General features: G+C 48.3%; 5 protein-coding genes and 1 long non-coding RNA gene across 9 annotated transcripts in view; 3 read left to right on the top strand and 3 right to left on the bottom strand.

Moving 5' to 3' along the window:
- Positions 1-3,321: 3,321 nt before the first annotated feature.
- UHRF1 (ubiquitin like with PHD and ring finger domains 1) lies at positions 3,322-46,890 on the bottom strand. 3 transcript variants are annotated; one of them, XM_054013646.1, is made up of 18 exons: positions 46,822-46,890; positions 36,658-36,794; positions 28,176-28,344; positions 20,762-21,025; positions 20,144-20,319; positions 19,317-19,532; positions 15,238-15,344; positions 14,860-15,046; positions 12,126-12,249; positions 11,927-12,034; positions 10,802-10,906; positions 9,323-9,429; positions 8,190-8,352; positions 7,937-8,074; positions 6,328-6,442; positions 6,067-6,224; positions 5,443-5,541; positions 3,322-4,724 (listed from the first exon to the last, which is right to left on the bottom strand). In XM_054013646.1, the coding sequence occupies exons 3-18, from the start codon at positions 28,332-28,334 to the stop codon at positions 4,578-4,580; spliced, it is 2,373 nt and encodes a 790-aa protein (XP_053869621.1). In that variant the 5' UTR covers positions 28,335-28,344; positions 36,658-36,794; positions 46,822-46,890; the 3' UTR covers positions 3,322-4,577. The 3 variants fall into 3 exon arrangements, with proteins under 3 accessions (XP_053869621.1, XP_053869619.1, XP_053869620.1); XM_054013644.1 differs by lacking the exons at positions 36,658-36,794; positions 46,822-46,890 and adding an exon at positions 31,333-31,521; XM_054013645.1 differs by lacking the exons at positions 36,658-36,794; positions 46,822-46,890 and adding an exon at positions 28,747-28,918.
- On the top strand, positions 33,348-41,635 carry ARRDC5 (arrestin domain containing 5). Its single transcript, XM_054013660.1, has 3 exons — positions 33,348-33,600; positions 36,607-36,818; positions 41,153-41,635. Exons 1-3 carry the CDS (start codon positions 33,348-33,350, stop codon positions 41,633-41,635), a joined length of 948 nt encoding a protein of 315 aa, XP_053869635.1.
- Positions 46,891-47,028: 138 nt separating the features above from the next.
- Positions 47,029-64,001, top strand: LOC128828734 (perilipin-3-like). 2 transcript variants are annotated; one of them, XM_054013651.1, is made up of 8 exons: positions 47,029-47,112; positions 56,296-56,375; positions 56,889-57,084; positions 59,413-59,495; positions 59,957-60,632; positions 61,647-61,846; positions 62,099-62,215; positions 62,308-64,001. In XM_054013651.1, exons 2-8 carry the CDS (start codon positions 56,313-56,315, stop codon positions 62,884-62,886), a joined length of 1,914 nt encoding a protein of 637 aa, XP_053869626.1. In that variant the 5' UTR covers positions 47,029-47,112; positions 56,296-56,312; the 3' UTR covers positions 62,887-64,001. The 2 variants fall into 2 exon arrangements, with proteins under 2 accessions (XP_053869626.1, XP_053869627.1); XM_054013652.1 differs by lacking the exon at positions 47,029-47,112 and having other exon boundaries at positions 56,299-56,375; positions 56,960-57,084; positions 62,305-64,001.
- Positions 64,002-66,489: 2,488 nt separating this feature from the next.
- Positions 66,490-71,803, top strand: TICAM1 (TIR domain containing adaptor molecule 1). The gene is made up of 2 exons (XM_054013647.1): positions 66,490-66,644; positions 69,180-71,803. Exon 2 carries the CDS (start codon positions 69,418-69,420, stop codon positions 71,527-71,529), a length of 2,112 nt encoding a protein of 703 aa, XP_053869622.1. The 5' UTR covers positions 66,490-66,644; positions 69,180-69,417; the 3' UTR covers positions 71,530-71,803.
- A 12,672-nt stretch (positions 71,804-84,475) lies between these two features.
- Positions 84,476-88,040, bottom strand: FEM1A (fem-1 homolog A). Its single transcript, XM_054013648.1, has one exon. It carries the CDS (start codon positions 87,859-87,861, stop codon positions 85,822-85,824), a length of 2,040 nt encoding a protein of 679 aa, XP_053869623.1. The 5' UTR covers positions 87,862-88,040; the 3' UTR covers positions 84,476-85,821.
- A 1,199-nt stretch (positions 88,041-89,239) lies between these two features.
- The window catches only part of LOC128828742 (uncharacterized), a 38,309-nt gene continuing 12,114 nt past the window's right edge, over positions 89,240-115,434 (bottom strand). Inside the window, exons 3-6 of the long non-coding RNA XR_008443226.1 lie at positions 106,773-106,925; positions 98,624-98,916; positions 91,400-91,492; positions 89,240-90,245 (exon numbers count right to left, since the gene is read on the bottom strand). This is a non-coding gene — a long non-coding RNA (uncharacterized LOC128828742). The remainder of the gene's footprint in view (positions 90,246-91,399; positions 91,493-98,623; positions 98,917-106,772; positions 106,926-115,434) is intronic.

The following is a 115,434-nucleotide window of genomic DNA, read 5'->3' as shown; positions in this document are numbered from 1 at the left end:
AGTGAGTACGTGAGGAGCCGCACAGCTGCAAGCAGGGGGGTTGCAGGGCTCTGTGCACCAATAGGGCAGGGGCCCAAGGGCTGGTCCCCAGGCAGAGGAGGGACTGAGGCAGGGCTACACCTTCCTTCTTCTCTCGCCCTACCCCCCTATGAACGTGTAGGTCTCTAAGGGCCTGCCCTGAAAGCCATTAACAGCAGGCAAAGGTAGAGAGCCAGGCAGCACCCTGTGCGCGCACACATCTGCCTGCCATTCTGCTGCAGCGCTAGGCACAGTGCCCTGGTAAAGCCACCACCCCTTCACCCGCACCTGATTCTCTACCAGCCCGGTCTACCCTAAAAACGCTGTTGAGAAGTAAGTGCAGGTCCCCACTGCAAGTTTCCAGCAGCATTACAAATACTTCCTGCTTGCAACTGTGCTTTTCCTCTACCTTAGCACAGCAGGAAAAGAAAGTAATTTTTAATTAGGATAAAAAGGTGCATAGTGCAGCTTTTGTAAGGGATCTTTCCCACTCCCATCTATTTGTAGTTAAAGGGAGAATAGACTGTAGCACCTAACTATTCTTTCTGCCAAGGGTTGAAGAACTCACTCCAGTGACACCTGTCCTCCCTGCCCCAGTATCCTTTCCATCCAAGTTCAGTCTAGTCTACAAGAACAACAATTTTGACTACATCTAAATTGCAGCAACACCTGGAGTAGGACTAGCAGCATACACTCCCCGCCCCCGGGGATTTTACTTTAAACATTTATAATGCAATTCAAAAAGTTTTGTTGTATGACAGAATAAATCTGGGTCTTCAAACACTGATACAAATGCCCCACCACCACAACTGATAAACCAGGTAACTGGCTAGGTACCACATACCATAAGTATGCTTTTAACACTTCCCTTACCTGCACAGCACTTAACACCAATAATTGGTCTTGTCTCAGGCTGCTCAAAAGCCAGCACCTTTCCACCTGGTAATAGCATTTCCCCCTTGGCCTTGCAGATATTATGCAATACACAGCATGCAGCAACAGGAATATCTTTTTTGCTGAGACCAAGCAAGCATGGTTATGAGACATATGCACCTGCTCTTCAATTTTCCAAACACACTCCACACCCATCTTGCACCTGCTCAGGCAATACTTAAATCTTTTTTCTGTCCAGATACCCACTGAATGACTTCATAAGCCAGGAAGCCAATGAGAGGTTGAGTTCCAGAGAATCACAGTTGGTATTGCAATCTCATTATAGCATCAATAGGCTGCACTGGGGAAAGTGTCCCTGCTTTCAGCTTGTCAAATGAAGGCCTGTATTCCTACAGAAAAGAGCAGCCTTCTCTGATCAGCCAACTTTCCATGTCAGTAAGTTACCCATGGTGAGACAGTGATTGCATATTCATGGTGAATTACTTCTTCAGTTTATGAATTGAGAAATAATGGAGTGTGAAAAGTTGGGGGAGAAGACCAACAACTGGGAGGAAATTGGAATATGTATCCCATATATCACCTTACCAGCCCTTTTCATTGAATCAATCTATTTCCTGCATGTTGCACAATATGACAGTCCTGTGCAGCAGGATACACTTAGTCACCTTGCATACCTGCATGAGTGACCCCCCCCCTGCAGATTTTCCAACACCAAACTGATTGCCCATAGCCTGACAGCAATTGCCATCCACTTTTCTACTGGCAGAGCAGCTCTCATCTTTGTGTCTGGGAACTGCAGGGCTGGGGTGAGCTTGGCACAGAACTCCAGAACATGGCCTTGTGCATCCAAAAGTTCTGGAACCACTGCTGGTCATTGCAGATTTGGATTATGTTCTAGTCCCACCCCTCTCCTCATTGTACAGGCCCAAAGCCACCACTCCACTATGCGCTCTTGGTCTGTGAATACCCGCAGCAGCTAGTCAGCTTCATTCACGGTCTATTCATCCATTCATCCTCAGTATCCCTGTTATATGTCCAGCTACTGTGGTTCCACAATTAGAAAAATCACTGGCTCAGTCCCACGATTTGTGTTGAATCTCTGTTTTTTAGCAGCAAGATGGAAAAAACAGTGTGGGGGAAAAAAAAGTACATTATTGGATGGAACAGACCTCACAGTCTCACAATTCCCTGAAAGTGATGGTAGCCCACAGTAGACAGCAGCACCACAATACACTGCAAAACTTTCCCCACAAGTTAAAGTGCCAGAGGGCAGTGCAGGGATACGAGGATGTCTATACAAAAAAAGTCTTTAGGTGATACAATTAGCATTGCAGGACGTTGCAGTGGCAAAAGGCAGCCAGATATGAACGCCCACTGCCAAAATAGCGATCAGCAGTATGCCAGCAAAACTTTCTAGTCAAAACATGTGTTCTCCAAGATCCTTCTGCCCCTTGCAGGAACATCTGTACTGCTGTTTTTAGCCCCAAAGCCCAAGCCCCATGAGCCTGAGTCAATTGACCTGGGTTCAGAGACTCTGTACAGTGGATTTTTCTTTGTGGTGTAGACAAACAACAATTTCCAACTGATTGGGGAAGAGGGAAAAGAAGGAAGGTATTAAATGAAGGTAAAAGCCATAGGGAAGTTCCTCAAAGGCAAACAAGAAAACCTTATTCCAATGAATGGTGTCCAACAGATTACATGAAGCACTCTTCTGCACAGTTCAACAGCCCTAAACTGCAGAATGTAAGAGCAAGACAGTTTTTCACAGATAGCTAGATCCTTCATATAAAGAAGTGTACATCTGCAGGAATATTTTACACATGCATTTTGTTTTTCAATTACATCCTACCTCGATATAACACTGTCCTCGGGAGCCAAAAATCTTACTGCATTATAGGTGAAATCGCATTATATCGAACTTGGTTTGATCCGCTGGAGTGCGCAGCCCCACCCCCCTGGAGTGCTGCTTTACCACATTATATCCGAATTAGTGTTCTATAGGGTCGCGTTATATCGGGGTAGAGGTGTACTATATAATCCTCTCTTATAGAGTCAATGCAATAGCTTTCAAAGGTATCTTATCAGTATTGTTATTTTCCACAATCTTATTTGTTACCTTGACAAAAATTGTGACAGAGGTAGAAATCTTAATGAGTTCCTTATAATGAATCACCAATACAATCCTCCAGAACTAGATGTGTCTGAAAATCCATTTCCTTGTTCCCTTTAACAAAAGTGTTAAGAGTATGAAGTTTTCTAAATTCATATTAATTTCTACCTTGTTCTTGCATTTATACTAGATCTAGGGTGGGATTTTCAAAGGAATCCCAATTTAGATTTTAATTAATCTCAATATTGAAATATTTTCACAATCTCAAAACTTAAGGAGACAAAAGGCAAACATTTTAATCTGAAAAGATATTTATTTTGAGAATTTCAACTTGCACATTTTACAAAATGTGACAAATTCAGCAAAAAAACTATAAAAAAAAGTTTTTCCCTAACATATTAACATTATAATTTTAAAAAGGGTAAAAGTTAAAAAACAGGCATATTTGTTCCAGTCTGTGCGCTCTAAAGTGTAATTAAAAAGACCCTGGTATGCTGAGGTATTAAACTGCTAACTTTGGTACTGTTAGGAAAAGACATTCCGTTCACAAAATTAAGGTTTCCTGGTCTCATGTACAATCATCAGATGTTTAATTAACAATTTTCAACAACTTATTCTTCGTTTCTAGGTAGAAATGCAGTGAAAAAGTAAATGCATGTTACGATAATACATCTAGCACCAGGAAAAAACCTTAAAATTTGCAACTCCACACTACTGACATACAGCTACCGTGTTACTTTTACCCAAAAGAAATCCGGCTGGCAATTTAAACATTACAGTGCTTAAAAAAAAAAAAATTGGCAATTCAGACCCCTGTCTTTCCCATAAAGGACCAAAGGCACTTAAAAATGGCTTTAGTATGTTCTACTATGGCATTCTGGATAGAAGATAGCACCTGGTTGAACAAATAGTTCCCTAAGTAAGAGACAAGTCCAACTGAGGTAGTAGTTCTTATTGCCCCAACTACTTGGCTAATGCGTGAAGGCTTTTTGTGGACAAAACTGGTGGGGAATGGCTTTTAATAAAATTTGATACAAGCACAAGGGAAAAAAAGGTTACCAAAAAACAACCTAGGTCACAAGTCATAAGCCAGGAACCATCTTGTACAACTGGAGCATCAAAATGCTGCCACAGAGATACCCAGATCTATTTTTATGGCCAAATCCATAGACTTCATAAAGATTGTTCTAAGCAAATAAGCCATTTTCTGAATGAATACAAAAATATAGGGAACATTGAGAACTTTGTCATGATCTTTAGCAGCCTTACCGGAAGAAGTTTGTAATTCCATTAAAAAAAACAAAAAAACAAAAAACCACACTGTGCTGATGAATGGCAGGTTTCAGGGGGGAAAAAAAAGGGAGCTCAAAATCCAACATTAAACAAAAACAAAATACCCACAAACATACAAAAGAAGATTTCGCAAAGTTTATAGATTTTATAACAAGGAAGACTTAAAACTTTTTTGGGGAAGGGAAACTATTTCTTTAAATTAAGCCCACTGAAAACCCAATAACAAGTTTAAACAAAACGAAGTTAGAAGTGCTTTACAGAATCATCGTCCATTGCCATAACCAGGGAAGAGCTGAGTTAGAAGGGCCTGCAGCGTTTCGTTCACCTGCATAGTATAGTTTTTGCCAAGATCGTAGCGACAAGCTGGACAACTATACACGTCTGCTCTAAAGGATCGATCCAAACAATCCTGGGAGAGGAAAGAAACAGAAGAGACATTAAGAGATTAAGTTGCAGAGCTTCACTCGTTTTACACAGCCCTTATTGGGCAGAGGAGAAGGTATGCGCAAAGTCAATTCACTTGAAAAAACCCAGATTGGCTGCTATTTGACAGTGGAAGTATTTGCAAGTTTTCTTCTGTGAAGAGATTTGGTCAGACACAAGGTTTAAATACATGATATGGATTGTTTCAATATATGATTACACTATGAAAGAGCAAGAACTCCACAGTTGCTAAGAACAGTCACTGTCTCTGCAGGAAATAATTCACAACAGTTCTCACAATCATATTTACAAGTCTGTCAAGAGTTAAAGTGGGGGGCACGAGGTGGGTGAGGCAGTATCTTGTCCCGCTAATATCCTGGTACCAACGACCCTGCAAACAATAGTTAAATAGGCTAGCAGGCTTACTCAACCAACAGTGATTAATCTTTTGCTGTCTCTTACTCAGATGCTGGCAGGAAAGAACAGTGGATAGTCCATTACAGGCACTTCTGTGTCACAGAATATTCAAGTAATCATTCACGTGACCGTAACAAAGATAGAAAGACACCTTGATTTACTTTTGAGAAGAACTATTACATAACGGTCAAGCCATAATACAATTCTTAAAGGCTGTAGAGAAGTTTTATTCTGAATAGGGAAATTCACAGCTTTCTTACTGGGCAACAGACATCCTGGCTACTCACCTTGCACACATTATGCTGGCACACTGTTGTGACTGGCCGAAATACCACCTCCTGACAGCAAATACACAGGAAGGTTTCTTCCACTTTATTCAGGAATTTCTAGGAGAGAAAATACAGAGTCATTCCATTACTACTGTTCTCCAAACATGCAGCACAATCCAAAATTACTGAAGACACCATTCATGAAACTGCAAAATGCTAGAGACTTTTTTAAATTGAAGATGAAAGCAGAATATTCTGTAGAATTCCAAGAAAGGAACCTAAATTACAACAGATTACCCCAATCAGAATATTTAGTATTCAATTTGAGTCATGCTATGGACTTCCAGGTAGCAAAACAGCAGTTGACATAATTGAATGGAAGTAGTTTCTGGAAGTTATTCTTGTCTGAAGAGCTTACAACAACTGAGGAAGCCAGAAACAGGATTCAATGCACAACAGTCCTGGCTGCAGCATTCTGAATGAAGATAGCCATCCCTTCACCCTTGCTGACTCAAAGGAATGTTTCCCATGGAACTCAGCGAGGCTATTCCCCTGTAAGTAGTGAGGCCAAGAGGCACAGGTCTGAAGACAAACAGGTAGCTATTGCTACTACAGTTCTGGGATGAGGAGTATCTGACATACCGGTCCATCCTTGAGAGCTTCTAGTACTTCATTCCATAGTTTTTCATTGGATTCATCATCTTTAATAAGGGTCTTTTGCTGGGATGTCAGCTTGTACGGCTCAACTTTAGTCTTTTTTGGAGTCCCTCTAGGAGAGGCGGGGAGCTTTATCTCATCACCTAAAAAAGCATGTGGACCTTTTTAGAGACAAAATATTCAGCTTGCTAAAGCACTAAAAGAGCTAAAGAAAGTTTGCCACCTTCACTTGCCTATTATACCAACCTGCTGATTTCCTTTTCCTCTTTCCCTTCCCTGGTGTTTCACACTCTTCATCGCCTCTCTTATTTTCTTTCTCCTTATCTTTGTTTGCAACAGCTTCCAAATACCCCTCAGGATACTGGGGGAGGAGCGGCGGGGGGGGGGGGGGGGGGGGAGGGCAGGGAAGATGGAGGAGAAAAAATATCAGATGCAAACGTACCACTCTCATTGGTAGGACCTCTCAGATTAGGTTACACCAAAAATGATCTAAAGCCAGTTTAGAAAGATGTTCAAGTTTTCAATCCCCTGCCCCTCCTCCTTTGGAAAACATGTCAGGCTCAGGCTACAGAAAATGAGAAACGTCAAGCTTTCTGGTTTCCTATTCCATAATTTTACAGACAAATGGTAGGGAAAAGTCTATGTAAACAAATGGTAGGAACAAGATATCATGCTACAATTATGCCATTTAATAACTTTAAATTTAGTAATGGTACTTATCAGTAGATTATATTAAACACACTGCAAGGATTTCAGGCAGCAACTTCTCCTAGAAAACCCAAGACAAAGAATAAATTTGGCAGAATAAATTTGGCCATTATTTGCTTGTAACCTGGGATTCTGTGAACCAATCTCAAAAGAGATCCATTAAGTAGCATCTTCCTGGCTCCAAGAGTTCAATTTTCCTACTGATAAATACATTGCTGACAAGTAACACTGGGAACCACTGCTAGCAAATAAATCAATAAAAATTGCAGTTCTACTCCAAAAAAGTGACACAAATTTGTAGTGTGAGATTCCATGTTTATTATATCTCAATGACCCCAGATCAATTTCACTTTAGTAAAATTCCCTTTATTAGTAACTATCTGTTCAACAAGCTCAAACTGGCCTCTGGAAGTTAAGATTTATTCCTAATTTGTACATCACCACCTGTAAGATTTCATGGGCCAAATTTTGCCTATACAATCCTATTGTTCAGGTCCAAATAACAGCAGAATTTGGCCCTGCTATTAGACATTAACCATTCTGTTGTTGATGTGCTAACCAGAAGAGAATCTCAATTCAACCTACCTTAAACTGTGCTGGTTCTGCAGCAATAGGAGTAAAAATTTAATGTAGTAAGGTGAACAGGCAGAACTCTCGGCACTTAGATCACACTTGTGATTAAGAAGGTGCCAATTTCCACTGACCATAACCACTCACCCTATGACCAGCTCTGAGGGAAATAGGAAGGGGTGGCACCTTTGAGCGTTATGAAGACAAGATCTTCAGATACATTTGCTAGCAGAGTACAAGCAGCAAAACTCTATATTCCACAGAACACCAGTTTGGGATAGAAGAGTTCCAGTAGGACTAAGTACATTTTGCCTGTATTTTGGAGTAAACAGTGAATAGATTCCACTAAACCAAGTTTAGTTTTCAGATATGCTAATAGACTGGTAACAAATAATTCACAGTAATAAAGGTGCAATAGCCCTCAATCGAGGAAGTACTATACTAATTCTTAAGTTCCTCCTTCAAACAGACAAAGCAGAGAATCCTAACACATCTGCCAAGGTAAAAGGACAATAAAACAATCCTTGCACTCCTCCTAGTTTTCAGCAGGAACAGTTAGTTAATAAGAATTATGTACCTGCATTGTTAGGCCAAGCTTTTTCATCCTGTCCTTCCCTTCCTTGGTCCAGGGGGCAGGCTCCTCATCATCCCTCCTAAGTAGGTAACGCCACACTAAAAAGCCAGATTTCCCAGTCTCAGGCCAATATTTCACAACCTAAAAGGAAGGACATAAGACACTTATAAGCTACAGAAACATATTTCTGCCATAACCAGACATCAATCTTCATCATCCTCTCCCAATTAATTCCAAGATAGGAATGTCTGCTTACCTTGTATATTCCATCATATCGGTTTCCCTCTCGGGGAGCATATTTGCTGTGTTTGCCTCCCTTTACATTCCTCACCACTCTGACTGGCTTCCCAGCTCTCCAATCCTTGGCCTCTGCTCCATCTTTATCATTGATGGGGGCACTGCAGTTAAGAGCCAGAGCTCTGCAAGAATAAACCAATTTAATGTATTTACTAAGGAAGAACTATCCAGAAGCAGATATGAAATAAGAAAAGCCTGGTAATAAGCCTATAGAAAGGATATGAATATGAAGTACGGTAAGGTAGTACTAATGTTCAATACCCCTCTGAGCAGCACATATATCAAAGCCAAAGCAGGAAACACAACATGGAATTGTATGAAGCAGAACAGAGATATACAGCCAAGATTCACCAGTGCTGGTAGTTTCTCAGTCACTGTTACCATGCAGTCTGACATGACCGGTTTTGCTCAGGCACTATTCCCTTTTCAGTAGTGGGATTTACTTATTATTGCCAATACGACTCTCTGCGGTAAGGAAGGTATTCAATCTTCCAAAATTCCAGGTAACAGTATGGAATCTTGCCCACCCATTTTGTTTATTCCTTTGCCCAGACAAAAAGTGAGAAATATTAACTTTCAGGAAAGGCCAAGCAATCACCTGGGTATAAACATGATAATGGTCCTCATCACCAAATTTTAATACAGAATATCACATGGATTGCCTGTCCTGCCTTTCTCAATTACCTCCCATTCACAAACACATCTTCTTGCCAACAAGAGTACCTGATTATTTGGAAGAGTACGAACATAAAAGTGTTTTTAGTTGTTTTAATGTAATTTAGCAGCTAAAAATAAGGTGGAGAAGAACAGTTCTATGTGACTTGCCATCTCCGCAGATCAGTAGCAAGTGCTGTACAGATCATGAATGTACTACAGGCTACAGTTTGAAAACTTGTGTTCTAATTCATCCCTCTGTTCTTGGAAGTTGCAGCAAATATTAAATCTGGGGTCTAATCCCATTTCCAGTGTCCTACTGGGAATTTTCCCATTACACATTGATGTATAACCATCATGCACAGCGAAGCCATAACTTTGAAGATCTCTCTTAGTTTTGGTTAAAGTTTCATGAGGCACAGCGTGAATGTTTCCAACCTGTTCATGTTGGTGAGTTTTTGATCACAAGATTGTTCCGCCGTACGTTTGTTTCCAGAAAGATCACGACCTCCACTCCCCGTGTAAGTGAAAGAATTTCCATGATCCTGAAATATACATTGATTGTTCAGTAATTCATACTCACAAAATAGTTGAAACAAAATAATACAGATCTAGTGCAATAGTACAGAGTAATACAGTGATCTAGTGGAGAGAACAGGGGATTCAGATTCTTAATCCCAGCTCTGCCAGATTCAGTTGTCCTATGGGTCCTTGTGCTGAGGTAACCACTACAAAAGGAGCCACAGGACAGGTGCAAGGTGACTCCTGGTGTACAGCACCAGTAAAAGGGACTTGTAAAGGTGTTGGCAGTCCCTGTGCACCCACTTGTGATCAGCTCTAGCACTGCAGGGGAACCTCAACCTCACCTTTTCCAAATGGGCATCAATAAATTCACTTTAAACAGATCTGGGGGAGGAAAAGCCAACACATACTAACAAAACAGCATAACCACTTTCCAAAGATTTCAGGAAAGGAGCAATTACAATAAACATGTCATACAGTCCTCACCTCAGGACTCAGAGTTCCAAAACTTAAAACTCTCGAACAAAGTCAAGTTTGGTCAGGCTAGTCTCCTGCTGCCAGAGAGGAGCCACTTCCTACTGCACAGCTTCTGTTCCGCTCTCCCTTACCCAGCTTCCTATTTAAATAGCCCAGGGAAGGGCCAACAGCACAAGTTACAAGGGCTCCCCACTAGCCTGCATCAGGAAATCAAACCAGCCCTTGCAGCCCTAGAATTAGGGGGATACAATTTACCTCCCCTTGGTCCTTGCAATAGTAGACATAAGTCTGCCAAAGACTGACCTTGTGGCAAGTAAACTTAAGCCTTAGGCCACTGGGCAGTCCAGTTACATTTTATGTTTTCAACTATTTCATGGATTGTGGAGGCACCCATTGGGGGAAATAAGGCTGGGAAGAGGTGGAAGAATGAGAAGTATTCTTGGGCAAAGCCAGTGCCAGTCAAACCTATTCACCCCACAAAGCCAATGGGCAAATACTTAACAGTAGTGGTTCAATTGTACTTCCTAACTCTGTGCTGAATACTGTTGACACAGGGAGATATGGCAAGGAGGGAAACAGGAGGTTCTCTGGGCACTTTTTGGAGTGGGAAATGGGTCTCCTAAGAAGAGGACAGTGTTTCCTGGAGAGGGGATAGGCTGCACAAGTGTCATAAGCTTACTTAACTTGTCCCTGACCCTCTTTCCAAGCAAAAATATCCTATTATTCAGGGTTATGTTTTTTCTTTGCCTGGTACTCCCTGTCTGAACTGGTGTTAAGTTCTTCAGATGAAAGATGTGATGTAGAATGTAGAGTATCAGATGAACTCAAGTTTTTGTTTTAAATACAAAAGTGTAATTCAGTACTCTGGGATCTTTTATAGAGAAGATCAACAAGTAAACAGTTCCAAGATTCACTTACTAGATCATCTTCATAACCTCCTGCCAGGACCAGGGAGTAAGCACCATCATTGCTCCTGCCATGTATACCTGCTACATGGGGCCTGTGAACACCAGATTCACTCACCTAGAAGAGATGAGTAGAGTTTACTGGACAGCTGTTCCAACAGGCCACAAATAGCTGCAATTATTTAGCACCAAAATGAATCAATGCATGTGCACAACTAAGTTGCTGATGGCCCGCACAACTTCTTCGGTTTTTGTTTTCCTTATCGTTTTCAGATATTTGTATGTACAAAAATAGAATCTTTTCAGGTATTCCTATTTACCCGTATCAAGAAATATCTAATATTACACATCTTCCAACAGATAAGGGTCCTGACTTGTTGCCCTGCACAATGTGCAGTCATTTACACCAGTGCAAAGTGTGTGTAAAATACCGTCAAATCAAAACATTCGCATTTTGCATCTGCTTTGCCCAAGGTGTAGAGAAACAATTAATTGGGCCCTATAACTTCAGGTTGAAGAGAGAAGGAACAGATGAAGTCTTAAGAGTAACCCATAAAGGACAAATCCACTTTTTTCCCCCTCCAACAATAGCTTGACTATGTGAAGGTAATCATCAGAAATTCAGGTTTTATCTTAATGTTTGTGCTGGAAGACTGCCAACTAAACTACTAGTAGGTATATGATATTCCAGATCCCAAGGAAGTGAAACTATTGAGAGGGAAAGCAATTTTATTCCAACTGTTCATAACACAACAGTTGGGGGGGCGGGGCAGAAAGCGTTCTGGTTAATTCAGTTCACACTCCTCACTCCCTTCAATTATGGGGTGAAAGGACCCTCCTTTTCATATATCTAGGGCCTCAAAGGAAGTTTTCAGCAAGACTGTAGAAGATTATTTTTTCTGTCTGCTTGTGTTTGTATTTTTAAAATGTTACACTTTTGATGTAAAAAAGACACGAAAGACAAAACAATTCCCCACACTTTACATTCGCAACAGACAAAGCCAGTCTTTTCCTCTCTGCACGTTGAAGTCCTGTGGCAAGTGTGCCAACATAGCTTCTGTTTCAAATTCCTTGGGCAAGAGTTACATCGTTCCTATTTCCCACTCTGGAAGTTCACTCCAGCACTGTTATTTCATACCTGGACTCTGAATTTCCACATGGTGCCAACTGGAACCCCAGGAATTGGTCCATAATGGTTAGAGGGGACAATGGTACATTCCCTCGTGCGACCCACACATGCCATACCCTGTTTCAATAAGAAAGCCAGATCTAAGAACTGCCATCAATCATCATGCTTTACATATTAAGATACAAGACAAAACAAGCTTTACACCAACCTTGCCCCAGTCTCTCTGAGAGGATGAATTAGCAGATGCCATCTTTGCCTTCTTTTTACTTTCTTTTAACTTCTCTCCTGCTAAAACCACTTCACTTGCATCATTCCGACATTCAGGGCAATACCTAGAATTGCCAGTCAATAAAAATTAGTTTGTGGTAGCCCCTCAAGTTAAAAATGGTGTTTTTCTTAGAATGTATTGGTGGGTTATAAAGTAGAAACTTGGGAAGCTTATCTGAAGTTGTGTACACCCCTATACTGACAGCCTCTCGACAACAGAATTAAAATTGTACTAAATAAAGCTGTTAGGACAGGGTTCTCGCACAGCTTTCCTGGCTGTTTCTGAGAAATATTATAAACCCAAGTTACGGAATGTTGGAATAGAGCATGTGGAAGAGAAAAGAATGTTAACGTACAGCATGTTTTAACTGACATGGTTCTCAAAAAAGGCCTGTTCATGATGGGTAAGGTAAGACATACACAAAGTCTGGAATAGCTGTTCAACTGGCTGGCATCATTCTGACTCCACTATGGATAGGATCTGCATGTGACTGCAACCTGTACTGAAAACAAGTTGCCTCATTCCCATTCTGCCAAAGGGCTACATTCTTTCCTATCAATGAAGGCTACAAGTCAGATTAGCAACTGTAAAGATCACATTGACAAGAGAGCATTTATCAGATAAGATATCTAGAGGTCCTAGTTTTAAAAAATACATAAGCTATCACCTCCACAACAATGCAGCATTGAGAGAAGAGCCCCTACTACTCCACCCCACCCAATCTAGTTATTTTGCTTGCCCAAGTTGAGATGCCTTAAAAGGGACTTGATTCTCAGAGTACTGAAGACCCCTTTAAGGAGTCAGCTTAGGCAATCCCTTCCACCCCAAAAAATCACTAATCACTCTAGAAAATTTAGTCCAAGGAGACCAGGAGAAAGTTTTAACTTGTGAAATATATGCACTGCATATTTTCAAACTTGACTGGCTAGTGTTAACAGCAACAAAGTGGCTGCTTATTTTGCTTTCCACAAATCAGCACTGTTCATAGAACTAGCATTCAGTAAACTTACCTATAAGAAGAGTAATAATCTGGCTGAAGAAACCTCATGCTTATGATGCTATAAACTTTGCTTTGTTACTAAATGTATTTTAGATTTTTAACTGAATCACAGACCTGGTTTTCATATGTTTCTGTAAGAAGCCCAGCATATTTTTAGGCCTGGTCCCCACTAAGTCCCCACTTCGGACTAAGGTACGCAAATTCAGCTACGTTAATAACATAGCTGAATTCGAAGTACCTTAGTCCGAACTTACCGCGGTCCAGACGCGGCAGGAAGGCTCCCCCGTCGATGCCGCGTACTCCTCTCGGCGAGCTGGAGTACCGGCGCCGACTGCGAGCACTTCCGGGATCGATCCATCGCGTCTTAACCAGACGCGATAAATCGATCCCAGAACATAGATTGCCTGCCGCCGGACCCTCCGGTAAGTGAAGACAAGGCCTTAGTACTATAAACAAACATTTATGTTTCAGCAAATGCTGCAAAGCTCAAAACAGTCTTAGGGCTTGTCTGCACTTACTGGGGGATCAACGAGCAGTGATCGATGCAGCGGCTGTCAATTTAGCAGGTCTAGTTAAAACCCGCTAAATCAACCGCAGATCACTCTCCAGTCGACATTGCATAGTGGGGACCCCGCGGTAAGTAGTTCTAAGCTACGTCGATTTGAGTTATGCTATTCACGTAACTCAAATTGCGTAGCTTAGATAGAATTTCCCCTGTAGTGTAGACAAGGCCACATTCACAGAGATCCATCCCAATTTAGAGAAGGCATAGCTGAATAGGGCTGGTAACGTCTTACGCAGCTACGTCCCAATACTTCTAGAAGGTATAGCCTCCATCAAAACAAGTATTTACATTTAGGCCTTTTTGTGTATAGTCCAGGCCTATCTACACTACAGCAGCTATAGCAGCACAGCTATGACACTGCAAGTGTGACGTTGTAGCGCCATATAGTGTAAACCAGTGGTTCTCAACACATGGCCCAATCAGCATACAGCTGCAGCCCAAGTGACATCCTCAGGGCCATATGGGTAGAATATATAGTGTATGGATGCGGCCCACATGACACAGCTGCATATACAGCCCCCACTGGTAAATAGGTTGAGAGCCACTGGCGTAAACGCTTTCTAGATTAACTACATTGACAAAGGCTTTTCCATCAATCACTCTCTCCAACAGGTGGTGCTAGGTCAACAGAAAAATTCTGTAGACCTAGCCACATCTACACTGGTTGTTTGGGTGACCTAAGTACAGTGCTCAGAGAGTGTGACATTTTTCATAGCCTTAAGTGACATAGCTAAGTCAGTCTAATTTTTGAGCACAGACAGGCCAAAGCTGCAGAAATGTCTCTGACGGTGTGTTAATAAATTTTGTTAAACAAGAGCAAAATCTCTTGGAATCAATTTAAAAAAAAAATCAACTTAAACCTGAATTATAGTAATTAAATAGGGAAAGGAATTGACTTGAGCTAAAACTAAATAGCTACAATTCAGCTTTAAATTGATTTTAATATCATTCATGAGGTCTTGCTCTGGAATAACAAAATTGGTTAAAAACACACACCTTCACAGACGTGTGTGTGTCTGTGTGCGCGCGCACGCACAAGGCCTTACACTTTTCACCACCTAAAGCCTACATACAATTTACAAGCCTGAACAGGCATTTTTATGACTTACCAGTCCTCATCATCTGGTATGCTACTAAGGGGAGGGTTGAGGCAGTAGATGTGGAAAGCCATGTCACACTCATCACACATTAGCTGTTTATCTGGATCCTGTTTACCTCCACACACATGACAGGCACACATCCTGCAGGTCTTGTTTGGGTTGTCTTTACAATGTTTACACACTGGTCCACTCTGCCCTATGAACATACAGAAACCACAATTACTGCTGCTTCAGATTTCAGAAAAGACTAGTTACACTAAAATGGACAAAAAGCCTCAACCACAAACATATTAAAAAGTTTAATTTTCTTGGGTATCCAATACTAAAATCATAACAATAGGATGTAGTGTAAAGTTTAAGGGCAACATTTAAAAAAAAAAAACTCACTTTTTAACGGGCTGGTGCTAGCTGGACTAACACTGCCAGGTTCTTCAATTTTGTAAATTTCATCCACAAAGATAATTCTACAGTCATTCAAGGAATCACCAGCATCCCTAAGGGGAGAAATGCATAAGTCAAGAAAATCAGCCTTTAAACAAACACACCTCACTGCTGCACAGATATACTATGTAATGCAGGCTGGGAGGCAGGTGCAATATATCCTGGATCACAAGTAGTTTCAATGAAGCAACTGATCATCTTGTACGTGATCCAGATAACAGATTTATAATAGTCAATGAGGCAACAGCACTGTAGCTATGTTGCTCTAGTGCCCATAGTATAGATATGGCCCTAGTCTGCAGCTGGACAGGAGCAACAGTACTAAGCGCTGGTCTATACCCTATTTTTGGGCAGCTATACTGATTTAGAAACAGATCTAGTTAAAGGTAATATAAAAAACCCTAGTATAGATGCAGTTATTCCCGTATAAAAGTGCTTTATAGTTATAGTGGTGCAAAACCTGTGTGTAAAGAAGTCTTAAAAATGTGTTAAATTCCCCAAGTCTCTGCAATGGAGCGTTAAATGGTGATTGGGTTCTGAGTTGAGTGCTAACTATGCTGTTTTGTTTCTTTAAAAAGCATGCCAGTAATGCCTGTTCTTACAAAAAAGACAGGAGCTTTAATCAATTCATTCCAAGGAGCTATTTTAGTCAAGTTAGGGCTATTATGTAAAACAAAAGCTTTGTTTACGCAGCTGGTCATTTCTTCCCAAGCTCTAGTGTCTGCTCCTCCACTACAGCATGTCCACCCTCCCCAACTGTCTTTTCCACATCCACCTGGAACATGCCTGCCCTATGCCACTGCCCCTCTGCCATTGGCCAACCAATGCCTCTTCAATCCAGTTCCATAGCAAATTCCTCTTCTATTAACAGTCTCTTTACCTTAGCTGCACTTTGACTACCCAACAATTCAGGGTAGTTTCCAGCACCTCTAGCCTGATCTCCACCCCGCCCACCCATATTGTTCTTTGTTTTGAGGTAGCATCTAGGAGCTCTAGTCATGGACCAGGACCCCACCTAGATTCCAAATGGAGAACAAAAGACAGCCTCTGCCTGAAAGTTTACAATCCTTACCACCAACCTGAATTCCTTTTCACATTAAATACATTCACCCATGAATTGCAGAATTTGAACCTACAGCTCAAAAGAGTTTCTCAGCAAAAACTATGCTTAAATTACTACGATATCCTCAAAAGGTTGCAAACTTTTATTATGGAAACTGAACACCCCATGTGCCACCCTCCATCCCCGTCTTTTTCATGAACTCCCTACATTTCCTCCCAATCTCTTCTGTGCCAGGGTCTCTGTGCCTCCCATACCAGGGTCCCCCATTCTGCCCCCACACCAATGGCTCTGTGCCATTCCTATATCCACCCATGGCATGCATTGTGTGTTCCCCATTCCAGGTCTAGAGTGTATCCCTATTGCTCCCACACCTTCCATTCCCCCTAACCAGGATCCTCCAATCTCTCATCACCCACTAGGGATTCTGCGTGCCCCCCTAAAACACAAAGGCCCGTTGGTGATTCACTGTTCTGTGTCAGTAACAGTTGTCAGGCCTGACATACTCACTACATCTAACAGTGTTAAGATATATACCCAAAAGGTGTCATGTAACATCTCATTGGAAAAACTAACAACTCACTTATCATTAATATTAGAGTGATATATGTGTAGGTCATGTACAAAAGATGTAAGCATGTGCTAGAATTATATTCTGAAAGTGTGTTTGGCAAGGAATGCATAAGCACACTGTGCCTTAGTCAAGGGAACATGTATTTGCCTGGTCATCAGGCAGAGACAACAAAGATACGTTAACACATAAGGTAAACAAACCTAGCAAGCTAACAAACAGGAGAGAGAAGCTTAGTCTGGGCTTACTTTTCAAAGAATACATTTTAAAGGTTGCCTGGACTATAAAAAGAAAGGGGAGAAAACTACCTACTGGTCCATCACCCGGGGACCAGAGCTCTTGAAATCACAGAACATTGGGTCCTTCAACCAAGGCAGCTGAAGTCTCTAGGGACTGAATATAGGTGAGAAACCTCAGCAAAGATTGTAACTTGCCGAAGTTACATTTTCATCTTAGAAACATATTTTTACTTATTTGTAACCCTTTCTATCTTTACTCCTTATAGTTGGCATCACTCAAGCCTCTGACTTTTTGTTTAATAAGTGTTTTACTTTTACTCTAAACCAATTCAGTGCTGTGATTGAAATAAGTGTTTGTCAAAAACTCATTAATTTAATGAGTTGCAGTATATTGACTCTTTAAAGGAACAACAAACTTAATAACCACTTGTGAATGTTCCAGGAGAGGACTGGATGCTACAGAGGCAGACTGTTTCAAGAAAATTCAAGACGAAGTGGGTGTTCGGTCACTTTTCAAAAAGTAACTGCGTGGTGGAAGCGCGGGTGTGACTTGCACACTGCCTGTTAGTGTCAGGGCTTTGAGCCACAGCAGCATTAGCATTTAAGGCAACCAAAGTTGCAGAGCAAGTCCTGACAATCCCTTAGTGGTCTGGGCTAAAACACAAAACATCACCCTCCTCCCACATTCCAGCATGCTCCATTCTTCCCTCCCTATGGCAGGGCTCTGTATGAACTCTCATTACTCTCTTCCCTCACATGTAAGGGACTGCGTGCGCCCACCTTTCCCCCTCCCCTGACACCAGGGTCCCCTATTCTCCCTTCACATTCCAGGGACTCAAGTATCAGAGGGGTAGCTGTGTTAGTCTGGATCTGTAAAAAGCAGAGTCCTGTGTGGGAATGTGGCATTTGGAGGCATCAATGGTCAGAACCCTATTGATTTTTAGGGAATTCAGAAAACTAAAAATGGGGGGGCAAATGGAGTCTCAGATGCCTGACGAAGTGGGCATTCACCCACGAAAGCTTAGGCTCCAATACATCTGTTAATCTTAAAGGTGCCACAGGCCTCTCTGCTGCTTGTTCCAAGGACTGTGTGCACTTCCTCCTGCGCCATTATTCTTTTTTCGGTCTTGGAGAAAAGTCAGTGTGTCAATACATTAAAACTATTGATATGATGAGCAAAGATGAGGTTTATTATGCTAGGAAGTGTTAATGGATACCATCAAGCAGTTCTTTGATCTGTAGACAATTGCAGAGGTTCTAGGTTCTAGAAGCTAGGGTTATGCTAAGGAGCTGGGAGAGACTCCATTTGCCCCCCCATTTTTAGTTTTCTGAATTCCCTAAAAATCAATAGGGTTCTGACCATTGATGCCTCCAAATGCCACATTCAATTACTTCATTACATACAAACAAAAATGCCACTGATTTGAGTATAAGCCCTTCACAAGGTTGGACAAAAATGTGCAAATTAAAAACGGGCACCAAAAACAAAATAGAAGTGTGCAGATAAGACCTAGGGAAAAAAATTTAACATTTAAATGTAATAAACAAAGATGAGGATATCATGTAGGCACAGAACACTCCCTTTTTTTTTTTTAAATATACTTTCTTTTTCAAAGGCATGGGTTCATAGGGTCCAGATATTTGCATATACCTTCATGTTCTAGATCAGAACTTGGTCAAAAAGGAGCTTAACATGGCAACCTACACACAAAGGGATTTTTCTACACAGCATTTGTAAAATGAAAACAATTAGTTGACTTTCTCTCTCTCTCTCTTTTTTTTAAGTTATTGAGAAAGATTTTTACCTGACTGTTGACCTTTCCTGACAATGTTCATAATCAAATCTGGGCTAGTGAATTAAAACTAGCAAGTGGGACTCACTAGTCTAATATCTGTTGTCCAAATCAAAATGAACCACAGAAGTAAAACAAATGGCTAAGAGTTAGAATTTTACATTCCATTCAGTTGGTTATGGTGCTAAGACGACTAACAAAGTCTGCTTTTTTAAGAGTTGAAAGTAATTGGTTTCTTTATTGAAGGCAATGATGACAAGCAAAACCTATTAAAGAAGAGCAATACTTACAAACAGAACATTTAAAAGTAATTTTGGGACTCTACATCTCTATTTCATTCTTTTAGGGTCAGGATTACTTACCCAAGCAGTATCTTTGCGTACATCTCCTTGTTCATTCTGGTTTCCCGTTTTCGCAGAATCTCTGCATCATACCAAAAACCTCTCTCTTTTGGTTCATCGGGATTATAGTTGACCATCACCACTTCCCCTACTTCTAGTTGGTGCCACTTCAAAACAGTCCGTGCTCGAGTACGTACATCTTTTGAACTCAGTTCTACAACTCCATTCTCTGGGTAGCTTTTTTGGGGAAAAGAGTTAAATTATTTAATATAATCTAATTTTCACATTTAACCACCTGTTTTTAAGAACAGTATATGCCAACACAACATAAAACTGTTCAAAAGTTGGTTCTCTTCTCTCCACCCCAGCATATCCATTGCTAGCATAGAGCACACCAAAATTCTCAGTGCTGCATCCCATTTAAATATTTTGGCCATTTAGTCCAACAAAAGTGACACTTATCCTCCACTCTGGTCCACTTATCCTCCAGTTTTAAAGTGCATGCAGTTCAGACAAGCTGGGAGTGTTACATCCTGTCTGCACTTAAAATGGTTTAGTACTATAGATGGTAGAGCTATGTTGGCAAAATACCCATAGTGGAGAAGCAGCTTTATTAAAAATGTCTCCAAATGGAAGGCGCTATACCAGTCAAGGGGCTTTTTGCCAGTACAGCTTTGTTGTTTAGAGGTGTGAATTTTTTTTTCCCTATACTTCTACCAGTACAGCTATGCTGATAAAGCTTTCTAGTGCAAATTAGGCCAAAAATCTTGCTTCTCTACATGACCAAACTCTCCATCATCATCAGGAATGTATCTCATTCAAAATGACCTTCATTAGCTATAACTCACTCTTCATATTTCACATGATATAGGATATCTTCTTCAGCAGCAGTTGATTGCAGTTCAGACTCTGTATCACTATCACTTGATTCATTTGCTGCCTTCTCTTTCCTGGTCACATTTACAATCTGGGCTTCAAACCATGCTCCCATGTTCATATCCCGAGCATCTACAAACTCGTTGATCTAAACAAAGCAAGACATGTAACTCTCCAAAATAAATTTTCAGAGTACGCTTGAGACTCAATTAAGCCACTCTCTACAGGGCTTAGTTTTTTGGGAACTATAACTGGCCACTTTTAAGTACCTACGTTTGAACTCTCTTGATGGTCCCACAGCACATCCTGACTTCTCTCTCTCTCTCAGATAGGGTCAGGAATGGTCTAAACATTTGTCTTGTGCATCATCATGCACACAATGGTGTTAGTAAATAATTCAGGACAGCCTTGCAAGATGGTCATAGTCTGTACTGGGTCGGTAAAAACACACTCATACCTTAAAAATCCCACTGTAAAAAGCTCACGTTCTGAGCAATCAGTTTCTCAAAGGTTTTAGAAAGAGGCTTTGCTGTTCATTTCTGTGTAGTATTTTGTACCTGAGGGGAAAAAAATATCTAGCGTACACTCACCTTATAGAGTCCAAATCCTGGATCAACCCAGTCAGCCTGTGCTACTGTACTAGGCTGACACTCCAACTCTATTGTCCCCTCGCCATTGTTGGAGTTCTTATCAGACTCACTCTGGCCTGAGCCACAGCCAGAGTCTGTATCTGACAGTTCAGAGTCCTTCTCTTTATTAACCGTAGGAAGCATAGCAGGGCTTTGTCTTACAAGTAGCTGAACAATATCATTCAATCCAACATTGTAGTCAAAGAGGGAGTGACCATCTTCCATCTACAGGATAAATTCAGAAAGTAACAATCTAGTTAATTCAATTTATATTTTAAAGCCAACTCAAAACGGCCTTTGGTTACGTATGCAGGTATATGTAAAAAATATACTTGAAAAGCACTAACAAGAATTAAGCAATATTTGTAATTTTCAAACATTTATGAGTGTCTAGTAGATTTTTATTCTTACTGTTTGGAAATTTCTTTGTTCATAGAACAAACTCAGATGCAAATACTGGAGAAAAAAATTCATCTGCGCTATGGTAGAACTCTCCACTTCTCTAACTAGGTTCTGAATGGCAGTGTGAAACGGACCAGTCCTAATTTCACTTTGCAGCTGTTCAGCAAAGCCAGCAGCAGTTGTAGTCTCTGGAATCAGTCTACAGACTGAGAAGACTGAACTGTGTCTCACATTTTTAAAGATAAAGCTAACTTGAAGGAAAGTTAAATTAAAATTTGGAAAAAAGAGGCACTGCACAATGGCAGAACTCTGACTTTTGACTTCATAAATAGTAATAAAGATATGGATGACCAAATAAATCTGTACCTTTTAAAGTTCTTGAAGTTACTGAAGTACTACTATTCCAGATTTAAGGCACAAGACTTGATGCTGGAGTAAGTTTAGCAGTTTAGACAAGCTTCACCACATATTTAAGGTCTGACTAATAGAAATTCTACAGGAAATCATCATCCCTCCCAGCCCAAACCTCTAAAAAAAAGTGATCCTCAGAGCTTTGTTCTCTATCAGCGGGAAACAAGTTAACCACAAAAACTTGCACTTCAAAAGAATCACTGAGAATGAATTGTGATTCATGGCATAAAATAATTGTGGGGCTATTACTAGAAATATGGATGAGAACAGCAAAGAGACGAAGAATCATAGCACTAATCAAATCCATAAATCGAGAATCAGCTGAATATTCTTATACTTACTACCAGAGTAATGGTATCACAAAAATCAGGTTCCGACTAGCAATTAGTATCAGAAGAACAGCATAGAGAACACCAAAAGGACGAGATCAAGAAAAGAGCAGCACAGGATGAGAGAACGTGCACAAGGAGCAGCATAGAATACCAGATGACATGCTGAAAGCAGCAATATCAGCTGCAAATGTTTTATTATTGGAGGTTTTTCCCCCTGCCATCATTTTGCAATATGAATCAGATCACAAACTTGACAGACTTCAAATCAGAAAAGGCACTACGTTGGGGAAAAATCTCACCCTAAACCCTACCCTCAAACATTCTCTCCATCAGAGTCCATTATTCCTTCTCTGTGCCCTGAATGAGTCTTTTGTGGTCTAGTCCCTCTGATCTCATACTAGAGAATACTCCATTAAATACATAGCAAGCCAGTACTAGCATTACACTTCACAGCTCTCTTAAGTCCGCATTTTTTTTTAAAGTCTTCTCTGGTTCCCTCATGCATTTGAGGCTGCTAAAGTCTGTGCAAGCTACATTCCCTGCCTCACCCTAAACAAGGTAAAACAAAATAAGATACCTTGGGGATTTAAACAGCAGCACTAGTTTCTTTATAGCCAACAGTAACAATATGCTGCTTTATCTACGCTTTGCCAAAAGCACTGCAATTTGCAGTGGGAGTTTTAATACCTGTTAATAACTGTTCCCAAAGCTCTTATTAATTCAAGGCCCCCAGTGTGTCAATGTCCACTAGTCACTTATTTAAATAGGAGTATCTTGAGACACTTCACCTTTGGGAGAATTCTTGTTAACCGTTCCAACTATACCACTATCTTTTGCTCCAGTTAATATGTGGGTAATTTTGTATTTTACAAAAACCCTGCTTTGTTAAAGCTCCGCTCTTCAGGAAGCAAAATATCAGCAAGTTTCACTAACAGACCATGCAAAAATGAGCTAAAGCAAGGAGGTAGGGAGCTAGGAAGGGAGGAAAGAACCACCACCTCTCCAACCAAGAAAGCATGATGTTAATAACGGCTCTCACAGGAGTACCCATTCAAGTTCTCTTTTTCAAGGATGATTGCAACCAAAGCTCAGACTCTCAAAGTCCCACCTACACTGGGAAAATTTAACAAAATATCCCCACTGGGTCAGGTATTCAAACCTGAGGGGGTCCATATCTCTGGTACATGTTTGATTAGGCTTGCTTTTTAGCAGGGTAAAGTTACATTAGTGGTTCAAACAGTTCTGGGTGCAGGAACCTTGCCTGCATCAGGGCTACCAGTATTTGATTGGTAGGATTTTTTTCTAAAATAAGTTTCTCTGAACTGTGTCCACACTGGAAAAGAGTACTGTGTGACAACTTCTTTAGCAATAATGTTTGCTAAAAAAGCAAGGCTGGCCTTAAGCACAAGCAAAGCAAACAGCTGATTAAGCTGAGTTGCAGAGTTGGTCCAGGGGCTCAATCTTCCTACTCTAGCAATAACATTAAAAAGGGAAGAAACAAACAGCCTGATTCCACCTACTACCCTGATAGCTTGATTCCAAGATAAGATTGCCCCAATTTCTGAAAAAGGACCCCAAATATTTAAGAACAACCATTATTTCTGTTAGTGTCTGTACATATTCAAGTTACTTATAAAGGCACCGTGGTATTTAAGCACTGAATGAGAGCTAAAGTTCTGCATTTGTTTCAAATTTGTTCCAAAATATTCTCCATCCTCTTGGCTCCTTCAAAAGGAATCCTTCTTCATTTGCCAAATACGTAGACAAACTTACAATCTCTGCAGAATCTCATTCAAATGTGCTTCTGGCAGCACACAAGGCATACAACTTGGCGCATAGTTCTGCCTGAATGCAAGAAAATAACCTCTCAGCTTTCCAATGGCACCCCAATACATCAGCACTGTACTCTGAGTGTTCCACCGCACGCATTCTGAGAATTTAGCAGCCAGCCAGCATGACAGGAGACATTCATATTGAACAAACCCAAGCTATTTCCCCCAGACAAGTGGTAAGTGTTCCCTTTACAACTGTGGGGTTTGTTTTTGTTAGAACAATTAACAGAAGGCAGTAACCATAATTGAGGGGGAAACTGGTTATACGTGCTGCTAAAGCAAAAACGTCAAGTAAAATAAATGGGGTTTCTTCCTTCTCCAAGCACTCTAATTTCCAATTAACCAAGCTGAAGTTTGCATGAAGCTTTAGAATGTAACTTAATGATGCAAATCAGTGTAGGATATGAGCCCTGTATTTAAGAGCCTTTTAAGCTTATTTTACCAGAAATTCAGCTAGTCATAGAAGTAGTAACTTCTTGTGGAAGGAAACACATTCTGGTTACACAAATGTAATGTCCTACACAGTGTCAGGAATGTAATATTTTTTTACTGAATCACTCAAGACTACCAAGCCAAAGTTTAACTTGATAGCAGCTACCCATGATTTTTAAAAAGCTCTATCAGGAGACAGACTACTTCCTGTGAATCAAGATCTTTATAGCCCCTCAAAGCAGTAAAACTTCCAGAACTTGAAAAACTTAGTACTAAACCTAACAGTCTGAGATCACACAGAGCCTAGTAAAATCTGATTTTCATAGATACCATGTGATTTTACAAACTCAGTAACTGCCTTTTTCTTACAAGTACCCTTTGACCAACTAAAATAGAGTTGTCCTACTTTGGATAAACACCAAGATGTTGAACCAGGATTAGGAATAAATCTGGTTTTTAGACTGCAGACTACTCCTAGATTTCATTTATTTATTAAAGTCATCTATTTCACAGCAGCGGTCTGTTTTCAGCTATTTACATGAAGTACTTACACGCAATGTGTGCGCACAACTGCAGATACTGCAGACATTACAACATGTACGTAATGCAATAGACAGAGATAGATATGAAAAATGAAAGATGACAGCCCCACTAGCGAAGTCCAGGAATGATGTCCTGGTGAGAAGCCCAGTTTCTAGAAGAGGTATTAGAACGTCTCCTAGGGCACTCTCACTGAACGATGTTCAGGGGCTCCATCCTTTTTATTTAAAATGTCAAGTTCTTAGCACTCCCCAGACTACTATGATGGTGGTGAGATTCTCCACACTCCCACAGCCTTTGTTTTATATTCTACCACCAAATGAATTGAACAACACCTGACTTAGCTGCAGTTCATAGCTTTCTCAAGCAAAGCAACACGAAACTGACTAGTGACATTTTCACTACCACCCATCAGATTCTAATTAGCAGTAATGAAATTATCCAGAATTAACTGATGAAGCTCTGAACAATAAGAGGCACTGACCTGTCTGCCTGCAGATTCAGGAAAACACTACAGTTGGTTTACAGCCAATTAATTTTCTTCACAATCATCAAAAATCTTAGGACTTGCCCATACATTAACATTATTCCAGAATAAGATATGGTGTGAATTTAAAATTGAGTATCTATTTCTGAATAACTCCATGTCTGGACACATTTATTCGAGAACAGCAAACTAAACCAGAAGAGGGTACTCTTATGCGGATATAAGCATGTCCACACATTGAGCTGTTTCTGAATAGCTCAATGTGTTGACAAGCCCTTGGATCAGTCTATAAATCACATTTCACCATCATACCTATGCAGTGAAACTGACTGAAGATTAAGTTTAGGGGAGTTAAGTCATGCTCTAATTGGATAATGGTTCATATTGAGCAGACCACAACTATGTTCCCTACCCTCTTTGACCGTGTGTGTGTGTGTGTGTGTACACATTATATAGATGTAGCTGAACTAAAATTGAAGAACACACAGCTTGTGAAAATGACCATTAAAGCCAACACTGACTGTATATGGGAGTATCCCCTAAGTTTCTAGCCCAGGGGTCGGCAACCTTTCCGAAGTGGTGTGCTGAGACTTCGTTTCTTCACTCAAATTAAAGGTTTCGCGTGCCAGTCATACATTTTAACGTTTTTAGAAGGTCTCTTTCTATAAAAGTCTATAATATAGAACTAAACTATTGTTGTATGTAAAGTAAATAAGGTTTTTAAAATGTTTAAGAAACTTCATTTAAAATTAAATTAAAATGCAGAGCCCCCCGGACCAGTGGCCAGGCAGTGTGAGTGCCACTGAAAATCAGCTCGCGTGCCGCCTTCGGCGCACATGCCATAGGTTGCCTACCCCTATTCTAGCAAATACAGCCAAGTACCATTCCTCATGGAACATCCCAAACACAAAGTATAGAAACATGTAAGAAAAAAAATAATCACTAGATGGCAGCATAATCCATAGTTTTAAAAACAAAATGATTCCAGCTGACACCAGACAAAACTTGCCACAGTACTTCTCCAGTTTGAATCACTACATTATACTCAAGTGTGCTGTTTAACCAGCCCCTTTGTCTTTACACTAATTCCTTGGTCTACTCTATTCACAGGCATACTACCAGAACTAGTCACTTCTGCTAAGCCACAAACCCACCCCGTTAACACCCAATACCATGCGGTTCTCACTCATGAGAGCTAAAGAAAGGTAAATTCTTCCCTGCACACATCCACCATCTCTTCAGTAGGTCTTTGCCAGCACTGCATTCAAGCCACAAAAATGGTAAACAATGGGCTCAGGGGAGACCATACCCCTAATATGAGGGAGGCTCTCTCATATACCAAGATATACTATTCCCTTACATTTTAATGCTCAAGGCTCACATAGGCTAGGTCTTCACCACATAAAAGCTGTGCTTGATTTACCCAGGGTACAATCTGGACTGATTAACAGCTTTGTCCCCTCAGTTCTCCAAACTGGGGTGCCTTTTACATGCTTCGCTGTGAAGGTTACCACTCCTAGTCTCCTCACACACAGCCTCCAGCATGTAAATTACTCCCAATTATATTGTATGAGTGCTATAGCTAGCCACTTATGAATTACACTGCAGAGCAACACCAGCAAACTCCCAGTCCCAGATTTTCCCCCAGCTCTCTCCTGGACAATACAAGCTCATATAAAGTCCATAATTTTATTAATAGAAAACGATATCCCAAATGGAGTTTCCCAACACTTCAATCCAAACACATTGGTTTAGATAAAACAACAAAAAAGTTTATTAACTACAAAAGATAGGTTTTAAGTGACAACAAGTAACGAGGCATAAAAGTCAGAATTGATTACAAGAAAATAAATGTAAAATGCAACTAATGCCTAACTTAACAAGCTAAGTGAATTCAAAGCAAAGGTCTCTCACTACATGTTCTAGCAGTCTTACTAGCTGAATTCTTTAAGTCAGGATCTCTTCCCCAGTCCAAAACTGTTTCCTTTGTTCATCAGGTGTTGTGGATGCCATGGCTAGAGAAGGGGAGGAATAATTTGGGGCATCTCCTCTCTCCTCTTATAGTTCTCTCTCTTCTTTGAGAAAGACTTTGTCTCCAGAACCTCAGCTGGAGATCTATCTGGACAGGAACCCCCAGCTGTTTTGTCGTGATTTAGATTTTCACCCACATCCTCTTCCCTGCCAAGAATGGCCACATAACGAGGTGATGGTATATTTGACTTTGTTGACACCTGATTTGTGGCTGCTCCTCTCAGACATGGAACATGTCTTAGAAACGCCATACAGAGGAATCCTATAATTTTACATGCAATGTTGCCACAAGTTTTAACAGGACAACAATAATAATCAGCACATTATGAGTTTTCAAATGATACCTCATGTGGTATACTTTGTACAAAATTTATCATAGTTCTGTAAAAGGGTGAATTATGGGGTCACAAAGTTAACGCTATTTTTTCAGGTTTCAGAGTAGCAGCCGTGTTAGTCTGTATCCACAAAAAGAACAAGAGTACTTGTGGCACCTTAGAGACTAACAACGGGGCTGTAGCCCACGAAAGCTTATGCTCTAATAAATTTGTTAGTCTCTAAGGTGCCACAAGTACTCCTTTTTACTATTTTTTCAGTGAATTCAAAGCCACGACGCTTTGCCAACATAAGCATCAGAAGAGCAAGAGGAGATGTGAATGAATGTTAAAGTAATGACTTGTATTGTACTGTTTGGTCACTCCAGTGGGGCAGGAACATCTAATTAACACTACCCTTAGACTTGTTACTTTATTTGATCACAGTTTAAGACGGATTCCTTGTCTGAGGCCATACAGCCCAGGGGGTAGAGAAGGGGGGAGTGTCACCCCCACTCGCTATGGGGAGGGGAATGTGAGGGGGGATTTTTGGAGGGTGCCGGTTCATTACATGAAGAAAGGGACCAGGGCAGGTACCTGTTTGCCCCGGTAGAAGAGCCTCTGCCTGTCGGGTTCCACGCCCTCGCCGAACACCTCGTGTATCCTCAGCCGCAGCTCCTCCACCTTGGTGAGCTTGGAGAGCGAGTCCACCCGGTGGGTCTCCTTGCCATCCATGGTGCGCACCTGGATCCACATGGCGGCGGCTCTGCCAAGGAAGAAGGGGGAGCGGGTGACACACCTAGCAACAGGGACGTCCCAGGATGGGGGGGGAGGGGGGCGGGTCTAGGGCTGGTTCCACACCCAGATCCTGCAGGCAGACCCGCCTGGGGGCACCCCCCATCCTGGGGGACAGCTCTCTGCGAGCCCGCGCTCCAGGGAGACGTTTAACTCCCCCCCCCCCGCCCCTGCTTAGGGACCATCCCGCCTCAGCCCTTCCCACCCCGGCCGGCCACCCCCAGAACCAGCCCCCCCGGAGATCGCCCCAAGGCGGACATCCCGCTGCCCCAGCCGGCCAGCCCCGCTGCGGGAGGCGGCCCTCAGCCCTGGACCATCCGCCGGCCGCCGCCCTGACCCACCCCGGCCGCTCGCTACGTTCCCACGCGCCCACCTCAGCCACAAGTCGGGGGGCGACGCTCGCTCTTCAGCCACCGAATCAATGAGACCGCTCACCCTAACACTCGCTCCGCTCCGAGCGGCCCGCCCTCTCCTCCCCCATTATTGGCTCGCAGCCGGCCGGCCTCAACGCCCATTGGCCCAGGCCCTACAGGCCCGCCCCTCCTTGCAACCTAGCCCATTAGGCTGCGCCAGGCCACCCGTCTCCCTCCTCGCGGGCAGGCGCCGCGCGCCAACTGTATCTCGCGCCACAATTGAAACGCTCTCTTCAGTCTCGCGGAGTTTCCGCCCCACGACAGACATCTCGCGTGGTTATGTAAATGACAGAAGACAGCTGCCAGGCTTTTTAAAGGGGCAGTTCTAGAGGGTCAAGAGACCAGCGATGCCACTGAAGGTGCAAATCTTTCTCCTCCATTCTCCCTTTATAGTTTGCAACGTTCCTTAGCCTTTATAGAGGGGCACATTCTGAGGGTGCATTTTATAGCCTGCCAGGCAGAAGGACACGTCACTCGCCTACTCTTACTGCACTGCCTGCTTGCCCCGGGAGGAAGGAGTCCCTTGTTTGGGCATTAGCTACAGCATATCACAAATGAGAACTACCAGGTGCAAGCACAGACCAAGCAGCGTCCTTCTGCCAGGCTCTGAAATGCAAACGGGACCTCTTACCTTTTGGAGTTTCCAAATGGCCATAGGCTGACAATTAATTTGTCTTGTGCAAATCCGATTCTCCCCCCCCACACACACACACACACAAAAAGCCCATAGTATATAGGTTAAGAATAAACAAGTGCAAAATTTAGAAGGCCCATTCCCACATTTGCATCTCAGGGACTGGGGTGAGAGTATAGGAACTCCGTGTCCGATTGTTGCTTGCACTTAGGATGAGGGGAAACTTGTCTGCGTATTCAGTGGCAGCATATGGTGAATGTGGTCAGCAGATGCTCTCCCAGTCCTCCAAGTGCATGCAGAGACCGTTACTACAAAAGCTGTGCTTCTACCAGCTTCTATAATTCGATTTCTAGCTGCAAGAGTGGCCTTTTAAAACAAACACCTACAAATTTCAGGGAGTACTTGCGGGGGTGGGGACATGGGAATACAAACTGCACATTTGATGGTAGTCTATGGCAGTTTGCAAATCCTCTTCAAGGCAGTAAGTAGGTAGGGAGGTAGAAAGAGGTGATAAGTTCTAAATTTTAGAACTTGAGAATAGCAGGACACTTTTTTTGACTTGGGAGGGAGTTCCTTGTTTGTCATTCGCTGCCAATGAACATGTAGACCCAGAGGGCTCTCTCCAAGTACAACCAGAGTTCAAATCACAGGCAAGCAGCTCTCAATGCCTCCCGGCAATAAGACATTTTAAACTTTCAATTGTTTTAGCTTTATTTGTTTTTTTTTCTCAGGGGGAGGTATGTCCAAGTTGTGCATGCAATGGCAAGCCAATAAAATCTGCAAACCCACCAGTCCCTAAAATGAATTTCACATATAACTGCAAGATTTCTAGTTTCCGTTCACTTTCTGAAACGGCCTGCTCCCTGTTGGCAACTGTGACGGATGCAGGCGAAGACCGTGCCTGCTCATTACCTAAACCCATTATCCTTTCTAAAAATAGGCTTTAAAACATAAAAACCGATTGCGATCTCCAGACTGCCTTCCCATTGCATCTCAGGACTCGAGGCGCAGAGAACTTTTGTCTCTGCTTGTACTTGGAGATGGGGAAAGGTAGAATCCGTTTATTATGCCATACCCGGTAAATGCTGCACTCTATAACTAGGGGCACCCAATTTTTAACTCTACTGACATACCATGAACTAGTTGGAGTTTGCGGGTAAGGGACAGAGCTGGGGAAAAGACAGACTGCTTAAGAGACGGGGACTGTCTCTCCGAGGAGCTACTGTGTGTGTATCCCACGTTTGCACAGCCCACAGCAGCTGCGCCTTGTACGAGCAAGATCCCATCGTCTAAACATCGACATTATAAACACCCTGCGGGACTCAAAATGTCTCCCTGCTCGTTGGCATTTGTTGCTATAGCAAGACACTTGTTTTGGCATAGGCTCGCCCTCTCTCTGTTTGCACTTGGGAGGCGGGCTCAGGGGATCCCCTGCTTCCTAGCTGCTGTCAGTGAATAAGCAATCTGCAAATGGCTCCTCCCTTCTACAACAAACTTTTTTTAAAATGCAAAAAAAAAAACAACAACCCCAAAACCCTTAAGTTGCTCCGTTCCGCGTTGGTATTTCATAAGGGGTAGGGGCACCAGGACTTTTGCAGTGACTTGATCTCATACTTGAGCGACTTTCCTATAAGATACCACTGATGGGATAACTCCCCCCCCCCTCCCTCCTTATCGCTATACTGCAAATAATCCTTTACAGACAAATCTGCAGGTTACATCCCAGCTAGGACAGTTACAGGACCTCCGATGTTTGCAAAGACTTGGTTTCTGCTGGGGGAGGAGGCAAAGAGTCTCCCATTTGCCACAAGCGGCTCCCCGCTCACGCTGCAACCCCCCTTTCCTGCAAACAAGCCATTGCCATCTTCGCCCCTCAGCCAGCCCCACTGCGGGACCACCACGAGACACTCACCTTTCGCAATCGGGTGCCTGCAACGGGGTGGGAGACCTGGGGAAAGGGCGCGCGCGGGTGCAAGCGATGCTCCGGTCCGCTTCGGGATTCAATGCAGCGCCAGGAGCCCGGAGCCGAGCCGCTCGCCCCTGCTACCGCCCGCGAACCCCGGCGGCTGGCTTTGGAGTTTGGCGCGGAAAAGCCCGGTGTGGGGCGGGCTCCTGCCGATTGGTGGCTGGTGGCGGGAATGAGGAAGACGGGGAGGAGCCCACGCCCGGCCTGGGGATGCCGGGGGCGGGGGGGAGGGTTGCTGCGGCAGCACCCTGGGGTGCACCCTGCAGGCACGGGTGGGGAGGGCGCCGGGTGGGGTGCGCTAGGATGCGGGGACCGAAGCACGGGAGCTGGAAGGTGCCGCTGCACCCCGCCTGGGGCTTGCTTTGTTGCCAGTCCGACTCAAGACGCATGAGCCCCTGGGTCAGGTGTTGAGGCTCATGCCAGCCGGGCTTTGGAAGAGGTGAGCTCTCTCCCGTGGATGGTGCAATGCCTACAGCGCCTTTCACCTCGGCCCTCTTCAGCGCCACCTCCCGAGAGAAATCGCACCGTAGGAAAACGCTGCCTCCTCCGGGGTGGAACAGGGAGGACGTTGAACAGCGCACAGCCACGCCGCACAACGGGGCCGGGAGTTTCTAGGCAATAAACCACAGGAGAGGAGAGGGCTCTAGTTCACCGTCAGAAGGGCCATCCGAGGTCATGGCCTATGGAGCAACTATCTCCCCTCCATTGCACTTTGAACTCCATCCCCCTTGCTTGCAATGTTTGCGATGACAAATGTTGACCTGTCACCTCTGCCCTAAGCTACAGTCTGCCCTCCTGGGGAAACCACCTGATGGAGTCCCTTTCCCCATTTCCGCTCTCCTCTGCAAGGACAGCCAGTCAGAGCTGTGGCCCCTGGCAAGCAGAAGTCTCCCCTTCCCCTCAGGTACCACAGGAGATTGAGGCAAAGGGTGTAATGAGGCAAGGAACTGCTGGACACATATTATTTCCACAAAAAGGGGAGGGGTAAGGAGAAGAAAGAGCCCAGCAGCTCAGAGCAGGCTCTGTTCCTTCCATCCATGAAGATATCTCTGAAGCGCACAGGTTTGATATCATGCACACACTCTCTCTCCTTTACTCAGCTCCTCTCCCAGGATAACAGTTTAGCAAAAGAAATCAAGGCATCAAAAGCAGTTAAACACGTGCCCAACTTGGAGCACATGCTTCATTGCTTTCCTGAAGCCGGGCCAGTGCCTGCAAGAAAAGTTAGTCTGCAGGCAAAAGCCCAGCACTTCCCCTGTGGCTCATAAAAAGAAGGAGAAATATGGAGCATTACTCAGTCTGAAACAAACGGCAGCAGAACAATGGACCTCTCAGCAGACAGATTCCTCATGACGCCTCACAAGACACTTGCTGACAAAAAGTAATGCATGCAAGCTCCAAGGAAACTTGGCAAAGATGAATAAGTGCCCTCCCCTGATGGCCATGACCCCTCAAACTGTCTTCCTGAAGTGTCCCTTCTCTCTAAGGAACAATCAAATCCCTAAAAGAGTCTCAGGAATCACAAGACTGGGGTTCTAGTCTCTGTTTAGTCTATGCATCCGAAGAAGTGGGCTGTAGTCCACGAAAGCTTATGCTCTAATAAATTTGTTAGTCTCTAAGGTGCCACAAGTACTCCTGTTCTTCTTTTTGTTTTCCCTCCCAGTCTTTGTCCGTCTTGTCTATTTAGACTGTATATTTGGCCCCAGCACAATGGGACACTGATCTCAGTTGGGGCCACTAGGCACTACCATAATACAATACTTAAATAAGAAGGCCCTCAAAAACATCATTAATGGAGCAAATCCTGAAAGCTGTAGGGCACCTGGCACTGCTATGGAAGCCAAGCAGACCTGCAGATGCTCCGCACCCACTGTAAGTGCGGTGATGTCACAAACCTTTGACATCACAGACACACAGATCCTTAGGAAGCACAGACAACCGCTGGCTTTTGTTCTTCCCCGATGTCGGTGGTGAAATCGATTAACCTGGTGCTGCCTGAAGAGAAGGTGTATTTGGCAGGCTCCAGCATAGCTGGCCAAGTGATTCTGACCCTTAACAACTCTTTGATCAACCCCACAGTAAAGGTAGAGCTCGTGGGAAGAGGCTATTTGGAGTGGAATGAAGAGACTAATGCTGACAAGGATTACAGCAGAGACATTATCTGCAATAACAAGGCTGACTACATCAATAAAACAAAGACATTCTATATAGAAGGTAAGGAATTGGAACCATAGAGGTCAAAGAACACAGAGTAAAACCTCACCAATTTTGCTCTAGTGAACACAGGAATTGCCCTATCGGATCAGATCAGTGATCATTCTAGCCCTGTATCCTGTCATTACCCCAACTACTTAAGAAGAAAATGCAAGAAACACTTCATTAGGCAGTTATGTGATAACCTGCCCACAGGAAGGATTTCTTCCTAGCCCTTATTGATTGGAGGTTGGCTTAAGCCCTGCAGCAGGAAGCTAAACTTTGGGCACTTTTTTAAAAATATGTAATTTTAGACTCTGGATGATCTCATTATCCATGTAACAGTCCAGTGCCTTTTATTCCCTCTGAACTCTTGGCTTCCATGAGAGCTTTATTTATTTGGATTTACATTTTTTTAAAGTGTGAATGAAAAATGGTGGTAATGGATATCCCAAGGTTAATTCTGTGTTTGTGCAGAAAAAGTATTTCCTTTGATCAGTTTTAAATGTGCTCCCTTTCAATTCCCGGGAATGTCCCCTTGTCCTTGTATTAGGAGAAAAGGAGACCTAAGGTGAATGATGGTATTTTGCACATCAGAGCCAGTTTGAGACACCCTTACTCTCACTTAGTAGTAGTTTACATCGTGCATAGTCCCATTGAAATCTAAGGATTTATTTGTGGAGTAAGGTACCACTCAATGTGAATAAAGGTATCACAATCTGGCCCATAGTGAGTGTGTATACATATAGTCAGAGTAATGCATCACTAAGACCTTGTCTAAATTAGGAGGGGTTTTCTGGTATAGTTATATCAGTATAGCTATATCAGCAAAATCCTCTGGAGTGAACACGTTTATACTGGGATAAAAGTGATTATACCAGTATAACATATGTCAGTTCTCCCAGTCAGTATAATCTGTAATAGCATAAGCACAACTATATCAGTATAACTGCATCTACTCTAGGACTTTTACTGGCATAACTATGTAGGTAAAGAATCACACCCCTAAATGACATATAGCTATGCCAGTCAAACCTCTAAGGCCTGGTCTACACTAGAAAATTAGGTCAGCATAACTACATTGCTCAGGTCTGTGAAAAATCCACAGCCCTGAGTGACGTAGTTAAACCAACGAACCTAAGTCCCCATATAGACACCGTTAGGCTGACAGAAGAATTCTTGCAGTGACCTAGCCACCACCTCTGGGGGAGGTGGATTACCTATGCTGACAGGAGAATCCCTCCTCTCGGTGTAGGTAGTGTCTACACTAGGGGTTCTCAACCTATTTACCATGGAGCTTTCTATGTGTTATGTGGGCCACATCCACACAATATATATACTACCTGTATGGCCCTGAGGATGTCACATGGGCCACAGCTATGCACTGATTGGGTTGCAAGCAGCCCCCCGGCCAGGGGTTGAGAACCACTGGTCTACAATGAAGAACTACGATGCAGCTGTACCACTGTAGCATTTTAAATGCAGACGAGTCCTAAGTGTAGGCCAGGCATCAATGTGCTTTGTTCATTTATTTTGTCAACTGTCATTTTTAATATATTTATGTGCTGATAAATGTACCACAGTACATCTTGTAAAAATATTGAAGTCTTGATAATATGAGACCTCACTATGGCTTATGCTGTTATATCCTTGCTGAGAGGCAGGGAGGTTATGAGCTACACAGAGGAGGTAAATGAAAATTAGTCAGGGTCTTACTGTGTTTTAAATATACAGAATTAGTTAACCCCCGATGTTTACAGGAATATAAAAGCAGTGGGTTGTGAACAACTCCTAGATAGTTAAGAGTTGAAGGTTAGTCTGCACGTCAATGCATTAAATCTTGGATTTGACCTATGACCTCCAATGGTCAGACTTCCACTCCTCCTAGACTATTAGGATTTAAAGGCTGGGCCCAACCAGAAAGGTCATTTTTCCTACATGTGCAATTATGTCTTGGATTTGACCTATTACCTCTCACCGTGGCAAGTAAATTCCTCCTACAAGTTGAAAGTTGTGCCAGGTGTTATTGTAAATCTAGGGTGAAATTGTCTTTCCGATATTTAGCATAATAATAACAAGCAGTGCTCCTATCACACATTTCAACTCTATATCTTAAAGGCCAAATGTTTCAAAATAGGGTGTCTAAAGGCAGGCACTTAAATCCATATTTAGTCTCCTAAATAAACAGCCTGATTTTCAGAGATACTGAGAAACCACAACTCTCAAGGTTTCTTTCACAAAATTTACCAGCAGTCCTATACCAGTATAATTATATCACTATAGCTATGCAGTATAACTCCCTACGTGCACCTTCTCTTTGGGGATTTAGAGTGCCTTTTTCAGTTTAGCTTATGTCTCTTTAGAAGCGGTTTAAACTAAACTGAAAACAAAAGGCATTCTAAATCCCCAAAGAGTACATGTATGTGGGGGATTATATCAGAAAGATGGTCTTATCAGTTCAAAGTGAGACAAGGCCAACTTTAGCTTGGTGTGAGCAGGAAATCTCTCCGTTAAATGAAATGTAATTGCACCTGCTTACATTACAAACTGAATTTAAGAAAGAGGCAGGAGCAGAGACACTGAAATGATTTGCCATGGCCTTGCATCTTGTGTCATTCACATTAATGCAAAGTGAAAGTAAAATATTATCACTGGTGCAAGTGATCTGATAGCAATTTTACCCCTACTTTGCACGGGTGTAACTGAAAACACAAAAAGCCAGGCTGTGGAGAACTAGGCTCTGTGAGGGTTTGTTGTATCCAGTGACACCAGTAAAGGAGAAGTAGATATTCATTCCACTGCCTGATTTCTGTAGGGTTTGAGAGCTGTTGAGCACCCTTCATGCCTAGTGACCACATTCACAGTTCAGGGCGCTCAGCATTTGGCAGGAGCAGACCCTAAAAATAATTTGCAAGCAGCTGTGGGTTGCTATCCTCATTAAAAAATCCCATCGAGAATGCAAGGCAGCCCATAAATAAGAGGTGATCTTTTAGCTCGGTAAGTGAGGGAGTGTCGTTTGGCTTTCAGGTAACTGGCTGGCGTCAGGCACCCACATCTTTGACTTCAATTTCAACTTACCTGACAGACTTCCATCGACATTCAGCAGCAACATAGCCCGTGTCTCCTACTTCCTCAAAGCCTCCTGCGCCACCCGAGAGCTCATCTTAGCCAAGCAGAAGAAATATTTACTGGTGCAAGGGACCTCCTATGGCCTCCTTCAAAATAAAATAGAATCCCAGGTAAGGTAAATAGAGAATATTCGTCCTGTGACAGGAGGAGAGAAAAAGAGTGTAGGGGTCCGGTGCTGCTCCCAATGAGGTCTAGCTAGCTATTTGTGCCACGCCCATCCCCATGGTATTGGAGCGCCCTTACAAAACTACGTAAGTCCAGACAGGTGGTCTACACACAGAACCTAGAATGGTCTCCTCTCTCCCCTTTTCCAAAGACATGTAGTTTGGCCTACGAGGCGCTTTGGAGAGCAAGACCAGGACTTGGGAGCTGGTTCAAACAAATATGGGGACCCACAGGAAAGCCACCTGAATCCGGGCCGCGCACTCTAAGGGCATGGCTACGTGCTGTACCATGTGCCACTTGAAGTACATCGGTATGCTTAAAGCACTACACTCCAGCCCCACCCAATCCCCACCCCAAAGTGGATGCCGTTTTACTGGTATAAAGATGCTTATATCAGGAACAATAAAAGTCACACCGCTGACGGACATTGTGACAAAAGTGGTGTGCAGGCCAAGCCTAAGAGTCAGTGACCTTCTCCCACCTAATTGCTCGGCGTTGTCAGCTAAGGGGATGCAATTCCATGGAAGGTAAGGGGTAGCAATAGGATAGCATGTATGTTTGTGGAGAGCAGTTGGGGAATTAGTGGCTGGAAGTTTCCTATTAAAGAGGAGAATAGGGGAAATAGGAGATGTGCCCCAACAGGGCCATGGTGAAAGGAGGAGACACCTCGATTCCTCAGGGCTCCACATCAAGTGACACTGTAAAAGGAAAACATCATCCTCACATTTCAGTCCATCCCACAGGGACCCCCATAACTCTAGGCTTGGTAGCATCATCTGCCTCAGCCCCACCAGGGCTTTCTAGCCCAATCTGATATTCAACTGGCAGCCAGTGAAGAGATGGAGCACTGGAGTAACGTGGTCTCATTAGCCCACGTTGATCAACAGATGTGCTGCAGGTGTTCCCTGTGTCTTCTTTCTCAAGCATACAGGCTGGACTTTCCTGATATTTATAGGAAGGTTTAAAAAAAGAACAGGCATGGGGGGGGGAAAAGAACTTCCAGGCCTTTTCTCTTTATCATAAAGCAGAAAAAAAATCCATACAACCATTATCTGTTTCCGTTGAAGATCATTGTTAAAATTACAGTGATTTAATCAACAGAAACATTGGAATTAATTTTTGTAGCTACTTGGCTATATTACTAAGAGGAGCCAATAAGCATCATCAGACGCATCTTGAATAATTATCAGTAATAATGCAGAAAAGCAGAAGTGTTCCATAAATATTTCTGTTCTTTATTTGGGAAACAACCAGACGATGTAGTCATGTCATATATGATGATGACACTCCTTCCACTAGGATCTCAGGATGATGTTAAACAGCGCTACTATAGTTAGATATTTAGCAGGTCAAGACAGCAGGTCAAAATAACTTGCCTCCAAGAGTTTTAAAAGAGCTGGCTGAGGAGCTTGCTAGCCCATTAATGTTGATTTTCAATAAGTCTTGGAACACTGGGGATATTCCAGAAGACTGGAAGAAAGCTAATGTTGTGCCAATATTTTAAATGGGAAAAAGGAATGACCCGGGTAATTATAGGCCCGTTAGTCGGACATGAGTCCCAGGCAAGATAATGGAACGGTTAATACAGGCCTCGATTAATACAAAAATTAAAGGTGAATAATACAATTAATGCCAATCGCCAGGGGTTTATGGAAAACAGATCCTGTCAAACTAACTTGATATATTTTTGATGAGATTACATATTTGGTTGATAAAGCTCATAATGTTGGTGTAACATACTTAGACTTCTGTAACTCATTTGACTAGGTACCACATGACATTTTGATTGAAAATCTAAACAATATGAAATTAGCATGGCTCATATTAAATGGATTAAAAACTAAGTCTCAAAATGTAATTGTAATCATCATGCAAGGAGTGGGTTTCTAGTGGAGTCCTGCAGGGATCAGTTTTTGGACCTACACTATTTAATATTCTTGTCAATGACCTGGAAAAAAAACATAAAATCATCACTGATAAAGTTTGCAGATGACACAAAAATTGGGGGAGTGGTAAATACTGAAGAGGACAGGATTGCTTGGTAAGCAAAGGTACAAGCAAAACAATGTGTGCTTTAATATGGCTAAATGTCATTGTATACATCTAGGAACAAAGAATACAGACAATACTCACAGGATGAGGGACTTTACGTTGGGAAGTAGTGACTCTGAAAAAGATTTGGCCGTCCTGGTGGATAATCAGCTGAACATGAGCTCCTGGGTGCAATGCTGTGGCCAAAATAGCTAATGCAATCCTTGGATGCATAAACAGGGGAATCTCAAGTAGGACTATAGAGGTTATTTTACTCCTGACGATGGTGCAGTTGCCACTAGAATACGCTGTCCAGGTCTGGTGTCCACAATTCAAGAAAGACGTTGATAAACTGGAGAGAGTTCTGAGAAGAGCCACGAGAATGAGTAAAGGATTAGGAAACCTGCCTCACAGTGATAGGTAGATTGAGCTGCCTGCTCTGTATCTTAACAAAGGGCTTGTTTGTACACTGGGGGGGAGGAGGGAGGGGATCGATCCAAGATACGCAACTTCAGCTGAAGTCGAAGTATCTTGGATCGAATTACCTGGGGTCCAGACGGTGCGGGATCGACGGCCGCGGCTCCCCCGTCGACGGTGCTACCGCCACTCGCTCTGGTGGAGTTCTGGAGTCGACGGTGAGCGCGTTCAGGGATCGATATATCACGTCTTAACGAGACGCGATATATCGATCCCGGATAAATCGATTGCTACCCACCGATACGGCGGGTAGTGAAGAGGTACCCGAAGAGGAGTTTAAGGGGTGACTTGATTACACTTTATAAGTATTGTGACAGACCCAGACCAGTGGGGTACAGGAGTCTGGTAGAGGGCAAATATACTGGTCACTGGATGAGTAGTTTTCTGTTCCCTGAGTGACCAAGCAGGGGCTGCACTAGAGTAATCAGGAACCAGTTAAGGCAGGCAGGCTAATTAGGACACCTGGAGCCAATTAAGAAGAAGCTGCTAGAATCAATTAAGGCAGCTAATCAGGGCACCTGGGTTTTAAAAGGAGCTCACTTCAGTTTGTGGTGCGAGTGTGAGAAGCTGGAAGCAAGAGGTGCAAGGAGCTGAGAGTGAGCTGCTGGAGGATTGAGGAGCACAAGTGTTAACAGACACCAGGAGAAATGTCCTCACACATAGTTTTCCTTGAACAGTAATTATGCATGTTCTTATTTCATGGCTATATTATACATATATACCCAGGGATCAGTCTTGAAAATATTACTCACCTGACTAATCCTACTGAACTCAATGGGTAAGTAGAGCTACTCGCATGCCTCAGGATTAGCCCCTTTGTCTGCAAATTCATTATGGTAGAGACATGGGGCCTGATTCCCATTTACAGTACGGCCCCTTTGCACTGCCAGAGTGGTGTAAAAGGGCCTGAGCGTGAATGAGAATCCGGACTGTAGAGCCAAACTCTGCTCTCTCTCTCAGGTGTAAATCAGGATTAACTCTGTTGAAGTCAATGGAATTATGGGAGTGTCAGTGAGCTTGGATTCAGGCCTATGGTCTTTTATTACTTGACTTGTATTATTGACTGCACAGTTTATGGTGTGGCGTAAATAATATAGTGATTCCTAACCTTATTACTCTCTTTAGTTGTTTGTTTTAAATGGCACCGTTGGCAAATTCTGCCATCTGCCTTCCTGACGCGTGCACCACGAGATAACACTTCTCTACCCCACAGGGTGGATGATGAGGCTTCATTCATTCTTGTTTGTGACATGCTTTGAGATTCGTGGATGGAAGGGGCTAGAGAAGTGTGACTATTAATGTTGTTCTTTTGCTTTGGGGTCTGAGCCCTTGAGTGAACTTTGCACTGCATACAATCTGTCTGTGTTACTGAAATCCCCTACACTGAGACCTAATGCTAATCACTGCATCAAGATGGTGAAAAAATGCTACTTTTAATGGCCTGTTTGTGACCTTCCCCTGAATTTGGTGTAGATATATATTGTGGGCATTTCCCTTGCGCTCTACTGGATGGAATCAGGACTGCTAAGTTGTGTGTCATATGCCCTGTACTGCTAACACAAATTCTCCTTTAGCTCAAGTGACAGCTTCCATGAAGTACAAAGGGCCACACATGCAGCATGAAGTTTTGGGGGTCTGCAGATTTCTTTCAGTGTGAAGCAGCCTCTGCTCCTGCAACTGCAGTTCCATGTGGGTAAGGAACCGAGGCAATCATATTGTATCCTGTGATAGGCACTCACCGTACTCGACCTTCCCTCCCCTCCCCATACAGTACCCTTTGGTGGTGGAAGTCAACAAGCACGTAGCTTATCATTGCTGCTTCAAACACGGCCTCGTCATCCTCCGGATTTCCCTGGTGAAAAACACATTCGCCCCCGGTGAACAGATCATCTTCACGACAGAGATCGACAACCAGACAGGCAGGTCCATCAGGAAGGTGGTTTTTGCCTTGTACTCCATCATCCTCTACCTGGGCTACACCGTCAGGGCAGAACGGCGCTCCTTAGAAGACCGAAACGAAGTGATGAGGCTGGAGTCCAGGACCAAGGCAGCCCCTTTTGAGGTCACAAAGATCACCAGCATGTTCTCTCTGCCCAAGTTACTGTCTGTCAGCAGCATGTCCATAGCCAATGAAATCATGGAAGTCCGGTATGAGCTGATAGGGACAGTTTACCTTCCCTGGTCCATGACCACAATTGTGGCCAAAGTGCCTATCATCATAAGAACCACAGCTGTAGGCATCCCTGAGGACTAGCAGAGGGGTGCAGAAGCAAAGTGACCACGTGGACACACCCAGCGTTTTCAGACAAATCTCTATACAGTGATCCAGGAACAAGTTTGCTGAGGTCCAGATAATAAAGGTTTCCTGTGAACCATGTGTGCGCCAGCTGCCTGATTTCACAACAGGGCTTTGCACAAGCGGGTTCTGGATTGGGCCGAGGTGCCAGAATGAGTCACAAAATGAGGGAGGGTGGGGCTAGCTAGGACCCAAGAGCAGGGTGAGAATACAAAGCGATGCTGCCTGCCTCCCAACTCAGGGTTGCAATGTGTTCTAGTTAGATCAGAGGAAGGGTCATCAAGAGCCCTGGGTTCTAACCCCAGCTCCGCTGCTGTCTCACTGCTTCTCTGTGCCTCGGGTTCCCGCTCTGTAGAATGGGGATAATACTAGAGCAGACCCACAGGTTCATTCCCCACCCACCCAAGTGTCTTGTGTCATGGTTTGTCTGGACGTGAGACGGAAGACCTAGGTCAGTGGCCTGGACCCAGGAGGACAAATATCCTTTAAATAGCTGGCCGCAGGGGGACACACATACTGGGGGCAGAGACAACACCTAAAGGTGTGGAGCTGGCAAGTCCAGGGAAGAATGGAGGAGCAGGCCTGGGTGGAGAACTGGCAGGTGGAGAGCCAGCAGCAGAGGGCTGGGAAAGCGGGCAGGAACAAGCCAGCCTGCCTGCTGAATGGGTAGCATCAGGGGAGGCTGGGGAAAGAAACCAGGCTGCGTGGGATTGCATATGGAGCCTGGGGAGGGGCAGAGGCTGGGAAGGCACTAACGGAGCCACCAGGGTGGAAAGGGGACCAGGCAGCAGGTATATAGGGAGCAAAAGATACATGAGACCCCTCTGCATCTTCTGGTGCAGAGAGGAGGCTGCCAGGCACTGTAGCAATCCCCTAGCCAGGAAAACAATATAGGGTCTAGGAGTTGGGCAAGGAGGGGATCTCAGAATTACAGCCAGGTGCTTGACTGGAGCATCCCTACGGCCACTTTGTTTTCAGTTTTTAACAATTTTTACCAGCAAGTTCCCACGTTTTACAAAAGCTATTATTGGGGTATTCCTGTTTTTCACCCAAATTTTGAACCAGTCAAGTACATGAACAGACTGAGTAAGTTCAGAACATCTAATCCACTGCAATAGGAAGATGTTTTTCCGTTAATGATACATTAGTCTTGGTGACTATGTGACGCTGTCGGTTAAAGTCAGACAAGGTAGTGGGGAAGATGCACACATACAGACATGTGCCTCCCTGTGTACCTACTCTTAACGTACAGTTCATGAAACGAACCAGAGCGTTAAACTGCTTTTACGTTCAATAGTCTTCTCTTTCTCTATTTGTTGCTTTTTTTTCCCTGTTCTCCCGTCCCCCAAAATTAACCCTGATATTTACCCAGAAAACTGTGAAGATAATTTTTTGCACCAGTTTTCACCTGTTTGTTGTTGGTTTTTTTGTAATAAAAACTGATCAATTCCCAGGAAATGTTAAAATAAAAATTTAAAATGAAGGCCCTGGAGGTATCCCCCAGGCTTCTTAAGGGACACTAGTACCTTTCTCCCTCAGGCAAAGAGAGCTTGCTGAAACTAAGGCCACGTGGTGGCAAAGCCCCCCCTCCCCCCAGACTTAATACGACTACTGCAAAAAAAGCCTCCGGCAGCATGAGCTACGCCAGTTCTTAGGGCAGATGGGCAGCTGTGGAGTGGAACCGCTGCTTCTCTGGAGCCTAGAGAGGAGGATTCCTTCCCACTGTGCCCCTGAGGATTCCCAGCAGGGCTGGGACTAGAAAGTACAGCTATAACCAGTGCCAAGTACAGTTTGTTCTCTCCACCAGGCCCGGCAGGCTGACAACAAGCCGTGGCAGCTCCAGCACTATGTTTAAAGGCTACTGCTCCAGCAACAATCTCCACGTACACCTCTTCCTTTGCTCTGCTCAGGGGTCTGCATACCCGACGGGCTGGGGCTATCGGTCTGGTTCGGCACAAGGATGCGCCACGCTCCTTCCCCCAACAGATGATGGCCTTGGCCAGTAGTCCCCAAAGGAGCGAAGATGCTGCGGAGAGGGTGGGGAATGTTTTTAATCAAGGCTATCAGCTGAAAATATTTCTACAACCTTAGAACCTTTCTACAAAGGCGCCTCTGCAGGGGACAGGAGAGGAACATGAGGTGGATTCCCAAAGCAGCAGGGGAAAGAAGGGTGCGGGAATGACAGCCAGTGTTTTATTAACCCTTCGCCGCCTGCAGGGGCTGGCAAAGCCCTTGTGGGCTGCACCTACCAGCCATGGGTAGTAAATAACGTCATTCCTCAGCTCCTGGAGGAGGGGCACCTGGGCTCTGTGGCACCACCGAGTAACCTGAGGGCCATGTTTGATTTATGTGCCATTTAGAAACCAAAGCTAAGTGTTGCCCTCACAAATCGTCTTTGCTCCTCCTTGCATCTGCCTTGATAGACAGCTGGGAATGGCTTGTTGGCAGAGTTTGCCAGCACAACAAACCTGCAGTGAATCAGTGATGGTTTCCCCACTGTGGTTATGCTACGCTTGCCACCTTTTAAGACATTCTGGGTCACATGTGACCCTTAGGCTGCAGCACTTCGGGGACCCTGGTCCCCAGGCAGAAGATGCTGGGCTACGAATGTCCACGCAGGGGAGGGAGGTGCAGAGAAAGTTGGGGGAGCCTACAGCCTAAGGCCCTGATCCTGCAAACATTTCTGCATGGCCAGACGCATGCACCCGAATGGAGCTCCACTACCTGGGGCAAATGTGAGTGGGAAACAGGAGGCTGTCACTCCCAGGGTGGGGGCTCCAGCTGTGAGCTCAGTGCCCGGCTGACAGCTGCGGTGGAGGGGCAGCTGTGAGACCAGCGCCAGGCTCAATTTCACAGCACAGATCCTACCAGCAGTGAAATTGACATTCTTGTCAGTTTCATGGCTCCAGCTGTGAGCCAAGCAGTGCTGCTCTGAGCCAGAGGCAGCCATGAAACTGACAAGAATGACAGCCAAGAACTGATGTAAATAACGCAGTGTGTACATGGACATTGCGGCTCCCTAACTACACCAACATAAGTGCTACGTCTCTCATAGAGGTGGAGTTATTATACCGGGATAGCAGGGCACTTACTTTGGTGGAAGCAGCATTCTAGGGCAGACACTGACATAATGAGGTTGACGTAAGCTGCCTTATGTCGACTTAACTCTGTAGTAGACCAAGCCTAAATGCTGGACTTAAGTGCTTAACGTAGCAACTAGACACCTAAGCCCCTTGCAGACCCCAGCCTTAGCCTCTCTGTACCTTATCTCCCCATCCGTAAAGTGGGGATAATAGCAGGGATGTTGTGAGGATAAATACATTAGATTGTGAGGTTCGGATCACCCGCACTTAAGGCAATATATATAGAATTAATCATCATCGTTGAGATATGCGCACCCATTCCACCTGCCACTTAGACGGCCAATAGCCATTCAAATCCAGCCAACCAACTGCTGTGCCACATGACAGTCCCACGTGCCGCACATTTAGATTGCTCCCAAGTTGCCCTGTCTGTTTACACGCCTTGAATGGCGTAACAGACCCATGTCTGAAGAGGCTTTCACCACCATTTCCGAAACTGGCCTACTTAGACTCCCTTTCACCCACGGACAGTTAACTTACATCATTGACCACCTCACCCAGGAATGTGACAAGTCGCATGCCCAGGAGTGTGACAAGTCGCATGCAGTCCAATTTTCAAAAGTGGCAACTGACTCTGGATGCCGACATTTTTGGCTACCAAACTTCAGATTTCCACAAGTGCCAAACACCCACAGAACCTGGTCCTTTCAGTGCATCCCATGGATCCCATGAAAAAATCAGACGACGTTCTCACCCAAAAACGACGATATTCAGAAGAATGGATCCACTTGAGAAAATTTTGGCCTTAACTCCTTGTGGTGACCCAGTTTCCCCCTCTGTGAGAGTGTTGTGGAGCTCAGCCAACAATTGTTTGGCACAAGCTTTGAGATCCCAGGATGAAAGACGCTACAGCACAGCAAAGTATTCATCATGTTTATTATTTCTATCACAGAAGCACCTAGACACCCCAATCAGGATCAGGGACCCATTATGCTGGACACTGTACAAACAAAAGTCCCTGCCCCAAAGAGCTCACACGTCACCTGAGGCTCACGTCATTTCATTGTTGTGCAGTGTGGAGGTACAGTCACATGTATCAGCCCACTGCTGCTTGTGCCAATCTGTAGCCAGCTAAGATTTTAGAACAGGAGGGACCAGCCAACTCCCTTGTTAGCAATGGGACCTGCACTCAGGGCAGGAGAGGACTGGAAGGTAAATATTCTGGCTTATTCAGACCATGCACCCCAGTTCTTTGAGGCACTTTGCACACATTGGATTGCTTTCATGGCTTTTTATTTATGGGGTACCCATACCATTTGGGGTCTCTGGATAATTTACTAGTTTCTCTGAAGGAAACAGGATGCCCTCCTTCATATAGAGCAGCAAGGATGGGCATTGGGGGTGGCATGAAAAGCAGCTGCAGGGTTTGGTAGCTCAGGGATTTAAGCAACGGGAGTTCATGGGGGTAGAGAAGGCAGCATCTGGGGGGTCGTAGACAGGATGGGTTTCATGGGGATGAAGCTAATTTCGGCAGTTCACCAGCAGACAGAGGAAATAGAGAGGGTGAGTTGGGAATTGCACCAATACCACCCTATGCCAGTCAATTGGGGAGGGGGGCGAGAAGGACTCAGAAGCCCAGAAGCATCTCCTAAGACTCAGGACTACATAAAAGCAGTGTGAAAATGAACACTGAATTGCCATGTGAATGAACCTCGACATGCCATACTGTCCCCAAGTCCTGCAGGAATTCACCCCCAGCTCCCAGGATGCATGATACATGTGCCCCCTGAAACGAGGCAGTTCCTACCGGGGTGCCCCCCAATCACCCCTCAATCCCTGGCTATCCTGGGGGCTTGCACTTAGAATCCCCACCATACTTTGTGGGCGCTCCTCCTGACTAGCTCCTTCAGGCCATGCCAACAGCAACCCCCCCCACACATGTCCACCAGAGCCATGCTTTTGAGAATCAAAACAGTCACTTTTGCAATTCCCCCACTTTTGTTCAGACAGGCAGGGCCTGGCAGCCCTTTGAACCATTGGGCTGAGCTGGGCCTCTCCTACCTCCCGCTTCTGGAGACCTGGAGAAAGCTCCCCTCTCCTGCTGGCCCCAGCAGGGAGCCCTTTGGAATCTTGTGTTGCCACTTCCCTCTCCCCCTGTTTCCAACATTCTAGCCCCACCCACCTGCCACTTCTGATTGGCCAGGGTGGAGAGTGCCGCTCCTGGATTGGCTTTCTTCAGCTGTCTGTCATGTGCAGGGCAGTCCCGGGCCAGGCTGCGACTAGAACTTGGCCGGTTGCGCAGGAGGGCAAAGGGCTCCCGGGCGCCGCAGCGAGCAGAAGACAAAAGACCAGGTAAGACCGGGCGGCAGGTGCAGTATTGTAGCCTTGGCTATACTTGGCAAGTGGGCATGTTAGCCTGAAATGTAACTCTAGTCTCTACTCCACTTCGGTGCTTGGTTGGGATCTTTGGAACGAACCGTTTCCACTGCCACCAGGAGGGAGATCAGACAGCGCTCTCCAAGGGAGGATCAACCTGTCCGTCGGCCCTACAGTCTCTGCTCTGGGGGTCACGGCTGCTGCTCTGTCGGGGAGATTCGGGGGCCCCCTCAGATTTGCCCTGCCCCTTGTGTAGTTATTTACACCAGTGCAACGTGGGTGTGAACCGCTACCCGATCCGAAGGTCTGCCTTTTGCACTGGCGTACGAACGACACACACTGCAGGGGAAAGGAAGAATCGGGCCCCTGCTTTTGACCTTCTATCCCTGGTCTCTCCAAGACCATCTCCAAACTGAGAGGGCAGAAAGGCAGGAAAGTACCCAGTTAAGCCTATCCTTTTCTCATCCCTTCCCCATGCATCTGTGTGGGGGAGAAAGACTTTTTAAGACCGGTGGGGAGCCCAATGCTAACAAGACCTGCAATCACACACACACACCACTTTGCTTTATGTGTATTTGTTTTGATCCCTACCTTCTGTGCAGTTTTTTGGGGGGCAGGGTTTTCCTAGCCTGTAAGCTCTTCGAGGGCAGACACATCTTCCTATGTCTGTACGGTGCCGGATTCCACCCCTGGAGCTATTATGGATGCGACCATAATAGAAATTAGAAGGGGCATGTGGTTTTCAGAAGCCTGCTACTGGTAGTGAGGCTCAATTAATTCTTGGTGGGATTGCTTAGTGCTGCAGTGCTTGAACCGTGGCCCACGGGCCACTAGCGGCCTGCAGAAGAAAACATTTTGAGAACCAAGTAATGGGGGACTGGGAGGCACTCCATGGGAGGGTCGATCTCTTATGAAGTGGGATGGGCTATAGGCAAAGAACTGACTTATTGAGTTCTGTTTACCTCTAATGTTAACACAGACTTTGTGAAAAGAAGAACAGGAGTACTTGTGGCACCTTAGAGACTAACAAATTTATTAGAGCATAAGCTTTCGTGGACTACAGCCCACTTCTTCGGATGCAAGTGGGCTGTAGTCCACGAAAGCTTATGCTCTAATAAATTTGTTAGTCTCTAAGGTGCCACAAGTACTCCTGTTCTTCTTTTTGCGGATACAGACTAACACGGCTGTTACTCTGAAACAGACTTTGTGGCTATCCAAGGGATGTCAGCAATCCAATGACTAAGAGAAACTGATGAGTGAAACCTTAGGGTCTCTCCAGTTTCCAGGACCTTGAGACCTGCCTGTAACTTTTCTGTAGTGGTGACCATCTGGCATAGGCATGATACAGACATTCAGTATTTCTGCAGTAGGATAATAGTAGGGCCTGAAAAATGGTGGTAGCTATATATGCCTAGAGTTGATGCTTTAGACACTACCTTCCAAGGGAAGAAAAAGCAACTAATTACACAAGGCTCTGCTAGAAACCTTACAGGGCATCCAGCTATGCTAATTATTAAGCACTGACAACATGCTCTGTGCTGCACAAGATACAAATAGAGTCCCTGACCTAAAAGATTCGGAGTAAACAAGATAGACAGTAGACAGGATGCAATGAGAAGATCAGAGCACAGTCTGACTCTACTCAACCCATACGGGTCGTTTACATCAGTGGTTCTCAACCAGAGGTCCGAGGCCCCCTGGGGGGCCGTGAGCACGTTTCAGAGGGTCCGCCAAAATAAACCAGAAAGCAGGGCTGGCATTAGAGTCACTGGAGCCCAGGGACGAACGCCGAAGCCTGAGTCCCCTCTCCCCCTCACTGCCTAAGGCCAAAGTTGAAGCCTGAACTAAGTATGGGGATGAAGCCAACTTAGCTTTGTGGAGCTCCCTGTGGCGTGGGGCCTTGGACAATTGCCCTGCTGACTATCCCCTAATGCTGGCCCTGGCTTTTAATCTACTGGATATGCAGAAAAACATTTGTTGTGGCACGGAGTTTTTATAGCGTTGGGGAGGAGAGTTCAGAAAGAAAAAGGTTGAGAACCCTTGGTTTCCCCCATGCACAGCCTCACACCATGTTACAAAACTCCTTGGACCAACGTTTTCAAAGGCAGCCAGTGACGTTTATGTTTTGTGGGTGCATCAATTTTGGGGGGCCGGGGCAAGACCTCTTGGGTCCGATTGTCAGAGGAGCTGTGGAGCCACATCTCCCAGCAATTCTGAAACCTAAGGCCCAAGGTGTCTCAAGTTGGGAATCACTGGCCACTTCTGAAAATGTTGGCCATGACGCCTCTTCTGATCACAATGCACTTCACAACCAACTCTTGTTGTTAGCGCCACGTTCCAGACAGGGAATCTGAGGCACAGTGTTTAGTTACCCAGCAAGTCAGTGGTAAAACTGGGATGGGAACCCAGGACACCTGACAGAGTCCACACACCCATTCACATTCTTTCTAGTGTTCCCTCCTCCCATCCAAACTATTAACTCTAGCTGTCTCTCATAAAAGAGTCATTAGCTATCCAGTCTACCTAGTTTCCTAGTTCCTATTGATCAATCAGTCCTTGCCAGTTGGAGGAGAGAGACTGGACTTCAAAGATTACTTGAATGTAGGAAGCAGATTTCCAGACTGATGAGATCCCAGATTTCTATTTGCATAAGAATGTAGCAAATAAAGCTGACATAACCAGTAGCAAACGCGAGCAGAACCTGTTTCCACATGTAGGTAAAAACTACTTGGCACCCAAGCCATCTCCTGGCTCACACAAGCAAGTCACATTCAGGCTGATAAAGCAATGGTAGCAGCTTAGTCCTTACCTTGATAAGCAGAACCTCATGTGGTCTTGAGCAAACATCTGGCCGATCCTCTGCAGACAGCAATGTCCAGAATGTGCTGAATTGGGAAAGCAGGCTGGGGTATTCCACAAGGGCGGACTGGCCTGTCTGAAAGAGGCCCTCCTCCAGCTAGGATCAAACACTTTTGTTGCAACAGTAAGTCATTTCAAAGGGGTGAACGGGCTTCTGGTCTCCGCAACCAGATGGAAGTTTCAGCAGTGAACACAACAGTATTGACCTGTATATACAAGAAACAAAACAAAAAAAAGTCTTGAGATACCAGTGACCTGATTTTCCCCCCCCAGAGGTACTGAGCACCTGCAATATCCACCGAGGTCAATGAGAGTGAGAGGCTGTTCAGCATCTCTGAAAAATCAGGCCGCAGCATTACAAGGGCCTGCCTACGCTGCAGATACTGGCGCTGTAACAAGGGCTGGTCCCACCTACGCAGGCACGTGCAAACCGTGTTTTAACACGCTCATGCCCCAAGCACCGTGTCACTCACGTATGAAAACTGTACCAAAACCAGGCCTGTCATGTCTAGTTTTAACACCAGCAGATCTCCTTTAACGCCAAAGGAGCTGATCCTGATTTCCACCAGCGAGAGAGAGAGGAAACTCAGGCCCTCGGTTTTTCTCAGGCTGCCCAAGGAGCGAGGTGTTCTGTCCTTGCTCGTTGACACACTAATTAGGAGACAATCTTACGGTGCAAGATTTTAACTCTAGAGTAACCCAGACTCCAAGGCCAGTGAGATATAGTGCAAAAACAAAGTGCATTTCCAGACTGAAAACAAAAACTAATTCTGGGCAGGAGCTGCCCTACGTGGTGTTGCATCATCTGTGCGCTGGGTGGGTGGGTGGAGGGGCGGGGAGGTCCCTTTGACAAATCCTGCAGGCTGACTCAGCCTAGCCTTTGACAACAAACCAGCCTCCTGAAAGTGTAACCACTACTGCTAGTCACGTGCGTCCTGTGAGCAGCCTATTGATTCCTGGTATTGGGCCTTCACCACTCCCAGGCCCTGCCTACGTTAGGAAAACTTTCTACAAATTTCCCAGACTGGCTAATACTGAGGTTTGTCTTCACAGCAGAGTTAGCCCGAGCCCTCACCTGGATGTTGCCCCAACCCCCCCTCCCATCCACACACAATCTTCTCACCCAAGTGGGGTGTTATTTTCAACCCAGGCAAACTGGCCTGCCTAGGGGGTGGGTGGGTTAGAGCCCAGGTGCTGCTTTCCCCGGGGCTGGTAACTAGCCACTTTGCCCTGAGGATGCGAGATAAACCACATGAGTACTGACAGTCCTCTGGCACCTTCCCACCATTCCCCCACACCGTGTGCCCAGGACAGACAAGTTCTCCCACAATTCACTGGGAAAGTATCCTAGAATGTCTCAGCTCAGTGCGACACAAAGACCCATGCACACTGGGCAGCACAGCGCCAGTGAGGAGGACACAGGAACGGGGCTGGACTTTGCTGTGGTGCTGGGGTAGTGCCAATCACCAGGGCCAGCTCAACAGTGCAGACAGACCCTGGTGCCGTTTCGCCAGGGTAGATGTTGTTTAGATTGTGGCAGTGCCCTAATGGGCCCCTTATTCAGGCACCCTCTTGCGCAAGGTGCTGTACCCACATAAACGGAAAGCCCCACAGGGATTACCAAGCAGCGCTGGCTGGGGCGGGTGGAGACAGCTCGCCAGATGCTGCCACCAGTGTTAACACTCATTATTTGTACGGCGGTGGAGCCTAACCGGGCCCAATTCAGGATCGAGGCCCCATTGTACCAGGTGCTGTACATACACAAAACACAGTCTTTAGCCCAAAGACTTCACCGTGCCATGTAACTTGGCTCAGAGCCGGTCTAACTGGTGCAGAGTTAAAAATGCCAGGGCAGCCAGAAGTCCATCCACACTATGTGTGTTAGACTTAAATACCACAGCCCAGAGGCATGCACAAAGCGGGGGGGCAAGCCAGTCAGCAGGGGCACAGAACTCCTCTGACCCCGGGGCCGCTGGGGAAGGGGGAGGAGGCAGCTCCTCCAGCCACGGGCGGCACAGAAAGTGCCCCTCCAAAAGCAGCCAAATTGTTATTCCTGTGCCTGCCGCTGCCACAGCCCGTGCCCCCCCAAGAGCCCAGTCCACAAGCTCCAGGATCCCAGTTCAGGGCAGCACTTAAGCCCACCTGAGTCACATCGACTTCGGTGAGACTTAAGGATGAGTCTAATTGGACAACGTGCACTTAAGTACTCTCCTGAATTGAGGCCTGGGTGCTCCGACAGCTGGTTAGAGACTGCTGCAATGGTTGCCATAAAACGTCAACCAATAACAACCGGGTAGCTAGTTGGTAAGGACGCCGATAGCGATATCGTGTATCTTCTTCAGTCTCCCCTAGCTGTGTGCATAGCTAGCCTGTCCCAACGCATGCGGTCTTCAAGGATTCTCTTGTCCTCCTTTCCTCAGCTTCTTCCCACTGCTTACATAGCAACTCCCACGGACAAAATATATTAACTGAACCAGCCAGCAAGTCAAGGCAACAGGATATACCCCTTCCCTCTCCACTCCACCCCATGCACACACAAAGTTCTAAGACTTCCAAAGTTACTATTGCTGGTGAAGCTGAACTGGTGCTCGCAGTGACGGGAAATGTGCTAAAGCATCCCTAGAGTAGAGCTGTGGCGAGAGAGACTCCAAGATCAGAGGACTGTGTCGAATGAGCCTTGAAACAAACATGGCAGTCACGGTTACTAGTTCATCAAATTGTTAATGGTGGAAGTGCCTGCCACTGTGTCAGCATCTCTGTTAGGCGATTGGCCCTTGTGTCTCTCTCTCATGGGAGTTAAGGTTTTGCCAGGGTGCTCTCAAACGCGTCATCCTGTTGGGAAATAGATTGAGACATGGGGAAACCCAGCTTAATGTCAGAATCAATGGGGGAAATCTGAGCTTTTTCAAAGCGGTTGTTCAGCAAGTTCAGTTGTCTTAAAAATAGAACTTTAAACACCATTGTCATTATATCATGACAATGAGCTAACCAGGTTTCCAAAATTAGAACTCTGAAAACCTGCCTTCCCCACTCATTCCACGGCTAAGATGCAGTTTCTCTCTTGCAGCAGTCACTGTCAAGATGACATATTGGATTGTTAATTCTCATCTTTACAGTTAAGCTTGGAAGGATTCGATTTTTATCGGTAAATGTTGATAAATGTCAATTCCACCGTACACACCCAAACCCATGTAAACATATTTACGTCAAGGACGATCAAAATTTACAGATCGGCAAAATAAGAAAAATGTTGCTTGAGAATGTATGAGTTTGCTTTAAGGCTATTGACTTTGTATAGTTTGACATGTGATGTTGCCAGTTTGCGTTTTAAAGGTTATAAAGTGTGACAAAGTTCCTCCTCTATCTTGGGGGTCTGCACTTATTGGTGGATTTTCTTGCCTCAGAGATTCACCATGTGGGTTGGGGAACAGCCCAGAGACCTTCCCCTCTGGGAGAATCCACAGTCCAGGTCAATTGGGAGGTTTGGGGGGGAACCCAGGCCCGCCCTCTACTCCGGGTTCCAGCCCAGGGCCCTGTGGACTGCAGCTGTCTATAGTGCCTCCTGTAACAGCTGCATGACAGCTACAACTCCCTGGGCTACTTCCCCATGGCCTCCTCCAAACACCTTCCTTATTCTCACCACAGGACCTTCCTCCTGGTGTCTGATAACACTTGTGCTCCTCAGTCCTCCAGCAGCACAGCACACCCTCTCACTCTCAGCTCCTTGCGCCTCTTGCTCCCAGCTCCTCACACTCCCCCCACAAACTGAAGTGAGCTCCTTTTAAAACCCAGGTGCCCTGATTAGCCTGCCTTAATTGATTCTAGCAGCTTCTTCTTAATTGGCTCCAGGTGTCCTAATTAGCCGGCCTGCCTTAACTGGTTCTAGCAGGTTCCTGATTACTCTAGTGCAGCCCCTGCTTTGGTCACCCAGGGAACAGAAAACTACTCATCCAGTGACCAGTATATTTGCTCTCTACCAGACTCCTGTACATCCTGGATCCCAATAGGACCAGACTTCTGTACCCCACTGGTCTGGGTCTGTCACAAAAGCTTTAACTTTTTGAATCTCAGTGTCTGCTGTCATTAAATAATTATTGTCTGAACCCCCCTAATTTCCCACAACCATGAAAATTTAAATTGATAAAAATAAAAAAATGCTTAAAAATAAAAATCTAAATTATCCATCAAAATTCTAAAATAAATACACCTCAAATTCTGCCAAGATTAATTATAGTAAGATGAGGAACAACATGCAGTGACACAAGCCATCATCTTCTGCAGGGTGTAAGCTTTTATTCAAGCATCCTATACTTTATAGCTGCTAGGGTGACCAGATCACAGAGGCGAAATATCGGGACGCGGGGGGGGGGGGGGAGGGAGCGGAGCCAAAAAAATAAAAAAGCCGGTGGCGAGAAAAAAAAAAAAAAAGCACGAACAAGCGGGAAGCGCCTAGGCTGGTGCTGGCCACACGCAGATGTAAACAGCGGCCCCCGGGTCCCGGGATGTAACAACCTCCGCCCGGAGCCCGAGGACTGACACCCCGATGCCGCGGAGATGGGCACGGACAGGGGGAGCACCCCCGCCAAGTCCCTGCGCGGAGACCGTCCTGGGCTGGCCGCGGGTGCGCCAGCGTGTGGCAGCCCCTTCCCTGACAGGCTCCAGCTCCCCGCGGGCCCGGGAGTGCGGAGCTGTAGCTACCTTCGTGCCACTGGGCTACACCCCGCTAGAGAAGCGGGACCTTGCCGCGGCCCCCAGGCCGGGACTCGGCCAAGCATCGCGGGACGGGATCGCCTCACCTAGGGTCACACACCCAGCCAGGCACGCACTGCTCCCCCCGCCCTGCCCCCCGGAGGCAGACAGACTCACAGATTCTAATTATCCCCAGCACCGCGGCGGAGCCGCCGCCCGACCGGCCCTTCCAGCCGCTCCTCCGCCTCTCCCTTGCCACATGTCAGGCAGAGGCATGTGCCTGGCACCCAGCGCCAACTACATCCCTCCGGGGCCGGGGCGCACGTGGCGGAGGTGAAGCCCCGAGGAACCGGAGTCCCCACGCGGGCAGCTGCTGCCCCCCCCACCCCACCCATGGGCGCGTAGGGAGCCGGTTCCCCAGGCTGGACCCTGGGCTGCCCCCCTGCAGGTACCCCCCCCGTCCTCCTGCCTGCGCTCGGGCCAGGGCCAGGCCGGACTCACCCCGCCGTCCCCGAGCCTCCTCCCTCCAGCGCTTGCCTGGGAGGGAGGAGGAATGCAGCATGCTTCGGAAAGAGGCGGGGATTTGGGGAGGGATCCAATGGGGCAGTGAGGGGGTGGGGCCAGGGTGAGGATTTGGGGAGCTATCCAATGGGGGAAGGAGGGGGCGGAGTTGGGGCGAGGGAGGGGGCGCGAGCCAGAGCGGAGGGCAAAAATTGCTTGTTTGTCCAGTGTCCTGACCAAACATTGGTCGGGACGCGGGACAAACGAGCAAATATCGGGACAGTCCTGATAAAATCGGGACGTCTGGTCACCCTAATAGCTGCAGAGAGGACATTCAGAACATGACACTGATGCCTGAGTATCTCTGTCTTCTAGACAGATATATCGGGCCTAATATGAGTAAGAACTGCCCCAATTCATCTCACTGGGGCGCTAACTCTGATGTCTAAGAAATTAATGTATCCACGCAATTTCAGTGCTGCTTATTTTAGTAAGAACATCCAGCTGAGTTGGGATGGTGGAAGAAGGTTGGGTAGATTGATATTGCTTCCCTCCTACATACCCATTCTGATCCCTGGTAAAGATTCACATTAACTCATGAAATCTCTATGACTTGACGGAGCTATTAGAATATCTTCACATTCTTCTTGTAAGGAATAGGAAGCGGGGGCGGCTCTATGTTTTTTGCCGCCCCAAGCACGGCAGTCAGGCGGCTTTTGGCGGCGCGCCTGCAGGCGGTCCCCTGGTCACGCCAATTCGGTGGCATGCCTGTGGGAGGTCCGCCAGTGCTGCGCCATCGGCGTCCCCGCTGGCGAATTGCCGCCGAATCCGCGGGACCAGCGGACCTCCCGCAAGCATGCCGCCGAAGGCTCCCTGACTGCCGCCCTCACAGCGACCAGTAGGCCGTCCCCCGCGGCTTGCCGCCCCAGGCATGCGCTTGCTGCCCTGGTGCCTGGAGCCGCCCCTGATAGGAAGAGGAGCTCTGAAGTTCCTAAGATGTGGTGGACAATAATCCAAGTGCATGTGGCGTTATCCTGTCCACCAGCTGTTACTGGTAATATCAGAAGGCTAACTCATAATGTTGTAACTGTTCTTTTTCTCTCCTTTCAGTTGCATCCGACTTCACAATGGCATCTGAAAACAAGGCCACGAATACTGGCCCTCCAAAGGCTGAAGAAGAGCATCAAGTGGTAGGTAAATCACAGGTAGCTAGTATTACAAGTGTAATCCACAATTCACCTGTCAACAGGTGCTTCAGCGCACTAACTCATCCCAACATCCAGGCAAGAGAAGAGTCCAGCCACACTGACTGCTTTGAGGCTCTAGTTTAATATGGAGAATGCAGTTTCCTCTTGCTCGGGAGAGGGCGGTAACTTCACGTGTGGGGGGAGCGCCATAAGGCTAAAATTTGAGAGACCGATCTGCCAGGGGTTCCAGTGCTAAATCCAGGTAGGGTGATGTTAAATCGGTATGTGACTGACAAGAAGCATGGTCCTGAGTTCTACTCCCTGCTCTGTCACTGACTCCTGGTGTGGCCTGAGAAGGTCCCTTCACCTCTCTGTCACTGCACTTGAGCAGATAGAGGACAGAGTGTTTTCCATAAAGACCCTCTCTGGGAATACGCATGGCTCAGACTACAGTTTATATTCACCCACCAGCCACAGGATCTGCCCCTAATGTCACTTCTTCTTTCCTTTGCTCAGAACATAGTAAACAGGGTGGCCAGATTGCCCTTTATCAGCTCTGCCTACAACCTGGTCTCCTCTGCTTACAGCTACACCAAGGGGATACATCCGTACATCAGCAACATCTGCAGCGTGGCAGAGACCGTGGCTGCCATGGCAGTGGGCAGCGCAGTTGGTGGCGTGCAGCCAATTCTAAGCCACCTGGAACCTCAGAGTGAGTAAACACTGAGACGAGTGATTCCTCCCTTCCGCGGGGGTGGGAGAACCCTCATGGGACTTCTCAGACTACACTGCACGGCCGAAAAGTGGGAGGGCTCAGGACACAGACCAGCAGGGAAGACTTGTTTAACAGGAGCGCAGCATTGGGTAGCTGGCTCATTCTCTCATCCCAGCACTTTAGTCCCATGGTGTGAACGCCCCAGCTGCTGAGAGTATTGGCGATGTGGTTAAGGTCTGTTTGTGATGTCCAGTATCGGGCAGGAAGAGAAAAAACAGCTTTGGGTTTAACACCCTTCCTACTGTATGTGCTCCTCAACTAGCATCTGAGTTATTTCCAAGTCATACAGGGATATTATAAAGAATAGCCAACAAGGATTTGTGAAGAACAAATCATGCCAAGCCAACCTTATTTCCTCCTTTGACGAGGTTACTGGTCTAGTGGACGGGGAGAAGCTGTAGGCCTGATCTGTTGTGATTTTTAGTAAAGCGTTTGACACTATCCCACATGACATTCTCATAAGCAAAGTAGGGAACTATGGACTAGATGAAATTATTACAAGGTGGGTGCAGAATTTGTTGAAAAATCATACTCAAAGAGTAGTTATCAATGGTTTGCTGTCAAACTGGGAGGACATATCTCATGGTCAGTCCTGGGTCCCGTACTATTCAATATTGTCATTAATGACGTGGAGAATGGAGATTACGCTTATAAAATGTGTGGAATGCACCAGGCTGGGAGGGGTTGCAAGCACTTTGGAGGCCAGGAGTAGAATTTAAAACCACCGTGACAAATTAGAGAATTGGTCTGAAATCAACAAGATGAAAGTCAATAAAGACAGGTGCAAAGTACTACACTTTAAGACGGAAATTCAAATACAAAACTACAAAATGGGGGCTAACGGGCTAGGTAGTAGCACTGCTGAAAAGGATTGGAGGGTTATAGTGGATTGCAAATTGAAAGTGAATTGACATTGTGATGCAGTTACGAAAATGTCTTATACCATTCTGGGGTATATTAATAGGAGTGTCATAAGTTAGACATGGGAAGTAATTGTCCTGCTGTACCCCGCACTGGTGTAGCTTCAGGTGGATATTGTGTCCAATTCTGGGTGCCACACTTTAGGGAAGATGTGGACAAACTGGAGAGAATCCAGAGGGGAGCAAAAAAACGTGATAAAAGGCTTAGAAAACCTGACCTATGAGGAAAGGTTAACAAAACGGGACAGGTTTAGTCTTGAGAAAAGAAGACTGAGGGGGGAACTTAATAAGTCTTCTGTTATAAAGAAGACGGTGATCAATTGTTCTCCATGTCCACTGAAGGCAGGACAAGAAGTAATGAGTTTAATCTGTAGCAAGGGAGAGTTAGGTTAGATATTAGGGAAAATTTGTGAACTATAAGAATAGTGAAGCGCAGGACCAGGCTTCCAAGGGAGGGTGCGGAATCCGCATCACTGGAGGTTTTAAGAGCAGGTTGGACAAACCCCTGTCAGGGTTGGTCTAGGTTTACTTGGTCTTGCATCTGCGCAGGGGACTAGACTTGATGACCTCTCGAGGTCCCTTCCAGCCCTATGATTCCATCTCCTCTCTCAGCCATAGTTCCTATCCACCTTAGCTAACTCTTTCCAACAATAGCTGGGCTTGCTTGGCACAGACCACAGGGAACCAGCAGTTCCTCCATTTAACTTCTTTGCTTAACCATAGCACTGCTGACTCCCCCACCCTGCTGCCCCCTGGGTTCAGCTAGATCCTGAGCCTGGTGAAATTAATGGAAGATTTTGCCATGGACTCCAGTGAGACTGGCATCTAGCCCTTTGCAGCCACTCTGTGTTCTCCAACCTGCTTGACATGTTTGCCCTCCAGAACTTGGGACGCCGTGCATTTCTGTCCTGGAGCCTGGTATTAAATCGGAGTCCGTGTTGCCTACTGCCCAGCTATTCCATTCTTGGGCAAGAGGGGCTGGTTAGTCTTTTTTGCCCCATAGCTTGAGGTTTTCTTCCTATCCTCCAACCTTCAGCTGGAGGACCTCCAGGATTCCTTCCTCCCAGTTAATGTGGCTCCCAAGTGGCTGCAACTGAGCAATAAAGACACCCCCTCCGATGGAGAAGTGTGCTAAGCTCTGCCTGGAGCAACTTCCTGCCATCACAGGGAGTCGGGTTCCCAAAGGGCGTGGCCACAAGGCTACACAAACCAGTCCGGTTGCGTTGTCTTTGTGAAGCTCTTATCCTGGCTGTCCAGGCTCCCTCTGCCTGGCCTTGCCACTGGGAGCTGGAGTCAAACTGAAACAGATTCAGAGAACTAAGTCTGTGCCTCTCCCTCTCTCTAGTCACATCGGTAAATGAGTACGCCTGCAAGGGACTGGACAAACTGGAGGAGAACCTGCCCTTCCTTCAACAACCAACGGAGCAGGTAAGTGCCTCTGCATCCAGCATCCTTCCCCAGGAGGGGAAGCTACAACTTGCTCGAGGGCCAATGCTACGGATAGGGAGGCATAGGCCTGCCATAGGGAAACAGATGGGTTGCAGTGCTTAGCCGAGAGGGAGAGACGGAGCAATGTGAACTCTGATTTAAGAGACATTTGCTTTGCAGATGTTTGGGCTAGAAAAGGAGCTGCCCGCTGACAGAGAGGCTAAGGGCCAGATCCTTGGCAGGTGTAAGTGGCGCTGATGTCCTGGAGCTACATCAATTCATGCTGCCTGTTGGCCCTACAGCTTTGGAAACTAATGGATGACATTACCAAGCCATGCCACTATTTATCTAGAGAAGGGCCACTTGGGAAGGAAGGGGTATCTGGTATCTCCCCACTGGAAAAAACCACCTCAGTCTTTGAGTGAGTGTACAATAATCTTTCCTCTGGCTCTCCCCTCTAGGTCATTTCAGACACCAAGCAGATGGTGTCTACTAAAGTGATGAGTGCGGTGGATGCTGCCTATGGCGCGAAAGATGCGGTGGCCAGCAGAGTGGCCGGCGCTGTAGATGTAACCAAAGATGTTGTCCAGGACAGCGTTGAGCTGACCAAATCAGTGGTGTCCTCCACAGTCAATACTGCCAAGGAAGCTGCCTGTGGTGCAAAGGACATTGTGACCAACAGGGTGACCAAAGCAGTGGACCTGACCAGAGGGACTGTCCAGGACAGCGTCGAGCTGACCAAATCAGTGGTGTCCTCCACTGTCAATACTGCCAAGGAAGCTGCCTATGGTGCAAAGGGCATTGTGACCAACAGGGTGACCGAAGCAGTGGACCTGACCAGAGGGACTGTCCAGGACAGCGTTGAGCTGACCAAATCAGTGGTGACCTCCACTGTCAATACTGCCAAGGAAGCTGCTTGTGGTGCAAAGGACATTGTGACCAGCAAAGTGAATACAGTTGTAGGGCGGAGCAGAGAGGCTGTCCAGGACGGCGTGGAGATGACCAGTTTCGTGGTGACCAACAGCCTAAATAAAGCCAAGGCAGCGGGCCAGCTGGTGGCGAGTGGAGTGGATGCTGTGCTAGAGAAATCACAGGCGCTGGTGGATCACTACCTCCCCCTGACAAATGAGGAACTGGGTGAGAAAGTGCTTAGACAGTCTACAGCAGCGGTTCTCAACCAGGGGTACACGTACCCCTAGGGGTACACAGAGGTCTTCTAGGGGGTACATCAACTCATCTAGATATTTGCCTAGTTTTACAATGGGCTACATCAAAAACACTAGCAAAGTCAGCACAAACTAAAATTTAATACAGACAATGACTTGTTTATACTGCTCTATATACTATACACTGAAATGTAAATACAATATTTATATTCCAATTGATGTCTTTTATAATTCTATGGTAAAAATGAGAAAGTCGGCCATTTTTCAGTCATAGTGTGCTGTGACACTTTTGTGTATTTATGTCTGATTTTGTAAGCAAGTAGTTTTTAAGGGTGAAACTTGGGGGTACGCAAGACAAATCAGACTCCTGAAAAGGATACAGTACTCTGGAAAGGTGGAGAGCCATTGCTCTACAGCATGTGCTAGCAATAGAAAATGCACCTCTCTCCTCCCTCCAAGCTCAGACACTATTGCTTCTGCTACATGGCAGCGGCCTTCTCCTGTCTTGGGATAGGTAAGTTGCTTTAGACTTGTCACCGCAATGACTTTCTCTCAACATTAGGAGCTGGCATGTGACACAGGGAGGAGGTTCCGATGTTCGCTAGCTACTGTTTTGTCTTATTTGCCTTGAAAATGGTGGGTAAAAGCAGGTGAGATCCGTGCAAAAAATAAATCAATCAATATATCAGTGCATTCTTCATCCCTTCAGGCAGCTGCTGTCCTCTCAAAATCTGTGTCTGAGCACGAATAATAACCATTAGTTCTTTCTTCAGTTGATCTCAAAATACTTTACAAAGGCAGTCAGTATCATTATCCCCATTTTACAGATAGGGAAACAGAGGCACAGAGACAAGGAGTGGGGCCGTTAGGTCATGCTAGTGCTAGACTGTGTGTCGCCGATCTTGTGCAGTGGGCCCAAGAGGACCATCGCTGGGGGCGGGCATTCCTGCTGATAACCTGACCCTTATACAAATGTTCCCTTCAGTTAAACTTGCCATAGCCATCGAGGGTTTCAACATGGCCTCCGTGGAAGAACAGAAACAGCGTCAGAGTTACTTCGTGCGCCTGGGTTCCCTCTCAAACAAAGTCCGCCACCGAGCCTACCAGCACTCCCTGAACAAGCTGCGGCTTATCAAGCAAAACACCCAGCACAGTCTTTCCCAACTCCAGCTGGCAATAAACCTCGTAAGTACACCCCCTTTCCTGCCCTGGCGGTGCAAAGCATTCCACCCCAGTGCTAAATCGCTCTGTTCCCAGGGTGCCCTCTGGGTCACACGTCTACCTACGTTCCCATCTCTGCTTGATGCGCGGCAGCTTCCTTGGTGTGGTCCTGCCTGCTTCCCGTTCTCGGGACCCCACTGTATAAGAGAGACTGGGCATTGCAGAGTTTCTTGCTGATCACAGGTATCTGCAATGATCGTTCCTGTCTCTCGCCAGATCGAATACGTAAAACAGGGCGTTGGGCATAAGCTTCAGGATAGCCTGGAGAAGCTTCAACAGCTGTGGATTGAGTGGAGCCGGACCCAGCCGAGAGGGAGTGCTTCCCAGCCTGAGGTATCTCTAGTGGGGAGTACTTACAGGGACGCATGGTGCACTAAACACTGGTTTCGCAGTGTAAGTCTTACCCACTACTCTCCTCTCAGCAGGTCGAGCCTCGTACTCTAGCCATGGTGCGGATCATCACCCAGCAGCTGCACCCTGCCTATGTGAATCTGGTCTCCAGCATCCAAGGCCTCCCCAGCAACATCCAGGAAACAGTGCACCAGGCTGTTAACAACGTGCAGCAGCTCCACGCTTCCTTTTCCAGAGCTGATTCCTTCCAGGACCTCTCCAGCAGCTCCCTGACCCAGAGCCGGGAGAAAATGACAAAGGCCCAGGAGTCTCTGGAGGCCCTACTGGAGTACGTCTCACACAACACTCCCCTCAACTGGCTTGTGGGCCCCTTCTCTCCGTCAGTCGGAGCGACCCAAGAAGCCACAGGGGAGCCGAAAGAAATTATGATGATAGAGATGACATCATCTGCACCGCAAGAGGTGGCTTCAGCACAGAAGAAGGTGGCTGAGGTCCCCAAGGCACCAGAGAAGGAGATGGCTGTGGCACTGAAGGAGGAGGCCAAAATACCTAAAGCACCAAAGGAGTCAATGAAAGCACTGAAGAAGGCATTAGAGGAATTGACCAAGGCATCAGAGAAGACAGTGGCTAAAGAAACTAAGACATATCCTTGAAATGTTCCAACTATTGCAGTCAGCTTCCATGGGGGAAAGAACAGAACTTCCCTGTAGGTTTTAGTCACTCACATACCTGCCAGACCCATCAAAGGGAGGGTGATTGCCTCTCTGCACCTACCCCTGACACACTATCCCATGCTCAGAGCTAACATACAGTCAGCTCATCTAACTGTATCTTGCAGGAAACTCACTAACCAAAGTGGCTTGACTGTCTGCACCTACCGCTCTTGCCTTATTTCTGAAGCACACTGTACTGAGGTGGGGGAGGGGGGGGTCTCAGTGTTGGCTGCAAGAGCTGCACGTCTGTGGCGATCCATGCGTGGATTGCTATGCCTAGCTGTGGACAGATGTAGAGGAAAGCAGCAGTCTTGCAAAAAGTCAAGTATGCACCCAAGCAGTGGACCGCTGAACACAACAAAACGATGCCCTTAACTTTTGATACTGTTTCCTTCTCTTAATTGTTATAGCTGTCCATCATGTACTACAATATACTACCCCTTTTCTGACTGTTCTGCTCCCTGCAGAGCTGAGACCATCGACAGGACAGTCGGCAGCAGCTGTGGGTGTCTCCTTCCCAAGACCATTTCCAAACCTTTCTTTTGCACAGAAATAGTATCAAGGGGGGGATTTTTTTTTTTTTTAAAGTGCCAGGGTTCAATGGGACTTGTGCTTCCAACATATTCGGTGCTTTTAAAAATCCTACTCAAAAAACTAACTCTGTGCATGTCATATTCACCCCAAGCACTCTGCAGCCACTGAAAAAAATGGCTAACAGCAGTTTTTCCAGGAGTTGCTTAGATGGATCCAACATTGCCATTGTCGTGGGATTAAGTGAGTTATACAGTGGGAAGGATTGCTGCTGGTGTGTCTTGGTGATCAACTCCTAGTGACTCCTTTACTACTTTTCTAATAAATTTGTTAGTCTCTAAGGTGCCACAAGTACTCCTGTTCTTTTTGCGGATACAGACTAACACGGCTGCTACTCTGAAACCTGTCCTTTACTACTGATGTTTATTCCAATAGTCCCTCCAGAAACAAAGTGCTGAGTTTTAATTTATGGAAAAATGGCAACATGGTCTTCAAAATAAATCTCAATTGCTTTCAAACCATGAGAGCGGTTTGCAGTGTGTCTCTCTCTCTCCTGGCATCTTTAAATCTGAAGGTGAAGCACTTCTGATTAGAAAAACAGAGAGCAACCCAGAGCATCCTCTTCTCACCCTAACAAGAGTCTGGACGAGCTCTGCTTTTAGTTCTGTCGAAGGAATTAAGCCAACTTCTCTAGGTAACGCTGAACATACTTTTGGTCTTTCACTACCAGTTCCTTCCTGAACTCTTTCCCAAAAGCTGCTCTGTCAGGCTTTGCCCTTCAGTGCCCGGGCACAGCTCAGATTCAACCTCCAACTTCTAGTGAAAGCATCCTCTACTTCACTGCTCCTGTGTGTTCTGCCCTGGCCACTCTGCCCAGGGGACCCTCCCGGTCAGTTCCAGCTCCGCCCATGATGTTAACATTGTCACTTTCATCTCTTAGCCCTAGTTCCCATGCCTGTCAGCTGCAAACCACACCACAATGTATTTCTTACTCTAACAATGCACTTCAGTCCCTTCAATTCTCTGCTTGAGGCACATAATAGTTTAGTCCCCTGAGGGCTGCACTATTTTGGGCTAATTCTGGTCGTTGGGCTTGGTGTGCAGGTGCTGGTTGGGGTTGATGGACTGGGAGATATGGGTCAGTAATTTGAAGGTCCCGTCTAGCCTTAAACTCTATGACTAATGTCTTAAAGACTGAAGTTCGCCTCTTGATTAAATATACTTACAGTAGAACCTCAGAGTTATGAACACCAGAGTTACCACAAACCTCATTTGGAACCGTAAGTACACACTCAGGCAGCAGAGACACCAAAAAAAGCAAATGCGGTACAGTGCTGTTAAACATAAACGACTAAAAACAATAAAGGGAACGTTTAAAAAAAGATTTGAGAAGGTAAGGAAACTGTTTCTGTGCGCGTTGCATTTAAATTAAGATGGTTAAAAGCAGCATTTTTCTTCCGCATAGGAAAGCGTCAACGCTGTATTAAGTCAAGGTTCAGTTGTAAGCTTTTGAAAGAACAACCCTAATGTTTTGTTCAGAGTTAGGAACAAGCGCCATTCCCCAGGTGTGCGTCACTCTGGGGTTCTATTGTACCTATACATCCTGTTGGGAACAAGCGAGGTACACCATCTCCTAGAGCAGGGGTCTGCAACCTTTCAGAAGCGGTGTGCCGAGTCTTCATTTCTTCACTCTAATTTAAGGTTTCGCGTGCCAGGAATACATTTTAACGTTTTTAGAAGGTCTCTTTCTATAAGTCTATAATATAACTAAACTATTGTTGTATGCAAAGGAAATAAGGTTTTTAAAATGTTTAAGACGCTTCATTTAAAATTAAATTAAAATGCAGAGCCCCCTGGAGGCCAGGACCCAGGCAGTGGGCGTGCCACTGAAAATCAGCACACGTGCCATAGGTTGCCTACCCCTGTCCTACAGGGTACCTGGTACCCTGGCAGCATGGTGTCAGTGTGGCAGACCGATGCTGAGAAGGAGATGGAAGCAGGTTCTGTGGTCCGCAGCGAACTGGGAGCTTTGTCCCGGGAAAAGAGCCGGCTGCACGTTACCTTAACCCTTCTCCTCGGTTGGCAAAGAAATCGGTACAATTGCAATGCTGCCCGACCCCCAGCTTGCCAGAGACAAACCCGGAGCCCCGGGAGAAGGCTAGATTTCCTTATGGCAAGTGCGCCCTCTGGCTTCGGCTGGTGGGAACAGTGGGGGCTCACCTTGGACTTGAAGGCGCATCAGTCCAGCTTCTGGCTGGTGCGCGGGGGGGGGGGGATCCCCAATCTGAGCGCATGAGCCCCCCCTGCCCCGAGGCTGCACGTGGGAGGGCACTGGACTGAAGTCCCTTGAGCAGCCCTGGCCTGCTGGGGAGAGGGCGAGTCCTCTGAAGAACTTCTCCAGCCTCCCACAGCTTCCCACCCCGCCAGCTGGGGCAGGGATTCCCCCCTAGCTCCCCCCTCCTCTAGCTGGCGCGGGGATCCCCCCATGGCTCCCCCCGCTGGGAGAGAGCCACGCCCACTCACCCCCCCTCCCTTTGCGAGTGGGATTTCCCATAGCCCTCCCCCCTGGGGGCGAGATCCCCCTCTCCTTCACCGGAGGCGACATTCCCCACATTGACCCCCCCTTCTGCAGGGGGGTGAGAGCCCCATAGCCCCATTGGGGCTCTCCATACTCCAGCTGGGGGGGGGGGACACCCCCATCCCCTTCTGCTGGAGGGCGAGATCCCCATAGCCCCCGCTGGGGGGAGTCCCCATGGGGCTCTCCATACTCCAGCTGGGGGGGGGACACACCCCCATCCCCTTCTGCAGGGGGCGAGATCCCACCCCCACCTCGGCCTCCTCCTCCTCCACCAGGGGCTGAGCTCCCCCATAGCCTGCCCCCCCCCCGCGGGGCCCCGCCCCCTTTGGAACGCGCTGTAGCCAGCCAGCGACATGTAGCCACTTCCCCGTGTTACGTCACCGCCCCCCCCCCCCCCGGGCTCCGGCTGCCGCGGGGTGGCGACGGGGCAAACCCGCGGTCGCGGCTCCGCCTCTCGGGCCATGTGAACCGGGGTCAGGCTACTTCCGCCTCCCCGCGGCCAGCTCGCCCCCTTGGCTCGGGACCCGGCTTTGGAAACGGGCGCCGAGCGGCTGAGGACCCCCGCGCTCAGTGCACCCAAGCGACCCAGGTAAATCGCCCTTCCCTCGCCCCCGTAAGAGCCCCGCTGGAAGAGGAAAGTGACAGGTGGAGCCAGCCAGCCCTGCCCTTCCCAGGGGCCAAGCCGGGACGAGGACAAGGTCCTAGGAGCCAGGACTTCTCAGCCAGCAGATTTTGGGGTGCAGCTAAAAGCAGGATCCAGCCCGCCAGCCCCTGTTTCATTCATCCCATGGCTGCTGCCAGCCAGGGCAACATTTTCAAACTTGGCCTGGTCAGAACGAGGCGCCGGCCATCCTGTTTTGGCTCCTAAATGCCAATTAATCGGATGCCCCGACAAAGTTGGGAAAAAAGTCTGGCCTTGGTATTTTTCCAGGACTGGTAAAGAACAGCAGCAGAGGAATCTTGGTTCCAAATACCCTGGGAAGGAATTGGTAACTGGTAGGGAGCAGATCGTCAGCTGGTATAAATTGGCACGACCCCAGTGATGTCACTGGACCTATGTCGATTTACACGGCAGGATAGTTGGGGGGTAGGGGAGGATGGCAGGCAAGGGCCTCCTAGGAGAAGCAGGAGTTTACGATCCTTAACTTCTGGGCAGGTTTCATGGTTCTGCGCGTTACTTCCCAATGAATGTTCTAATAGCTTCTGTTGGAGGATGTTTCAAAATACAAACAAAAGAATTGGAAGGGGGGGGGGGAAATCCCAATTTTATATGGATTTGAAAGACTGAATGGGGAAAGGATTAGCAACAGAGGCCTGCTCCGCCCACTTCTTTGCTTAAAGTGATATTTTTATTGAAGAATTCCCACCCCCCAAATGACAGAACAAAAAAAACCAACAGAAGAATAGAAAGGTAAAGTAAAGTAATGAGTATAGAGCAGGGATCGGCAACCTTTGGCACGCAGCTCGCGAGGGTAAGCACCCTGATGGGATGGGACGGTTTGTTTACCTGCCGCATCTGCAGGTTCGGCTGATCACGGCTCCCACTGGCTGCGGTTCTCCGCTCCAGGCCAATGGGGGCTGCGGGAAGCGATGTGGGCTGAGGGATTTGCTGGCCGCTGCTTCCTGCCGTCCCCATTGCCCTGCAGCGGCGAACCGCGGCCAGTGGGAGCCGCGATCGGCCGAACCTGCGGATGTGGCAGGTAAACAAACCGGCCCGGCCTGCCAGGGTACTTACCCTGGAGAGCCACGTGCCAAAGGTTGCTGATCCCTGGTATAGAGGAAGGGGGGTACGGAGTGGAAGGAGACTGACATCTCCAGTTTCCACCTGCAGGAAGTAGTCAAAGATTTCTAAAAAATTAAACCAAATCTTAAAATGTGACTGAGGTCCCTCTTCTCCAAAACGTTTCCTGCTCTGCAGGTGCTACTTGCCAAGCGTCTGTTTTTATTTTTTAAAAAGTCATTTCATAGAGCCCCATGAACATATTCGAAGTGTCAATTCCCCCTTGCGAAAAGATAGTATTGCCTCGTGCAAAGTGCATAAACAGAACGTTGGATGATGAATGCAACATCGATCTGACTTACAAAGTTGGAGCTGTTTTGAAAAGGCAGTGATCATTTTGTTTGCTTTGGTTTTTCAAGAAGTTTCTGTGAACCAGAATTCTTCATGGAAAGGGAGGATAACTTCCTTAGATATATGTCTGATCTCATCCATTAAGCAATCAGAGGGTTTTTGTGAGGTAGAAAAACTAGTAGCTAAAAACAGTGAAATTGTAAATTTCCCCCTGAAAGCGAGATTGTTGTGGGAGTTTTTGTTTTGTCTGCATTTTTTAAAGGCACTCTTTTCTGATGCTCCTTTAAATACTGGAAGATTTTTCCAGAGGGTCAGATATTCTGTTGGTCTTCTATAGCCAGTATTCCTCCGGACTGAGACGCATCAACCTTCCACTTCTGGTCCGGGCCTCTCCACCCTACTAGAGTGAGTTCTGATATTAAATTAAACTTGCTGCCAGAAGACATTGGTGAGTCTAAGATCTTAACAAGATTCAGAAGAGGGATTAGATATGGATATGGATAATGTGAACATCCACAATTACATGAGATTGTATCTATGTAACGGATATAAACCCTCATGCTTAAGGGCATAAACGAACTGAAAGGACATAAACCTGGAGTCAGGAAGATGCTTTCCCTATGGACAACTTATTCCATAACGGCCCATTAAGAGGATTTGTGCACTTTCCATCTGGAATAGGCCACTGTTGGAGACAGGACGTTGGATGAGATGGACCATTGTTCTGATCCAGTCTGGCAATTTTTATGTTTCTAAATATGTCAATAACTTAGCACTGATTACTTTAAAGTGAGCATTGCAAATGTATATAGCAAATGTTTATAGCTTTGCCATGTGCTTCGAGTTTTATGTACTTGCAATAATGTATGTAGTAAAGATGAATAATACCAAGCAAATGGCAAAGACTATCTACATACTAAAGCGGAGTGACATTCTTTAAAAAGGTGTGGTGTAGACGCAATGCTGACAGCCCAGTGACCTTGGGCCAACCTAGCATGGAGTGCCCAGACTGCCTGGCCCGTTTCTGTAACTTCCCATTCTGTTTGATTGCAGATCCAGCTGGTGAGTTTTAAAGAGGATGAGAATGGCAGCACTACCCCTTGATCCTGAAAGTATTTGGGAGCAGAGCCGCTGAGCGCGAGAGGATTTATGTATTACCAAAGCGTGCCAGGTGCTTTACAAAACACAGCAGGGGCCCAGGCCTTTGCTCCGTCCCTGCATCCAGAGGCTGTAATATGCTCTTTTCATCACCTGCTTCTTCAGCAAACGGTCTGGATAACCAGTTGAAGAGATGGCAGAGGCTGGCGAGGTCCAGCCAGGTTTTGAGGGGGTCTTCAGCATTTTATCTAGGATCCCAGAAGAGAGACTCGTTAGCCTCAAACATAAGCTGAAGCACACAAGACCCTGCACGAGCAGCTGTAAGCTGTTGCAAGCCATGGTCCTGCTGACTTTGGGACGAGAGTCAGAGGCAAGGATATGCCTGGACGCTTTGGGTGATGATGAAGGAGCCCTCTGTATCTGGAGGAGCAAATGGGGTACCGCAGGCAGCGAGAACCCACTGACTCCCCAGCAAGAGGCAGGTGCTCTCCTGGCCCTGGCACGGATCTACTCGCTGCTGGTAGAGGAAAATCTGTGCACTCACCTGGCCAGGGACAATGCCTACAAGGCTGCCATTGTGGCCTTCAGCGCCAGCGAGGATCCTCGGAGAGACAATCTGAGCAGCATCTTGGCCGAGGCTCAGGAAAAGTGCACGATTGACTTCAGCTCCACAGAGACGGGTAACGAATTTAAGACACTGAGATCTGACCCTGGGCATTTCCTGACTGCCAGCCCGGCTCCAGTGACGAGGAGCCCCCCAGTGCAGATCGGGAGCAGATCGGTTCTCTCAGGGCCACAGACTTTGCGTTCCTCTGGCAGCCCAGCCTCTTTCATCAGCCACTTTGAGATCAGCCAGTCCCCCACGATGGAGTTTCACACCTGCTCAGCTCACCGTAACCATGTCCCGCAGCCCAGCAAGCTTTGTGGGGGTGCCGCGAACTGCACCGTGCAGCCTGGCGGAGGGAGAGTCAGCCACGGCCCACGGGACGCCGGCCGGTTCAGCAGCTCCTCTGCACCCCCTCTGCAAAGCCAAGTAAGAAGCCACCCATCTGAGAATCCCCAGGCCGGTAGCTTTGTTCCCCCATCTCTTCTAGTTCCCGAAACCCCACTTCCGCATCCGAGTGCTGTGCACTGTCCTGTGGAATGCACTGACCCTCCCACCATGGTGACAGCAGAACTGCAGGAACGTGTGGTCCAAAAGCCAGAACAGGAGTCACTTACCGAGCTCCCTAGCTTGTGTACCCCAGGGCCAGCCTCTGGTTCCATCCGAATGCCAGTAGAAGATTCCTGTGTCCTAACAGAGAAAGCAGAGACGGCATCCTTCTCCTCTTCAGGGGACCTCCCTCCTCCTCAGGCAGCAGCCGCCCCCACACCAGAGCTGGACTGTGGTGAGAAAAGGTTCTTCAGTTTCGTTGTCCTGCACGCCAGTGAAGATGTGGCCATTGCCTGCCGGGTGAAGGAGATGCTGGAGAGCATGGGGGTGCCCGACGGTGCCACATTCTGCGAGGAGTTCTTCATCCCTGGGCAATGCCAGCTGACTTGCTTCCAGGATGCCATAGACAACTCTGCCTTCACCCTCCTGCTACTGACCCAGAACTTCCAGTCCCACTTCTACATGCACCAGATGAACACGGCCCTGATGGATTCCCTCCAGCGGCTGCCCAAGTACAATTCGGTCATCCCTTTCTTGCCCAAGGAGAACCCCTCAAAGTGTCCGATCCCCACCGTGCTGGCGGGGTTGGTGCCTCTGGATGAGAACTCCCCGGTGTTCTCCAAGACGGTGAAGAACACCTTCCGCCTCAAGAGAATCAGTGAGCAGAAGGCGATGTGGAGCCAGTTACAGCACATCCAGGAGCAGCGCAGGAAACAGCAGCAATACCAGGAACACATCCAGATGCTGCAACAGAACTTAGTTGGTCTGAACTTGGGGTCCCAGCCTGGCTACCCATCCCAAATGCCTTTGCCAGGACTGTTGCCGTATCCTGCAGGAATTCAGCAACTTCTGCAGCAGCTTGTGTCTAGTCTCCAACTCCAGACATCTTCTCTTCCAATGTTTGCCCCTCCTGCCATGTACCAGCCTCACCCAGCTAGTCAGTTCATGCCCACCCAGTCGGCTCCCTCCCCTTCCCAGCACTTCATCCTCCCGCCCAGCCACCAAAACACGATGCAGGGGTCAGGAGGCCCCCAGCCCCTCATCATTCAGAATGCTCAAATGGTGCAGATTGGAGACCACAATCAGATGCAGGTGGAGAGGACCAGGGTGGTGGCTGAGAGCTCCGATGAAGAGACCAGCGAGAGTCACTGATTGGAGGGGCCGGAACTCAACACGGTCTGGAGAAAGTAGCACTTCGTTTCATAGCTAAATTGCAAGCTGTCTAAGGCAGGGTCCGGGCTGTGGTCTTTGTTACTTGCCTGCCCGGTGAGGACAGGTCTCGCTCCTCGCCTCCAGTGGAACATGGAGAGCGTGGAAGGAAGTGACCATCTTTTCTGCTGGAGGGAAGAGAATGAGAATGAGGAAAAGAAAGACTCAAATTCCTGGGAAAACATTTCCCAGAACTCCTGAGAGACTCAAAGGTTTTTGAAATAAATTTTAGTTAATTTATTTCTCTTCCTTTATGTTCTCGCCTTCTTGCCGGGGTGGGAAGGGCTGCCATTGGTCTTATTCTTAATGCTACCTCTCTAGGACCTGTCCGATGTGCCAATAGCGAGGGGGAGACAGTGGGGCCCAATGGATAGGGCCAGGGGCTGGGACTGCTGGGTTCTATTCCTGGCCCTGCCACTGATTTGCTGCATCACCTCAGGTGAGTTACTTTAGGCCAAAGTTTTTCAAAAATGGTTAGCCTGAGATGCCTGGAGTCTGACTCTTGGAGGTGTTGAGCACCCACAGCTCCCATTGCCTTCAGTGGGAGTGGTGGGTACTCCGGAGGCCCCAGGGTGTCACCTAAAAAAAAAAAAATCAGTGGCCACTCCTTTATGTTTAGGCCTCCCCCCCCCCAAACTACTCTGTGCCTCAGTTTCCCCCTCTGAGAAATGGGGAGAGTGGTGCTTATATGCCTCTGTGAAGTGCATGGAGAGCTACAGGGTTAAGTATTATCAATCCCCAAACAAGCACAGAGTGATGCACCCCTTTATCACCCCCCTCCAACGGAGCTGCAGATGATCCCTGCACTTCTATACCCAGCGCCTTACCTACTGCCAAGAGCACCCTCTGGTGCGAAGCAAGTATAAAATGCTGACGTGCCACTCACTCTGTGGCCATACTATCCCCGGGGCAAGGAGGGGAGCGGGTTATCAGAAGCGCCTGAACCTGGGAAGAGGTCCTCCCCCCGTGATAACAGTCAGGAGGTCCCCGGGTTTGTGTGCACGCCTGCGCGTGTGTGTGCAGAAGTGGGTGTCGATGTGCAACTTCAGGTGGAAACAAATCCAATCCCTGACTAGTCTGCATCAACCCCCCAACTCAGGGCTGTGGAGCCCTTGGCGGGAAGGTAACAGAACAAGTCCAGTTGTGTGACAGCGCTGGGCCCAGCACGAAGTCAAAGGGCAAACGTCTTTCCTCCCCCTTGCAAGTGTGAATGTCCAGGCATTGCTTAGACATGATCAAAAGCAGCACGACGTGCCAGCGCTGGTGACGAAACTGATCCTGCATTTAGAAACTGGTATTAACCTCCCATTGTGCACTTGACTCCAGCTGTTACACCAGATTCCTTATAGGGGCCATTAATCTGCAGTCGGCTATTCTGATGATTAGACACATTCAAGGGCCAGACTCTGTCCTCAGTGAGACACACATCTTGCACTGAAGTCAGTGGGAGTGACACCTGTTTAGACGTGGGCTGATTTGGCCCCAAGAAAATAGCGGGCGTGAGGTCTGTATTTCTGGACAAAGGCGATTTAGCTGAAGTGCCTACGTCCTGTGGAACTGGCTGGCCGTAGGTAAGCCAGCCAACTACCCATCCTTGGAGGAACTAGCTAGCAGGCTTTGAAAGACCTTTGCAAAAACTGTAATGAAAATGTACCAGCCTAGGCACAAAACCGCTTCACTCCTGATTCCAAACAGCAACACAACTGTGCTCCCCGCATGCAAACAACACTTGGCACAGCTGCAGGCATTCAGGAGGTCCAGTGAGCCTGACCCTTAAAGTCCCCAGAGCTTGTACCCTTCAATATCCAAAGATTTGGGGTGTCCCAACCACCTTTGGACAACTGAGGTTGTACCACAGTTTTAAAGCACTCTATGAAAGCTCAGACCAACCTAAAGCACAATGGTCCAGACAAATGTACAGTTGTATTAAGTAACATCTGCTGTATGTGTCCAAGGAATTAATCAAGGTGTGTTAAACTGGGACTGAGATGCCACAGGGATGAAGGCTTTAGAAACGCCTAGATAAAGGGCCATTCACAGCACCTGTGATGTAATTGCCAGTTAATTAAGATGGAATTTATCAATTTCCCTATTAGCAATAAACACTCCCAACAGGGCAAGCTAGGATCGTCACTGCACCCTTAAATTTGGGATTCAACCTTCAAACTACGGTCGATGTAGTTTTTATAGGTGTTATGTCCCTGTGGCCTCCCTGCAGCATTAGGAGAAACAAACCTACAGCGCCATCCCTCTGCAATCGAACATCATGAATCAGGCCCCCCCGAAAAGTTATGAGATTGGCTTAAAAATCATGGGACTTTGATAAGTGTTGGGTTCTTTTTATCTCCCTTCTGGGATTGAGTCGGGGGGGGGGGGGGGGGGGTTACTGCAACCATAAGGACTAGAAACATAATTGTTTTAAAGGCAAGCTGAGATTCTTATATAATCACTTGACTCCAGGCACTGGGATTTTAAGACCAAATATTGCAAAGACCCATGATAGTCCCAAAAGCTGGCAATACGCACAATGGTGGAGGCCATAAGGGAAATCTCCCATGTATGGCTCTATTCTGAAAAGTAACTTTATGAAAATGGCTGATGGGAGGGGGGGGGGATTGCCCATTTATTACATCTCTTATAGTCGTGTTTAAAGGCCCTAAAGTGAGAGCAGGGCCCCACTAGCTGCTGTGCAAACACACATGCTCCCTGCCTATTGTGGCCCACCGACTGCCAGAGCAAATTTTGCCCTAAGAAAGAACAGGAATGGTGGTCATGGTGCAGTGTGTATGCGGGGGGCGGAGGGGGCGGAGGCTGTTCTATCTACTAGTACTGCAAACTCAGCGGGCTCAGCGAGAGACAGAGAAAATTGCCCCTAGGGTTGAGCAAACCCAGGCGGCGGACTGTTACACAGCTGATACAAAAAGGCTGTCTCATCTCATTGAAGGAAGCTCCGTGTAAAGCCCTAAGGGGAAAGATGGAACTGGAGAACCCAGTTACAGAGCTGGCTTCTTTCTTCCTCCTTGAGTTACAAAAAGGAGAGACCCAGGCACTTCATTAGGGGAACAGCTCTTTACCTTCCTCTACACCCAGGTGAAGCCACCGCTATGTCCTTCCCAGTGGACCACTCCATTGTAAAGTGGCTAGCGTGAGCGCTGCTCTTTATACCCTCTCCCAGCACCACCTGGGACTCAGACTGCACCACTACAACTTCCTGTGCGGGGGTGGGAAACTGCCCCATGTTAGGTAATGGTTTTTTCTAATTCATCCTGTCCGGGGGCCCTCCCTGACACATTTCTGGCTGCAGGACGCTAAAGAGGAAAACTGTTTTCATAATTCAAATAAAGCAAAAAACACACATTAAATAGAAAGAACTTGGAAAGGGCTGATTGGTTGAAACTAAAAGGGGATGAAGCCGAGGGCCTGTAAATTTGCACTCCAGGAGTTGGAAGGTCAAATCCAGATCAGGACTTTGCGCTGGTGAGGGCTACAGGTTAGAACGGAGCACGAGGCTTCCACACGCTTATAACTGGCCTTTATAAAAGGGTGACTGTTACCTTTCAATTATTTTTTCAATTATTTTTTTTACGGCCGCTCCAAATCCAAGTCCCCCGACTGCTGAAACGTACAGCGGGTTCCTGATTTCTTCCTCTAACTTTGCATGTCTGGGATTTGCATCTTCCATACTACAACTGTCGTGCAGCAGAATCGAGCTGGTTTCTGTCTGGCTCATGTCTTATCACCGTGATTAGCCGAGGTCTGCTAGGCCGGGAAGTTGTGTGTGTGTCATTTGGAGAGAGGGGGGGTTGAACAGGTGGCCCTGCCACTAGAACTCGGCCAACAATTCTGCAGAGGATGCCCGAGTCCGAAGAGACTCCAGCTCGTTCCGCCAGAGCCTCGGGGCGGAGAGCAGTAAGCAGTGCCTGAAGCCAGCAACTGTGGTTTTCCCTACGCACAGTTCTGCTGAGTAACATCATCATACAGTCAGGACACCCTGCTTTGCTAGGGCCCACCATCTATGCTTTCAAAGCTACCTGCTGGCTCTTGAGAAAATAGTGCTAGTACTGCGTGAGGCCTTTTGGGAAACAATCAGAATGGATGTATCACTGTAAACGCTAATTGCCTCCTGGGGCAGGCAGGTGGACTCCCTGGGCCATGATCACATGCAAAGTTCATTAAAAAAAAAACAAAACAGCGCCGGGGTGGTGCCGGGGTGGAGTTTCTGTGGCTCTCTTGTCTCCATCATCACCAGAGATGCTGCATCATGTGCGTTACGTGCACCGTCAGCCAGGCCAGCCTTCGAAGGCGCTGACGTTCCCAACGTTCATCACAGCGCCTCTCTGGATGCAAGCCGCGGAGCAAAATGAGAAGTGGCCGTGGCGGAGCTCAGTGTGGGGCACTCGGCTCCATTCGCCTCCCCCAGGCAGAGCTGCCAAGCTGAGTCACAGCCAGAGAAACTTTCGGTAGTTAGGGGAAATTCTCAGCAGAAAGGAAGTTCCTGGCGGTGATGTAAAATATTTCAAAATGCTTGACACGTTGCTGTAGCTTCCATAGATCTTCCACCTCCTCCAAGAGGGACTTTCGGGCCAAGCAGAACTGCCAGTTGCCCAAACAGATCCTGGCTCCCCCCATGCCCCCATCAGTATTTTTGCTCTGAAGGCTGAATTCTCAGGGGAGCTCTGCACCACCCCTAGCTCCTGACAAAGTCAGGATCTTTGGAAGCAAGCTATTCAGAGGGGAGGGGTGTTTTTGTGGTTAAGACGCTGGGAGGGGACTTGAGAGAACTGGGTTCAGTTCCTGTCTCTGCCACAGGCCACCTCTGGGACCTTGGGCAAGACACTTTGGTCCAGATTTTTAAATGTATTTCAACTCCTACCTCCCACTGATGGGGATTAGGAGGCTAAATATCCTGGAGGCTCTGGGCTTACATCTCCTGGGGTCTCAATTCCACCCCTGTAAAACAGAGAGAACACTTCCTTTTGTCCGTCTTTTCTATTTAGATCGCAAGCTCTTTGGGGCACGGTCTGTCTCTTACCATATGTTTGTACAGCGCCCAGCACCACGTGGTCTGGACCTCAGTCGGAGCCTCCTGGTGCTACTGTAGTGGTTGAAGAAGGGCTTTCTCCCCGCCCGGTTTCTCTGCTTTGATCTTGCAGTGCTAAAACAGTGACAATAGAATGAAAGTAACTGCACAGCAGAGGCAGGGGGTGGCTGGGAGGGAGCATGACCTTTCGTAAGTGTCTTCCGTAATAGCAAAGGGAACAGTCAGGCATGGGTGGGCTAGGGCCATTTCTGGACATTGTCCAGGCCCTGCCTGGAAAGGATTTTAAATCAGTGTTATCAAAAAGCGGAGCTAGAACCCAGCCTGCCCCCAGGCTTGACCCTGGTAAGTTGGGTTAGTCCATGGCAGGATTTAGGCTAACCCACTTTGGGGGGAAAAATACCCTGTGCCCACTGCTCCCGCCAACTGTTAGCTGTGACTGGGTCGCAGCACGGTTCTCGCTGAGTCAGATCTAGGCCCATCCCTTGGGGTCTCCCAAGTGTTTGTCAGCATCCAGTGAATACTACTAGCCCTGGGGGTTGGAGGATGCAGCCCAAGCCAGACCCTCTGTGGCTGGACGAAGCGCTTCTCCTGGTCCCTCCGCTTTGGTTCCCAAACCCAGGGCTGCAGAGAGCTGGCTAGCACTCCATCCCTAACATGCCCTGTTGTGCTTTGGTCCATATCGTAGCCCTCACAAGGCCCTGAGCATGCCTAGGGTCAGCGAGAGTTAAGGATGCAGTGGGAGGATTTGCATTGGCGGGCCTGTGGGTGTTGGAATCAGACCTTCACCTTACTGGGGATTTACAAGATCACAGCTATGGATACTTTGGGTAAAATATCCACCACCTCCCTGGTCATTTGTCTCTTGAAATTACCTCCAGCTGCAGCCACTCAGCAGGTCTGGCAGTAGGGGGCTCTCTAATGCCATGTAGCCATCTAGCAATTGGATGGCTCACAACACCGACAAGGGAGCCGGGAACACCCCAGTACCGGGGCCCCCTGCCTCTATCCATCAAGCCACATGGCAGCACCTTGCCACATCTGGGTGGGGAAATTGTATGCAGGGCCGGGGCAGGGGGTTGGGATGCGGGAAGGAGGAAGTGCGGGGTGCGGGAGGGGGTGCGGTGTGCAGGAAGGGGCTCAGGGCAAGGGATTGGGGCAGAGGAGTGTATGAGGGGGCTCAGGGAAGGGTGTTGGGATGCAGGAGAGGTGCAGAGTGCAGGAGGGGGCTCAGGGCAGGGGGTTGGGATGCAGGAGAGGTGCAGAGTGCAGGAGGGGGCTCAGGGCAGGGGGTTGGGGTGCAGGAGAGGTGCAGAGTGCAGGAGGGGGCTCAGGGCAGGGGGTTGGGGTGCAGGAGAGGTGCAGAGTGCAGGAGGGGGCTCAGGGCAGGGGGTTGGGGTGCAGGAGAGGTGCAGAGTGCAGGAGGGGGCTCAGGGCAGGGGGTTGGGATGCAGGAGAGGTGCAGAGTGCAGGAGGGGGCTCAGGGCAGGGGGTTGGGGTGCAGGAGAGGTGCAGAGTGCAGGAGGGGGCTCAGGGCAGGGGGTTGGGATGCAGGAGAGGTGCAGAGTGCAGGAGGGGGCTCAGGGCAGGGGGTTGGGATGCAGGAGAGGTGCAGAGTGCAGGAGGGGGCTCAGGGCAGGGTGTTGGGATGCAGGAGAGGTGCAGAGTGCAGGAGGGGGCTCAGGGCAGGGGGTTGGGGTGCAGGAGAGGTGCAGAGTGCAGGAGGGGGCTCAGGGCAGGGGGTTGGGATGCAGGAGAGGTGCAGAGTGCAGGAGGGGGCTCAGGGCAGGGGGTTGGGATGCAGGAGAGGTGCAGAGTGCAGGAGGGGGCTCAGGGCAGGGGGTTGGGATGCAGGAGAGGTGCAGAGTGCAGGAGGGGGCTCAGGGCAGGGGGTTGGGATGCAGGAGAGGTGCAGAGTGCAGGAGGGGGCTCAGGGCAGGGGGTTGGGATGCAGGAGAGGTGCAGAGTGCAGGAGGGGGCTCAGGGCAGGGGGTTGGGATGCAGGAGAGGTGCAGAGTGCAGGAGGGGGCTCAGGGCAGGGGGTTGGGATGCAGGAGAGGTGCAGAGTGCAGGAGGGGGCTCAGGGCAGGGGGTTGGGATGCAGGAGAGGTGCAGAGTGCAGGAGGGGGCTCAGGGCAGGGGGTTGGGATGCAGGAGAGGTGCAGAGTGCAGGAGGGGGCTCAGGGCAGGGGGTTGGGGTGCAGGAGAGGTGCAGAGTGCAGGAGGGGGCTCAGGGCAGGGGGTTGGGATGCAGGAGAGGTGCAGAGTGCAGGAGGGGGCTCAGGGCAGGGGGTTGGGGTGCAGGAGAGGTGCAGAGTGCAGGAGGGGGCTCAGGGCAGGGGGTTGGGATGCAGGAGAGGTGCAGAGTGCAGGAGGGGGCTCAGGGCAGGGGGTTGGGATGCAGGAGAGGTGCAGAGTGCAGGAGGGGGCTCAGGGCAGGGGGTTGGGATGCAGGAGAGGTGCAGAGTGCAGGAGGGGGCTCAGGGCAGGGTGTTGGGATGCAGGAGAGGTGCAGAGTGCAGGAGGGGGCTCAGGGCAGGGGGTTGGGATGCAGGAGAGGTGCAGAGTGCAGGAGGGGGCTCAGGGCAGGGGGTTGGGATGCAGGAGAGGTGCAGAGTGCAGGAGGGGGCTCAGGGCAGGGGGTTGGGGTGCAGGAGAGGTGCAGAGTGCAGGAGGGGGCTCAGGGCAGGGGGTTGGGGTGCAGGAGAGGTGCAGAGTGCAGGAGGGGGCTCAGGGCAGGGGGTTGGGATGCAGGAGAGGTGCAGAGTGCAGGAGGGGGCTCAGGGCAGGGGGTTGGGGTGCAGGAGAGGTGCAGAGTGCAGGAGGGGGCTCAGGGCAGGGGGTTGGGATGCAGGAGAGGTGCAGAGTGCAGGAGGGGGCTCAGGGCAGGGGGTTGGGGTGCAGGAGAGGTGCAGAGTGCAGGAGGGGGCTCAGGGCAGGGGGTTGGGATGCAGGAGAGGTGCAGAGTGCAGGAGGGGGCTCAGGGCAGGGGGTTGGGGTGCAGGAGGGGTGCGAGGTCCGGCAGGGAGTTGGGGGGGCGGTGTCTATAGGCATGGACAACGCACAGATCCCTCTGCCCCTCCCATCTGGGGGCCACAGGGACTTGTTGCCGGCCGCTTCTGCAGAGCGGTGTGGGGCCCGCGGCGCCACAAGGGACAATCCCGTGGGCCGGATCCAGAGCCCTGGGGGGAGCCAATTCGGCCCACGGGCCGTAGTTTGCCCACTCCTGGCCTAATCACACACTCCAACCTCCTGCACAACCTGCCCCTCCCGGCCAGACCAGGGAGTGCACCCCACCGCTCCTTTATAAACAACCCCACAGGCTGTGGCTTCCACTGTCGGAACAGCTCCGCTTTTATTGTTAGCTGCGTCAGGGGGCTTGGTAATGGCAAGTGCGACTTGCTTTTTATAGCATTTGCTCAGGGCTTCCAAAGGGAATGGCAGGACCCAGGGGCCTGGATCCAAACCGAGTTTCCTTCTCAGCATTCCCCCCCCCCCCCCCTTACGTAACCTTCCTTTGCCTAGGTATTGCATTACCACTGCCTGGTCTGATACCCAGGGCCACCCTTTCCTTGGGAACAGAGGATGTAACACCCCCCTCCCCAGTTTTACATGACACATTGGAAGCAGAATTGACTGCTCAGGTGACGAGGCTGACAACTCAACAACAGAGTGCAACTGATGTAGCTTGTGCAGATGGGACCCGTTTGCTGGGCTAGTTCAAATTGTTGGGATGAGGCAGATTGGGAAGGGAGGCCTATAGAGATTTGATTGTGTTTTTTACACCTTAGAGGTACCAGGAATGTCAGCTGTTACCCATTTCTGCCAGAGATCTCCAGGGAGGACCAGAGAACTGGGGGAGGAGCTTTCTCAGCTCTCATGTGAAAGACAGGGGAGGAACAGAACCTTTTACAAGGCGCTTTTTCCTTCCAGACACTTTCGGCTTTGAAGCCAATGGGTGTTATTGAAAAGCAAAACCCACAGCATTTTAACCAGAATGACTCCAATTCCCTTTGCCCCCTCAACTGCTCAGCTTTCGCTTGGTACCAGCGAGGTCCCCATTCCCCTAACTCTTCAGCCAGCCAAAGACACGGCCAGGAAAAACAGGGCAGAGAAGGGGGGAAAATTTCAGCTAAGGGACTTCTGAGAATGGGATTTAGGTGCCTAATACCCACAGGTGCTTTTGCCATTTATTTCAAAGTCCTGAATTTCTGGTGTAAAAACTGAGCATCTGGTTTTTAAACGCGCACACACAACCCACCAGCCAGGAAAGCAAAAAGAGGCCACATCCCTATTTGTGTCTTTTACAGTTCACCTTTAACACCAGCGATGGCTTTCGCCAGAGACTCCCACACTGAAATCACGCACTCTCCCTTTGGGACGGCAGATTTTCTTAACTAGGGAGCACACAGGCTGGTTGCGGGGGAGCAGTCAGGACAGAGCTGAGTGTGTGTGTCTCAATGCACATTCTCAAGGGGAGGTACTAGTTATGTTTTAAGAGCCTCATTAAAATTCACCTACTAAACTCTCAACCATGGCATGCTGGGACCACTGCTAGTCACCAGACTAACAGTCTGTTACCTTGTACTCCTCTGGTCTGTTCTATCGACATATTTTCCTATCTTATCCAGCTGTTTGCTGTGTGCTTGTACAGTGCCTAGGACAATGGACCCCCACTCTCCTTGAGGCACTACCACCATACATATAACAAACAATGCAGGGCAAACACAATGGGGTCTGTATGCTTGTGGCCAAACTACAGAACTGATCCTGGAAATGCTCTATGTGCAAATACCCGTGCTCACAGGAGTGGTCCCGCTGCATTCAATGGGACGTGCAACAAGCAAAGGGGAGGGGAGACGGATTGCTGAGGAAAGAAAAAGGAAAGGATTTTACTGTGTGCTTTCCAGCCTCTCCCCCCTCTCTGAAGGGATTGGAGTCAGGGAGAAGAATTCGGCCATATGTTCCTCTCTCCCAACCCCCCAGGAATAGAGAGGACTTTGCTGGGACATTTACAGTCTTGTCTGAGCTCTAGCAGGGCTAGTTGTAAACGGGGTTTTCTCCATAGCCATTTCTCATTTTGGCACCTGAACAGTCTGTGTCATGTCTCTCTAGTGCGATACACAGTATAATTCCAGTGATCCAAATGCCCTTTATCCAAAAATCTGACTGGACCGAATCCACGGTGCATCCCCCCCCTATTAATTAACAGCACTTCCATTTCTCTGCACGCCAGCTTCTCTGAACGTTTCGGCTGTCCCCCAGGCCAGTCAAGCATACCGTAGTTGGAACCCCCAATGTGGGTTGCACCCCATCACTGCCTGAGGAAGCACATAACACTGTCTCTGACACCCTCAAGGGTTGCCACACAGGTCCCGTCCTCACCAGAGATACTTTTGAGCATTTGTGACCCTCTCTAAGTGCCCGAAGAGCCAGGGAAATGCTGATGCTATCCCTATCTTTAAACTCCAGGCTCTGCACTTTGTAAACACTGATCATATAACATGCGTGTGGGACGATCCGGGGAGCCTAAAAGATCTCCATAGAAGGGCACTAGCAATGGGCCCCAGCAAAGTCTCAGGTGAATCTTTCCCTTCTATGCATTTCTACAGACACCCACACAGGAGCCATGTATTGGCCCGGGGAGCTGAGCGTGGGAATCAGAGCTGGAATTTAAAACAAAGCGGGAAGCAAAAAGAAAGAGAAATCTGCGGAGGGAGAATTTGCAGGATTGTTTCAGGAGAGCGACGTAAGACAGGGTTTATGACTGCCCTCGTGAAAAATCTCTACCCTCCGCCCCAGCTAATCATCCAGTTACTACAACAGTCCCTAAACATTTCACTGCGCCAGCCAACTGCCTGCACGGCCGTCAGCCCAGCCAACACCTACAGTAAATAATGGCTCTTAGGTGGTAATTATACTTCAGTTCATACAGTGATTCCACTTACCCAGTAATTACCGTCAACATGTAATTGCAAGGTGCAAAATAAATATGGCCTTTCTGCCATGCTAAGCTTCCCCTTTCCTGAGGCTCCAATCAATGGCCAGATTCCACAGCTACCTGATTACATGGTCACAGCTTCAGATTTCTTACTGCCCTTTAACGGCTCTCTATTACTAGCCTCATGTCTGCTCCGGGTACAAGAGGGGAGCTAATCAAAGGGTGTCTGGAAGGGGTTCCTGGCAGCTATAATGTCACAGTATGAATGGGTCCCTTTTAAAAACAAATCCTCACCCCACAGCCAAGATTTCCAAGTGGCTAGCAATTTGGAGATCCAACCTGAGCCGCCTTAAAGCGGCCTGACTTTCAGAATGCACCGAGCACCTGCCCTATGAAAGTCAAGGCACCTCTAAGGTAACTTACATTGGCCGTTCAGCAACTGAAGCCCCCAAGAGCTGTAGGCACTTAGGACAATCTTCCCAGAGCCTAGATTTTTAAAATCAGTTCCCATAGCGCCACTGACACTGATGGAGTTACACTGTTTTACACCAACCGAGAGTCTGGCCCAAAAGCTGTGACCAAACTGAAACTCCAGAAACTTAGGGTTCAAGGACAGTCAGCTAGTTTAGGCCTGAAGTTTAAGTCTTATTGAAATAGACTTAAGACATTTTATAACTCTCCCATCAGCAAATGTTTTCGTTCATTTTAAATGCTGATTAAAATAATGCATTTGCGTTTAAACCTTCCCCTGCAATTTTTCAATCCAATCACAACAGCATGGAGATGCAAGAGAGCCAGAAAGTGAGCCTAACTAGAAAGAGAAGGGAAACTATTTTCAGTGACAAAACGGAGAAATGTAGGTAGAAGTGTAAACAGACAATGTAGGCAGCTAATCTGTTTTTCGCTAAATTAAGATCCCTAAATCCAGCAACACGAGATGCTAGCATGGCTCACTGAGCTCTTGTGGAGATCCACTGACTTCATGGAGGAAGATCCATCAGTGGCTATTAGCCAGGATGGGCTGGGATGGTGTCCCGAGCCTCTATTTGCCAGAAGCTGGAAATGGGCGATGGGATGGATCACTGGATGATTACCTGTTTTGTTCATTCCCTCTGGGGCACCTGGCATTGCCCACTGTCGGAAGACAGGATACTGGGCTAGATGGACCTTTGGTCTGACCCAGTATGGCCGTTCTTATGAGCGATTCCTCCCATTTATTGCCCAAAGAATTTCACTGTCTTCCCCCACCCCTCAATGAAACTGATCCTGAAGACAGTGTCCTAGCATCAAGGAATTCCAAGGCGTTTGCATTCCATCAGCATTTGTTTTGTTTTATTAAAGTTAGGAGCACTCACCGGCTCCCAAAGTTAAGTCATTTGCGCAGTTTAATCCGTATCAGCCACGAGGAGGAAAAAAAAAAAATATTGTACTTAAATTAGCCCTGCACTTTACACCTTGATGAGAGTTAAATCTTCTTGCCTCATAAATAAAACATTTAATAGTTAACACTGCAAAACTAAAAATGGCAGCTCTACAATATCCTTCAGGGGCAGAGAACATTGGATTATTGAGGTTTATGGTTTAGCTGGCCTGTAAATACAAGTCGAGCAGCTTCGTTAGATCACAGTGCATGGGCATTTATCAGGGTCCTGCTCTCCTGACTTTTCCTGAAAACGGCTTCATCCTTAGCTATGCATTTCGCTCTGACTGGGCCAAGAAAGGAGCCACTGGCGGCTAAAGCCGTCATTCCTGAGGAGACAAAATAAAACGCAGGGACATCATGTTTGCCAGCACCAACTGCTCAACGCAAAGCAAGGTTCTGCTGAGGTGGACAAATACCTGCCCTGAGGGAACAGGTAACAAACTTCTGTCCAGGTCTTAATTAAACAAAAACCAGCTCACCCCAAGAGTAGCCAGATGAAGACATTTTTATTTCAATCTTTAAACTAGCACCATACTTAGTATAGCTGCAGAAAGAACCAAAGGCCAAGGACAACAAGTCAGTGGCCCTTTCAAGGGAGGTTCTCAGAACAGGACACTTCAAAGCCCAGTGGATCAGTGCCATTCAACCTTTAAAAATAAAATAAAAATCATCCTTCATTAACATTCCTTGCCTGCTCTTTCCTCCAACCATGCGATACCCCACACTGCAACAAATGCTCACCTGCTTTAAAGAAACTTCCAAGCTCTGTCCACCCTGCAAACGTTCTCTGACCCTGGAATGGCTTGAAAGAGGGGCTCTCAAGCACCAGCTCGAGTAACATGGTTTTGGCCTGCAGATCATTCTAGATGGGCCAACCCCCACTGAGCCCATGCAGAGCTAAATCTACGTAGGCACAGGGGCTGGCCTGTGCAAAACTGGTAAGATCGAGGCTCTTGCCAGCCACAAAGCCATATAGATTTTTTTCTAAAATGAGAAGTCCCCTCCTTCATATAAGTCAGCGTTTGCTGACAAAACCATGTTGTTAAGGTTGGCCTTGAGATGTTAAGTACAGGATTGGAGAAAGCTTGCAGAGCGGCCAGAGCCTGGCTCTGGCAGGGAAAAAGAAAACAGCTGTCAAAAATCTCACAATTTTGCACCACTTGTTACATGGCTACTTGGTGGGGAGAGAGAGGGGGGGGAAAATCACAACACCCCACTGGGAAGTTGTGCAAATGGCAACTAGCCCTGCTGGGCACTAGCCACCCAGCCCCAGCTTTTAGGCTCATGTGCCAAATGTGGGAAGGAAAGAGGGACTAGGTTAAACTGCAGATGTGGATGTTTTATTCCTTTGCTTGCATTACTATTGGGTCAGTCCTTTGGGGTAGGGTGCACAGGAGAGGTGCACATATGTGAATTTGTAACAACCCTAAAGCGTAACGACCGAATTAATCCAGCACTTATGGGACGAGGAGAGGCGGGAGGATGCAGGGGAATCGCCTCCAACATCTCCAATTGCCTTCTCCCTTGAGGATGAGACTGTTGGCGAAGGGGAAAGGCAGCAGCTGCAGCTTTCTCTTGGTTAGCTTCAGTGAAGGCTTCTGGCACCTGGGGATGAAGAGGAAGCAAGACAGCCACAGCGACAAGCTCTTGAGTTTCCTTCCTCTGTATGGATAAGCTCAATGCTGGGAAAGGACAATGGCTGCAGCCTGCCTCAGTGCAACGAAGGCTTCCAGCACCCAGGGAAAGGATCTGCCTCCAGACCTTGGATTTCCCTTCCTCTCAGGGACGATGAGCGGGTTGGTGGGAAAGGATGGGGACTTCAGTCTTCCCACCCTAATGAAGTTCAATGAAGGCCTCCAGCTCCTCGGGGATGAAGCCCTTGTAAGGGATCTTGTGCTTGTCCAGGGCACGGGCAGCAAGGCACTGGAGGGTGATGTAGTTGAAGGGCTGCATCATGCTCTTGGTAAGCAGCTTCTCATCCAGCAGCTCGTAAGCTGTCTGCTTGAAGGCGTTGGTGGCGTCCATGTGGGCCCCAGCCTCCATCAGGGCACTCATGATCAGCGGGCAGTTGTTCTGGGCAGCAATGTGCAGCGGGGTGTTGTTGTCATAGTCACGGCTGTCTGGGTCAGCCCCACACTCCAGCAGCAGGTTCACAACATGGAGCGATGGGAACTTGCCCACTGGGTAGCGCCCCACTGTGGTGGTGTCCTTGTCCACAGCCATGTGCAAGGGTGTGAACCCGTTCTTGGCCCTGGGACTGCACTTGAGCAAGCAGTAGATGGTCTGGCGCTTCTGGTGCTCCTGCTCAGGGGTGCATTCCACCTTCTCCAGCAGGAAGACCAGATGGAGGATGATGGCTAGCGCCTTGGTGAACTGTGCAGAGTCAGCCACCGGGTCCTTGTGAAGCAGAAGTGCCCGCTCTACCTCCCGGACCCCTTTGCTCAGCACACCCATGAGGTCGGAGAAGCCCAGCTGGGTAGCTAAGGTGCCCTTGGAGCGGTCCTGAAGCACATAGGAGAAGAGCTCAGCAAAAGAAAGGAAGCTGCTGGCAGTCATGGGGCTGAGGGGCTCCAGGTTGCCTTGCTGCATGTCCAGGGCATACTTCCACAGGTTAATACAGCGTTCAAAGTTGCCCGAGTCAGCATAGACCGCCCCCCGGTAACGGATGTAATAGGAAGTGTCCGGATGAGAGGGGCCCAGGATCCGCTCTCGGATCAGAAGTGCCTGCATGCGCATCTCATCCGGGTCAGTGATCAGGGCTTCTAGTTCCTCCAGGGTGCTCACCTCCCGGGAGTAGTCATAAGCCAGCACCAGCTGCCGGGGCTCAGGCTTGGTCAGATACTGCCCGCCCTGGTGCCGAAGTTCCATGGCCCTTCGCCAGTACTTGAGAGCCCCCAGCAGGTCACGCTTCTTATCCACGAAGGTGGCTCCCAGCAGCTCCAGGGCTTCTACAGCAGCCCCTTGACTGCAGCACCTGTAAGGGCCCTGCTGCTCATCCTGGCTAGCGGCACTGCATCCCGTCTGGCCCTCATGCTGCACTTCCTCGGGGCAGCACTGATGTGTTTCCTGGCCAGTATTGCAACCCCTCTGTTGCTGCCCCCTTGCAGTGCAGTCCCCGGCCTCGTTCCCCAACATCTCATCCCCCTCCTCGTTTTGCAGCCCTCCTTGGATGAGGTACTCCACAATGTTGGTGTGCCCGGTGACGCTGGCGGCCAGCAGCGGGGTCATGCCGTAACCATCCCTCTCCATGCGGGCCTTGGAGCGGAGCAGCAGCTGCAGGATCTCCAGGCTCCCGGACTCGGCGCAGTCGTGCAGGGCGGTGTTGCCTTTCACGCTGCGGCGGTTGACGTCGGCCCCCTTCTCCAGCAGGTAGCAGGCGATCTCTCGGTGCCCCTTGTAGCAGGAGATCATCAGGCAGGTGTGCCCGTGCCGGTTGGCCACCTCCAGGTCGGCCCCCCGCTCGCCCACCAGGTAGCGCACGATCTCCAGGTGCCCGTCGAAGCAGGCGGCCCGCAGCGGGGTGGAGTTGGTCAGCGTGGTCTGGTTCACCGAGGCCCCCCGCTCCAGCAGGCAGCGCACCACCTCCAGGTGCCCGGCGGCCGAGGCGGCCCACAGCGGCGGGGCCCCCTCGATGGTCTCGCCGTCGAAGCTGACCGAGCCCCCCTCCTCCACCCGGGCGCCGCAGTGGTCCAGCAGGTACTCCACCACCTCCCGGTGCCCGTGGCGGGCGGCGATCAGCAGCGGGGTCCCCCCGCCGCCCGGCCCGGCCGTCAGGGCCTCCAGCTCCTCCCGGCTCCGGCTGCCCAGCAACTTCTGCAGCAGCTTCAGCTTCCCGTCGCGGGCCGCGTTGTAGACGGCCGTGCGCAGGTCCATGGCCACGGCGAGCGGCCCGGGCCCCCCCTGGCCATGGGGCGGCTGCTCCGCCTGCCCCGCCGTGCGGCCCGGGGCAGGGGCGCGAGAGAGGGACGGGGACCGACCGACGGAGACCCCGGCCTCTGGAGGCGGCAACGGCAACCTTCAGTGCTTCTCCCCCGCCGCCATCTTAGGGTTTTAATACAAAACAAAATGGCGTCCCCCGAGCGTCCGGGCTGGGGCGGGGAATTCTGGGACTCGTAGTTTCTCCAGCGCCGCTCTTCCGTGGCCGGCAGGTAGGAGCCTGGCGGGCAGGAGACCGCCTTTCCCAGGAGGCAACGGGAAGGAGTTTCCGCTCGCCGATCCCGCGGGCGACGCCGGGAGCGTGCGAGGTGCCGTTTGGGAAATGTAGTTCTGCCGTCGCCGCCCTTTCGCAGCCAGCGTCCGGGAGCCTGGCCTATGGGAGACTACATTTCCCAGCAGTGCAATGGGGAACGACGCCTCTCGGGGAGCCTGCCGGGCCGCCAGTGGGCGTAGGGGGTTCTGGGAAATGTAGTTGTCTAACTTCACCGTTCTGTGAGCGTCTGTATAGGTCCTATATAATTCATCCCTCCCCCTCCCGGATGGGTTCCCAGCATTTAGTGCAAATGAATGCCTGCCAGAGAGTTTGTGGCCTGGGGATGGGATTGTGGTGGTTGTTCGGGTTGCCAACCCTCCAGGATTGTCCTGGAGTCTCCAGGAATTAAAGATTAATCATTAAAGATTATGTCATGTGAGGAAACCTCCAGGAATTCATCCAACCAAAGTTGGCAACCCTACCAAGCATGCAATGGGCATTGGTCAGTGGATGTAACTGGGCGACCTCCCCCTCTTTCTCCATCCAACCATCCACCCCATTCCATAGGCTGCCGCATCCCCTGGCTTGAAGTGGTTTCCATCATATACAGGGTTTATAGTTGGGTTCAATGGCTCACAGCACCCCTGCACCATTCCCTCTCCCCATCCCACCACTTCCCCCTCTCCCCCCATCCCTCTCCCTCACTATCCATCCAGCACCCACTCTTTACCCATCCCACTAACTCTCCATCCATCTCTCCTTCTAGCTTAGGTGTCTATATAGCACCTATCACTTTGTGTAGTGACATCAAACAGGACTTTGTGGAAGGAGATGCAGCCACTTCGGGTCAGTCAACTGGTCCCAGCACACATCAGAGAAGGCAAATCTAGAGAAGGCAAATCTTTTTCCAAGGACATGATGGCTTTCCAAGAGCCTTGCAAAAAGTGCTTTGTATTTTCATTCAAAGCAGACAGGACCTTGGCTTTTTAAGATTTCAGTTGTGACTTCATAATATGTATAAATTGAATCTGATACCTTTATTTTTAAAAATGTCTTGAACTGGTTAAACTCCAAATACAGTAGTTAGAAGGAGTCAACATCACAAAAATACAGCTGTGCCATGTACTGTGCTTGGCACAGCCCTAACTTGGTATATTTTACAAATGTAAATGCAGCAGCCGTAATATATCTATGAGGATTTTTTGTGTTTAGTAAAGCTTTCAGGAGGCTCCCATGAACTCCTGGCTGGGACAATGTGGTCTAGAGATAAACAGAATGTGTGTAACAGTAGCCCCTGGGGCCAGTGTGTGCTGACTCCTACCACATGACAAGGAGCATAAGCTTTTGTAACCCTGACTTATATTGTGTGACTGGAGTCAGGAAATACATAATTCAGCCCTTAGTGAAAGTAGCCACTGCTGCACTGACTTCAGCGTAGCTGCACCTGCTTGCACCAGGGTTGAATTGGGCACCGTGAGCTTCACCTCCGAAGATCCTCTCAGCCTCTGATGAACATGAGTGAGAGCAGAGATCATCCCCAACTTGTATTCATTGTGCAGAGGCACAATTCCCAGCGTGTAAAGTTCTGTTAGAGTGTTACATTCATGCTATAAAAGCAGGCTGGCCTTCCTCAACTGAACCATTCATTTCCACAGAGGGTCCTGTGGCACCTTTAAGACTAACAGAAGTATTGGGAGCATAAGCTTTCGTGGGTAAGAACCTCACTTCTTCAGATGCAAGCATTCATTTCCACGACTTTCTCCTGCCTGCATTGCTGATGAGTGGCAGAATGGATCACAAGTAGGTAGCCAGCTGCCACCCCAGAGGACTGGGTGATGCAGGAGATTGGCCAAAGGGTGTTTCATCTGTAGAAGTTGAAATCCAAGTTCAGCCCAGGTGCACAATGTCCTCAGCTCCTTACTCTTCGATGGCCTCTCTGAAGTGAGTTGCTGGGTCTCAATTCGAATGGACCCGTGTCCACAACTCAGAAACCACCATCTTCATTGGCTCAGTTGAAATCAATGGGAGTTAGGTGCTTAAATACTTTCGAGGATCTGGGTCAAACATACTGTCAAACCAAATGAGAGCAAATCAATGGAATACCTGCGGGATGCTCACTTAGGGGTGAGATTCAGCCCTGCTCAGAGGCCCAGCACAGTTAATGAGGCCTATTTTGAGGGCTCAGGTACCTCGTGCTGGGCATCCGCACAGGGGTGGATTTTACTCGTTATGTTTTATTTATAGCTGCCCCCATTAGTCTGATTTTGTTTTGTCTTGTCTGGAATTACCTGGGATTATGGGTGCTGCCTTTGCAGAGAATATGATTTTAGTTGCTAAGAAACTGCTTTTGCATAACAAACAGCATGAGCCGGATTTTCACCTCAAGTCAGTGGGAGCAGCAGGTGCTCAGCGTCTCTGAGAATCAGGGCTGGGGCGTCTGTGCCTTAACTCCGCCATGAGGCGGAGAGTGCGTGTGTGAGACAGCAGGATTTGTGTGCGGCAGGTGCCAAAGTTCTGAGTGGCTTCGTGCGCAAAAGTACGTGGATGTTTGTGAGGGAGCACGAGTGTCCGCACATCCTGGGCATGGGCTTGCGTGCAAAAGCACAGTTCTGTGATTGAACGTGGGTGTGCAGGAGGATACAGTGACTGTGTCGGGGTGTTTGTGTGTGTTCCTGTGTCTCTTGTGCACACAGGAGGGAATGCGTGTGCCTGGGCGCCTGTGTTTGTATATGTATGAGAACAGTGGGTGTGCATTAGCATCTGTGTGTGCACGAGTGAATACATGCCAGAAGTCTGTGTGTGCAGGTGTGGGATGGGGTCACTGTATTCCCGTAAGTGTTGGTGAGTCTCCATCTGCGGGCACGTCAGTACGTACACGAGCAGATGTGTGACAGCATGGTCTGTGTGGGTATGCTTGGATGCGTGTGCATACATGTGAGAATATTCTGTGTGAACACGTGTTCTTGTGTGTGAGCATCCACACGGGAAAGCTGGGGTACTTAAAAGACTGGATGAGTTGCAATTTCAAGGCAAAGACATTGGGGGAAACACATTTCCTCTCCTCCCTGCCTCTTCATGTTGCTATAGTGATCAGATGCACTGACGCTTTAATCTGAAGTGGTCATTAACTAAAACTCCGTCATAACGCCCTTTTTACGAGAGGCATGTGGCAGCTAGGGGAGCACCCTGCAGGCTCCTTTGGGCCCACAACTGGCTACTTACACCAAAGTCTTACTCCAGCTGCTCCACCAAAGGCATCCGGCACCTTCCATGCATCATCTTAGGGCAGAAACGCAGCCGCTAGGAACATCTGTGCTGTGAATAAAGAAATTAGCTTAGTGGCGATGTCAAGAACCTGCGTAGGTAGAATGAGGGACCAAGGCCGGGGGTGCTCCATCTTCTTTCCACCCAAATCCCTCCATGTCCTCACGCCTTGCTCTCCGAAGCTCCTCCCACTGACAGCATCAGAAGGACAACAATCTGCCCAATGCCAGGACAATAAAGTTGCTCCTTGCAGGCATCACATGTGGGAAGCATGTGCAGTCCCTGCCTCTTTTAACTTACTGACTGTAGAAAGATGCCATTGAGGGCGCTCCCTTGTGGCCCAAGGTGGTCCTGCTGGCACCCTGCCTCTATTTTCTTCTGAGCCCCAAAATAATTCACATCTACTCAGAGTCTTTAAAACAATATTCCCCTTCCCCTAGAGTATAATTTATTCAAATTACTCACTTCCCCTTTTATTTTCAAGGTTTCACACATGAGGACACATGGGGCCTGTGCGTTCCCAGTCCATGTCTCCCTAGCCTGTACACTCTTCCCTCAGGAGCAGGGGTTTCACAGCTCTCCTCGCTGGGACCTGTGTGTTCTGCTTTCAGTCCTGCCTCCCCATCCTGTGGCTCAACCCCTCACGTCTAGGGTCACACAGTCCTGATTCCTGGGACCGTGACTTTAAATTCTGGCCTCACTGGACTGTAGCTGAGCCCCTCAAAATCAGGGGTTGTTTGTACAACCTTCCTTCCTGGAGCTGGTTCTTCCCTCCCCACCCCGCAGCATCTCCCTATGTGGGGGTTTGGGGCCTCCCAGGCCTACTCATCTAATCAGTCTCTTAATCCTTCCTAGGTGGGTCTAATAACCCCGAACACCTGTCTGTACTTGACTGGGAGAGAGGGGAGCCTTGCCCTGCCCACGCCTAAATTCCTAGACCTTAAGGCCAGAAGGGACCATCATTAGGGGAAGGGATAGCTATTGGCCTGCTAAACCCAGGGTTATGAGTTCAATCCCTGAGGGGCCCACTAAGGGATCTGGGGCAAAAATCTGTTTGGGGATTGGTCCTGCTTTGAGCAGGGGGTTGGACTAGATGATCTCCTGAGGTCCCTTCTGACCCTGCTAGTCTATGACAATTCTATGATCATCTAGTATGGGCTCCTGCAGGCCACAGAACTGCCCCCACCCACTCCTGTAACCTCTGGCTGAGCTGCTGAAGTCTACAGGGACCTTGAAGGAACAGTGATCTGGGAGTTTCCTACATCTTCTCTCTCCCAGACATTGACTCTTCCCCAGCACCAACTTCCTCTCTCCAACTGACTGCTGTGAGGCAGTCATCCACTTTCCCTGGACCCGTGAACAGGGTGATTATTCTTCTGGTCATAAGAGGCCACTACCTTGTTACATTGACAAGGGATATTTCTGTCTTCTGGTCATTGGGGAAGATTCTGAACGCCGCAGCTCCCACTGGGAGCCAGCAATGAGGGAAGGGGACAGGGGGGGAGGGATAGCTCAGTGGTTTGAGCATTGGCCTGCTAAACCCAGGGTTGTGAGTTCAATCCTTGAGGGGGCCACTTGGGAATCTGGGGCAAAATCAGTACTTGGTCCTGCTAGTGAAGGCAGGGGGCTGGACTCGATGACCTTTCAAGGTCCCTTCCAGTTCTAGGAGATGGGATGGGATAATAGCACCTGGCCCAGGAAAGTGTGAGCGAATCTCCTTGGGAAAGACACAGGGAGCCACCGCCGAGGCTTCTGGGTCAAATTTGGCGGGGGTGTAAGCGGGTGCAATGCCTTTGCCTCTCTGAGATGAGACGCCTCTTTAGCCTAGCTATGATTCAGGCGCAGAGGGCTTTCTTGGTGGGCGTACTTTGTGTTGTGGAGGTCTGTTGTCAATGAACTCTGTACCTCCTGGATAACTTGGACAAGCCCCCCTCCTTCAAAGAGATCCAGGACCAATCAGTGCTGACCTTGCCCATGTCGTCAGCGGCCAAGGTCACAGGAAGTAACCAGAGTTGCAGGATGTGATGTAAAAACTCTAAGTGTTGGGACTTGGTCCAGGGGGAGTAGTCACTGCCCTTTCACTGTCAGTACAGAGAAGGGATACGTGTGCCTGTCCACCACTGGGATGTGCTCCACTCATATATAGGGCAAACTGCTCTCTTATCTCAGCGGTGTGGGCACTGCTTAATTTGTAATGAAAGAGGTCCTGGGGCTCAAGCAATTTTTTTACTTTCATGCAGAATGCAGAGGTGCCGGGTCTATGAACTGCCAAGCCCAGAGGTGCCGGGGTTCAGCTCTGTGTGTGGGATGAGGCTTCAAATACCATGGGCAGTTTCCTAGGACAGGTCTGATGCGAGCGTCTCATTTCTGCCAGGCTACCAAACAGCCTTCAGAAGCAACTTTCGTCCATGGCTGGCAAGGGGCGGATTTGAACCACTGACTTAACAGAAGGCTCTGCGGTCTGAGCTGTCATGCCCCTGGCAGGTAGGACGCTCATTAAGAGATGCTCATTAAGGCGCTGGGAGCTGGTGCAGATAAAACCCTATGCGGTGCTCTACAAATGTACCGGGAAATCAAATACCGGAGGAGATGAAGAGAAGGTGAAAATGAGACATTTCGACAGGGCTGTGTGCCAGGAGGGTTAATTTTTCTCTATATTGCTGTTTCATGTTCCCTTTCAGACAAGCTGAATTACACAGTCTCGGCTGCTGGAGTGGTTATGCAATCGCCTTCATTGGAATAAAGACAGCACTCTGAAAAGCAAATGGAGGGCTGTCCTTGTGGTTAAGGCACTGAAGTGGCACTTAGGAGCTCTGTGTTCAGTTCCAATCTCTGCCACAGAGTCTGTGTGCACTCTTAGGAACATCACTTAATCCCGCTGGGCATCGGCTCCCCACCTGTAACATGGGGATAATAATCTATGCCTTGTCTACTAAGACTTCCAGCTCTCTGGGGGCAGAGCCTGTGTCTCACTCTTTGTCCATAGAGCACTCAGTGTGCTGGGATCTGGATCCATGGTGGGATCTCTGGGTGCTACCATAAATAGATAATAAAAGGGGTTGGATGTCTGATTCAGAACCACGGTGCCGTGGTGCGATCATGGGTCTGGAGTGGGAGTGGTTTGGATCTGGGGTCAAATTTCCAAAAGCGTCTAAATGATTTAGGTGCCTAAGTCCTTTGGCTGTCAGTTAGGCTTCTTAAGTGCCTAAATCACTTTTGAAAATGGGGCTCCTACGTCACTTGGACACGTTTGGCAATTTGATCTTTGTGTTCAGCTGATTCTAGTGTGAACGGCTGGTGCTGAGGACTGGATCCGGCTCAGAACTTTCCCACCGTTTGGCTCTGGGGTTGCACTCAGGTTTCTCTTTCGTTCATAATCTCACTCTCCAAGCAGCTTTCAGGGGCATGGCCAATTTCCAGGAGCCAGAGGAAGCCGGCCTGTTGTTACTAGGCTGTTAGAGGACAACATCCCCGGTGCTTCTAAGCAGCTGAAGAATAAATTTGCTCTACAAAGGGGAGAATTCTAAAAATACCAAGAAATGGCAGTGTGACATTAGCAGGGACAGTGACCCAATATCCAACTCACCGCAGGGGCTTTTGTCCTGTAACTACTTTAATCATTAAGGCTTGCGATGACATTATTCCCTCTGCTTAAATAGGGCACTGAGGCCACAGCTACCTGGGAAGCCGGGTTTTTGATCAGCCAGCGGCAGACAGGGGAGATGGAGAGGCACGTTGGCTAGCGCTAAATGAATGTTGTTTCCTTTCCATTAGGCACAAGCCTGGCAATTTTGGACATTAGCGGCTGTGCTGCCGCCCTCTGAATTTTTGCAGATTTAATTTCTCGTGACTGGCGGGAGTGTTGCACTTGGCGGGTGGGCAAGGGGAAACAGGCCTGGCCTTTGGTGCATCATCACAGGCTGCTGTGTTGTGGAGCTGTTGAATTTCTTTGGCTTCCATCTCACTGCCCATCCAGGACAATAACAGCAATGGGTAAGAAGCCTTTCAGCTGGGGATCACAGAACCCAACCCTCCACAAACAGGAAGGGCTGATTAGTGGGGAGAAGGAATAATGGTGTAGTGGATAGTGTACCAGACTGAGATGCAATGAATCGCTGGTTCAGCTACCATCTTCCTGGATCTCCTTAGGCAAAGCACTCAGTCTGCCCTGTGCTGTTATCGGTCTGTGGATACCACTCCAAGAGTGTAGAACACTTCAACCTCTCTGGTCACTCAGTAACAGACTTCAGAGTAGAAGCCGTGTTAGTCTGTATCCGCAAAAAGAACAGGAGTACGTGTGGCACCTTAGAGACTAACAAATTTATTAGAGCATAAGCTTTCGTGGACTACAGCCCACTATGCATCCGAAGAAGTGGGCTGTAGTCCACGAAAGCTTATGCTCTAATAAATTTGTTAGTCTCTAACGTGCCACAAGTACTCCTGTTCTTTCAGTAACAGACTTACCCTTGGCAATTTTGCAACAGAAAAGCTTCAAAAACAGACTCCAAGGAGAACCTACTGAGCTTGAATTAATATGCAAACTCGAGACCATTAACTTGGGTTTGAATAGAGACTGGGAGTGGCTGGGTCATTACACATATTGAATCTATTTCCCCATGTTAAGTATCCTCACACCTTCTTGTCAACTGTCTGAAATGGGCCATCTTGATTATCACTACAAAAGTTTTTTTTCTCCTGCTGAGAACAGCTCATCTTAATTAATTAACCTCTTACAGTTGGTATGGCTACTTCCACCTTTTCATGCTCTCTGCATATATATCTTCTTACTATATGTTCCATTCTATGCATCCGATGAAGTGGGCTGTAGCCCATGAAAGCTTATGCTCAAATAAATTTGTTAGTCTCTAAAGTGCCACAAGTACTCCTGTTCTTACTCCAGGGGCTGTGAGGATCGATATATTAATGATTGTGAGGTGATGAGGGACAGAGACATATTTAGCTAGATAGCAGCGTATGTGATGTCATTACTGTAAAAGGTAGAAATTGTTATCTTTAGTTTACAGAGAGGGAAACAGAGGCACAGGCAAGGGGAGAGACCTGCTCTCCAAGGTCACACAGCAAGTCAGTGTCGGAACTGGAAATAGAACCCAGGAGTCCTGAGTTCCAATCTTGTGTTTGAAGCGCTAGAAAATGCTTTCCATTCAGTACCAACCGCGCACAAAGAAACACGGGAAACCCTGACGGCTTGGAGTTATGGACTATGTGGCTGCTGGAAGTGCAGTCTAGTCTTAAAACCAGGGATTAGAAGATCAATGGACTTCTTTTGTCCTTTCATACACGCTGTATCCGTTCCATATAAAGTCTGCATAGGTATCTATATTTGTAGGGTAACATTTTCAATAGCCCCTAAGTCTCATAGAAAGTCAGTGGGACTTAGGAGCCTAAGTCACTTAGGTGCTATTGAAATTCGTACCCTCTATCTTTTAGGTTTTCATTACCCCAATAGAAATTAAGGGCCAGCATACTGGGGTCTGCCAGGCCTTCTCTGCCCATGGCTGGAGGATCAGCGCCTGGCATTAGCAAGTAGAGAGAGACCCTATCACAGCCAGAGCTCAGTGCCCATTTAGGCACCTAGATAAGACCCAGATTTTCCACAGACTTCAGCACCCAGCAGCTCTTATTGTTCTTAGAGGGTCTTGTCCCAGCTCTGCCACTGACTTGCTGTGGGGCCTTGGCCAAATCACTTCACCTTTCCCCATCTGCAAGCGGGGCAAGGATACTGCCCTTCCTTTTCAAAATGCTGTGAATGGTAGGAATGGAAGGTGAGAGCAAAATGTTATTAGCAATAAGAGGAACAGAACTCCTTAGTGCAGAGAAGTAAATGTACACGGTGCTTTACCAAGATACTCCTGCTGCCAAAACTCCCCCTGACTTCCCGGGGAACAGGAGCGGGGTCTTAGAGCAACTCACAATTCCCGCCCTGGAGAGTTTACAGTCTAAAGCCCAGATCCACTGAAGCACTTAACCCTAAGGTTAATTTTCAGCACGAGAGTCCTACTGAAGTTAACATGGGATTGGGACTGTATGGCGGCATGTCCTGTCGGTGGGCGGGCAGGGTCCGGGCTGTATGGCGGCTCGGGTTTGTGCTGTATGGCGGTATGTCCTGTCGGTGGGCGGCTGGGGTCCGGGCCGTATGGTTGCTAGGGTCCGGGATGTACAGCAGCAGGTCCTGTCGGTGGGCGGCCGGGGTCCGGGCCGTATGGTGGCTTAGGTTTATGCTGTATGGCGGATTGTCCTGTCGGTGGGCGGCTGTGGTCCGTGCTGTATGGTTGCTAGGGTCCAGGCCGTATGGTGGCTAAGTTTCGGGCTGTAGAGCAGCGGGACCTGTCGGTGGGCGGCTGGGGTCCGGGCCGTATGGTTGCTAGGTTCCGGGATGTACAGCAGCAGGTCCTGTCGGTGGGCGGCTGGGGTCTGGGCCGTATGGTTGCTAGGGTCCGGGATGTACAGCAGCAGGTCCTGTCAGTGGGCGGCCGGGGTCCGGGCCGTATGGCAGCTCAGGTTTATGTTGTATGGCGGATTGTCCTGTTGGTGGGTGGCTGTGGTCCGTGCTGTATGGCAGGCTATGATTTGTTGTCACTTTTATAAGTCAGAACAACAAAATCACTAGTCTTCCACACAGAGCCAGACCATGAGTGTCAGCACTTCTTCCTAACGCCTTAGGGAAATGCTCTTTAGTTTTTTCTTTTGATTTTCCCCACCTCGTCCACCTCCTGCAGGCCCCAGATCCTGCCCCCAGTGGGCCAATACCCTCTCCACAGTGCCCTGTGTGGTCAGTCCCACATCTCATTGTAATCTTCTGTCCCACGTCTGGGGGTTCACTGAGACTTCCCGCTCTGTTCTCTCAGCGAGGGGACCACACCCCCTAGGAGGATGCAGATCGCATTGTTTCAAGCACCCAGGGACTCGGCAGGACCTCCTGCTCACCTAGCCCCTCCACCCCCAGCTTCTCCTGGTGCTGGGCTGCTGTGCAAAGCACTGTCAACTTGGCCGTCTCCTGGTTGTGGCCCAGTGAGTCAATGCAATACATATTTGGGGGTGCTAGAAGGAAGCAGTCATGTAGAGAGGAGAAAACCAAGATAATGGGAGCACTGGAGTTTCCTGGAGTCTCCTTGAATCCAGCCTAAGCCTACTGCGTGAGTGAAATTATTGCGGTTTACTTACTAGTGATGCTCTTTGCTCGCCCTCGTCTCCCCTGGATCTTCTGAGCGCGATTGTAATTTCTCTCCTGGTTCAACTTCGCTTCCACCTCCCAGCTCTCTTCTCTGAATGTCTTGCACATCTCTTGGATAGCATGTGATGGGGTGATAGCAACTCATTAGACAAGGCCTACAGCTATTCTATGCCAGTGCTGCCCTTGGGGTGAGGCTGAGACGGACGTACCTGAGCCATGGAAAGCTCAGGGAGAGGCATCTACCCTGCGTCGTTCTTCCCTTCGGTCTGATCTTCGACTGTCCCTGTGTGAACAAAGTTAACAAGAGCAGGTTCACATTTTTTGTCATCTCCCCTTATCAGGCTGCTCTGGCCTTAGCTTTGCAAAGCGGTGTCTGTTCCAGACTCTCCCGGGGGAGGAGGAAATGTTCTCTCGGGGAAGAGTCCATGCGCGGGTGCTGAGAAAGCTCACGCCCTTAAACAAGCAAACCACCCAGGCACTCAACTCGGTTTTTCCCCCGTGTGCTCTCTGTGGACTTTTGAGTCTGACTCCAGATGGACATTTTAATCTGGGAGTTTGTGCTGCTTAGGAGATAAGTCCATTGTGCTAGCCCGGGGAGCGGGAGTGTTTGCAATGGCTAGAGCTGATAAAGCTATCGGGCGAGGTCCAGGTGGTCTTATTTAATAGTGAGACTAGTCCTGCCTGCATTGTCCAGGTGACGGGCTGGAGCTGCTGTCCAGGTGTTACTCGACACCCGGTTGATGTAATGCCCTCACTAGATGCTGGTTTGTGAAGCGGCCTCCTTTCTTTGTTTCGCAGGCTGGGGAATAACAGGCTCAGGTCTGCCCTGACATACGCAGGTGACTTCAGAGGGAGTAGCCGGCTAGTGCCTGAGAAACAGACATGAACTAAATATAGCAGGGAGTGCATGGCTGGGTGCTACTTCTCGGGCTGAAAAGGCCAATTTCTCTCAACCACCCAAAGTCCCTTTGGAGGCAGTAGTCAATGAACAATACGTTCCTGTGAAATGGAGCATTGGGGCAAAGCCAGAGGGCTCCCTTAAGGCCAGAGCAACTACCCTTACTCACATCACGTAGCCCCTTCCTCTGCAAAATGCCCCATCAATTTCATATCCACTTGTCGTCTTTTGTCTTACACAAAGGGCATGTTTATGGTGCGATCACTGGGTGTGACTGCAGCTCGGGCAGGGATCTTGAGCTAGCTTCGAGCTTGCCAGCTCGGGCCCCAGCGCAGTGAAGCCCGGTAGCGTGTCCTTCAGCGAGAGCTGTACACGCCTAGCTGCCTCGGCTTCGTCGCTCCAGGACCCAAACTAGCTAGATGAAAGCTAGCGCGGATGTATCTACTCGAGCTCTAGCCACACCCTGTGATGACAGGATAGGCATTCCCTTAGTTCGTAAGCTCTTTGGGGCATCTTTTTGTTCTGTATTTGTACAGCGCCAAGCACAATGGGATCCTGGTCCATGACTGGGGTTTCCTAGACACTAGAGCAATACAGATACAAAATAATAATTGGGAAGGAGTAAAGTACTATTCATAGAACATAAGAATGGCTATACTGGGTCAGACCAAAGGTCCATCTAGCCCGGGAGTCGGCAACCTTTCAGAAGTGGTATGCCAAGTCTTCAATTATTCGCGGTAATTTAAGGTTTCACGTGCCAGTAATACATTTTACATTTACAGGGGCTGGTGGATGGAACCCCAGACTGGCAGCAGGCTGAGCGGATCGGCGGCTGGGACCCCGGCTGGCAGTGGGCTGAGCAGCTCAACCCGCTGCCAGTCTGGGGTTCTGTCCGCCGGCCCCTGCCAACCGGGGTCTCCGCCGCCGGCCCCACTCAGCCCGCTGCTGGCCCGGGCTTCCGTTCATCCAGGCCCGCAGCGGACTGAGTGGGGCCGGCGGCGGGGACCCCAGGCTGGCAGTAGTGTGCCACAGTAAATCACCTTGCCATAGGTTGCCGACCCCTGATCTAGCCCAGTATCCTGTCTTCCGACAGTGGCCAATGCCAGGTGCCGCAGGGGGAATGAACAGAACAGGTCATCATCAAGTAATCCTTTCCCTGTTGTTTCTGGCAAACAGAGGCTAGGGACATGATCCCTGCCCATCCTGGCTAATAGCCATTCAACATAAGATCATCAGAATCTGCCTCCCCTCCCCCCTTTTTTTTTTAAACACAAATTCCCTTTTAAATCAATGGGTGTTTGACAGAATAAGGACAAAACCCACAACCCATGTGTGTGACTTGAAGAGGGGAAGAGAAAACTCTCCGAAGACGCTTTCAAACTTCAGGGCTGTGCTTTTCAACTGGCTGGGGGTGGGAGGATGAGAAGGGGGGATATTTTGACGTTACTTTTCCAGTAAATGTCAGGGGGTCATGAACATTTTTGACTTCATATAAGGGGGTTGCCAAGCAGAGAAATACTGATCTAGGGTAATTGAGTCCCTGGAAGATTTTGTTTTGGTTGATTGGTTGGTGTCGCTTGGGGAAATTCACCCCTGCACAGCGCTAGACCTAACACCTGACAATAAAACTGATCCTTGACCGGTACTCAAACTGATCCTTGACCGGTAGCCCCACCAGAGGCAGGGGAATCCCCCGTCAAGTCAGAGACTGGGAACCAATCAGAAATCCCACCTTAATTCGATCCCTAATGGAATCAGTGCCGGCCAATCGGGTTGCTGAATTCATGCACATGTTAAAGGAAAAAGGGTCAAGTTGCCAGCAGTCAGAAACCAGCTTATTCAGAATTTAATAGGGGAAATAAACCCTGATATGCTTATCTGATTGGCTCAGGGGACAGTGAGCATCAGCCAATCAGAGTGCAGTAAGTAAATACTAATTTAGGAACGATTGCCTCTCTACAGATTGCACCTGTTGCAAGCAATGGGGCTGGAGTCCACCATAGCTTGGCTTGAAACTTGCCACAGATACAGACAGGATCTAAACTGGGCTGCGAGCACGCTGGAAACGGGCCCAGTCAGAGAGAATGGGGATCGAGGAGCGTAGCTGCAAGCTATCTTGGAAGAGGTTGGCTTTTCCTGGAGAGATCCCCAGCTGCGCTTCCAGGCTGTAAATTAAACAAACCATATTTCCTATACAGCAGACCCTGGGGGTGGTGGAACGAACAGCATGGCCTTACTGCTGTTATTTCCTTCTGAGTTAAATCTTCCCCCCACTTCAGACTGATGGTGCCCACTTTACCTGATTTGTAATTTATTAAAATGATTTAAGGAGAGACAGGGGGGGAAATGCTCAGTGCAAATTATATTTTGAGCTGTTGTGCTTCGCCAATGCGACGGAAAATAAATCTCTCTGGCCCCGCGTCTCTGTACGGGAGTTGTCATTAAATGCAATTAAACAGACCCTGCAGGTGTCCTAGGTCAGGCCTGCAGCAGCCCATTCACCACGGCAATGTTATTATCATCCTGACAACAAAACACCAGATATTTTCTGAGCTGCTGTGATCGATGAGATCTGCCTGATTTGGAGCTGGGTGGTGGGGAGGGGGCAGACCGGCCAGCCTGGTTCAAACATGCTCGTTAGTTACTGATGGAAAAGTCAAAGAGCTGCTCGGCAGCCAGGAGGATGGAGGGACATGGGATCTGGGGGCAGGCGAAGAGACGGATGTTTGGGGAACAAAGAAAGAGGGAGAAATGGAGGGGATACAACATCATTTCACATGGTCTCCAGGAACCTTAAAGCAGAAGACTGGATTTGAGGACAAGGCACTGCGTTAGTACTCGGGAGATGGGGGTTTGATTCTGCCACGGACTCCCTGTGTGTCCTCAGGCAAGTCCCGTCGGGTCAGAGCTTTCACAAAAGCTTAGTTCCCTTTTAGGCACTCATGTAAGTGGCCTGATGTCAGAAGGAACTGCACATTGGATGCTGAGATATTTTACAGTTGAACCCTTGTTTCCTTCCCACCTCTTTGTCTGTCTCATCTATTTAGCCCAGAAGTCCCCAAAGGGTGGGGCACATCCTCTTAGAGGGACATGGAGGGACCTTCAGAGGGGTGCAGTGGGTCTGGGCCAGCTCCCATGGGGGATGGGGAGGGAGTACCACCCAGCCCCTCCCCGCACCGAGCTCTGCTCCGGTCCCACCCCCAGCCGTGGGCCCGGCTGCCAGCCCCCACCACAGCCCGGTTGCAACTCCGCTCCTGGCCCCAGCTCCATTCCTGTGGTCCCAGCCTCAGCCCCCTTACCCCATCTGCGTCCCCCACACAGCTGCGCCCTGCTCCCAGCTCCAGGGGGGTGCACAGACAGGGGTAAGGGGGGACACAGCCCTCAAAAGGACCCTGATGAACACTTTGGGGCTGGATCTGTCTCTCACTCGGTGTCTGTGCAGCACCCAGCAATGGGGCCCTGACTTCAGCTCGGGCCTCTGGATGCTGTAATTACTACGAATGATAAAATGGAGTGACTCCTGATTTACACCAGGATAAATGAAGAATCAGGACCCAATTCCCCTAATGAAAAAAAAAAAAATCACACTAAAGCAAGCTCTCCACCACTTTGGTGTCCATTCACAGACTGATCCTGCAACCATCGAAACCCCAGGAGCACTCCAGTATCAGACCCTAATTAGGATCGTTACTCGACTGACTCTGGTTCTGTGGTGGGCACACCTCTTATTTCCCTTCCTCCCCTCACTGCTAATTGCAAACCCTGGGTCAAATTCCACCAGCTCCTTCTCTTCACCAACATGAATCCAGAGTGAGTGCACTTTAGTCAGTGGAGTCATCCTGGGGTGAAAGCCATGTAGGGTCAGAATCAGTCTCCTAGGGAACTGGGCCAGACTCACTTTCATTTACACCACTGTCAATCCAGAGCAACTCCACTTGAATCAATGGAGCTGCTTTTGTTTTTCATGGGTTTAATAGAAATAGGGTGACCAGATGTCCCGATTTTATACGGACAGTCCCGATTTTGGGGTCTCTTTCTTATATAGGCTCCTATTACCCCCAACCCCCCGTCCTGATTTTTCACATTTGCTGCCTGCAGGGCCGGCTCCAGGCACCAGCTTGTCAAGCAGGTGCTTGGGGCGGCCACTCCGGAGAGGGGCGGCACATCCAGCTGTTCGGCGGCAATTCGGCGGATGGTCCTCACTCCGGCTTGGAGCGTAGGACCTCCTGCCGAATTGCCGCCGCAATTTTTTTTTTTTTTGGGCTTGGGGCAGCCAAAACCCTGGAGCCGGCCCTGGCTGTCTGGTCACCCTAAATGGAAAGCAGTTCACCCAATGTGTATTTCAGCCTCGATTCTCCTTTTCAGATCCTTCTGCCTTCTGTGCTCCCTGATGAGGCCCAGAAGCACTGGAGGGTAGAGAGGCACAGCAGATCTGTGCCTATGTCTCTAGCCTTTGGCTGTCTCCTGTGATTACCCTGCAGTTTTTAGGGGAAGGTATACACCCCACAACTCCCTTCTGGAGCAGCTAAGGGAAAGAAATCTGGGAGAGAAAGGGGGAGAAGTCTAGAAGAGTTAGAGCTGAGTGAATAATGGGTTTAGGGTCTGAACCAAAAAAATCCCCCCAAAATTCTGGTTTGATTTGAACCAAAATGACTTCAAAATTTGTCAACAAATTGAAAATCACAAAAAAGATTTCCTTTTGAAGTGACCAACACGCATTGAATTGACTTGATTTTTGGGGGGGGTGTTGCATTTCAATTCAGACATTTGGGGTGTTTTTACCCTGTTTTTTTTTTTTTAAACCTGGCCACATATGAAATTGAAACGCCGTTTTGAATAAAAACTTCTACACGAAACATTGAGTTTTTTTTTAAAAAAAAAAAGGATTTTCAGCCAACACGATTTGCTGAATTTGACCCAAATTCAATTAATAGTCCCCCCCACCTCCCCCTGCATTTTTCAATGAGAAAACGATCTGCCGGAAAAGATATCGCCCAGCTCTAATGGGAATCCTGTTTCAATAGTGGTGACATCTCTACCCTCAGCTGGGCAAACTCAGCCAATATCCACCTGCATTCTTAAAGGACTTTGCTTCCGCCACACTCAACTCTCTTGCGCTCGCCTCCCACAAATGTCCACAGGTCCAAGTGTCCTGGCCCGGACATTGAGGGGCATAGGATTCAGAAACACAGGGGCCAGTGTTTGCAGAAAGCAAAGGTGACAGCCTTCACCCCAGGCTCCGCCAATCAGGGAACAGGAACAATATCACATGGCTTAACTCCTGGACCCCAGCCAGCCACCCCAATACGAAGGTTGGGTATTCACAGGAGGTTCTTTGCCATCAAAACCACTGAGACAGAAACGTTTGCAAGAACTATTTGAATTATTGGCTCAGCTCAGCCTTAGGCTGCTTGGAGAATGAATCACTCCAGTCCCAGGGAAATCCCAGCCAATAGCACAGTGTGGTTTCCCACCTGTGGTCCGCAGACCCCTGGGGATCCACAGACTGTGACTAAGATTTCCAGAGAAATCTGCACCTCCATTTGAAATTGTGTAGGGTCTGCAAACACAAAACAGATTGAAAGCCCCGGCTGTAGTAGCACAGGGAGGATTGCAGTGCTAATAGCGTGCGCGTCTAGAGTGCGCACGCAGCCCCACTGACATGCAGCCACCTCTGGGGTGGAAGGAGGTAGCCAGTGGGGCATGCATCAATAGTGCATGGGGGGGGGGGGGAGTCAATTGTTGGCAACACACACAGGGAGCCACCATCCCCATCTCCATTGTTACAAGAAATATCAGGAGCGCCTGTAATCTCCATATGGTGCAGACAGGAGTTCTTGTCTGAAACACCCACACAGAGCAGGTCACATGGCCCTCTGTTTATCAATGTCCCGGGATGAAGGGCAGACTTGACCCTATTACAATGGGACTCAGGATTTCTAGACCTCCCCTACTCCTGCCTCCTTTCCTTGATGCCTCTCAGGAAGGAGGGGAGGGCTAGCTCAGTGGTTTGAGCATTAGCCTACTAAACCCAGGGTTGTGAGTTCAATCCTTGAGGGGGCCACTTAGGGAGTTGGGGCAAAAAATCAGTACTTGGTCCTGCTAGTGAAGGCAGTGGGCTGGACTCAATGACCTTTCAAGGTCCTTTCCAGTTCTAGGAGATAGGATATCTCCATTTATTTATTTAAGGCAAATCCACCTGAGCATGTACCTGGCTAACTACCCAATGCTGTTCCTTGCCCCGGGGTGGCGGGGCCAGCCCTGAATTCTACCCTGAAGAGTTTCTTCTCTCTCTCTTACGCTCCTACCCCACTCAGAGGTCTGGAGATCTCTCCCTGCCATCTAGGGTATCCTTCTGCTGTTCTGTATGATGCTCGAACTCTGGCCACACTCGGTTCTCCGCTGGCATAAGCAGCACAACTCCATTGGAGTCTGTAGAACTGCCACCAGTTTATACAGCGCAGAATTTGGTCGTAAAGGCCTTGGCATTCTCAGCTGGCTAAGGAACATCTAGTTCCTAGGCAAAAGTTTCTTATCAAAATACAGATCGCTTTTTGGTTTATGGGGGTTTGTAGGGCCAGATTCTACTCACTAAAGTGGGTGTCAATCCAGAATAACTCTGTCTTCAACTGAGATACTCTGGATTTTTCGGTGGTGTAAGTAACAGAGGAGAATGTGCCCGTTTGTGTCTGTTTCACAGACAGACAAACCAGAGGACAAGAAACTGCACGTTACAGCTGCAAGGGTGAAGAGCCGAGCGGCTGATAATAAGTGTCATGGAGACAGATCCTCAGCGGATGTAAATGGGCATCGCTCAGTGTAGCGCCACATGGACTTTAACGAAGGGACGCCAATTTGCACCAGCTGAGCACCTGATCCGGTGTCTGGAGTGCTTAGGGACACCCCCTGGAGTTTCCATCAGTGGGTGTGAGAAGGCAGGCGCGACTGGCCACATGTGAGCGCCGGGGGTCAGGAGAGGAGATAGAACAGTTCCAACAGGAAGCATGTTTCCCAATTTCCCCCTTGCCTGCTTTCTGCTTCTCATAGGAGTGCCTCTCTCTTTTCCCTCTTCCTCCATCTCTTCTTCCCTCCTCCCCACCACGTCTTTTTTTCTCTGCTGCCCCATCCCTCTTTGCTCCCCGCCCCTGAAAGGCATCAGTAAGACTTACCAGCATACTCCCTTCTAAACGGGTGCAGTCGCCGCTCAATGCATTTTAATGACCCCTGCAAGGCCCTCTTACCGAGATGAATTTTCCTGAGGATTACGCGTGCGTCTGATCCCTAGTTAGTCAGATTGCAGCGTCCTTGTCAGGAACAGTCAGTTTTGTCCGTCTCTTTGGAGCAGCTGTCTCTTTTGCTTCCCACCTCTCTGCTTGCGCTAACAGAAAACAAACCTGCTGATAAAGAAAACATGGCTGTTAGGTAGCCTGGCTGTGGGGGGAAAATATATATATATTAAGGCCAAGATTTTCAAACATAGGAGACTCAAATTAGGCTCCTACATCGTGATTTCAGTTCCTAAATCAGAGGCCCAATTTTCAGAAGTGCACAGAACCCAGCAACGCCAATTGACTTCCACAGGAGGTGCTAGGAGTGGGATTTTCAAAAGATACCTAATTGACTTAGGCGCAAAAATTCCATTGGGATTTGTGCTTCCAAATCATGTAGGCACCTTTGAAAATCCTGCCTTAGGTGCTCACTGCTTGGGAAAATCAGGTCACCTATTTATGAGCCTAAATGTGGACCTAGTAGTCTAAGTTTTAGACTCTTAGTTTTGAAATCCTGGGCCTAAGAGAGATTTTCAAAAGGCATACATGGCAGGTGCCTAGTTCCCATTGCAAGTCAAGAGGGGTTGGGCTCCTAACTTACCACTGTGTCACTGCAAATCTCCCCATAAAGGGGGAAGTAGCTATGTCCTGGTCTGGAAAGCACCTTCGTGCCGACAGCTGGCTGGAAAACAAACCTCCATTGTCACAAAACAGTTCAAACATTTTTATTACCATTTTTCCCCTCCAAAAATATTTTTTCGTCACCATTTTCTGACCAGCTGCGCGCGACAGGGTGGAGCCCAGTGCGGCCCGTATAGACCTACTGGCTTCACTGGGTAGTGGATCTGCTTCTGTGTGCATACAACCGGGCCCAGTCTGCACGGCGCCCTGGCACATGCATTCACGTCCTTGCAATGCAGCACAGTCTATATTGGGTCCTTGCACGTCAGGTCCGTGGCACGATCGGCATCGGGCCCTCCTGCTTGTGTTTGTGCCCAGCAGATGAGGCACAGTAAGCACAGGGCATTATTATCCGTGCAGCTGGACCCAAGCATTCCAGCAACTTCCCCTCTTCCCAGTGGGTGCTTGACGCCCTGCCACCCCTGGCCCTGCCCCTGCACCTTCCTTACCCCGCCCCATTCCACCCTTTCCCCAAAGTCCCCGCCCACTTCCTGCCCCCATTCCATCCCTTCCCACAAGTCCCCGCCCCACCTCTTCTCCACCTCCTCCCCTGAGTGTGCCGGATCCCCACTCCTCCCTCCTGGAAAGTCGTAAGTGCCACCAAACTGCTGTTAGGCGGTGCGGCGGCGGGAAGCACTGGGAGGGAGAGGGAGGAGTGGGGATGCGGTGCACTGTGGGGGGCGGGGGAGAAGGAGTCAAGGAGGGGACCCACTAATTTTTCCCCATGGGTGCTCCAGGCCTGGAGCACCCACAGAGTTGGCACCTATGAGTGGGGCTTATGTGCCTTAGTGCAGCTTGCTGGTGTTCGTGTCGTGTGCCTTTCAGCACAAGAACCCCTTCCATGCATTTCCGTCCGTGAGGGTACTCTCCTAGTCTCCTCGTCCCAGAGCACCTCCTCACGGTGAGACCCAGCACAGCAGCCCCTCTGCTTCTCCCTCCTCTAGACTTCAGGGGCCTTTCCAGTGACTTGGACCTGCAACCAGGCCACACTTCAGTGTCTCAGCCCTTCCAGGGTAACAGTGTCCGAGCTGACAGGGCTCAAAACTCCCCCAGAGCACTTCCTGGGCTCAGTCCACCACCGACTCTGCATCCCTCTCGCCGGTTCTGGTGAATTCACCCTCGCTCTGTTACAGAGCGTTCCCTCCCAGAGCATTCTCTCAGCACCCCCGGCTCCACCTGAGCCACTGACCTACAGGGCTTCTTCCCTAGAGTCTCTCTTCTCCTTAGGAGTCTCCTTCTGCCCTCTCCTTTCAGGCACAGTCCCGGGTACAAACTCCCTCCAGCAGGCCTGGCGGGAACCAGAGAGAAGAAATTCCCACCTCCCTCTCTCCTAGGTCTCTTCCCCCTCTTGTCCTTCCTTTATAGGAACCACACAGTCTGGTTCTCCCCAGCTGGGTTTAATTTTTAATTACCCACCTCTCCTCCAGGTGCCACAGAATAGGCTAATTGGTCTCTCTGCTTCCCCAGCACCCTGTCACTGCCCGTGTGGGGTTTATACATGATCACAGGCACACGCTCAGCGCTGGGCTTGTATAAGCATGTAGCCAATGATTTTAGTTTATTATTGATTGATTGTGTGGTGTTATAATTAATGAATATGTTATATGATGTCTATTTATTGTATGTTAATTAAAGTTAATTTGTAGGATTATAAAAGTATAAGATTGATCAGTATTTAAAGGAACCAAGTCATAGACAGAAGTAAGACAAGCTGAAATGCAAGTGACGGTAGGTTGAGGTCTGCAAGACTTTAGCTTAGCTATTTTAGGCCTTGGAGACAAGAAATGATGACATAAGTAACTGGAAAATAACCCAATGCCCTAGGATTATGGGAAAAGACGTACCAAGTGGTAATATTGTGCAAAATTACCCAGAAGATTAGTATTAGATCATAAAAATACTGTAAAGGCGCATCTGTCTCCGACATGTGTCAACCACGGGATACAGGTTGTGCGTCCATACTAATGAAAATAAAGGGAACTGACACAGCTTGTAGAAAAATGGGGTCCCTTAAGTTTCCAGGGGACACAGACCAATAAGAGAAAAGAGGGTGGACATGTGCAGAGTATAGGTGTAGACAGAATCACATTATAAAAAGGAGATGCCCAGAACGGGAAAATTGAGCTCCCTACGGGAGACTCCATCAGGAACCATCCCTCTACTGATGATCAAACCATGAGAGACCCATCAGACCCTAGCCCTGTTGTTAAGGATGTGAGTATAACTAAATTTGTAACTTGTGCATAGGTCTGTATAGAATTTCGATATGTTTGAGTAATCATAACTTTCATTGTAACTTTAAAAAACTTGTAAAACAGACTAGACCTTGTACTTGTGAGTGGCTGTGTGGTCACTACCCTTGGTCTGTCTGTGTTCCTAGAGACTCTAACTCTAAAACAAGTAGTGGGGTGACTTTCACTCTAAGCTTGAAACTGTAGCCGCCAAAGCCAAACCCAGGGTGGTGTAATACCACAGTCCAAAATTCACTTTAAATAAAATGAAAGGCTCCAAGCGTCTGTGTGGTGGAGACGCCACACAGATAGCAAGGGTGACAGGGAGGGGAGCCACCCCGATGAGACAAGCAGGTAAAAAGCAAACTGGCCCTCCTTGCCTGTCACACTGTTTAGAGGCTTTATTTCAGGCTCCGAGTGGGACCAACATAATCTTCCCTTTCTCCTGGGCTGTTTCAAAGTGATTGCAACCCAGGGTTACCTTGTGAGGCAGTGGCGTCCACTGACATTTTGTCAGCCCAGGGAAAGAGAGAGACAAGGGGACATGCCATCAGTATAGACTCCTGCCCATGCAAACCCCACAAATGTACCCCCGGTTCCCTGGGTTGGAGAGCAGGAAGTGCTCGGGTGGATGTCCCGCTCCTGCAGACATACACACGTGTCCGCATGCAGACAAACATGCGTGTGCACCCACCCACACATGTACATGCACATAATTTCATTGCAAGGGTATTTCTAGCATGTGTTTGGAACTAGATATTGATTATTATTATGATGATCAGTTAGGGCTGATTGAAATGTTTTCTCAAAACATTTTTGCATTGAAAAAACGGCACTTTTTTTCCCAGGGGAAATTAATGTTTTGGTCAAAAATTCCTTTTTTTTCTTTGACAAAAGACTGAAACCCACAAAATGTTTAGATTTTTTTCATTTGTCTGCCCTCCCCCCCCCTTTCTATCCATTAAAAGGGAAAAAAAGGAAGAGACACTAAGGAAAAAAATGAAACACAAAATGTTTGTTTTTTGTTTAGTTGAAAAACTGAAAAAATCAGGGAAGATTTTAAACAAAATGAAAATTTTTTGTTTTGTTTGATTTTTTTTGCAAAAAATGTGTAGCATTTGTTATCTGCTCTTCTGTTACTAGTGATCAATCATCACTTATTAATTAGGGTCCAATTCCCTAAGGAAGGGGCAATTGATTAGGATTTTCCTGCTCACTCACTGTTACTGATTAATTCATTCAAGAGTAGTAATCAATGGTTCACTGTCAAACTGGGGGATATATCTAGTGGAACCATGTGAGAGTCAATCCTGGGTCCCGTACTATTCAATATTTTCATTAATGACTTGGATAATGGAGTGGAGAGTGTGCCTATAAAATTTGCAGATGAAACCAAGCTAAGAGGGGTTGCAAGCTCTTTGGAGGGCAGGATTAGAATTCAAAATGACCTTGACAAATTGGAGAATTGGTTTGAATTCAACACGATGAAATTCAGTAAAGACAAGTGCAAAGTACCACACATAGGAAGGAAAAATCAAATGCACACCTACAACACGGGGAATTACTGGCCAGGTGGTCGTACTGCTGAAAAGTTACACTGGGAGTTACACTGCATCGCAAATTGAATGTGAGCCAACAATGTGATGCAGTTGTGAAAAAGGCTAATATAATTCTGGGGTGTAATAACAGGAGTGTCGTATGTAAGACATGGGAGGTAATTGTCCTGCTCTACTCAGCACTAGTCAGGCTTCCGCTGGAGCATTGTGTCCAATTCTGGGTGCCCCCCTTTAGGAAAGATGTGGACAAGTTGGAGAGAGTCCAGCGAAAACCTGCCCTGGGGGAAAAGTTAAAAAAACTGGGCATGTTTAGTCTTGAGAAAAGAAGACTGAGCGGGGAACCAATAACAATCTTCAAATATGTTAAGGGCCGTTATCAAGAAGCCAGTGATCGTTTGTTCTCCATGTCTACTGAAGGCAGGACAAGAAGCTCTGGGCTTGATCTGCAGCAAGAGAGATTTGGTTAGATATTAGGACAAGCTTTCGACCTACATTTCTACGATTATATGGTAACACAAGACTGCACCTTGGATGCACAAAGGTGAAAGGGGCGTGTAGATGAAAAAGGCATCCAGGGAAGTCCTGGCTCCATTGAAGTAAATGGCAAAATTCCCATTAATTTCAGTGGGGTCAGGATTTCACCCACTGAATTTACCGAGCCATTGACAAGCAACAAAGATGAGGAAGAGGCTGGAGGCAAGAAGGGTTTTTCTTGGTGAGGGAAATTTGTACCCGTGCACATCTCTAACAGACCCACTTCTCTGGTGCAAAACAGGGCTTACACTGGTGCAGTTTACCTTGGTATCTTGCACACTGGTGTAGGCACCATCTTACCCCAATGCAGGGTGTCTATCCTGGGGACTCACACTGGTATAACTACAATGATGCGGCATGTCCCAGTCTACACAAGGCCTTAGAAGGAGCGATTACAAGAGCTGAAGATGCACGTGAATGGTGGGGCCGTCCCCACGTACACTCTAGGGAGGAAGAGCAATTGTGTTATGTGGAGGGATCTGGATGCAATTAGGACTGAATCTCAGGAGCAGTTCCTAACCGCGAGAGCTGAGGGCTGTGGGGTGCTCCCAGGGGAATCGGAACAAGTTCCATCACTATGAGACATTTACAGTCAGGACAAAACACTGGCTATTATACCGTAGGGATTGATACTGTTTTAGCTGGGGGAAATGAGCCAAGTCACCTGATGGGTCCTTTCTTTTGCTGAGTCTTTTGACTTCCAGTAATGTCCAGTCACCCAGGAATTTGCCCCAGGATGATGTTTAAGATGGAGGAGGGCTTGGAGCAGGACCCCAAGTCTAAGCACCTCAATGTGTCAAAATCTGGAGGTGACTCGGAGCCAGCTGGGGGCTTATTGAAACCACAACAAGGTATGTCTGCATCTGCAGTGAAAGTCATCAGCCAAGATTACTTCCTCTGGGCGAGGGGGAGAGGGATCCCGGAGATGGGGCCTCTCTTTCTCCAAACCTAGGCAGTGCGTCAATGTTAGGTGGAAGGTCCCCATTTCCAAGCATGGAAACAAAACAGCCAGGGGCACCTGTGAATGGTAAGGAAGCAAGAAAGGGCATTCAAAATTGGAGCTGGGCGGGAAATGGTTGTCCCATCCTGTGAGCATCGAAAAATGTTCCCGTCCCAAATAGGAGGAAAAGTCGAAATGCTGAACGTTTTCCCACAATGAAAATTTGAAAAACATTTTCAGTTTGGATCAATTGAAACATTTTGTGTAGATCATTTTGAAACATTTCATTCCCATCTCTTGTCTTCTAAAAAAAGACATTTTTAGTCCACATTTACTAAAATTTCAAAACAAAAATTTGTCAACTTGAAAAACTGAAACTTCAATAATGTTAACAGTTGATGTTTTGATAATTCCAAAACCTTTTCCCCGCTCCTCCCACAACATTTTCGAGTCGGGAGATTGGTCAAAATCAATTCTGTTTTGCAAACAGTTTCAGTTTCCGATAGTCAGTATTTTCCATCAAAAACAGGTTGATTGAAAAATTCCCGCCCAGCTTTGTTCGGCATGTCCGGTGAGAATCAGGAGAACAGAGCAGAGCTGGAGAACTTTGGCGATTTAGGGTGCAGGGGATTAGAGAGATGGAATCCATCCCCTAACCTGGGATCAGTGCACAGGTCTGCAATGCAGACACACGTCTCACCCACCTGCCAATCCCCTGCTCTATGTATAGGCTGGAGTAGCAGCTATAGTCCCTCCGCACCATTTTGCGGTGAGTTGGGGCCATGCTTTTGCAGCTGATCCAGATAAAATTGTGTGCTGTCCTGTCCCCATTATCTGACTCAGAGGGCCGTTTGGATGTCGAATTGCTGCCCGGTTAAAGGACCCGCAACCCCACTGAGCCTATACTGTTCTCCAGGCACAGGCTTTCCAATCTAGTCCACCTCCCGTTGGAATCTCCCTGTGGAACATCTCTCTCCGTTCTGTAGCTGCCCTGGAAATAAACGTACCCCGGTCACTTTTAGGGGCATGTTCATAAGGAGCGTACAAAGGGCTGCTACATGATTGCGAGCTGTTGTCATCAAGGAATAATCAATTGTTATAAAGTCCAGCAGGTCAAAATGATGCTTATAACTCTCTCTGCCACCTGCTACTGATGTTCAGAGCCATCTTAGCGTATACCAGTCCTGTCTGCAACATGCTTATAACGTCGGGCAATCCTTCGGTCACTGCTTATAGGTGGGCCCTTCATATAAAATCGGACCAGCTCCCTCTCCTCCCCAGTCCCCTCCTGGCCCCCCCTCAGCGACTCAGGGGTGGGCCAAAGGGTTTCTCCCCAGTACATTGCTCGGCGAGTGTGCATCTTTACTAGATGGCCAAGAATACAATTTGCTTTATTGCCCCCGGGCTCTGATTTGTAAAAATGGCAAGTCTCCCCTTCCCGATACCTTTCATCCCCATTTGAGATCTGCCTTAGGGATCCTCCAACCAGCGCCTCCCCCGCCCTCAGGAAACCTCCAGTCCCCCAATCTGCCCCTCCCACTCCCTCAGGGAACCACCATTCCCCTGATCTGCCCCTCCCTCCTGGGATCTTCCAACCCTCCAATCAGCCTCTTCCTCTCCCTCAAGGATCTTCCAATCCCCCAATCTGGCCTCCCCCCAGGATTCTCCATTCCCCTAACCTGCCTCAGGGATCCTGCAATCCCTCCCCCCACCTTTGCCCCCTCCCTAATGGATTGTCCGACTCCAATCCCCCAGTTTTCCCTGCCCTCTGGAGATCTGCTAGCCTCCTGATCGTCCACTCCCGTTCCAATCCTCCCAGATAGTCTCCTTCAGTAACTGATGACTCTCCAAGCCCGTTTCCTTAGGCTTCTAGGTTCCTTGTTTTTTTACAATCCTCATCCTTGTTCCCTCCCCTCCCCTCCCCTCCTCTCTTCTTTCCTCCCCGCTGAGCTTCTCTCCCCTGGCCCATCTGCAGCCTGCGGTCCTGCCCCTCTTACGCAGGCCTGGGCTATATGTTGATCTCAGTCATCTCAGCTCTCCTGCCTTCCCAAAGAGCCCAGTGGAAATGTCACCGGTGGGATAATCAGCATGTTGCTCACGTCCCTTAATTGCTCTCCAAGTGCACGGCAGCGGCTGCGAAGTCTCTTTGAAAGGCAGGTTTTGGCCTTTGGCACATTATTGATGGGCTGCTGATAGGCCCCTTTGTTGACGAGCAATTTTATCCCCTTTTGCTGTGCAATTTTTTTTTTAAGACAGCCCTTTTGGAGACAGTAGATTTTAAAAATGGAGCGGAGCTAGGTGAATAAACAGACTCCAGGCTTAATCCTAAAAGGCATGCGTGGGGGGCTAAGAGTGAGCAGCATTTTTCATGACATTTAACAAGACTACACACAAGAAACAAAATCTTGCGGGATGAATGGGTTGGGGGAGAGGGAAGTCCTTTTGTTGCCCTCCCTCCTAGTCCCAGCAATGAGATGTTTACTTGCAGTACATTAGTCAGCCACTAAGCATCTCTGTGTTTGCTGTAGAGCTCCAGATGAGGTGTGGTCCCTAGTTAACAAGGAAGAGAAAGCTGGGACTCAAACTGTGTGGATGCCTGCTTGTATTTATTGCTTGTAGTTCTTTTATTTAATAAGTAACTCCTGTCTGAGATGGACTACGATTTCCTGGATCATAGCAGTCCCCATTCACCA

The sequence above is a fragment of the Malaclemys terrapin genome, chromosome 24 (assembly GCF_027887155.1).
Source record: "Malaclemys terrapin pileata isolate rMalTer1 chromosome 24, rMalTer1.hap1, whole genome shotgun sequence".
Lineage (NCBI taxonomy): Eukaryota > Metazoa > Chordata > Testudines > Emydidae > Malaclemys > Malaclemys terrapin.
This window is presented reverse-complemented; position numbering and strand designations above follow the sequence as displayed.

Coding starts and splice junctions, on each gene's coding strand:
- LOC128828734 (XM_054013651.1), top strand. CDS start 56,313: ATGGCATCTGAAAACAAGGCCACGAATACTGGCCCTCCAAAGGCTGAA. Junction 57,085..59,412: donor AAGCCACCTGGAACCTCAGA/GTGAGTAAACAC, acceptor CCCTCTCTCTAG/TCACATCGGTAAATGAGTAC. Junction 62,216..62,307: donor GGAGTGCTTCCCAGCCTGAG/GTATCTCTAGTG, acceptor TCCTCTCAGCAG/GTCGAGCCTCGTACTCTAGC.
- TICAM1 (XM_054013647.1), top strand. CDS start 69,418: ATGGCAGAGGCTGGCGAGGTCCAGCCAGGTTTTGAGGGGGTCTTCAGC.
- ARRDC5 (XM_054013660.1), top strand. CDS start 33,348: ATGTCGGTGGTGAAATCGATTAACCTGGTGCTGCCTGAAGAGAAGGTG. Junction 33,601..36,606: donor AAAGACATTCTATATAGAAG/GTAAGGAATTGG, acceptor TTTGGCTTTCAG/GTAACTGGCTGGCGTCAGGC. Junction 36,819..41,152: donor AAAATAAAATAGAATCCCAG/GTAAGGTAAATA, acceptor CTCCCCATACAG/TACCCTTTGGTGGTGGAAGT.
- FEM1A (XM_054013648.1), bottom strand. CDS start 87,861: ATGGACCTGCGCACGGCCGTCTACAACGCGGCCCGCGACGGGAAGCTG.
- UHRF1 (XM_054013646.1), bottom strand. CDS start 28,334: ATGTGGATCCAGGTGCGCACCATGGATGGCAAGGAGACCCACCGGGTG. Junction 12,035..12,125: donor CTCAGAGAGACTGGGGCAAG/GTTGGTGTAAAG, acceptor TTATTGAAACAG/GGTATGGCATGTGTGGGTCG. Junction 10,907..11,926: donor TGTGGAAATTCAGAGTCCAG/GTATGAAATAAC, acceptor CATCTCTTCTAG/GTGAGTGAATCTGGTGTTCA.